The sequence below is a fragment of the Vidua chalybeata genome, chromosome 6 (assembly GCF_026979565.1).
Source record: "Vidua chalybeata isolate OUT-0048 chromosome 6, bVidCha1 merged haplotype, whole genome shotgun sequence".
Lineage (NCBI taxonomy): Eukaryota > Metazoa > Chordata > Aves > Passeriformes > Viduidae > Vidua > Vidua chalybeata.
Window position 1 is genome coordinate 58,738,046 of NC_071535.1, and position 144,179 is coordinate 58,882,224.

Genomic DNA, 144,179 nt, shown 5'->3' on the forward strand with positions numbered 1-144,179 from the left:
TTCCTTCTTCCAGGTTTAACTGGAAGAGCTTAGGAAAAGAGAGAAGTCTTGAAATTATTGTGAAAAGAAACTAGCATATACGGTAATTTGCAAAATTTGAAGTGTCACAAATTGCATCATGCATGGTAAAGACTAATGTTCACATGCATCTATGTCATGGGTCATGTGTTCCCACACTTGAAATTTCCATATTCTTTTCACGTGCTTTCTGACTATATGATCACTGAGCACAAGGAAACATAGCTAATATGCTGTTAGAGCATACTATTAAATTAAAAATGGTCTCCCTGCAGACCCTAAGAAATGTGAATCTGTTCACATCAAACCTCTTAGAATAGTGATAGAGGAAGGTCTAATGGTGCTCTCAAGAAAACCTTAAGTTGCTGGTTTTTTAAATGAAATTAAGGCATGTTATAAATTCAAAGAAGAAAAAACATCAAGCTGCAATTAACATTTCACAAAAGGACTCTAATATTCAACTTCTTCTAATGTACAGATATATCCAGTTTACAGCAGAAGAGACTGCGTGAGTTCAAAAGTCTCAGTTTTGAAAACAAGAAATTTCCTTCTCTGGGTTCAAAATAGCAGCACTCATCACTAATAATCTCAGGATTTGTATACTTGATACAAAACTCTAAGCTCAACTACTTCAGCTGTGACAGTGTGGACTTAGATCTGTTTGCTAATAAATAATGCAAATAGGTAAAGGGACTTCCCTTTTAGAAATATAAGAAAATGCAAAATTGCTAATGAAATGTAAGTGGATATTCCAAATCGTAAACCTCAGCTATTTCCAAGATTCAAAGCTGCAGCAACACTCAGATACACTGAACAGCTCATGTACCTAAACAATAAATTACAGACTGCTGCAATGTACTGAAGCAAATCGTCAAGGGAACAACAGGACCAAACATAACCTTGTATTCAAAATCAAACTTCTCACACTCAAGCCTCAAGGCTTTAGACTGATGAGGTGAGTACTGCAAAAGAAAGTGCCTTGGGTTTGTATTTCATACCTCTCCCTTTAGCTCTGCCTGTGAAAATCCCCCAGCTATTACAGTTTTAACCAGATTTCTTCACACTGCATATTAGTACCAAACTAACTCTGGTTGAAACAACACCTTACCTAACTACTGTTTTACAACACAACAGTGCCCAGAAAAAAGGCATTAAGCAATCCAAGTGAACTGAGTGGCACCATTCTCAGTCATATGATGGATTTTAAATAGAGCAGCACTAGTAACTACTCTGAAATCTCCATAATCAGTTTGATTAAAGATTTTTTTAAAAATTGCATGTCCACTTTAATTCTTAGTGCTTTCAGTTTTCCCCCTTCCTCAATTAAAAAGAAAAAAAACAGCTAAATATTTCATCCTGAGGTAGTGCCATGGTTTAAGCAGACAAAGGGCCAGAATCAGACTAGCAGAGAGGTTCTGAGAATAACTTCTTATGCCACAAATTTATTTCCAAAAATTAAATTACAAAAGCATCTTCAAAATACCTTTGTATGAACGTTATTTTTGTTCATTTCAACATAGGAATTCTTGGTTTCATTACCTGCTCATGAAAAGCTGCCCTTTCATTTTTCAAGAGGCAGTACGAAAGTGCTGTTACAGCCATGGACCATATAAAAGGACTCCCCTAAAGATCCTGTTAAATCTACTTTGACTATATGGAAATGTGGCAATCAAAGATGATAAAAGTCCACCATGCCAAGGCTGCCAAGAACATGGATATTATCATGAGATGGTCAGTTAAAGCTTCATTAACGTCTTCATGCCTGAAATGTGTATTACATTAGTGCCAGCCTGGGTAAATTAAAATACATGAAAATAAATAGCATGAGGATACAAAAAGCAGATTAACACAAGACAAACTACAGTTTCAGCCTGTCCCTGAAAGAAGAGGCTGAGGGAGTAGCCATAAAAACAAGGAGGAACAGACTGAAGAATGATCAGGGTATTAGCAGAACATTTGCAGTTAGAAAAGTATGTTATCATCATTTTTCTTAGAATTCAGAGGTCAGAAGAGATAAAAACCCTAAAAGACAAATACAACTGCTTTGATTATCTTTGTTTATAACTTCTTGGGCAGTAGGGACAAGAAGCCTCTGATGGTCTGAGGCTTGCATCTTCCCCATTTGAGAAACTCTCCTAGACTTAAAAAGGACAAATCTGCCAAACAGCCCAGATCTGGGATGCAGGAGGGGAGTTTTATTGTGTACGCAAGTTTTCTTGTAGGTAGAAACAAACCTAGAACATCAAAACGTTTACAGGTGACTCTAATCCTAGTAAAGAGCATTCCCATCAGCAAGTCTGGAATTTGGTTTCCTGTAAGCATTTGCATTGCTGGTGGTATCAAAAGCACAGCTCGATGTGCCTGTAAGAATTTAAAATTGGTCTGGGCTGCTTAACAAAAATCTTTTGTTCCCATAAGGAATACAAAGCCAGCACCTATGCAAAGGCACACATTTCCAGCACAAGGAATGGCGTAGATTAATTCCATAGGTAAAGCACTGTGGTAAATACTACAGTAGCCAGCCTATGATTATATCCCTGAGTCTGGCATTGAGACCCTGCTGATTCATGCACCCCTGCATTCCATGGATGCACACTACATTAGTAACCAGCCACCCCCAAAACCCCAGGAGCCCTCTTCCTTTAACATCTGCATAGAAAAGAACGCTATGCTGAAGACTTAAGTCTCAGGAAAGGATTTGGATTCAGTCCAGATTATCTGGAACTTGTTCCTGCCTATGTGGAGACCTCTGGAAGATGTGCTTACATCCAACAGGCCCAATTAAGAAGCCTGGTTTAAATCACAGTGAGAGGTAAATGGGTATGCATCTAACTTAAAATAGCCAGCACAATTCATTGCAAAGAAGTAACAATATTGAAAGAAATCTATTTCCTATACTAACAGCAAATACACGATTCAAATTCTGCAGCCAAGCCTTCTAATCCAAATGTTGAAGAAACAACTGCTCTCCAGACACATCTATTCACAAAGGCAAGGATGACAAGCAAGAACAGTAGTTAAAACTTTTTTTATTATTTATCCCATGTTAATTCAGTTCAATCAACAGATAAATTACAAACATTTGAAAAAAAAAGCCCATTAAAAAGAATTAAAATTCAGATACATGTGACAAAAATTATTGCTTTCAGAAACTACATTCTCTCAACACTCTTACCACCCATGCTTTGTCCTACTCTTTCACACAGAAGAGAGACTCCCAGCACCACAGGATTACTTTATCAGTGCACACACTCTGACAACTACTTACAGTCAGGGCTGAATACAAACCACAACAGCCAGGAGCCAGCAGCATTTCCGTATATATGACCAAAGCAACACAAGTGCCAGCTTGCTGCAAGATTTCAAAGGGCATTTCACCAACATCAGGATACTCTGTACACAAGTCCCTGCCCTGACTGACTCACGCTGTGTCCACACTGACATTCCCCCTGCCAGAACTCCAGCGCTGGCAGCCGCTGTGGACTGGCAGCTGACATTTTAAATGCTATCTAAGACCTCTGGCAGCTCCCTTTGCTGCTGCCAAAGGTAAAGCTACGTTAATTAATGCAAGAAAGAGGTCAGCAACCCCCACAGCAGAGTGGCCCTTAAAGCCCCAGAAGGCTGCAGATGTTCAGGACACAGCACATTACAAAACAAGGACAAGGTTGAGTGTGGAGAACCACAAAAACAGCAGCTGGTTTTAGACCAAGACTCCCACCAGCTATGCACAGACTGCCTAAAAGCTGCCTTAGAAAGGTCTCAGCACAGCCTGCTACAAGCCCTGGCATGAGGAATGATGGCAGATGAAGAGCAGCTCCCCTCCCCTCAGAGGTCCTAAACCAGCTATGAAATAACCAGGTCCAGCCCAGTACTCCTCAAAATACAAAGTTCCTCCCATCATCAGTGGAAGAAAGTTATCTGAGAGCACAGAGCAAAGCAGAGAGTGGTGTCAAGCGCTGAGAGGAAGCACCAATCAAGCAGAAACGGGGAGATGGTGACAGTCCCTTCCTGCTTTCCAGCCCTGCCCAGTAAAGAGGGTGGCAGGTCTGCACTGCTGGGCACTGCTGAGGCCAAAGGCAGATCACATCAAGATTCTGCTGCAGCTGCTGTCCTGGCACTCCATGCCATGGGATTTGAGACATTCAAAGGATGCCTTTTCTTCCCTCTTCTCAGTGAAGGGATGGGGTGGAGCCCAGGCAGCTGCGAGCTACCTCTTTACACTGATTATCATGACGCCTTACAAAGAAAAGGTGAAGAAAACATATTTCATCCAGGGGAAGGCCACCTAGGAACCTAGCTCCGGGAGGATGGAATGTTCTCTATGTGCTAGGGCATGCTGAGGACAGGAAACCACTTCCTGCTTGCCCAAAGAGGTGCAAGCAGCATAATTAGCACTCACTCGGAATATTAAACATCACCAGATGTAATCTGAAGGGTCACTGGGAACCCCTAGTGCAAACCCAAACTATTAAATTCCCCAGGAGCCAAGGGCAGCTATAAATACATGGACTGTCCATACTGAGAGCTCCTGAGGGCGTACTGAATCCAGGCTGCTCTGTTACTTTTGCACATGACAGCCTCTTGTTTACTGCTGCCTTTGTGCTCCCTGGCTGACTGTGCAACAACAATTCCTCACATGCAGGAAGTGTTAATTCAGTGCTTTTAAATACACTGGCTATGTCACAGCAAGCTCTTTTTGAACCTCTAAAGTTACTGAACCATGTTGATGACTTAATTCCTGTCATGGTATGAATTCAAGGCAGCTCTCCTTCCTTCTTACTTTCCCATAGGCAAGCCTTTCCTGTGCTGTGCACAGAGACTCCTCACCCCACTGCCACCTCCCAGCCTTGGTTGGATAACGTGGGAGCCCACATTCCAGAAAGGATCCATGCACTCCACCAGGCTGCACATTTAAAAAGACAGCAGATTTCCAAGCTGCTGCACGTGTTTTGGGTCCAGCAGTGCCAGCCTGGCCCCGTGACCAAGCCAGCAAACTCCATGTGAGATCCACTTGGAACTCACAAACTCACAAACCTGACACCAGCCCACATCTCTTTCCAAACTCTCACCACACAAAGTGGAAGCTGGCCTGCTACCACACAATTTTACCCCCAGTGACACCAGGAAGGCTTTGACAAGTGCATCAAGAGGTCAAACACCCTGGAACTGTATTTTGTTTACGCTCCTAATGCCAGAAACTACTCTGTAGTCACAAGCACACAATGCTGAAAATTTTAAGCCAAGGTGGTAAAAGAATTCAGTGTTAATAAAGGAATACGTGGTCTCGCAAAACTCTCTGCAGTATTTCTACTTCTCTTTACAACTGTAATTTGAGTTCCAAACTCTTGTGGGAACTCATGCATAAGATTAATGCTATCATGGAAAAGACAACTAACTTCCTAAGCTAGTATCTGAACACTTGATGTCTTGAAACTAGAGTAATAAGATAATCTTTAACAAAAATGTTAATGAATCTAGGCTGTTGATTTATAATTAATTAAAATAATCCCCTATTGGTTTTGATCAAAAAGATCTTGGCATGAAACACCATGTCAGAGGAGAGAAAAGTTCTTGTCTGTTCATAAAGATTATGGCAGAAAACACTGCTTAAGAACTGCAGAACACAATGTTTAGCACTGAACATAAACAATTTTTTTCCTTAATCTCATGATGTTTAACTTCAGAGGGCTGCTTATCTACCTATTACAACCACAAGACCTGCAACACTGGTCCCTCTAAAGCAAAATAATATATTTTCCATAGTATACCTCCTATTTAATGTTTTAATTTTCCACACCATTCTTAACTCTTTCAAATTAATTCTTTACTTTCTAAAATTCTGTTTCAAAATATTCATCTCCAGACACAAAAGTCTATATGGGGTTTTAAAATACATATCACAGAAAATAATTTTAAATTTTTTATCTTTAAATTAGTGTCTTGATTCAAGTGCTTAACACATTCAAGAAACAGTATAAAATATGAAAATATAAAGGGCTCTTAACAGATATAGAAGAATTAAAAATAATCAGTGTTCTTTTTTCAAAGACCTTAATTTGCTCTTTAGCCGTTTATTGATCTGTTTCATACTTAAGGAGCTAAAATCAAAGAGATTACTATCTAGCAAAAAGGGCATTTAAAGATGCAGAATTCTATAATTTTCTTTTTACTTCTGCTAATACTATTTGTTCTTCCTATTAGCTCTCCCCTCCATCCATCTAATGGCTGAATTTACAGATTTTTTTTTTTTTTAACTTTCCTTATTGAAAGAACTGGATGATGCAAGCAGATTTTCAGAGAAATACTCCAGATTTTGCCGTGCAACTGGGCAAAAGTTACTTGAGGCTCAAACAGCAAAGTAACCAGCAGTGCAATGACCTGCAGGACTGCGGTATCCTGAACTTTCACACATCTCCCCTTCTATCAGTAGATGTGGAATTGCCAAAGATTGAAAAGGGAAGAGGCCTCGAGCTGTATTTTCTGAGAGTGCTGACAGTGCAGACGGGCGGTGAGTGAACACTGCATCAGCACTGGCACTGCTGGCAAACAGTGGCTGGGCCATTTGGGTAATGTGTCAGCAACTTGCCAAGGACTGCAAACTTCAGGTTTAGGGTTTTTTGAGGGTTTGGTTGGTGGGAAGGAGGTTTTGTTTTTGTGGTTTTGTTTGGTTGGGTGTTTTTAATGGGACAATACAGAGAAAACCAAGCAAGTTGGCTCCACCTCTGAAACAGGACATGGATCTCCCAGCCTATTTGAAAAATCAAAACTAGGTGTTTCAGAGAAGACATCCCAAACCCACGGCATTAAACTACACAATCCTCTTTCCATAGGCTTTCCATTTCAAAGAGGTAGGCTAACATTACTTTAGGAAAGACACCAGTTTACAGCATCAAACTGCACATATGAAAGAGCTAGATGGCAGCACTCCATTTCGTTCTTAGAACTTTCTTCAAAACTTTACTAATTATTTGGCTAATCTTGGGACAAGATTCAGTGACTCCTTACAGAGAAGAAGGAATGATAAGAGCACCATCTTTAAAGAGGTATCCCATTCCTACAGACTAATTTACAATTTAAAATAGAAGTTTGCTATTTACTTTAGCACACTGACAGTGCATGACTGTATTTCCATTAGTCCACTGGAAATATATGGAAATATATGTCACACATATATTAGTGTGACAAGCATTGTACTGACTGAAAACTGACACACTGCAGCACTTGTGACTCTCATTAATGTGTCTCTGAGCAAGTCTGACAATCAACAGCCCAACAAATTTACCTACAAATCCAGCATCAACTGTAGTCTGAGACATCAGTTTTTCTCCTTCACACTAATAACAAGTTAAATCTGTGCTATATTAAATCAGCATTTATATAAGGCCAGGATTCCCTTAATAAAACTCAAATACTGAATATTCCTCTTTAAGAAGTCTCGCATAAAGAGATTTAATACTGTAGCATCCACAAATTACAAAATCTCCTGGAGATTTAATTATTAACTAGAGATTATTACTCCATTAAAGATGTTTTATGCACACATGCTACACTGGATGTTTGCACAGTTTTAAAGGCTGACAGGAGGATCTAACAAAGTATTTCTTAAAAAAACAACTCCTGATTCTTATCTAGCAGGCACATATTTGTGGTAGCTACCTCTTTATTCTAATACAATGATATATTTCAAATAAAGTCATCGAGTTGTGTAGCTTTTTCCCTTGATGTGCACGAATAGCAGCAAAAAAAAAGAAAAAAAAGAACACAACATTTTAGAGAGTCAAAAGAACTTTCCGAAGTGACATCTCTGAAAGCTTCTTGTCCCTGAATTCTGGATTCCTTACAACCCACAGGAAAAATCCTCCAAGTCAGTGAGGTTTTGTGGGGTGTGTCCCCAAAGTGGGGGGAGAGGGGAAATTACAGCAGACCAATCAGTCACACACAATTTTGCTTCAATGGTTGGATCTGTTGTACTGGAAGCTTGGCTCTGTTCTGGCTCTTCAACTCAAGCACCTGCCCGCTAATCTCCTGGATCTTTGGACACCACGGGACAACTGGAGATCTCCAGGCAGCTGTGCTCCTTCAAGTAGCTACAGATCTTGACATAATTTTTCACTTCTTCTGCAGTTATACCTTTTCTCATACCTAGATGCTTACAAAAGTCCCCTTCAAATAAAACCCCAACTAAACCCCAAACCTTTTCATGCACAACACAGCCAATAAGCATGAGTAAAACAGCTGGTTTTTTTTCAGAATGACACGAGTTCATTACTTTCATACTGCCTTTCCTATTAAAATCCCCACTATTTTAGATGTTTTTCTTCCTCTTGTAGCTCTACAAAACCCCAAGCTAAATGAAGTAACAGCAAGGGACTCGCAGGCTCCTGTCTCAGTACTTGATTTTATGATAATAGAGCTCAAAGGTCTAAGATGAGGGGCTTTCAGGTGCAACATATTTCAAACCCACAGGGCAAGAGCTCCTGTGCCAAAGAACCCTTTGACCTTTATAAGATAAACAACTTGAACCCATTAAGTTATATAATGCAAAACAGGTTATAAATACACTTAAAAACTGCTTTAAGTTTTCCAATGAGAGGATTTCTGTGCTTAATTCAAGGAGCAAAAATTCAAGAAAAAAACAAAAAATAAACAAACCACAACAAAGCCAGAAACATAGCACTTCCACAGCATACTTGAAAGGAAAATAAATTTACTGATATTATTTACAGGAATTACCATTTTGAAGCCTTTTCTTTAAAGCATTACTATATTATACAAATAGAAACACTTGTAACATATCCTGATTCTAAAAGCTGCCACTTATATCTGAGAAAGCAGAGGGGAACCTGAGAAGTTACATATTTTGAACATGAAAAGGAAGATGAGATCATTCAACTTTGTTAAATCTTCAGTAGCCTCCAGTACAATGGGTTTCAAAAATTACCCCAAGCCCCAAAACCAAAAACTATCCTCAGTACTGCATTTTTCCACAAGAGGACACTAAAATAATAAGAAAAACAGTTGTGCAGAAATGTACAGCTACCATATAGCGTCGTTCATTAGCCAAGTAGAATGCCTTTCACTTACAAACTATTTTGCAGTGAACTAGACATCAATTACTTTCCCTCTAAGTGTGCATTTTAGTAATTCTAGTGATTTGGTTTTCAGTGTGTTTCAAGTGGCACAAAAAGCCAGATACAGTTCAGCTTGTTGTGGACAAAAATCAACAATTAAGCAATGCCACAGAAGCAGCCTTGCACTCCGCTTGAAAACGAGCTATTAACCTTGGATTTACAGCGAGCACACGCTGAACTTCATCGCATGACTTCAAGGAACAACTTCTGGGCACCAGCAAGGGCTCACATGCCAGCGGGACCGGGCTGTGCTTACGCGTCCACTCCAGCCTGGCACCAACAGTGGAAAGGAGCGAGTCACGCTGAAACAGCCTGCGGTGTCCCGGTAGCCCGGGGCTCCGGGAAGGGCCGCTGGGGGAGCGCTGCGAGGGGACGGAGCCCGTGTGGCCGGGCCCGGCTGCTAACGAGCTCCGAGCCCCGCTCCTTAAACACCCCTGGCTGGCCCAGCTCCGAGCCCCCGCTGCCTGAACGCTCCCGGCCGGGCCGGCTCCGAGCCCCGCTCCTTGAACATCCCTGCCTGGCCCAGCTCCAAGCGCTCCCAGCCGGGCCGGCTCCGAGCCCCGCTCCAACGAGCCCGGAGCCACACCTGGGGCAGCGACCCGGCCGCGCTCCCTCCCCGCTCGCCTCCTAATGCTCCATTTGCGCGGTCTCAGTTAGCTTAGAAAACACCTCTGAGATCATCCAGTCCACCCCACGACCGAACACCACCGAGCCACGTGCAGTCTGTCCCTAAATACGTCCGCAGACGGCGCCCATTCCATTTATTGACTCCCTGCTCCCCCGCAGGCCCGGGCGCCCTATGCCGTTCCCCAGGGCAGGATAACGTGACGGGGCAGGCGCGGCGGCCCGGCGCCACGGATTAACCCGTGCGCGGGGCAGCTCTGGCCTGGCCGCCCACGGAGGTTCCGCGTTGCGGCCCCGACACCGCCCCTCGCGTTCGGTGAACACCGCGCGGCCCGGCCGGGCCAGGCAGCGGCAGCAGGACCCGGGCCCGGGCCTGCTGCGGCCGGGCCGAAGGCGATGAGCGCGGCGGAACGCAGCGAGCCCGGGGCGGGGCGGCTCTCGCGAGAACCGCGCCGGCGGCCATTTTGCCATGGATTGGCGGCGGGGCGGGGCCGCGGCGCTGCCCGCGGGAGCGGAGGAGGTGGAAGAGGAGGAAGAGGAGGAGGTGGAAGAGGAAGAAGAAGAAGAGGAGGAGGAGGAGAAGAAGAAGGAGAAGGGGGAGGAGGAGGAGGATGAGCCGCGGGCGTCCCCCCGCCTCCCGCTGCTGCTGACGACGGCGCTCGGTTCAGCCTGCTGCGGGCTCCGCGCCGCGCCACCGGCCATGGTGCCCAGCGAGGAGAACCAGCTCGTCCCCAAAGAGGTGAGGCGGGAGATGGAGGCGGGAGGGCCGAGGCAGGACCGAGGAGGGAGTGGAGGAGGCCCAGCCCGGGCCGGCCTGGCTCGGCCCCGCTCCCTCCCTGCGCGGCCCGGCGGGCGCGGGCCCGTCTTTGTGCGGGGCCCGGGGTGATGGTGGTGCGCGGGTAAAGGGGCTGGCCAGGGGAGGAGGAGGAGGAGGAGGAGGCTGGGGCTGAGCCCGGGCTGCGCAGGGCCCCGGGCGGCCCGAGGGCTGCACCTGTCCGTGTCGAGGCATGCGGGGAGCCCGGCCTGCGCGGCGGCGGGGCCGGGCCGGGCCGCTCCGGTGTCACGGGGCTGGAAGGCAGCGCGGCCGCTCCTGCCGGCCAGCGGGGCTGCGGCTGAGGGCCCCGCGCCCAGGGGCAGAGCGGGGAGCCGGCCCTGGCCGCCAGGCGGGTCTCTGCCGAGGGGCCGGGGCCGGGTGCGAGGCGGCTCCGCGCTCCTGGAGCGGGGCAGAACGGGCGGTAGTGCCCGCGGTGTGTGCCGGAGGGAACGAGTTGAGCAGCGTCTTGTTTCCTTTATTCTGGGCCCCTCATCTCTCCCCTGCTGTAGGGAGAAGGGGAAAGGCTTGGTTTTGGCCATAGGCTAGAGATAAGAGCTCGAGTGAAAGAGGAAGGCGAAGCCTCTGTCCTGCAGCGATAGGCGAATGACACGTGTCAACTTGGGGCGATACCGTGCAGAGGAAGGAGTTCGGGTGATGGCCTGAAATGTTTGGAAACAGCTACTGGTAAAGTAGTATCAGCAGAAACTTTGTTTGCTGAGCAGGTACACGTTTTGCCAATTTTTCTGACAGTTTTGCAGTTCTGATAAATTACTCAAACCTTTCCCATTGCTTTTCGTTAAATGTCAGTGTTACGTTTACCTGTTCTGTTGTGTGTTCTTACAGGAAGCTTTGTCAGGCAAGGGCTTCGTTTTTGTGGAGCTTAGCAAAATGAGGTGCTGATCCTTAAATGGTATTCTTGAATAGATCTGGGAAGCAAATAACAGCGCTGAATATTGGAAACAATTTCTTGTGCAAGCAGTTGTGCATGTAAACACAAGATATATGTAGGAAAAAGGTAACTTTACCTTGTCTCCTTTCTTAAAATACTAAGGTTTAAAGGACTACGTTTTGTCTTTTTACAGGAAAGTGAGATCTCCAGAAACTTTAAAAAAGAGATGGAGTGTAGTAGCCTAATATACTTAAATGCTAGCTTTTAACAAAAATCTTCAAAAATATAAAACCAGGGTCAGAAGTCAGAGTAGCTGATATATTTAAATATTTCATTTTAAAACCAAATAAACACATAATGGATAGTGGCAGGAGAAACATTGTGGCAGTAGCTGTAGTTAAGTGGCATAGACAAGATATTAATAAAAGCAGCTAGCCAAGGCTGTGTCTTTAGTTATATGTATTAATAGTATCCCCCTTGGCTTTAGAGTTGTATTCAGAATATACTTATGATTCAGATGTGTATTTTTAACTGACTCATTGGAGGAGGCTTTTAAATGCACTTTTATCTGTAGGGGGGGGAAGTATGGGGAAAGGAAGATGAATATATATGATTATAGATATGGGTATCTTAAACAATCTATAAACTTTGTACATTGATAATGCTAGCTGGAGGAGTTGCTTTTTCTCAGCAAGTTTTGCCAAGTTCTTTGTTGTGTCTCTATGCATTTTCAAGGTAAATGAAACTGAACAGAATATTGATGAAATCAAATTGAGAAAGAAAACAGATTAACTATTTGTGTTAAGCCCATCTGGTTATATCTATATATATGTTGAAACAGAAGTTCGTCTTCAACTTTTCCAGTGTTTTTCAGTATTCTCATTTTTTTTAGTGACAGGGAGTTTTAACAAATGCTACACTGCAGCATTTCCATTAAGTTCTTCTGAGATTCATTAATAGTCCCATTGCAGAGAACACTGAGTTATGAGGAAACAGAATTCTCCAAGTCTCTTGAGTTCTCAACAGCCTGCTCCTAAATATTCCTATTATGCCCCTAGGAGCAGTTGGAGGCAAAGCAGATCGTTTGGCGTTTCAGCTGTGCCCTCCAGGGATGGATAAAGGACCACAATCCATGGTTTTGTCCCTTCCTGGTGGGCTGGGTGGTATCACTTGTACAGCTCTGTGTCTGGTGCTGCTTTTGAGATTTCAGCTGGGCTCTGAACCAGCATCTGCTAAAGATGAGCACGCAGCCAGATTTTCCTTGGCATTCCAGTGTGAAAGAAGGAGAAGAAATGTAATGATGTTTGCTTTAGGCCGGTTTAAGGAATGACTAATCATCCAAAGCAGTGGATGGGAAAAGAATTTTGGTTCTTGTCTACAAGTTAGTGATGCCTTCGTAGATAAGTGGTAGGAGGTGTCTCTAACACTACCAGTCTGTGTGGTGGAGTGGAAGGATGGGTATTAAATTGATGATGAGTCTTCAATTAGTGTTTTTATCCATATTTTTATATATTAACAGGAGCTCAGGTTACTGTTTGTAAAGTAGAATTGCTAGGATTTTTTTCATTAGGTTTTGTAAGGAGTAGTACTGTTTTTATGGATACAAAGGTTCATCTTTCATTATTCTCTTATGAAAAGTTTTCTTTTGGACATTGAATAGCTTCAGCTGCATATCTGAAGTCCAAGTAATCAGGGCCTTGTTATTTTCTCTGCTTGTAGCTTTGGGACAAAGTTCTTTTTCCTTTGGAAGAGATGTATTAAAGCAGTTTCTAATAAACCAGTGTTGGGATTTCATTTTGCATAAAGGTTTTTGCCTGGGCTGTGCTGGTACTTAGTAAGTTCATTCTTGCATCTCTACTGCAGCCTAATGCTTTCTCAGCTGTTCCTGTAATAGTGTGACCAGTAATTCCTTATGGTGGGGGCAGTGAGAATCCCTGTTCACTGCATCTGGAGTTCAGTGTAAACTGGTCTCTGTTCCTTTTCCTTCCTTCCTTTTCCTAATCCTCAATTACTTTGCTTTCTTCATCTAAAAGATGGAAAGATTCATTTTTATATCCTTTTATATCCAATAAACAGAAGTCACTGAGTAAAACACTGTTCATTGCTGCACCCTGGTAGCAAAATTTGAGCATATTCTATAAAAATTGCTGTATTAATAGGTGTGGATTTTTACCCAGTAACTGTGGGAAGGGAGGGTGAATAGTATGAGTAAGATAAATATGGAAATAAGAAAATGATGCTATCAGAAGGGAAAAACTATGGCTCTCAGTGTTTCTTACAGGAAAAGTTGACTTGAAACTTATTTTGGGAAAATCCACCTCAAATAGAAAATAATAAAATATTCTTATATACACAGTTGGTGAAAAAGATGCCTATGTGTGTTTACTGGTAAAATAAGTGAACTTTACAAAGACTTATCTTGAAAATCAAGATGTATGAGAACTTAGTGAGTATTGGTCAAAATATGAGAAGTGTGTTCTGCTATGAGGTTTTTGAAGTGTTTGTGCTGCTGGTTAAATAAAATGCTGTGCAGATGCTTTTTCAACATGTTCCATCATGAACTATCTAAAGTACACCTCTCAGAATATATATATATATAAAAGAATATACTCACTGCCATTAAGTTGAGTAAGGTGTTGTGAGTTCTCTCTCAGCTCACTAATGTGAGTCTTTTCATCCCTACACTAACGAATCCATTTTAATCTTCTGCACTGAACAAATCAAATGTGTCTCTTGATGGATATCATTCCGACTTCCTCATTAGAAGAGCAGGAATCTGATTAAGATATTTTACAATTCTCTTTAGTAAAGGCATGCTGTTCTTTTCCATGCTGATGATATCCTTGTTTTTTCATTCCCATATATCAAAAGATTCTAGAAGTGGTTACAGCTTGCATAATTTATCAGTTTTTCCTGCTTTCCTTCTTGTGTGCTCCATTAGAAAACATAAAGGAATGATTGTGACAACTAGAGAAACTGAGTAATTCATTGACTGAGAAGGTATTTTGGAAATCAAATGTAGGAAACGAACAGAAAATCCACATGGAAGTCCACCAAATAATTTGTTCCTTGCAAACAGACACTTGCTGAATGATGTTCATGTAGTTACTGAGTTTGGTGAATAAAGCTTGGCATAGAATCAAGACCTTTCCGTGCTTTTTTCCAGCTATTGGGCTTCCCAGTTAGCATTTACTTTCCCTTGCTGTCATTGGGGTATATAATCTGCAGCATAGAAAGATGATCAGGATAATGAAGTATCAGCACCTCTAGATCATCTGATGAAATGTTTTTGCCTAAGAGGTACCAACTGCCTGATGGGCAGCACTTGGTACTGGAGCCTCAGACTGTAAATGCTGCTAACAGAAGTTACTACTCAGGAGAATAATCTGACAACTAAATAACTAAATAATTCTTCTTTTTCCTGCAGTGATACATTTTGAACACCATCACAAACAATAAATGCCATTTTATGTCATTACTGTTTTGTGTGTCGCTGGTGATTAAAATTTCGGAATCAAAAGCTTCAGTAGTAAAAGTATAAACCTTAATATTCTTTTTGGTGCCATTTCCTGGTCTTTTTAAAACCTGTGGATATAATCAATGCAGCCTTGCATTATAGTTTTAAAATGTTAGTTGCACAAACACACACATACTGATTAAAATTATTGTGCTTCTTCATTTTCTGATAGAATGTAGTGTTATCAATATAGCATTAAAACTTGTGGTGATTTAATGAAATAAACCAGTACCTTGAATTTGTGCTTTCAATTACATGTTTCATTCTCAGAATTAAATGGGAGTAGGGGCAGGGTTTTGTTCTAAACCTTCCCCCCCAGTACATTACAGCTGGTACTGTAATGCACTATATTATGTACAAATGTTCATATATGTTCATAAATGTTCATATGTTCATAAATGTTCACAGCTTCACTCTTTTTGTTATGTTTGAAAATATGTTGGGTTTTATCTAAGAATATAAAGGTGAAAGTTATGTCTGTAGAAAATGGAGTGATTGAGTTACATGTACATATTCAGCCTTTCTATTCAGTTTGAAAAAGTTTTTAATTTCTTTGTGAACATTTAAAGCTGCTATTTTAAACTTTGCCCTTTAATATTTAATGTGGTGTACCTTTGGGTGGGCTGCCATTTAGCATTTTGTTATTTTTCTTGTCTTGAATGAAATATTCATAAAACAATGCCACTAGTTAGTAAAGAAATGATAATGGTGAATTCTAGTAAGTCACAGATTTTTTTTGTGGAGCTCTGATAAAATAACAATGAACTTGACCACAGTTTTAGGCACTGTGAAATGCTGGGATTTTTATTTTCTTTGGTTTTTGCAATGGTTGGCATGTAGTCAGCTTGCACTGAGCAAATGCTCTTACACAGCATTGGCAGATGAAATAATTTCTAAAAAGGATGTCGTGCATGTTCTAAAAATACTAAGGGGTGAAATTGGTACAGATCATTTGATTCAATGTAATTGTTGAGATTGTGATCACAAGGATACTTTAGGTGCTTCTGAAAAATGGCAACAGATTATTTTTAGATTGGCATTTCTGTGAATAGCTTAGAGCTGGGTATCGTGCTGCAGTTCAGGTGTAGCTTCTCAATAAGCACATGTGGTAAAAGCTGCCTCAGTAACACGAGCAAGTGTGTGAATTCCTGAGGATTGGTGAATACTCTGGTTTTGGAGCTTCATGACAAATAAGTTTGATATAGTGTGAGAGTTTTCCCAGTAAATAATGTCTGAACAGGTAAATAGCATTTTCTGAAGAAGTTTGGCAGCGTACTACAGGAGCTAAAGAATGGAAGGCAGCCATACTCACTGATTTGTGTAGGTAGTGGGTGGAGATCAGTAATGGTGAAGGAAAAGAGAAAACAGCAGATACAGAAACTCTTACGTGGTACCTCTTGTTTTGTAAGTAAAATGCTTTCATCAGTTTATATATGGAAAAATTGTCTTGGTCCTTTCTCACATACACATTGTCATTCCTGTTCCTTCTGTGGAACAGGAGTTCTGTGTTCTCCCTGGAGCCCTTGGTGGCAGTGGCAGCAGGCAGAGTTTATGCCCAGGTGCTTCCATTCTGAGCTGGACCCTTGGTTCTGTGCAGAATTCCCAGAGAGCTGCACAAAGCATGCCTGCTAACACACCTCGCTATTCAGTTTCTCTCTTTCCTTCCCCAACAGCAGCTGGACAGTTTAAAATTAGGGAGTTGTTAAAGAATTAAAAACTATGCCTCTAGTCATGTTTTAATATCTGAACTGTACAGGATTTATATTTTTTAGCATACATGTCTGTTGGTGATTTTGTAGGGAAGTAAACCTTCATTTCAAAATTCTCCATTAAGAGAAAACTCTTCAGAGTACTGGTTTTGCTCTTAATTTGTTTTTAAGCTAATGTTGTATTTGTAATTCAATCCAGCAGAAAGTTCTTCAGGATAAGAGCAGCAAAGGAAAATGTTTCCATAGAAATCATACTTGAAGAAATGAAGGGCAAGTTCATCCACTACTTCTGCGACTCTCAGTAGGGGACAAATATTGCAAGTATCAAGTAATATATAAAAGTGTAGTAAGTTTCTTGTGGTTTTCTCATATCCCCATTTTTAGCTTTTATGGGTTTTGTTTTTTAAGGAAAACCAAGGAGCATGCTGCTTAGGAAGATGGAGAGAAGTTACAAGCAAAGGAAGCTGTATAGAGATGAGGCTGTTTCAGATCTGAGTGTAAAGGTTATACTGTAATAAATGTAGAGAGTCTGGCAGATAGATTGTGAATGTAGAGAACTTCATTGATATTTAATTATCACAATTTTTAAAGTGTGGTTACAAAACCCTTTGCAAATTCAACAGCTTAGGGTCAGAGGAAAGAAAATAGGATCAGCTGAAATTAAAAATAAGTAAGAGAGTGAAATACAATGTCCAGTGGTTAAGAGATCGCTACAGATATTTAAACTACTCTTTGTTATGCCTGAAGAAAACTTTTGTTCTTGTGTGATCTGCAGGTATGACCAGGAAATACTTGGACACTTTTGTTATTGACAGCTGCTTAGTTTGACTTTTTTTAAGGGAAGGAATTAATCTTGAATCACTTTAATTTACTGTATTTAAAAGACCATGAGCAGATAAATGTAAGAAGACTGGTTCTTCAGATATCCTTAGTAAGACCTATTTAAAGTCTTACTTTAAATACAAAAAATACCTTCTGTAAAACTGAAAAGTGGCTATTTTGGTCTGTAGTTCAACTCTCCTCAGACACATGTCCCCTTACACTGTATCTTTTTCTATGGTCTTTGGAACAACCTCCAGGCTTATACTTATTTCTGGCCCCATCCCAACTTTTTTTGTCGTTTGTATTCTTTTGTTAGTGTTTTTTACAAATGACCCGGTAATACACAGCAGTAGGAGCAAACTCTCAAAGGGAAACATTAGTCTCATAACACACTCTTTATTTCTGAGGCATAGGGTTATTTTTGGACATGTTTGGAAAGTTGGAAATAGTAGACTTTGAAGTGTATATGTATTACACAAATAATTAGTCCCTGTGCATTTTCCAAGAGTGACAGTTGACAGCTGGCACGCAGCTGATTCGGTGAGGTGGCATTTCCAATTCTTTTTAACTAAAATTTTGTTACTAAGGAAGCCTTTCTGAGAAGGTGCCAATAATAATCTACACAAGACAGAGAAGAGAGTAAAATACACATCCCATTTTCCAAAGGGAACAAGATGACAGAGGTTCTGTTACAGAACTGATTTTTTATTTCCTCCCTTCCTTTTTGGGTCATGCCCCATAGGGAGAGCATTTGTAGGGTTCGCTTAGCATGGGTGTCAGTGTGGCCCACCTTCCCTCTGGGAACTGGCCAGGGCCATGGGTGTCAGTGTGGCCCACCTTCCCTCTGGGATCTGGCCAGGGCCATGGGTGTCAGTGTGGCCCACCTTCCCTCTGGGAACTGGCCAGGGCCATGGGTGTCAGTGTGGCCCACCTTCCCTCTGGGAACTGGCCAGGGCCATGGGTGTCAGTGTGGCCCACCTTCCCTCTGGGAACTGGCCAGGGCCATGGGTGTCAGTGTGGCCCACCTTCCCTCTGGGAACTGGCCAGGGCCATGGGTGTCAGTGTGGCCCACCTTCCCTCTGGGAACTGGCCAGGGCCATGGGTGTCAGTGTGGCCCACCTTCCCTCTGGGATCTGGCCAGGGCCACGGGTGTCAGTGTGGCCCACCTTCCCTCTGGGAACTGGCCAGGGCCATGGGTGTCAGTGTGGCCCACCTTCCCTCTGGGATCTGGCCAGGGCCACGGGTGTCAGTGTGGCCCACCTTCCCTCTGGGAACTGGCCAGGGCCATGGGTGTCAGTGTGGCCCACCTTCCCTCTGGGATCTGCAGCAGTTACCTGTAGCCACAGCAGCTGGCAAACACAGCAAGTGTGGCATGCAGGCGGGAGCAATGGCCTTGCCACAGCAGTGACACTGTTAGCTCTTCTAGGCCTTTCCAAAGAGAAGGGGGAGTTATTCTTCTTGTCCAATAATTAGGAAAATGGTCAGAGTCAGGATATATGTTCTTGAATTTTGATGTATTTTAGGCTTGTTGTGAAGCAATTTTTTTCCTGACTTGTAAAGAGACAGAAGACCTCTGTTTTGTTTCACTAGCTTCAAAACTTTGTTGGATTCTGCCTGAAGTCTCCCCAGGTACAATGAAGAATTCAAAGGTGTGGATAAAGTATGTTATTGAGGTACTCACAAACCTGATACTTTAAAATCAGTCAGATTCAAGATTCAATGATTGTGTCTAAAGGTTGTTTGTGGGACTCCTTAAAATCAGAAGGTTTTGGGAAAGCTGCAAATGGCAGGCCTCAGAGATAGCAGAGCTACTATTAGACCTAAGAAGTAGCCATAAGATTTATCAGCAGAAAAGTTCTATAAGATGTAGAAAGTAAGAACAAATAGAACAATGTGTATTGTTCTGTGTATTAACTCTTGGCTAGAATAACTCCCTAAGCTACAAAAAAGTATATTTAACAAGATACTAAAAAGTTCTAGGCTTAATAATAGAAGTCTATACATTGTATTTTAAAACTTACAAATGAGTATTGTATTCAAAATAAATAAACATTGTTTTAACCAAAAATATGTGTACTTATAGTAATTAAATTTAACTACTGTCAATACACTTTTACTTTGTGGGATTGGTCAAAAAACTTTTAAAGTGACTTATAACATTGAGTTCTTCGTCTACTACCGGGGACATGAGCTGCTGGCATCTTCCCATTGTCATAACCATGTAATGAGACTGATGCTGAAAAATAAACAACCCAAGACCTGTTCCTCAGCAATCCCATCCTATTGATGATTTATACGTAGAATCCCAACCAACAATAGTTATGCAGATTTTTTTTTGTTTCAGGAAATGTTCCAACACACAGTGTATCAAGTTAACAGCTCAAAATTTCTCTGTTTAGGACCTCCTGGGATCTGTGTTTTAAAAACTGTGTTCAGTTTGCCGCAAGTGTGCTGTAAAATATGTCTTTTTCAGTATTTTGGTTTAGGCATTTGTAACAGGATTCTAAGTGCACTGTTCTCTCATTTACTCCAATTGGGCTGTTGCAAAGCATCTGCATTGAGTAACACCTCAGTGCTCTGACAGGATTAGTTTAGTAACCTGTATTTCAAGAAGGTGCTTCTTTCCTCTAAAATACAGCCAGATGTGAGTCCGAGACTGCCTGCTCAATACTTCCTTCATTATGAGGACCTTTATCACCCTGTGTTCACCTCCCAGGGGAGGGACCCTTCCTACCTGGCTGTACCAGGGAAGTTGGCCTCTAAAAAGAGCTTCCTTGGGCTTGGAAAAAAACATGGAGCATGAGTAGCACTGCTGGGGATAGAAGGCACTCTTGGGTTCTAAGGACTCTCTGGAGTCCATGGTTCAAAAGCACAGGGTAGAAAGAGGGGAAATGATGGGAATGGGTGGAAATGGTACCCCAGTGCTCACTGACTGTTCTCCCCTTGTTTGCTGTCTATTGGAAAGATCTTTGATCTTTATTTTGGTGTGCAGCTCCAGAGGCACGTGGCAGCAGGAATGGGACGTGCAGCAAGAGTCACACTTTCTCATATGTATTGGTATCACTTAATTTTATCCAGAATTTTGCTTCAGTAAGTAATAAGTGATTCCCATGTTTGACACAGTATCATCAAGAAGAAATTCTTCGATCAGGATCATAAAAGCTCAAACATTTTGTATTTACCTCATAGCTGATAAGATTTTCAGATTATATTTATCTTTGATCATTTTTTGCAGGAAGCAGTGCTGTCAACATGTATCCAGTATGGCATTTAATGGATTGGACCTCTTGAAATAGGTGGAAAAATTCCTAAATTATGGTTGTGGGTTCTCAAGGAGCTGATTTGATAGTATTTGATCATTGCTGAGAGAGAAAGAAACAGCTAACAGTTGTTCAGCTGAACAGAACCTTGTTTCAACTATGTGATTATACTTCAGAAGTAAAAGGTACAGATGCAGACTACTTGTGTGTCACTGAAGGTCCCAGATTTCACTTATCCTTGTTATTGCTGGAATTGTGCATCCAGTCATTTACACAGACATGGAATGTGCACCCCAGAGTTTGCCCAGCAGTGATGTGACTGGCAGTAGTCACTTACTGTGCACTTCATATGGGAGTCTGAAGTTGCTGAAGCTGTATTAGGTTTGAGAATTGCTGTCTTAGGCTTAATGATCCCAGAAATTCTTTGAATATGAGCTTGATGTCTGCTGCTTGCTACCGATCTCTTTGTCTTTCCTCGGTACTGCCGTGTTTTGTGAGAATTATTTACGGGGTGTGGACATGTAGAGTCTTCTCTAGTGGTGATCCTTTCAAGTCTCAATAGGCCATTAAATTTACTTGGCAATAAAACTTCACACATCTATTGGTTCAACTCTTGACCTGGAATTTGGAAATACTGGGTAGAATCTGTATGAAGTTTGACCTTAGCTTTAGGTTTTGCTTTCAATCTCTGAAACTAATTTTATAAAAATGAAGCTGGAGTTAAAATAGTGAAATGCTGCTATAGAATTTTAATTAACTTAGTGATTCAAGGCTGAAAAATAGCAAGCCACATCTAAATGCAGTGTTAAAACTACTGCAGTTCTACATTTGAATATTGTTGTGACAGATCTAGTAACACTCTTATTTTTATTGTTCCTTTATTTTCAACAAATACAGAACCTATATGGTCAAAGCAAATGTCTGTCTTGCAGATGACACTAATAGCAATGCTGCCTTTGTAGATACAGAAATACAGCTTGAATTGCTTCAATGCAACAACATACTTTATGCTCTGCAACTTGCAAGTGCAGATCTTTCATGGAAGAAAGATGAAATGTGTTTTAGAAAGGTACATGGGATGTGAATTCTTCTGTAGCATGGCCCTCTAGAATGTCCACCCAGGTCAGACCTCTGTGTTGATTGCATGTTCCTATTGTAAAGAGTCTTTTTAAAATCTGGTCTAATAGTCAGAAATCTTCTACATGCAGGTTTATCATCATCACCTTTCTAAAAATGGAACAGTGTAAAGGGCTATAGAATGGTATGGTTTGGGAGGGACCTTTACTATCATCTAGTTCCACCCCCCTGCCATTGGCAGGGACACCTTCCACTAGAGCTGGTCACTCAGGGCCCCATCCAGCCTGGCTGTGAACACTTCCAGGGTTGGCCATTCCACAGCTTCCCTGGGTAAACTGTGCCAGTGCCTCGCCACCCTCATGTAAACAATTTCTTCCATATATCTAGTCTAAATTTCCCCTTTCAGTGTGAACCCATTACTCCTTGTCTTGCCACTACAGTTCCTGATGAACAATTGCTCTCTGGCTTCCTTGTATGCCCTTCAGATACTGCGGCTGTGAGGTCTTTGTGCAGCTTTCTCTTCTCCAGGCTGAACAGCCCCAGCTGTGTCAGCCTGTCTTTGTACGGGAGGTACGTGAGTCCCCTTATCAACTTCATGTCCCTGTTCTGGACTTGCTCCAACAGTTCAATGTCCTCCTTATGCTGTGGGCACCAGAAATGTCCCCAGCACTTGGGGTGGGGGCTCATGAGGGCAGAGTGGAGGAGGAGGTTCCCCTCCCCTGACCTGCTGGTCACACTCCGTTTGATGCAGCCCAGGGTACATTTGGCTTTCTGGGCTGCTGGCTGGCACTGCTGGCTCATGGTAAATTTTTCATCAGCCATCACCCCCAAGTCCTTCTCCTCAGGGCTGCTCTCAATCACTTCTCTGCACAGCCTCTAGGTGTGTTTGGCATTGTCCCAACTCAGGTGTAGGATCTTGCACTTTGCTTTGTTGAACTTCATCAGGGTCACACAGCCCCACCTCTCAAGCTGTCAGTGTCCCTCAGGATGGCATCTTTTCCATGCAACATGTTGACAGCACCACAGAGCTTATTGTCATCAGCAGACTTGCTGAGGATGCTCTCCATCCTGTGGGATTCCCACTCTCAGTAAGATGGAGTGACTTGGGATGAAAGTGTCAGTGTTTCAATATTTTTTTTTTAAATTACAGTTAACAGTTGAAATTATTTGTTGAACAAAATTTTAGCCTGAGAAGACTTCTGTGCTAAAATAATCGTAGCATGATTTTGTGAATTATAGCCTTAATTAACAGTCTGCATTTGCCTTTTAGGTGCTTATGCAGTTGAGGGTCAGTAACATGTTTTCCTAAGCCACTGGTGTGCTGTGTCACACTTTGGCAAAGTAGCAGCATGGAACTTCGAGCATGGAGCTTCGAGGACATCTCTCAAGTACTGGATAGATGTGCTTGCTGCCTGAGTAGTTGCTCTTACTTCTTATGAGGAAAAGACATTAAGGTGTTTCTGCATTTGCCTGTGAATACTGTGTATGTTAATTTGAAAGCCTTGAACTGTGTAGTTAATTGCCTATTGATTTTGTGAGGTGTAATAAGTAATTGTCTTGGCAATTCCTTATTGCCAAGTAACTTTTCCAGAGTAACTTTTATCGGGTAATATTAAGCAACTCTATAGAAGATCTTTGGTCTCTTAATTGTACCTTAAATATGTTTGCATGCTGAGAGGAGCTTTTTTGTAAAATGTAGAATTGCACTAGTGGTTATTATAATAAAGTTTATTTGGAGTGTTTGAGTGAACACTTTAATTAAAAAAGCAGAGAATGCTGCATTTGAGAGATGGACACATCCTTGTGATTTCAGCAGGGCCAAGTCCCGTGTCCTGCACTTGGGTCACAACCCCATGCTTTGCTGCAGGCTTTGGGGAGACTGGGTGGAATGGAGCCCAGTGGAAAAGGACCTGGGGATGCTGATTGATAGCAGCTGAAAGTGGCCAAGGAGGCCCATGACACCCTGGCCTGTACCAGCAATGGTGTGGCCAGCAGGAGCAGGGCGGTGGCTGTCCCCCTGTACTGGGCACTGCTGAGGCCACGCCTCGAGTGCTGTGTCCTGTTCTGGGCTCCCTCAGTTCCAGAAGGACATTGAGGGGCTGGAGCGAGTCCAGAGAAGGGCAATGGAGCTGGGAGGTTCTGGAGGGTAAAAGCCCTGTGAGAAGCAGTTGAGGGAGCTGGGGGTGTTCAGCCTGGAGAAAAGGAGGCTCAGGGGAGACCTCACCACTCTAAGCTGCCAGACAGGAGAATGGAGCCAGGTGGGGATTGGCCTCTCCTGCCAGGCAAGCAGTGACAGGATGAGAGGACACAGCCTCAAGCTGCATCAGGGGATGTTCAGGTTGGACACCAGGAGGAATTTCTTCACAGAAAGAATTGTTAAGCATCAGAAAGGGCTGCCCAGGGAGGGTGGAGTCCCCATCTCTGGAGGTGTTCATGAAACAACTGGATGAGACGCTTGGTGCCGTGGTCTAGTTGACATGGTAATGGTCAGTTAAAGGTTGGACTCAGTGATCTTGGAAGTCTTTTCCAACCTAGTTGGTTTTGTGATTCTGTGACTTCTGATTTTTCTTGTCAGAGAAGCTCTCAGTTATTTCTAAAAATTCTGAACATCATATAAACAGTATAATTTGTAAATCTATTTGTTTGATCTGTTACATGGAATTTGTTTAGTGAAGTAGCTCTTGAAAATCTTCTAGCAGACCTTAACTGAAAAAGCAAGAGCTGAGAACCCAGCTCTTGATATAAAAGAATATTATCAAATATATAAAAAATAATATCAAAAGGAATATTTTGATAAAAGAAGCAACCTGTAGATAGTTCTGTGCAGGTGAAACCTGGAGCCTGCCTCCCCTTCCACTCTCCACTGTGTGCACCAAGTCAAATAGCATACTACAAAATTAGACATGCCCCTGTGTGTGCCAGACTTAGCTTGCCTGTCTCTGGGGAGAAGGAATTCAGGCTGAAGTCAGGGTTCTTTGGAGTCCCTGACTGTGAGGAAAATTTGAAGTCTTAATTAAGTCCTTGACACAGGGGAATGTATTTGATAACAATATTACAAATCAGCAGTTTCAGGTTTGTGAGTTTGGGACTCCATTAACCTTTGGGTCATTTTAACAAAATGTATATGGCTTTTGACTAAGAGCGGGTAAAACCAGTAGGCAGCAAAACATTTAAATTGTGTGATTGAAATCTCTCAAATCTAAAATTACAGACTGGTTTGTAAGGGAAACTGCTAGACACAGTCTTGTCATATTAAAACTTCCAAACTGGATCTTCAGTTTGGTACGTACAGAAAAAAGTCTTGCCTTATATGTCATCCTGCTGGGAAATTAAATGCAGTAGTCTAATTTGGGCTGTTTTTGTAGGTCATTTGGTGGGGCAAATAGGGCACGTCAGTAAAGATCGTGTCAGTGCTTTTTGTTTTGATTTGATAACCTTTACCGAGGGCACGGTTGAAGGAATTTGGAGAAGATCGGTGATGTTATGAGCATCTTCATTCTCACTTCCTGTTTTTCCTTTCTGGAGAAATACAAAGTGCACCACTTGAGATTCATAAACTGGTTAATTTGATGTTTAGTCAGAAAACAATTTTGTGCAGTTAATGTTTGCTGTTGAATTTTTGATGATACATCAGAGATACCAGGGCAGGCTTTCTTTAAGAGTGGTAGGAATAAAATCAGTAACTTCATCTCTTTATTACCTTCGGCTGCATACTTCAAAATGGGCTCATAATAATAAAACTTCCATACAGGAAATAATTCAGGCATGAAACAACACTTTCATATGAAACTGGACAGCTTGATAATTTAGAAATACATTAATAACTGAATTACAGGGTTATATGTTAATCCTACCCATGAACCATTTGAGGTAAAATATTTACCTATGTTTGTGGCATGTTTTAAAGATAATCAAGGAAAGTGTTAGTATGAATTTATATCTTGAATTGTTATTTACATTTTCTTATCCATTCACTCTTTCTTTATGAGATGTAGTCTGTGTATTACAACTTAATTGACATTGTCTGTAACTGCTTCTGTGATAATTTAAATATTAAAATAGGCTATTCCTTCTTGAGTTATTCTGTGAATGGTGTTTCCAAACTCAGTAATGATATTTTTATAGTCTAAAACTGATTTTATATAAAATAAAAGTCAATTTACAACTTTCAGTTATTATGACTTGTTAATTTTGTTTTTATATACTGTAGGATATGTTTTGGAGTTGCAGACAGAGTATCTTTGCTGAAATGAAGAAGAAGTTTTCACAGGTAGACAGATGAAATCAGCTTTATAAAATGATAACCAAGAAACATAGTAACAGCATGATGCTGTAGCTTCTATTTATTTTAACATGAGCATGAGCTATTGACACTAAACTCTGTGCATGTTCTTGAATACAAAGATGATGTACATATTAAATTCAGTTTTAATGGTAGCTTCAAATTGAGTATGTGTTGATATGCTTTTACACTGGTGTGTGAGGTTTTGGCTCTCTCTATCTCTGCATTAAAAAAAGGAATTGTTTTGCTCTCGTAATATATCAAATTATGTAATGGTTTAAATTAACTTCTGTGTTTCTGTTGTGGATTTGGTTAGATAACAGCCTGTCAGAATAGCTGAGGGGTCTATCACTGGCCAGTCTTGCTTTTCACACTATTTCTGTAGTATAGTAGCCCCAGAGAAGGTGTTGGATTGTTGTCTCCTAGTTCAGCTGGTGTGTGTGAATGTTCTTAGTGAGGAGAGTTGGGCTGAGGTTATTTTTGCTTTATCTATTTACTACTAACGACTTGAAGTGGTGGCAGTGTGAATGAATGACAGCTTAATACCCTTTGCTATACTGACCCTGAGTTAAACCAGTTCAGTCTGTCAGAATTACATCTGTGAACAAGAAAGAGAGGATTTGTGTGACGTGCAACATCCAGCAACCCAACCTGAAAATCTTCTGTAATCGTCTGTAATTTGTTCCCTTAATGTTATTTCCATCCCTCAGATACTGTGTGCCTAATTATTTTCAGTAGCAATTCTAATGCAAGTCACAACTGATTCACCATCCAGAGTACCAGGGAAAGTGGGAGTGGGAGGAGTTGACTTCACAGGGAACTCCTGCAGGGAGGAGGGGAGTCAGTGTTGGTTATGTAAAGGCAGTAGCACAAGGAATTGAGTCTCCAGTGGAGAACTGCTCATAACATGATTATACACAGTAGTCCATCAAGTTACAGCATCAATACAAAACCAGTGTGGAGATAATTAAATCCAAATTAACTTCTGTTTTCTGAGATAATCCTGTATGAATAGTAGTAAATGCCTCTTAACCCCCCTGCAGTGTTCTATAGAGGAGGGCAGGTTTCCACCCAGAGCAAGCCTTTACCATTGCTGAGGCACCTGCATATAAATATGGGTTGATCTTACAAGTTTGTTCGGTTTTAGCTGCTGCTCACCTTCTCAAAAAAAAAAAAAAAAAAAAAAAATCAAAAAAGAAGACCACTGAACAAGCTTTACCTTCTTTTTCCTAGCCACACAGTGAAAGAGAGAACTGGCTTCTTCAGCAAAAAAGGAAAAAAAAAAACCAAACACCAAAACAAAATAAACAAACAAAAAAACAACAACAAAAAGATGCTGTGCTGGGAGATTTCAAGGGAAGAGCCCAAGAGAAGTAATCACTGGTGAAATTTAATTTTAGTCTACTTAAGTACAGCCCTGTGTGTCTCTGTGGGTGCTGTAGATGAAAGTGAAGATGTAATATGTCAGAATTACTTTGACTTCCAAACTCTGTTTTCTTCTTAATGTGTGGTTAATGTTTCAGGAATAGTTTGTTTGTCTTCTTGGAAAGCAGTTCATAAATGTAAAATTCTCCCATAAAGATGAAATGTATGAAGTGTTACAGGTTTGCTGCAAATAACACTTCGAATCTTTTTGAGCCTGCAGTTAATGAAGGATTCCACACAGGATATTTCATTTGATAAACCTAAAGAAATTGGACTCCAAAGTCTTAAAAGAAATCCCAGTCAAAAGCAAACTAACGTCATTCAGATTGGGTCGAGAGTGGTTTTATTTGCTTTCCTCTAACAACTTTTTTGTGACGCTGATAGGAATAGATGCTGCAGTCAGCTAACATTTCATTCTATCCCTTTGTGAACACTGCCAGCAGATCTTGCAATCCCCTGTAATGAAGGCATGCAGCATCAGCAGAATGGCCGTGTTTCTTTTCCAAGGGTTTGGTGATGTAAGAGCTCTCAAAAGGGGCTGTACCTCTTTGGTGGTGCTCATCTGTGTTGTGAGGCTGGTTGTGTAGAAATAAAGGGGATTCTGAAGATGTTCAGATCTTCTTTGTAGATCTCTTTTCTCTAGAAGCTGCTTGTGATGTGGCTGAGAGTTTGAGCATGAACGTAATTATTGCCATTTGTTGTTCTTACCAACTGAGAATCGTGATAGCACCGCATGTGGGTTTTTTGCCTTTTTGGATGCTGTGGCCTTTAGCCATGGACTGAGATTTGGGCACTCTGACAATGCATTACTAATGCTTCTGTGTGTTAGAGCTCGAAGAGGCTGAGTCCCTGAAGGACTAATTCCTTTTACTTACCTGATTATTTCCTATGAGATGTGTATTTAAATATCAGTTATTCCGTCTTGTTCTACAATTTTGGATAATTAAGATAATTAATTGATTGTGCTTAGATTTTTGACTTCCTGGGTTTTCAGTGTTGGAAAAATGCTGTTTTTCTTGACTTACCTGGGTCTAGAAACTTTTATTATTGTTCCATTACCACTTTCATTAAAGATAATTATTGTTCTGATTTCAGATACATTGAAGTTTCTGTTTAAACTCTTTGCCTTGTCCAGTAGCCATTTGTCAGTGCTAATTTTCTTACTTTGTTCAGGCAGAAGAATATTTTCTGCAATTCAGACAGTGGTGGAATTAGTAGGAAGTTGGTGGCTTGATTATGAAACTTTCTGTTTAATGGTCAGCTTCCAAGATTGCTTAGAGCTTGCAAATTTTCTGGGTTGCATTCCTGAAAGTCACAAAAGGTATATTCTGCCTCAGCAGGATTCATGATTGTGTCAAAGCTGGAAGTGATGACTTGGAAGTCTGTTCCCGATTTTGAAGCAGTCTTCTATCCGCTTGCTAGCTGAAATTCTGTGTGGAACCTGAGCGGTTTCTCTGTCCCCACACCCGTACAAATTCCTTCTTGTTCTCTAAAAATGGAGCTTCTTTTTACAGATTTTTTTCAAAACTGGAAGGTTCTTCATTTTCTCATAACTCACTTCAGAAAATAAAGTTCCGTTTTAGGAACGTTAGATTTTAAAAGTATGCTACATTTTATTGGTGAAGCCTTGTTTTGATTTTTCAGTTAAACTCCTAAATGTTCCTACTTTTGCTCCTGAACTGTCGTGTGCTGTCATTCCAGGCAGAATGTGCTGCTGAGGAGCCCAGGGTGCTGTGTATAATACAGGACACCACGAATTCCAAGACGGTGAACGAGCGTGTTACCCTGAACCTGCCCGCTTCCACCCCGCTCAAACGGCTCTTTGAAGACGTGGCTGCCAAAGTGGGCTACGTGAATGGCTCTTTTGATTTGCTGTGGAGCAACGGAGACAATGTCACTGACACGGTAGGGCAGCTGAGCTTTCTGCTTCCTCTGGGTAGCAAACACTTGACAGTACAGAAAACCTTCTTCTGTGTTGCATGATGCTCATTTAATTCCTGTAACATTTTGTGCTGGCTGCACCACAACAGGCTGATGCCGCTGTGTTGATTTGGCTGAATTTTGTGCTCTTTAATGATACATCTGTTTAATCATTAAACAAGAACTAATATGATCATTCAGATGCAATATTAGTTTTTGTTATCAGTATGTATTTTTAATAATAATACCCATGATAAATAGTCTCAATTTCCTGTAGTCTTGTTTGAGGAATGTTTTCTTCTCAGCAGCAGCATGTTGTTTAGCAAGTCCTGATGTTTCTTAGACCTATTTGAATATATTATATTAAAAAAAAATGATATCACTCCTATGCTTTATTGTAAATCAGTGTTGATTTTAGTTAATATTATTTCTGTAGATGCACCTAGAAAACTTTCTAAGATTTGTTAAGAAATAGACATTAGTTTATTTCAGGTCATGTTTATGCCTGCTGAAAGTATTTTTTTTTTCTTCTTTTAAAGAAAAAAAAAAGTGTCTGCATGCTGTAGAGGCCACTGGATAATGTGATGTTCATGAGAAACTTACAGACTGGTGTCTGACCCCTGAATAGATTAAATAACTGCATTAGACTATTATGTTTCTTAAACTGTTCCCAAGTTATTTCATTACTGATGATGTGTGTTTTGTTTACTGGATAATTATTTATTTTCATGTGGTTTTACTGTGTCAGCAACCATACAAAGCAATGTACTTGGATGGAATCTGTTAATTGCATATAGATCTGTTTATAAAAAGTGTTATTTCTGTTTTTTTACTCTTTTTTAGCAGACTCCAATAGATCAGAACAGTGACAAAACCATTCTTGATGCTGGTTTTGAGCCAGGGAAGAAGAACTTTCTGCATTTGACAGACAAGGATGGTGAGCAGCCTCACGTAATGCAGGTAAAATCTTCACTCAGCTACATAAGCCAGTGTTGTGGGAGAGGTGTGTATTCTTTGTAGTGCTTGTGTAAGATCAGAACATGAAATAAAACCGGGCTGAGTATTTCATCCTAAGCTTCTTTGAGAACCTTCTCAACAGACTTTGACTATATTTACATTTGTGTTCACATTTCTCCTGAGTGGGACCAATTCCATTAGTAATGATTTGCTGTCATTCTGTTCACGCTCAGCAATATTTATGTGATGTTTGCTGCAAGCAATTTTCTAAGGTTATATAATTAATTAATCTTTGACACATTCAGAGATAAGTCTTAACAATACATATTTAATCATATATCCAATCCCTTTGGGTGTTTGAAAGCAATGTTAGGCCTTTCTGGCAGAATTCTCAGAAATGGTAGCCCTGCATTGACAGCAGTTTAGCTGCTTCCACATTTATCTTTATGGATAATATAAAAGAAGAGTTGGCAGTGTTTCTAGAAGCCACTGTTTGCCATAACAAATACTTTGAAATTTTCTATTTCTCAAATACATGATGCACACAGCTGCAATATACTCAAATCAAGGATTGGATAGACTAGTGATATATTAATTTTTATTACTTAGCTCTTGTATCAGCATAATGCTGGCTTACTTAGCCTTTGTTGGGGAGTTTAATTACCTGAAAAAGGGGGAAAAAAACCCATTTGTAAATAATTATGCTCAAGATCAGAATTTAAGAATGGTCCTGGAAGACTAACGAAGTGAAATTTATATGCCTGGGAAAAATCTTATTAGATTATATATGTCTTATGTGTCTTAGAAAAAATCTTATTCTGTATTGCAGTGCAGAAAACTTGAGGCTTAGGAGATGCTAAATTGCCAACTTGCTTGTTGTGTACGTTGTAATAGTGTATTTGGATGTGCAGTGTTCATAAGGACCTGTCCTTCTGCCAGTGCTAAGAGCAATGTGTCAAGGGCTTGAGAATTTGGAGGGCAGAACTAAAGTTACACTGTGTATCTGCAATGTTGAAAAAATTGTGTGATGTGCCTAGGAAAATTGGTTTCTTAGCCATGAGAGAAAAGTAAATCTCATGGGTACTTCAGCAGAAATGTGCTGTCTAACTTGTGCATGTGATGGGTGTGTTTGTGTTTCCAGGAGGAGTCAGGTGCAACAGAGGATGGTGCACAGGAGAGATTTATAGGTCCCCTTCCAAGAGAAGGCTCCATTGGATGTACCCATGATTATGTCAGTCAAAGCTATTCTTATTCTTCAGTCCTGAGCAAATCAGAAACAGGTATTTTGTTCTCTCTTGTAAAGGCAATGCAAGTTTGTAATTATTTTAGCACATTTTCACATAGCAGCACCTCAGGATTTTTTTTTAAATAAATTGCAATTTATTTTAAAAATACCCACATCACTGCTACATTTTTTTATTCATGTTTTTTTATGATATTCTCCCATCACTTTAGAAATGGAAGACCCATGTTCCATCCTTTCCTTACCTGGGACAGGGTAATTCAGACTCTCTCAGAGTCCCCCTTTGCAGTGTTGGCGTGCTGCTCATCCCTAGTTCGTAGTTGGGGTTGGATCAGCAGAGTGCCCAGCTGTGTTCACTCTCAGCTGAAGGATACCCTGTTACTGCAGGGGCTCCTGCCACATCTCTGCTTGGCCTGGGAATTCCTGCCAGGGGCTGCAGTTTTCTTTGCCTGGGGGAGGATTCCCCAGGAGACTCCTCCTGCATCCCCCATCCAGCAGGCCCCCCTGGGGAGGGGAGTGCCCAGGGTTCTGGGAGGCTGCTCAGCAGGGCAGGAGGAGACAGCAAATTACAGCTGCCAGGAGAGTAAAGGCACTGAGCGGCCACAAAATTGACATTCTTCTCTTCTCTTCTCTTCTCTTCTCTTCTCTTCTCTTCTCTTCTCTTCTCTTCTCTTCTCTTCTCTTCTCTTCTCTTCTCTTCTCTCCTCTCCTCTTCCTCTTCCTCTTCCTCTTCCTCTTCCTCTTCCTCTTCCTCTTCCTCTTCCTCTTCCTCTTCCTCTTCCTCTTCCTCTTCCTCTTCCTCTTCCTCTTCCTCTTCCTCTTCCTCTTCCTCTTCCTCTTCTCTCCTCTCCTCTTCCTCTTCCTCTTCCTCTTCCTCTTCCTCTTCTCTCCTCTTCCTCTTCCTCTTCCTCTTCCTCTTCCCTTCCTCTTCTCTTCCTCTTTTCCTCTTCTCTTCCTCTTCTCCCTTCCCTTCCCTTCCCTTCCCTTCCCTTCCCTTCCCTTCCCTTCCCTTCCCTTCCCTTCCCTTCCCTTCCCTTCCCTTCCCTTCCCTTCCCTTCCCTTCCCTTCCCTTCCCTTCCCTTCCCTTCCCTTCCCTTCCTTCCCTTCCCTTCCCTTCCCTTCCTTCCCTTCCCTTCCCTTCCCTTCCCTTCCCTTCCCTTCCCTTCCCTTCCCTTCCCTTCCCTTCCCTTCCCTTCCCTTCCCTTCCCTTCCCTTCCCTTCCCTTCCCTTCCCTTCCCTTCCCTTCCCTTCCCTTCCCTTCCCTTCCCTTCCCCCTGCTTAAGGCTTTTTGGCAAATAAGGAAGTTTATCTACCTTTTTTTTTCATTTATTGAAACTGAAAAGGTGATTTATATAGTGTAGAGTATTAAGTAAAGCACGAATGTTCTGATTCAGTCTCTTCACAGAAAATGCCTGTGTGTGAAGTAGCTGCCTTTTCATTACTAGTATGGTACTGAGATTTTTTTTTTTTTCAAGACTTCGGAGCATAAACAGGCATTTTTAATTCCTTTATTATACAATGCTTCAGTATATGCTCCTTGGTTATCAGTTGTTGCTAGTATTGCATATTTTGGACAAAATCTTAAAATTGCAGCTTAGATTAATATAAGTAAACAATTTTATTTTCAGCTAGTAAAAATGACAGTGTTTCAGTAGTTCAATTAGGTTTTTTTAATTAATTATTTTAGGGGGAAGGGTTTAGAATAGTAGTGTTGTGTTGGCACTTGGGATTTTTTTTTTTTATTTCTGATTTGAAAACAATAATAAGACCAGTGCAGATACAAATTATAGTAAAATTATTGCTAGGAGACTTTTAACAGACATAAAGCAGTAAGCAAGCTGATACACAATTATTTCTTAGAAAATTCTAGTTTATTCTGTAAAATATAAATCTGCTATTACTTATAGTTACCTACATCCCCATTAGTGTAGTATTCAGCATTAAATATTGCTTTTTAATGTGATCAGAAAACCAGCTTCATGTCATTCAGGAGAATTATTTTTGTTATATAAACTATTATTCTCTGTTGCTCTCAGAAATTATAGCATTCCCTTCATTTATAGTGTAAATAACAATAAATAACAACAGACGAATGCAGTTCTTAAACACTAGCACAGAATTGTCTTCTTGTCAAGTGTTTTAAGTCTTGAATTGCTGTGCCTTCTTTTTGCATTATTTCCATCTCATTATTCTCATGTTTTTAGGTTATGTGGGGCTGGTAAATCAAGCAATGACTTGCTACTTGAACAGCCTTCTGCAAACACTTTTCATGACTCCTGAATTTAGAAATGCATTGTATAAGTGAGTATATAGAATAAAAAACTTCTTAAATTTGTGCTGGTTCATATTGGTAGGAGACCCTTTGGAATTTCACGTGTTAAAATTTCCTTTTTTGGATACTGAAATCATAATGAAAGTCAAGCTTATAAATTATATCTGCTTAAAAGCTTTTCATTAAAATATGTTACTGGTTATGGCATGGACGCTTTTTAAAGAATCTTGAAAACATCAAACTGAAAGTTAAATTTGATGTGAAGTGCAGTTCATGTCTGTACAGTGAATGTCTTCAAAATTTTTGGTTTTATATTTAAACATTTGAAGAGCATCATTGCCATTTACTGCAGAAATGGAAAGCAACTGCATTTGACTTCTCCCAGGAAACAGCTGCAGTTAACCTGTGACCTGGCAGACCTGAAATGTAATAAATGTTGATTTAATGCCTTTTTGAGTAATGCTTTCAAAGCACTTTTATTTGTCAAATATCTTGTGTTCCAAATAGGTGGGAATTTGAGGAATCTGAAGAGGATCCTGAGAGGAGTATCCCCTACCAGCTTCAGAGACTGTTTGTTTTACTGCAGACCAGCAAAAAAAGGGCAATTGAAACAACAGACGTTACACGGAGTTTTGGATGGGACAGTAGTGAAGGTAATGTGCAGCTGTTAAACTGCTGTGGTTTGCTTCAGCTGCTGCTGTTCATGGGGGAAAATACCAGAATTAAGAGTAATTAATACAATCGACTTTTTCAGTGGAAACAAAACAGCCTACCTGGATTCTTTGTTGTGCAGTGTGTTTGATTGTTAAAGAAATGGCAGCTGTGAGTTTTAGGCTGCTAAAGTAAAAAGCACTATGTTTTTGTAATTAAACAAAAATAATGACATGAGTCATTGCACATGTTAATTGTTTCTAAAAAAGTAATTCTTTATAGGAAACTTGCTTCTGTTTTGAATCACAAATGTCAAATGCCCATGTTGCATTTATGGAATTACCCATATTATTGTCTACTTCAAATCAAGCACTGTGTGTGTCCTTTTTATACTTGTGTGGTGTAATTTTGCCCCATAACCTGTTGATTTTTCCATTAGCACATGGTGATGAGAAGTTGAAAGTTGGATTTTGGAGAATCAGCACAAAGTGGGACAGAAATCAGAAGCAGTTTGTTTTATACCAGAGTACATTAGTAGTTCTGTATTATTCACATATTCTTGCTTGTGTGCACAGTTCTTGTTTATGTGTAAACACAGTGAACAAGCTGGCTGCTTATTTTTCTGGCTTACACTGAGAGGCAGCTGCCTGTGGAATTGAACACTGGCCCAGTAGTGAATAGGTAGTAGTGTAGGTACACACTTGAACTAATGATTAGTTTTTTGGGAAGCATGCTCAGGCTACAGTCAGGATTGGGGCTTATAACATCTCCTGTTTTAACTAATAATAACTTCAATTTTTAACAGCGTGGCAGCAGCATGATGTGCAGGAGCTTTGTAGAGTCATGTTTGATGCTTTGGAGCAGAAATGGAAGCAAACGGAGCAGGTAAGCTTGGAAAAACTGACTTCATTCAGTGGTGTAGTATTGTGGACATTTGTTGGGTTTTCTCATGATTATAAAGATCATTTACTAAATTTTAAATACCAGCTTATTGAAAATCTGTGGTACTTTCCAGTTTTCTCGTTTGATGCAGTAGTTAAGCTACTGTGATATATGACTTTCAAGAGTGTGTTGCATCTGTTTCCTTCCCCCAATTAAAAGTGGAATAATCTACACTCTGGAATATTATACTCAGTCTTTATTTGAAGCACAGAAAGTGATTGTGTAACTTGCACAATGACTTCCTTGCTGTCAGTATTTATTAGGCTTTGTTGTGGCCTCTTGAAGCTCAAGCTCTCCCTTAATGCAAGAGAAAGTCAGGAATATATTCCTGGCCAGGATACATTCTGATAAATGGCCACCTTCTTGCAGGCCAGTTTTGGTAAATAGGAGTAATTGGTAAATTGTCTCTGGAAACACAGGAAAGGAGTGCAGGGTCAGTCTGTTAACAGTGTCTGCAAGATCAAGCTCCTTTTAAAATTCAATTCCGTGCTTTTGTAGTCACTTAAGACATGACTGTAAAGGACACTGAAACTTATGTAACATGATTTGAGAAGCTTGTTTGATACCTGTTTTGGGCAGGGGAAAGTAAGAAGTCAGGAGATGGATGTCCTGCTGGGGAATGGTATTTTAAATGTGTAGCTTAACTGACAAAAAGGTATTTTCTTGTAAAACCAAAGAAATACGGTATTGGTAATTTTTTTTAAAATCCCTGTTGCTGCATTTGTTTGTTTCAGGCTGATCTTATAAATCAACTGTACCAAGGCAAACTGAAGGACTATGTGAGGTGCCTAGAGTGTGGCTATGAAGGCTGGAGAATTGACACGTACCTGGATATCCCTCTGGTCATCCGGCCCTATGGCTCCAGCCAGGCGTTTGCTAGCGTGGTGTGTACTATTATGGTCCTAATAGTGCATCCATACACACATAGAATACATAATGCCCCAGTGGTAGAATTGGTTCCCTGGTAAGTATCATCCTAGATACTCCATCTTGGGGTGTTCGTCTTTGTGCAGTGAACCAGCTAGCAAGTTCTAGAAGATTTTTCTTTTTTTTTTGGCTTTTTGGTTTATTTTTTGGTTTTGTTTTTTTTTTTTTTCTTTCGCCCTTCAATGAGTCCTACTGGTGCATGTATAAGGGGAGGGGAAATGCAACTTTATTGCCTTAGGGCTGCAGTAATCAGTTATTTTCTTCCTGATAAAATCTTTAGCATTTACTTGAGAGATTTTTATGAGATCACAAAGTTTTATTTGGGTTGTTTTTTTTTACTCGCACATAGCTAAATTTTCATAGCCTTATTGAAAGTGTTAGTGAAAGGCATAAAATTTTTACTTTAATTGCCATGTTGTTACAGTGCTTTTTAAAGATCACTTTTTAAATACCATATCCTTTTAATCAGCAATTTAATGATGATTAAAAAATCCTATTCTGCATCAATATTTGTAGTCTCTTTTGCTCCAGCTTTACTGATGCTGGCAAGCATAATTATTGTTTAGTAAATCTGTGGAAGTTCTTTTGTTTGAGTTTTTCCACCCTGAAAAAAAAACTACAAACTGTGAAATTCTACAGTATACTATGAATGGAGTTGTGAGAAAGAATAAGAATAAATCAAACAAGTTTCTCAGTAAAGGTTGTTTTAAACAAACACTTGTGTAATTGGCTTGTTTATTAAATATTAAGTATTTTTCCTTGTGTATTTAGTGAGCTGGCAATATTTTTAAAGCACTAATAGTCCATAATTCTTGACAGTAATTCTGTTAAGAATTGGTAGAATTAACTTAAACTGCAGTATAGCTTCAAAGTACTTCATACTTTGAAACTTTAAATACCAATCTTGAGAAGTAGTAAAGGTGAGGGACATTGATCTTGGGAAAAGAATTCAAGTTAGTAACATTCTTTGAATTCTTTTTAAGATTGCATGAAAATTTTCTGGAACTGTCCAGCTAATTGAAGCTGTCTTATTACAGATTGGTATTATATACAGATGGCTTCCCTTTTAGCCTTTTAACCCTAATTTCTAGCAGTATTCCCTGAACTAAATTTTATTTGTTGTAATTTTTATTCAATAATTAGATTTTTATTATCTATTAAAAGTAATGAAAACTATTCAGTTCCTGTAGTTTAATTCTGCATTTAACAATGCATTGTTTGTATGTCTCAAATGGAAAGTTTTTTTCTTTAGTGGACAAGTCTGTAGTGCAATGCTAAAAAAAGACTTTGTCTATTTGTAAAAACAGAAAATTTGAATGAATAAGAACTTAAAGATCAGATTACTTTTAATAGTATATGATATTTTTCCTTCCAGTCACCATTTCCTGGGTTTACTACACTGAGGAAAGTAGTTTTAAGATTTTTGTTACACAAACTTACATGGTTGCAGCTTGTCTTGATGCTTCAATTTTTGAGCTTTTTCAATTCCTATTCTGATCACATTCAGTTGATTCTCCTCCCTGCATATGTATGATCAATAGCAGATGTAATTTTTAGTTCTGTAGTCTGCAGCAGTGGGGAGATATGGAGGATACTTGCTTTTGGAGAAGGGAAAAATCGCCTGTTTCTAAATGGAATTCTCTGAAGGTAGTATCCTCCATTGATCCATAGGTGATGTGATTTAGTAGGTGTAGGAAAAAGGGTCTGAGAGATCAAAAACTTCCCACATGCGCTAATAGGGCTTATGGAAGGGAATGTAAAACTTTTTAGACCTTGCTAGTCAGCTCCTGAGGGAACTTGCAGCAGGCGACACAACCCAAGATAGGGGATCTAAGGAGGATACTACCTTCAAAGAACTCTAGTTAGAGGTAAGTGATTTTCCATTACTTTTGAATAAGAGAGAATGGATGGATGAGCCTTGAATAAGGTCAATCTGTAGAATGCCATTTAAAGAGTATTATCCCACTGTTTGACATTGTGTATTACCAAAGAAATGCAGATACTTGAAATGTTGCATTAATTAATGTGTGCATTACTTCTCAATACACGGGGACATTGAAGAACTGGGAACTATAATGTCATACTTTCTTTATTTCCTACTATGAAGCAATTCTGAAATTCTTCAGTGTGGTCTTAAGGTTTGCATTTGGAATTTTTCTGATTCCCCACTCTATCTCCCAACTCCATGTAGCATAGCTGCAAACTCACTAGGGCAGCTCTGGGGCATTGAGATGTTGTCAGTGTGTGACTCAAGATGGTTTCTGAAAAAGCACTCAAGTAATCTGAATTGTTCAAGGTTATGGTGTAAAAAAACCCTGAATCAGGCTTTCTTGAGGTCAGTAGAAGTCCAGGCATAAAAACATTTGGCTTATTTCAGGGAGGCAAACAGGAGCAACAGTTCACATACTGATTTTTGTAGGTACTAGTGTCTTTTGTATAGATGCCTGAATTTAACAGCACTAGGCATAAGCTGAAATATTTTGCAGTAAAAAAAAAAATTTGCAGGACAGTAATGCTGAAATTATGATACTAAAACAGTGAGAGTTGATTTGTAATACCAGAAAACGAGTCATAATCCAAGTATTCTGGAGGTGTAGCAAGTGCAGTTGTGTTTTGTTAAGTATTGTTAGTTTTCAAGATCTTTTGTACATAGCTTTTCTTTTGAGAGTGTAAGTATGTGTACAAGTAGTCCTTCTTAGGGCAGAAATTACTTTGAACTTTATGTGAACTTACTTTGTGGTGTCCTTGCCAAACTGTTGAAGGCAGAATATGGATGATGTGATAATTCCTTTTTGTTTTTAAGGCTAGATCAGTAACAACGAGGTCTTGTATTTTTCATTGAACTTACTCTTTGAACACAGGAAAACTGACGAGCTCTGAAAACCTGAGAAGGCAGTTAGTTTCTAGCTTTTTCCAACAGCAGTTTTGCCTAAATGCCATTTGTTGTGTAAGGTTTCGTAAAGGTCCTACTGCTCCTATTCACAGGTTTTACAAATCTACACATTTACAAATGCTTGCAGTATAACACTTGTCAAACTACTGTCTAGATCATAATGCATTTTTATGGAGTGGAAAGTTCTCTGCAGTGCCTCTCTTAAGTCAGACAATAATTAGGCTGAATTGTTACAGCATTTTAGTGTGCTAAGTGATAGAAATCTCAGAATACTAAAAACTGAATACACTCAGAACTTGGCTGGACAAGGCTCTGAGCAATATGCTTAAAGTTTGACCTGATTTGAGCAAGGGATTAGGATCAGATGATCTCCAGAAATTTCTTTCAGCCTGTATTGTTCTTTTGATTCTTTGAACTAGAAAGAAGTTTAAATAGCTTTTGTCATCCTGATCTGTAGCTTGATCACTTAGGCTTTATTTTGAAGTGTGTGTGTAGGGGATTTTGGAAATGCTCAGTAACTCCAAGGGTAGATAACAGCTGCCACTTTGAAGGTAACTCCTAAGGTAACACTGGCTTCTGGTGGCACTGCAGGGCAGGGGGGGTGTGCTGTGATAGGCTGTGCAGCTTGGCAGCTTTGTCCCTGGTTTTGCCAAGTAAACTGTCAGAGCAGAGGGCAGTGAACTACACTAGAAGAGGAATTGTATTAAGAAACCTCCTAATTTTCGTGTAAAGATTGTGTAAGAGGCAAGAGAGTCAGCCTGGGGAACAGCAATGGTCGTTATCCAAGGATTGAAAAACACATGGCTGTATATATAGCTCAAAAGTAATGGAGGTCCCAAGAGCTCCAATCAGGCCTTTCAAAGCACAGCTCACTATGTGTGCTAAGCAGTGAAACCTCAAGAGTGATGTAATAATGAATGCTTCATTGCCTTCTCAGGGGTCTAAAGCATCATCATTTCCTGCCTTATGTAAAAATTTGTAGGGTGCTTCCTTGTTAAATTGCACATCACATGAGTCTGCATAAGCATTACATAATAATTTTTGTCCTTTCCTCCATATATTCCCATTTATATTCATGTTGATACATGAGCTGCAACTTTTTTCTTACACTTGAAATATATTTTCCTTGCCTTAACTGGCATTTGGCTCCAAGAGAGTCCTGTCACTGATTATGATGTCATTATGTGATGTTTTCTGATTCATGTTTTCTGTGTTGGCCATAACATTTTTTGCTTTCACTGAAATAGTTGTGAATAATAGTCAAAGTACAGCAATGCATTTCTTCTGCTTTCTTTTTAAGCAGGTTCTAACTTGTTAAGTCTTTTTTCTTACATTTTAGAATGAGATTCCTCACATTTCAGTACATAATCTTACTAAACATTAGCTGTCTGTGGCCCTGGAGTAAAAAGCAACTCAGCCTCTCTAGCATTTAGGAAGTAAAGACATAGACAGCAGTTCATTTCAGGCTCTTAAGAGATTTTTCACATGTCTGCAGAGTCTCTGCCCAAAAGCTGTGATTTCAGGGCTGTTCAGAGGCCTTTCTGGCTGGCTCCAAAAATGGGCAGTTGAGATGACTGCCTTCACTGTACAGTTGTTCTGTGGATTCTGGCAAGTCTTTCATTTGCAAATAGTTGTCACCTGGAATAGAGTCCATTTTTTAAAAGTCCTTTCTCCTAGAACAGCAGCAGAGCTTTTGGAAAATACTTGCTTTGTTGTTCTTGCTGCTTGCCTCTGTTCTTAGGAAGAAAGAAGGGAGGAGGGAAGAATTGAGAGCTTTTGTAAAGAACTTGGCATATCCTTGATTTGTTCCCAAAGTGGGATTTGCCAAACAACACAATTTAGATACCAGTCATTGGTTCTTTGCCAGCTGTGTTATGACTGCTGAGTTTACTCTGCCCAGTTAGGCCCCTTCTTATTCAGACTTCAGGGGAACAGCCACAGACCTTCATTAATAGATGATGATTTTAAAAATGTTGTTGCAGGTTGTATTTGTTTTCACCTCCATGGGTGAACAGAGAACTTCTGGCTTCTGCTTGGAGTTCAGAAACCCAGAGGCTTTTGGCTTGCAAGCTGACTGTGTCATAGGTTTTAACTTTGAAAGTCTCTGGGTAAAATTCTTCAGTGAACCCGTCTCAATACTTGTAGTGAATTCTGTTAGAATAAGTTTGTTCTCAAGTATTTACACCTTAATGTGCAGTGTCATTGCTGCAAATTGTGTTCGGGAGAGGAATAATGATCAATTTGGTTGTATTTTGAATATTGATTGCTGTAGTGAGGAGCACAATAGAAATCATTGAAGTCCTGGATGTAAGCATTAGTGACAGAACTTGTGGTGTTTTTTGAACTACCCCAAACTAGGCAGCTGTCAGAGGACAAAATTCCAGTTATTGTTTAGTTGCCTCATGAGGTTTAGCTAGGAAACTACTTCTGTCTTTATAGGAGATGGTCATTTTGATCCTTAGGGAGCAAAACTCAAATACTCTTCCTTTGTCCTTTCCCCAACTTTCACTTAAAAATAGGATCTTCAAATGTAGTTTCCTAAGACCCTTGGTAGAGCAGGACTAAGGGTATCTTCATGCAGGGCACTGAGAAACTGAGTAACAGGATTTTTCTGTCCCTTCCTTTTTCTCCCTCTAAATATCAGATTGGATCTCTTGAGAAAGACTCCTTTAGAAACACAGAAGAGCCATCTCAAAATTCTGGGAGAACAAGGACAAGTCAGGGTTTAAAAATAAGCTCATTTTCACAGCAGATGACTTTACAGACTGTCGCTATCGAGTAAGAAAGCGGCCAGACTCCAAGAAGGCTGCTTTGCACAACCGCAACTTTAATGCGAAAAGCTCTTCTCTTTATAGACTGTTCCGACACATTCTACCTGATTGGCTGATTAACAAAAACACTTTTCTCACAAACAATCCTTGAGAAGAACAGAAAAACAAAGAGTAGAAAAACACCACCTGTAGGTTGTTTACAATAACAAGCTATCATCGTTTCTCTACAACTCCCTAAAAGTCTCACAAGTCCGCTGTGAGAAAACTTACCTCATTTTCTCATTCTCTGACCAGGCTGTCACATCCACAACAGACATGACTAAATGTGATGTGCAAGGTAACAGGAGCAAATGTAACTATTGAACCAAAGACAGTTGGGATTCATCAAATACTGAATGAGATATGGTTAACAGTAATTGTGTTTTTACTGTTTACCTTGGGCTGGGTAGAAAGGTTGATTTCTGGTCACGTTTACCTGAATATTGTGTCTGTACCAAAATTTGTCAAATTTTGGGGATAGATTTAAATTAATTATTTGTATGTTTTTGCAATCTTATTGTAAATTTATACCTGTGTAGTAAACACTCTTTAAAAATTGGGTAACATGTTTTTATTCTTAGGAAGAAGCACTGCATGCTTTCATTCAGCCTGAGATCCTTGATGGCCCAAATCAGTACTTTTGTGAGCGATGTAAGAAGAAATGTGATGCAAGGAAGGTAAAGACCGGTCAAATGATTTGCAAAAATTACTTTTAGTAAATACCAATCCTGATAATGGGCATAATCTTGTCCTTGTTTCATTTAGGGTCTGCGGTTCTTGCACTTTCCATACCTGCTGACATTACAGCTGAAGAGATTTGACTTTGATTACACCACAATGCACAGAATTAAACTCAATGATCGCATGACTTTTCCAGAGGAGTTGGACATGAGTGTCTTTATTGATGTTGAAGATGAGGTAAAGTATTTGGTTTCAGAGAAAAGCATTTAACTTCCTTCAAGTTTCTCATGCAGAAAATCAAAATTCCAGACTTATAAACCCATTTTAACAACATTTTTCATCTACATAAAAAGTCCTTTAGCCATGCTATGCTATAATTTGAAGATTTTTAATCTGTTCATGTGGATTTATTTTTTTCTTTAATATTGCAAACAAACATGTTCTCTGTAGTTGGGGTTCCAGCTTCCATAAAGAAGCTGTTTCAGATTTTTTACATCTTCAATCGACAGATTTAAAGACATGATTCTCAGGGCTTCTACATATATACCGCAATTCCAGAAGGGAAGATTTATCTGAATTGTGTTGGTCATAAGAGGTGATGTAAATTTTCAAAACTCTGTTCACTGAAGTTAGTCCAGAAATCATTAGTAATGAATTCCATCTCTCTGAATCACCATGTAGTGTATGCTTTAGAAATAAGATTTTTTTAAAAAAAATATTTTTTTCCCATCAGTCTTCTGGCTTTTTACTTTTTGTGTTTTAACCAAAATTCATGTTGTGCAGTGATATTCACTAAGAAGTATTTACTGTGCATTTTGCATTGAAGACCATTCCTCTAATTTCATTCCTGAAAACATTTGTTGGCTTGCACTGGTATAAGAGAAATACTGCCTGGATGTGCATATGGAGGAGAGGCTTTTCTGGCTCTCTGCAAACCCTTGTCTTAGGAAGGATGCCATGTAGACAATTTGATACCTCTCAGAGTGAGTGGGATAAATGACAATGAAGATTGATGTGGGAGAATAGAACTCAGATAAAATTAAGGACTGTCAGAAAATCAGAACAATTATCCAGAGGCAAGAGGCTCAGGTAAGCAATGAATATACTGAGTGAGCTGCATTTACAGTGTTGGTGACACCATGCTGTTAAGCTAGCAGAACACTAATCAGTCTTACTGTAATACCTTGGCTTGGTCCAGTGAGTTGAAATGGAAAAAAAAAAAAGTCTTTGATTGTGATTGAAAATATTTTCAGTCAGTTCTGATTAACAGGGCCATGTTGGAACAGATCTGTTGTTTGGTATCAGACTTCCAGGTACTGAATTGGGATAGCTAGTGCATGGAATTGGCTAGTAATAAATATAACCTTGCCAAGTCTGAAAGCTCCTCATTTTACTGTTCAGTTGCACACAAAGGCCAGGAATACTGAAGAGGTGGACTGAAGACACCAACAGAAACAAGTCTGTTCTTGGTGCTCAGTTGCAGAGGTCTCTAGTTTTTTGAGGAATTTAATTGCTTCACAGAATGGATTTTTTCCTTTCACAAACACTGTTATTTCTTGTTCCATGTAACTTTTATTTTGTATAATGTTAGTGTGTGTGTCTTATTTTTAAGAAGTCTCCTCAGACTGAGAGTTGCACTGATAGTGGAGCTGAAAATGAAGGCAGTTGTCACAGTGATCAGATGAGCAATGATTTTTCTAATGATGATGGAGTTGATGAAGGAATCTGCCTTGAAAGCAATAGTGCAGCAGAGAGGATCTCTAAAGCTGGCAGTGAAAAGGTATGATAACACTGGGGTGTTAGAAGGGTGGGCAGGAGGCTGGAAGGAGGGACACAGCTGGAAAGGCTGACCTGGATTCACCACCAGGATATTCCATGCCAGCTTCCCTGCTGTGCAGCATCATGCTCAGCAGGAAAAACTTGAGGGCTTTCCAAGGTTGCTGTTGTTCAGAGACTGGCTGGGCATTGATCTGCTGGGAGGGTGGGGGGGGGTGTGCTGAGAAATGCCTTTGCATCACTGCACTATTTTTTTTGTTTTTGTGTTTCTTTTATCTGTTAAACTGTCATTGTCTCCAACCACAAATGTTCCCACTTTTGCTCTTCTGATTTTCTCCACCATCCTGCTTGAGGGGGGTAATGACTGGCTGGAGGGATGCTTTGTTCTTTGCTAGGGTCTATTCACCGCAAATGTAAATGATAAAAATATAATTAATTCTGACATTGGAGGCGAGAGGTTGAGAGTGTGTGAGTTTATTTCAATTTTCAAAAATTGACATTACAACAAAGAATTCAACTGATTTGGAGGTCACCTGAGAATAAAGGTCTTTCCAGCTTGTCAGACTGAGAATTTCCAGTAACTTGTTTTGGCAGCAGACCCTTAAACTGAAGACCTGTTTTGCCTTGTGAGCAGTGGTTTTACTTGTGGCCAGCTGTCAAGGTTTACCAGATTCAGCTGCAAAAGCATCTTGCAGACTAGTAGGAGAAGATTGGGAAGTTTTGATCAGTGTTATAGGTGAAGCCAAGGGTTTAAATGTTAAATATTCCTTCAGTCATCTAAATATAAAGGAATTAAATAGCAAGTCAGTCCAGGATAGCAGCCATCCTGCTGTGGGACATCAAGGTTGGTAGAGATTGCTGATAAACTTGGTGCAATTTTCATCAAAAATTTTGAACTTTATGATAATGTCTGCAGTATGTACTTCATGTATTGTTGTTCAGTGAACTCATCTGAAATTAGGCCAGTAGCTTTCATTCAAACTTGGTAGAGGGCTGTTTGGCTTCAGCTGGTACTTTTGTAAAGTAACAGTTCTGAAGGCTGACTTGCATGTTAATCTGCACATCTGGCCTGTTTGTATTTACCTTGAGCCATTTGAGAGGTTTTTTTGGTATATGTTCTGAATACTGTCAGACTTAGTTGGAAATTATGAAACAATTAATTCTAGTCACTTGACTGGAACAAGATCAGAATATTTTAATATGTCTGTATGCAAGTGGGACATCCAAGTATTGACAGTAGCTTTGGCCAGCTATTTCATACTACTTGTTCTCCAGGCAAACAAGCTGTCAAGCCAAGCTTTTTGGTTTGGATATCTTAATAATGGATATGCTGAGAACATACAGTATTTCTTCTGCATAGTCTAAAAATATCCTTGTAACACTTGTGAGTCAGTATGGTTCAGTTTTATTTTTTAATTTATATTAAATTAAGCACTGAAGGCACTGAAGTGCTTAGTGCCCTGTATTTCCATCCATTTATCTATGAAAAAAAGGGTATGACATCAAGTGTGGAGAAGGGTGATAGCAAATAGACCTAAGCTTTGTAGCTACAAACTCCTGAGTAAAGTTTAGCAGAGCAGACCTCTGGTTTTGTTCAATGCCTGTTGCATTAATTAATTTATATTACACAAATCCACTCTTTGCATCCAACTATTTACATACCTGGGTTTCTGTCCTTATTTTAAAACTTTTTTAAATTACCATTTGCTTAGCTTTTCTTCACTGGATACATTTCACACCTTTTTCTTCTCTCCACAGAGTTCTTTGCTGTATGAGCTCTTTTCTGTCATGGTTCATTCTGGAAGTGCTGCTGGTGGCCATTATTATGCCTGTATAAAATCTTTTAGTGATGATCAGTGGTACAGCTTTAATGATCAGCACGTTAGCAAGGTAAAAATAGTATTTTTAGTTACGTTTTCTACTCATAAATGGACCACTAAGTTTCTGTTTTGCAGTTTTCCACTTAGCTGCCCATAAAACCAGTTTCATTATACGTTTTTCAAGTATTTCCTTGATTTCATCCTCTCATCCTAATTTCCTGCCATATACATATGTTTCACTCATTAGCATAACTGATTTCTAGGGGTTGGAGAGTTTTTATTTATGTATCTATGTATTTTTGTGTGGTGGGGAAAGGAGCATTTCTCCTTGGCAGTGATGGTGGGATGGTTCCTAAAAACACCTTCATTCATGTACAGACCAGGCTGTATTTCGAATTTTGTCTTCTGTACATGGGAAGAACATTTCTTGCTTAGAGAAGTGTTTGTAGATCTGTTACAGTCCAGACTGTGCTGTTAAACCTGTCCAGCTGATGGAATTGTTCCAGCTATCACCCATAGGTACTATAGCAATCAGGAACCTGTATCTTTTTCCTCTAAGAAGTTCCTACTTTAAAAACGAAAAAAAGTATGTTTGCATTCATTGTAAAACGGAGAAACAAATCACTTTGAAATTGTTTTTGGAAGTCAGCAAATAAGCAGAAATATTTTTATAATTGGAATGATTAATATAGTGTGTTGTGTAATGCCATGTTTCCTAGTGAGAATAAATACATCTCAATTAGTGCAAGTTTCTCAAATAATCATTACATTGATTTTTTGTTAGATAACTCAGGAAGATATTAAGAAAACATATGGAGGATCTTCTGGAAGCAGAGGATATTATTCCAGTGCTTTTGCTAGGTTAGTATTACTGTAATGTTGCTTTTCTTTGTGGCAGTGTTTTAGTGTAATGAAATGAATGGCCAAGGTGCATATGCCTAACATGTTACCTTAAAATTATTAGTAGATGCTTCAGATAGTTGTACGAGCTACCCTGACTGCTGTTTCAGCTCATTAAAATAATGTGATATTTATTTTTGAAAATCCTTCTTGGTTTGTGTATTACTTAGATATGGTATAGCTCCTTACTGAAAGATAAAGAAACAGAGCAGCTTCTGATGCCAGTATTGTCTCCTGAGTGATAAATTCAGCTGTCTCTTCTCTTCCCCAGCTCCACAAATGCTTACATGCTGATATACAGACTGAAAGATCCAACAAGAAATGCAAGTAAGTTCGACAGCTGTATTTGCAAAAGTTGGGGTTTTTTTTAAACTTAAGTGTTGCATGTTGTGGTTTTGTTTGTTGTTGTGAAACAATGTCACAAAGTACACTAATCTGCATGAAGTGCAATATTTATTTTATCACACTATAGATGATAACCTGAGACTTTGATTATCAACTAATTCACTTTCTGGAAGAGTATTTGCATTTATAGTAAAAACAGGATTAAGGGCAGTCTTCATCTTTACTGTTCTCTACTACAGCAAAGCTTTGTGTACTGGTACTGGAATCTTTTGCTACTATCACTTTCTTGTGTTGCTGATAACATAAGCAAGGGGAATAAGAGGCTGACTTCACTTTAATTTAAATAATGAAAAAGAGAACAGGGCATGGTATAGTGGGAAATTTGTGTGGAAAAAGAACAGGGTGAAAAGGCAAGAAATATAACTCAAATATACCTGTAATGCCTAAAGGTGGAAATGTAATGCCTGCTGTGGAAAAACTGTATTTTTTTAAAACTGTTGCTTTGTTTTTACTGGCAGAGTTTCTTGAGGCACATGAATATCCAGAGCACATCAAACAGTTGGTACAGAAAGAGAGAGAATTAGAAGAACAAGAAAAGAGGCAACGTGAAATTGAACGCAACACGTGCAAGGTTAGAATTTCTACTGGACTGAGTAACAATACACTGCTAGTGGGAATGTTTCTACAGTAAACAGTGGTTTTTAACTGCAATACAAGGACTCCTTTGTGATAAATGTTTGCACTAACAACTCTTTCAAATGAATTGCACACCTGTTGGAAAGCTGTACATAGTGCAGGCATCTGTTAGAGGTATTCACCAGACATTTTTGTTGAATTCATGTATTGCATGTGGATTTGAATTGGTATTAAAACCAAAACACTTTAGATGACTGAAGGAATATTTATCACTTATTTTAAGCAAAAGTACTTCCAAAGAATGTGTAATGCTGCACATTGTGTTTTGTACTGTTAAATCTTTTCATTTTGTGACCCTTGACTTTGTGCAATGGTGTTTCTTAAACTAATTCTAAATAGTTATTTGGCAGAAAGAGCAGAATATTTTCCAACCCTAAATTCAATAGTAACAAACAAAATAGGACCTCAGTGCCTTACAAGCATGGCAGTCAGCTGCTCTATCTATAAATCAAGTGATTGTTTTATGAGGAAGTTCTCTCATTGTAAAATGTGTAACTCTCTATGTGAAAAAGGAATTTCACATTCATTGTTCATATGTGCATTTTGCTTTGGAGCATTTGCTCGCTGCCTGTGGCTACAAGATGTTCTGGTTATAGAAAGATTCAGATACACACATATACCTCATGTGCCTTTGACATATTCTGTCTGCAGTTGTGTAATCAGCTGAAAGGAAACCACCCCACAGCTGAAGCAGAGCTAAAGGTGCATTTCCTACTTGAATATGGTGTTTTCAGCTTAAATGGAAAGACATTTGAAAATGCCTTCATGATTATTTTTCTTCCTTTTGTATTTCATAGATTAAATTATTCTGCATGCATCCTACAAAGCAAATAATGATGGAGAACAAATTGGAAGTTCATAAGGACAGAACACTGAAGGAAGCTGTGGAAATAGCTTACAAGGTATGCCATGTGTAACAGGATAGTAAAATTGTTTGATGTAGTGTTTTCTGCATTGTGTCTTCAGATTCTAAATCCGTAATACTGTGGGAGTGTTTGAGAGGTCTTAGCTGTGGGGTTTTTTTGGGGGTGGGTTTTGGGGGCTGATTCTTGGGAAGTTCTGTATGATGGGGTTTTTTTTGTTATGGTTTTTTTTCAGGTGTTCTAGTTTGCCATTATTGACTAAATTTTCTGCCAGTAGCCATCAGCTGATTGCTGATTGGAGTGATGCAGCCTGCCCTTGTAAAAGGCAGTATGATCTGGCATACCCTTATTTTAAAATCACACAGTGAGAGCTGCTGTTAGACTCACCATGGCCTCAGCAAATTGAAAGAATTCTGCACTTTTATTGGCATTGCAGTAAAAACCTTGTATTAGATACCTAATGACAGAGTTCTTGAGAATCTTCTTGGGTAGCTAATTCAGTAATAGGAGTGAACACCAAAGGCATCTATTGATCTCTGCATTCCTCAGACAGGTGGGGGCTGAAGACATCAATTCTTGCTCACCTACTTGTACTCTTTGGTTCTTGCTGTGTATGTTTTTGGCTAGGAGAGCACCAGCAAGGTACTTACCTATTTGGGATGTGCTAGCATCTCCTGGAGATGCACAGAGAGTAATTAGTGGATGTGACTCCCTCAGGCCTCTAAGATGCCATCTGGTAGAAGTGATAGGCAATGTATTCCTCTGAAAATACTTCTGGGACCTGTCTTTGTGTGCCTCTGTACATACTTTTCAAAATTCCCCATTTTCTGCATTTTCATGAAGGCTTCTATTAGAATTTGGAAACATATATATATTGCATGTATATATACATATATAACATGTATATATACTGCAAAATATCTATGATGTATTTTCTAAAACCAAATTGACTGTTGTGAATTCAAGGGATTCCTGGATGTACACACAGTGAGGTATTTCTAACTTGCAAGTTAAGAACTAAGCTCACAGCTAAGCTGTTTCTAATATTTGGGGGGTTCTGTATGTGCACATTGTAGTTAATGGATTTGGAAGAGGCTGTTCCCTTGAATTGCTGTCGCCTTGTCAAATATGATGAGTTCCATGACTACTTGGAGCGCTCGTACGAAGGAGAAGAGGATACCCCAATGGGTTTGTTACTTGGAGGGGTCAAGTCAACCTACATGTTTGATTTACTGTTGGAAACAAGAAGGCCAGACCAAATTTTCCAGTGCTATAAACCTGGTGGTAAGACATGTAATTACATATATGCTTTTAGTCTATCCTTATCTATGTTATTTGATGGCACAAGCACAGAGCTGTAAAACAGCTTCAGTATGAGGTGTTGAAAGAAGAAAACCTAAATTTTACAGTCAGTATTCAGAACTACATAATGTACTGTGCTGTGCTGCTGACTTGCTTCTAGTTTAAACAGGTCTAAGGTATAGTAAAATTTGTCAGACTGGAAGGTTTTTTTCTTTTCTGGCATTAAATTTGATCAGAAAATGTAATTCTGAAATGGACTGCTTTTCAAGTTCTTACTGTTTGTATTTAATGCAACCCCTTAATTATTACATCAGACAAGCATACGTGTGTTTTCTTTGTCTGTTGAATTTTCTCTGTGTGCATGTGTGACTTCATTTTCTTTTTTCTCCTCCCTGCAGAGGTCATGGTAAAGGTTCACGTAGTCGACCTGAAGACTGAATCTGTTGCCCCTCCAATAAGTGTGCGAGCTTATTTGAATCAAACTGTTTCAGAGTTTAAGCAGCTAATTTCAAAGGTAATCTACAGTCCTTATGGACTTGTATTAAAGAGTTTTCACTCATTGTGACTGTGAAATGTGTCATAATTTACATAACTAAAATGAGAGCTTGCGCCTTTTGCAGATGATGCTCTGAGTCCTGTCCAGCAGGGTTCTCTTAGATGCACCAGTTGAGTTTGTCCACCTGCTCACTCCTGCTGAAAGCAGCAGGCTGCTTCTTGCTTCCATCCAGAGTTAGTATCTTTAACAACCTCACTGAGAGTCCAGCTGGTGACACAACTAATGAACTGTTACCACGCAACTGAACCAAAGTGTAACTTCCCCCCCAGCTTCAGTATTTGACACCTAACATCCAAAGCTGTCCATGTTCTTTGTAGTCTCTCCTTTTCATCCCAGTAGTCACTTGTTACCAAGATGCAAATTGATTTTTACGTGGTTTGAAACCAAGGGGCATTACTGCTTCCATTGCATTGGAAGACAGAGATTGCATTTGCTCATTTCTGTGCAAAATAATTCAGTAGTTGGTGTAACTTCATAATATTTGTTATAAAATATGATTCCAGAAATTTGAGTTCTGTCTAAGATTTAAGTGAACACTGTGCAAAACCTGTTGTTCAGGAATATTTTTAATTTTCAGTTGGTTCATTCATTAAAGATAAGACCATTGTCATAAATGATTTTTCAGTTCTCTGTAAAGCCAGGCCATTTTATGCATCTGACCTTTTGGAAAAACTGACACTTGCTACATATTAAAGGGTGGAGGAAAGGCACTGCGACTGAACAGGTTTGGGAGGTTTCCCCTGGTGTTCTCTTTTGCAATTTTGAAGTTGATAAACAAACCTGCTCCTTTCCCAGTGAATAATCCCAGAAATGAAGCACTTTTTTTTCAGTTTTGAAGGTATGTCTGATGAACATGTTATCTCCCTGTCCATATCCTGTTTTAGGCCACACACCTGCCCGCTGAAACCATGCGGGTGGTGCTGGAGAGGTGCTACAATGACCTGCGTCTGCTGAACGTGTCCAGCAAAACACTGAAAGCTGAAGGCTTTTTTAGAAGCAACAAGGTACATGCTGTGGTTTTTAAATTGTTCATTCCTTGTGTTTGTGTTTACCTGTTATGTAAAAGGCATGGAAGTATGTACAGAATTGATAATGGATAACTGTCCCGTATTTTGCTCTGTAGTGTGTGGGGTTTCTGTGCCTGGTACAGTGGTGCTCATGAATACTCTAGGCTATGGATGAAACCAAGTGTACATAAGAGAGAGTGGATTGAGAATCAGACATCTGGCTGTTACTCAGGTTCAGATGATGCTGAGTTTAACAGCCTTACAAAGAGGAAGACTGTTAATAGTCATGCATTCCTAGGGAACAAAGATTGATATCTTGCTATGAAGCCTAAAACCACCTGAACAACTGTACCTGCTCTTAGTATTATTAAACTTCTTAAAAAAACAAATATCAAAACTATAGCAAGTTTTTGGTGGGTTTCTATCTTAAATTCAGTAGTTTTCACTATGAAGATTCCCCCTGGACAATTTACATTCTTTTTTAAAAAAAAACTTCTAATAAATATTTCCAATAACAATTGTATAATGCATTCAGAAGAAGAGTAATTTAGCACTCAAATAACTTTAAAATTTTAAATGCATATATTGCCCTTTTTTACTACAGTAGAAATAGCCCATCTTTTAGCACATTTTGCACATCCTCTGTCTCTGATGTTGAAGCTCAATGTTAAATCTTCTTGATGAAGAAAGATTAAGGAAGGCTTTGATGGCTCACAGCTGAGCAGAACAGTGGCACTGAGTTGTTACTCAGAGACCTTTCACAAACAGCGTCGCTACAACATGGAGCCCTTTGACAAAGAGAAGAGAGACATTTAATTTGCACTATTGCTTGAACATGTATACATTTTAAACTTCCTTATGACACTGTACCAGAAAGTAAGGACACAGTCTGCTGCAGTGGTGGGGCTCATTGCTGCCATAACGGTGCTATGCACAGGTGGAGGGTGCACATGGAGTGATTTATGCATCCACTTCTGAATGTGTTTCCTGCAGCTGGTCAGTTTGCTTACAGTGAACTTGCACTTGCACCTTGCTTACAGTTCACTCTAATCTTAACATGGTTATGAAAACAAGGAAAAGTGAAGTCATTATTGTGCTACAGACTCCTCGGTCTGTCTTTTTCTAAGCATGTATTTTAACATTTTGATAAAAGCTGATGTTTCTTTATGGCATTGTTTCTAATGTGTGCTCAACCCTGTGTTTGCTGTTGTTGCATTTATTTAAAATAAACCCTTCTTTTCTGGTCAGGTGTTCATTGAAAGCTCAGAGTCTTTGGACCGTCATGTGACATACACAGACTCACAGCTATGGAAACTCCTGGATCGCCATGCAAACACGATCAGACTGTACGTTTCATTGCCAGAGCAAGCTCCTGGGTCTCAGCTCAGACGGGCGCTTTATCAGAAGTCTGCTGGGGGTGCAGGCAACTTGGATGAACCTTGTGAAAGAGTAAAAGGACCTGTAGGTAATATGAAATCTGTAGAAGCAATTTTGGAAGAAAGCACTGAAAAACTTAAAAGCTTGTCCCTGCAGCAACAGCAGCAGCAGGAGGGAGATAATGGAGACAGCAGCAAAAGCACAGAAGCCAGTGATTTTGAAAACATCGAGTCACCTTTAAATGAAATAGACTCTTCAGCATCAGCAGAAAACAGAGAACTTGACAACCAAATTCAGGTTTCTGATCCAGAGAATCTGCAGTCTGAGGAGCGGTCGGACTCGGATGTCAATAACGACAGGAGTACAAGTTCAGTGGACAGCGACATCCTCAGCTCCAGCCACAGCAGTGACACTTTGTGCAACGTGGACAATGCCCCCCTCCCCCTGGCTAATGGACTGGATTCTCACAGCATCACGAGTAGCAGGCGATCAAAAGCCAATCAGGGCAAGAAGGAAACCTGGGACACAGCAGAAGAGGATTCTGGAACAGACAGTGAATATGATGAAAGTGGCAAAAGCAGAGGAGAAGCACAATATATGTACTTTAAATCAGAACCCTACACTGCAGAGGAGGGTTCAGGAGAAGGGCAAAAATGTATGTATTCTTTTTTAAGTGCCTTGAAATAATTCTGTGGGTTTTACTACTTAATTCATATGCTGTGTTAAAAAAGTCTAATGGCAGTATTGAAAAACTTGATTATAATGTCAAATTAAAGCTAATGAAAGTGCAGACAGGATGTGATGTTCGGCAAAAATCTAACCTTATTTTGATCTTGTAGTAAGTGATTACATATTTGAAAAGCGTCTTGCTCTTTTGTTTCTGAGAAAATGAACATTTACTTGTGTGTATTGATAGTGTTCCCTGGAGAGCAAGCTGAGTTGTCTTCTAGTGAAAGGATCGTAGTTGCATGTGCTGCTGATGATTCACCTGTTTAAGAATGCACTTATTTAATGTGGTTAAAACAGCATATTTCTGTTACCATTTAGACTAACAAACCTGAAAAGCCTTAGTCATTTGACTGTAAAGAAAATTCAAATATTCTTGATATTGACAATTTAATTCACTAACTGAAATACAGTGGGTACAGTGAGGCATATGGCTGACATGAAAGTGTCCAAACAAGTTCAGTATAAGAGCCTAAGTGGTATATAATTGTCATAAAAATAAATAATTTCAACAATGCTCTGTACCTGCATATGCTTTTAACTAACAGAATAATAATAAAAGAATAGCAGGATGTAAGATAAATATTTTCAAAGGCAAAGGCTTTCATGTCAATCCAGAAATCTGATTGTAATAGTAATAGATAAAGAAGAATTTTTCACAGAGAAATTGATTTGCATCTACTAGCTTTGATAAAATTACTCCTTTAGCTTGGAATGGTGATTCTTTAGGGCTAATTCTGAACTGCTTTCATTTTTCCCTGTTTTGTTTTGGTCGGCCTAGTTGGATTCAGAAGCTACTTGTTTGCAGTAATTTTGATGTTATCATAGTACACTGCATAAATTATTGTCCTGAGGGGAAAACTTCTAATATAATTCAAATAATTTATTTGTTCACTTCAATATTCTGAATAGTTTATTCTAGAGTGTCATGACGTTATATAATCACAACATAGTTTGTAGTGTACTACAAATTGCATGTATTAAGAAACACAATTTCTAAAGATGAATTGTTCCCTTTATGTTCTAGAATTTAATGTTACTACATTTTTTTCCTTAATTACAACATTATTCCATGAAAAAGTCCCTTAATCTGAATTTGAGCTTGTCTTGTGATATCCCGTGGCCTTCCAGAACACAGAATTTACCTTTTTAATGCTGAAAGCCAGGAAGGAAAATAGAAGGGGTTGAGTGGCCTGTGCCCAGCCATTCCCAGCACCCAAGCAATTCCCTGTCCCTTGAGGCAGAGAAAGCTGCAGGAGGATTTAGCAGTTGCTCCATGTTCGTTTTCTTTCTGAACAGACAAGGTACTGCTCCGCTGTGCTGCTCACTGAATGCAAACCAGGGCAGTTTGGAACTGCTGTGTCCCCCAGAAATATCTGCCCATAAACACTTAAATACAGTATTTAAAATAAAGCTTTTAAAGGTTATGATAACATCATTAGATAAAATGTAAATGTAGCCATTAACCATAATTCAGGCTTTTCAGTACTGTTTTGCTGCAAGTGCTAACTCTGAATATGTGGAATTTGTACATGAGAGTGTTTCATTTTTGGTAGCAAGGTGTTTCATACCATTTTTATTTTTGCTTAGGGCTGATGGTGCATGTTGATAAAAGAATTACACTGTCTGCCTTCAAGCAACATTTGGAGCCTCTTGTTGGAGTTCCATCTTCTCACTTCAAAGTCTTTAGAGTCTATGCCAGCAATCAAGAGTTTGAGAGTGTTCGGCTGAATGAGACCCTTTCGTCATTTTCTGATGACAATAAGGTTATTTAGAAGTTTTTTTGAATCATTGAAAGTATATTGGTACAATATAGATAAAGTTAATTTACAACAGGTGAAATAATTATTTTGGTCTTGGTAGCATGTTACAAAACACAATTCTGATTTTGATAGCAGTTCTAACAGATATTCCTTTTGCATTCTAGATAACTATTAGACTGGGAAGAGCCCTTAAGAAGGGTGAATACAGAGTTAAAGTCTATCAACTCTTGGTAAATGAGCCTGAGGTAAGGCATTGAATGTTTCAAGGCTGATTCATGAAAATACTAATATGTGCCTTGGCCAAGGTTTTGCTTTGAAATCGTGGAAAAAATGAAACTTCTCCTTTTCTTCACATTTCTCTGCAAGGGATTTAGAAAGTATTTAAAAAGGAAGTTTGAGATTATTTCTGTTCCAAGTAAGCAGTTGGAATATGATTTACACTATCTCTCAAGTGTCTTTATTTCTGTAGTGTAAATGGAGGACAAATAAATTGTTTCTTTGTTTCCCTTAAATGCATGACAGTCACTTAGCATTCTCTCCAGAGAAGAAACTGTGTTTTCTTGTGGCTGTGGTTTTCAGTGATGCTGAACTGATCTAATTCATCCCATTCATGTTCTGCAGATAGTCAGGGAGTTTATCTGGGTAATGGTCCTCTCTGTGTAAGGCAAGCCTGAAACAAAGTGCTTCTCTTGCAGTAAAGCAGCTCATAAGCTTGTTACATCTTCTGGGACATGAAAAATACAGAAGTGGTTATATAGACTGTAGACTGGATAGATTGCAGTCTTTATAACTTGACTTTGTATGCACTTTAATTTTATTTTTTGGACAAAACTGCAGAACATGTATTAATAATGGATAAGAGACTAAGCTGAACTGCTAAAGCAGGGAATAAGATAAATATAAAAGCTACTGCCATGGATGGAGCTGTGTCTGATCCATGAAAGCCAAGAAAGTGGCTTTTTATGATGCTGTGGCTTATTTAATTTGAAAGCTCCTTTGCCATTGTGTGGAATGTGAGTGTAACAGTAGCAGTTAGCAGCACAGCAAAGGCAGTATTTCTGCACAGGCAGTCATGAGGGTTGGAGTGCCCTGCCAAAGGGCTGCTGCTACACTAATTAGTTACACCCCATTTTAATGAATTCATTGCCTGCCTTGTTAACGAGAAACCTAATGATCTTTTTGCCAGGTGGATGGGACTGATCACAAAGCATAAACAGAGGTACAGTTTTCTGTTCAAAATAATTCTGTCTTTTATCTCTCTTTATTTATGTTCACAGCCATGCAAGTTTCTTCTAGATGCAGTTTTTGCTAAAGGAATGACTGTCCGACAGTCCAAAGAGGAGCTGCTTCCTCAGCTTCAAGAACAATGTGGCCTAGACTTGACAATTGACAGGTAAACCTGATGAAATATCATTTTAAAATGTGTTTGGAGATTTCTTTCCTCTTGTGGAGAAAGAAAGTAATGAAAGAAGCACAAATAAATTGCTGTGGTCTTTGAATCAGTTAGTGAATGCAAACACTAATTCAGCAATTCTTGGCTTTCATCTCACACAGAATGAATTTTTAGGGGATAATATTTACATAGAATTGCCTGTGTGCAACATGTCTGCAGCTTTAGATCTCTGTGATGATGATTTCCTTCAGAAAGGGGAACATTAAGTCAGTCAGTTCTTAAAAGAGCCATCTGCTCTCTACATGCAAGCCCAGTATAGATCACTGCAGCAAACTTCTTGTGCAGCATCATCGTGTGTGTGTACAGCACTGATCTGGGCTGTCTGCCCTTTACCATAATTGGGTAATCCCTAATTAGGAAACTGCTTTCTTCCTTTAAATCCCTACATATTTCCTGCATTGAACAAGTGGAATACAGACTTATTTCCCTTGTGTTTATGAATGATTCAGCACTAAGCCAGCAGTGACATCCTGCTGTCAGGACTGTTTCTGAACATTAAACTTGTTCATGTTAAACTTCCCCAAGCCTTGAATCAATGAGTTGTAGTATTTCAGTTTTGTCAGAAAATACTCCGTTTTGATCTCTGCCAGTGCTAAGTGTTCATGAGCAGATAGAAACTCACTTGGGTTTTTTGTGATGTATTTATAGGTTTCGCCTACGAAAGAAAACCTGGAAGAATCCAGGCACTGTGTTTCTGGATTATCATATCTATGAAGAAGATATCAATATTTCCAGCAACTGGGAGGTCTTCTTAGAAATACTTGATGGTAATGATTTATTTTTAAATTAATATTGGTGATGACTAGCTAGCTGAAATGTGTGCGTGCAGCTACATAACGCATTTGTATAATTTAAGTCAGCACAGCAGTTCAGTCATTTAGTAGTTTTCAGACAGGATTGAAAATACTTCTGTCATGAAGGAATTTGGAACAGAAACTTCTGTTCATCAAAACAATTTTGGAATCAAATATTAGAGAGCAGAATGTTTCTGAAATTCTGCTTAAATATAATTTAAATGATGCCATTTCTTAAGCATATATATTCCTTTGCATATACACTTACAATTTTGATTCTGAATTCAAAAGTTTCTGAAATTCTGCTTAAATATAATTTAAATGATGCCATTTCTTAAGCATATATATTCCTTTGCATATACACTTACAATTTTGATTCTGAATTCAAAAGTGCAATTTCAGAGTAAGAAAAGTAGGCCATGCTCTCTGGCCTCTAGATTAACGGATATTGAAGTTAACGTATACATGAGGAATGTGAATTCCATTCACTCAGGAATTTTCTTCCCAAGCATACCTGGTTTAAGAAGTCTCACTTAGCTATTAGTCAAGTATTTTGGCAGCTGTGTTCAATTCTGGTATTTTCAGTTTTAACAAAATTGTGCCAGTGAAAGTATCAAAATTTGAAATGAACCTGAGAGATTCAGGAAGCCTTCAGATTCCTATGGGCATATGTATCAGCTCCCACTGCAGTTCAAACTCTACAGTTTAAAATTTTTATTAGATTTAGATAACTGCTGTACTGTTTCTGTAGTGAGTAGGTCTTGGAGATACAGCTTTAGACACTGCAGCCCTCCTAATTCACAGACTGATTGTAGATTACAGGGCTTCCAAGTGTTCTGCAACAGTTTCATGCAAAACAACCACGTAATATGAGACATAAATGTCTAAGCCACATTTTCTGCATGCTAGATGATAAAATTATAGACTAATTAAAAATAAAAAATAAATCATCCCTTAGATATCACTTCTGCTTATCTAATTGTAATATAAACAATATTGCTCCATCAGCCAGAGACCGCTCTGAAACCTGGAACAAGGTATAAAAAGGCTGGAGGCAGCACATACTAAAACTCTTGAAGGTGGTGGGTGGAAAGAAGATTTCAATAACAAGTGTGGAGTTGGTGAGGGAAATCTAGAAGTTAAAAGGGAAAAGCTTGTTTTGGTAAAGGAGGTGAAGCACATGAATAAATACCAGATAGCTGAGGAAGGTCTCGTGCAGATGCCGGATCTGGAGTCAGCCTCTGGTTAGGAGGATAGATCCGAGTTGGGTGTTATGGAAAACTGTGCCCTATGGCTTCAAGAAGATTCTGTCCATGAAAAATTCATTTATAGGAGCTGATAACAGAAAACTTCAACTAAATCATAGTCCTTTCCTCTTGCCCTTTTTTACAAGTGAAGTGCTTGCAGCACACTGGGTTACTTAATTTGTGCATGTATCTCGAGGGCAGTCTTCCATATTAGAGTATCATTAAGCTATAGACAAACCCTCATTTAAAACAGGATATTTTGCAATGTTAATACAAAAAATTCCTCTTTCTTTGCTAGGAGTAGAAAAGATGAAATCCATGTCACAACTTGCTGTTTTATCAAGACGATGGAGGCCATCAGAGATGAAATTAGATTCTTTCCAGGAAGTAGTACTAGAAAGCAGCAGTGTCGAAGAATTAAAAGAGAAGGTAAAATGTGTAATGCGATGCAAGTTTCTTGTGATGACCAAGACCCTTATTGATGTTCTCTGGTGGGAAGCACAAGGATGTCATAGCTCCAAAAATCTTGTTGCATGATGATTGTTTTTCCCCAGGAACTGATAACTTATCCCATCCCATTACCAAACGACATGAATTATCAACTTTACTTCTTAGATTCTGACAGTGGTCTGGTCTGAAAGTATTCAAGTGAATACATGTAAAATAAGTCATATCTTAAAGTTTAAGCAGCTTAGTAGTACCTTTGTCCCTTATCCTCAAAAAACACACATGAAAGAAAAGCTAAGCCATTGCCTCTTGGTGTTTTTTCAAGATAATGTTTTGTTATTCCAAAATACCAAACCTTTCAGCCTCCTCATATTTGAATTTGACAGCTGTTGCTGTATCAAGTAGGCTGAACTATGTTTTGGTTGGAAAGAAGTATGGCTGTGGTATGGTTTGGTTTTGCTTAAGGCCACGGTGCTCTAACAGGTAAACAGACCTGTCACAGCAGACCTGTGTCATCCCAGCAGAAATCTGGAGCAGGAGTGATTCCTGTTGAGACTGTTTTGTTAATGCATTGTATCACAGGGTTCCACATTTGGAGAAATGTTTATTTATACATGGCAATACCCAGTTGTTAGGAGGTCACCTTGGATGTTGAGGTCAGAAAAAATGCTGGTGTCAGTGACCCTGAGAATTCATAAATTAGGGGTGTTAGTTCACAGGCTGGGTTTGTGTTGTACACAGGTTAAGCTATGGGCTGCTTTCTTGCATTCCTCAGGTAGAAATGAAGTCATGACTACAAGTTCTTGCATGCAGTCAAGAATTCCTCCTCACTTACATCTGAAAAGAGTCGGCTGCCTTTGTTTTCTTGCCTTAAGAATCAATGTGCAGGGAGCAATTTTATTTTCTGAAGTTTTGGTAGGAAGTGCAGGTGTGTGGAGGTGGATCTTAGTCATGCATATTTTCCAGCTGTGCCTGCTCCCAAATTGACTGGATAACACATTCATGTCACAGAGGTTTAACATGAGGTGCTTGGTCTCTTTGTATCTTGGAACTTGAATGTTATTAATTGTTTCTATGAACTTTTTTTGTCTCCCCTTCAGTATTAAGAGGAGTGTGATAAAATGTTGTCACAGCAAGCGTCACTTGTGACACACAGGTCACTTCAGAAATGTTAAGAATGTGTACTTGTCACTTTAATTTTGTACATTGGAGGACTTGCAGATAATTCGACTTTAGATTTGGCAACTATTCACTTTATGTAGACACTGTGTAATGTTGCTTTGGAATAGTATTAAATCCACCATTTCTCTTCACAGCTAAGTGAAATAAGTGGAATACCCTTAGAAAGCATCGAATTTGCAAAGGTAAGAAAGATGTTATGGTTTCTTACCTTTTAATGGCACAGATGTGTGATTATAAGTTTTATTGTATTCACTAAGTAATTGCTTTTTCAGGGTAGAGGAACCTTTCCCTGTGACATTTCCATACTAGAGATTCATCAAGACTTGGACTGGAATCCGAAAGTATCCACACTGAACGTCTGGCCCCTGTACATTTGTGATGATGGTGCAGTAATATTTTATAGGTATGTATTTCATTACAGTATAATAACGCAAAAAAAACCTGTGGTTAACATTTGTGGGGTGATGTAATGGACAGGAACATAAAATACTCTTTGTTACCTTAAAAAAAAAGGTTTGAAAGTTTTAAAAAGAAAAGGTTTTAAAGGTTTAAAAGCTCCTCAGCTTCCTAAAAGCTTGAATATTAATTAAGGTTAAGAAAACAAGCACTGCATCTTTTTACTCAATCCTCTGTCCCAAACCACTGAAATTCAAGCTAGTTGCTATGCTTGAGTGTGTATCTGGATTTAATTTCTTAAAATAGAACCATATCCCATGTGGAGTTAGTGAGAGTCTTGCTGTAGGTTTTGGAGAGCAAGGATTTTATTGTCTGAGTTTATTTCTTTGAGAAATTAATATGGATTCTTTTTTAAAAGCCTGTTTGCTAAAAATTTTGTTAACGTGAAAAATGTTGATCAGCTGGTGGCAGTAGCCTGGGGCAGGAGTTGAGGACTGAGAGCTTAAATATTGTCATTTCTCCTAAACTTGGTTGGTGGGGCAACCTCATGGGACACATTGCTGTGGCATTTTGCATAATTGCATGTGAGCTGGGGAAAAACAGCTGGTTAATAATCTGCTGGTCCTGATGAAAATGACTTGGGAGAACATCTGGTAAGGACTGGCTGACACACTGCTTCCAGCTGTTGGCACTGAGACCAAAAGCAGAGCAGAGCTGTGGTTGTCTATAAAGAACAGGAGTAAGAGAGATGGAGGAGTATGGGCTTGTTTCTTGCCCTGGTTTGTAGTCAGGCAGAACACTGAATGTTTCTGCTGGAAAAGCAGGTTTAGGCACATTGCCTGTTCCTTCAGAATAAAGCAATCCCTGAAAAGTATTATGCTTAGTTATGGTTTTTACTAAGTTGCTCCAAACCAAAAAAAAAAAGCAGAAGTCTACTTGTGGTTACTGTATTAATCTGAATTTGAACCTATGTTTACATTTTAGAGATAAAACTGAAGAATTAATGGAATTAACAGATGAGCAAAGAAATGAACTGATGAAAAAAGAAAGCAGCAGACTCCAGAAAACTGGACACCGGGTAACCTACTCTCCCCGTAAAGAAAAAGCACTAAAAATTTATCTGGATGGAGCACCAAATAAAGATTTGACTCAAGACTGATACTTGCTATAGCATTTTCCCTGGGGAATTTTTTTTGTTTCCAATCAAAAGGTTCACTACTACTGTGTAGTGCCATTACGGCAGGACATTCATTAGGTGTAAAGCGCTGACACCAGCACAGCCGGGCGGTGCCGGCCGCAGGCAGGGCCCCGCTGGGCACTGTGGGACTTGGAATCATGTTGTGCACTAGAGTCAAATGTACTGTAAAGCTAAAAGGGATGTGCAAATAAAAGATTAGAACTCAAAAGTGGGCGGGGAGGGAAACGAGTGGAAATTGTTGAGGACAGTGTGCACATAGTAGCTAGTGAAACTAGCCTCCAACAGGATACTCATAGCTTAATAATAAAAGCTGTGCAAAGGCCATGAAAGAATCCTTTTCTCTGTTTGTTTCACTGATACACGCATTACCTCATCAGAGAGTCTGGAGTAAATGTTACCACATTGGTTCTAGGAAGGCAGCGGGGAAGGGCCGGGCGTGGGAGTGCTGCAAGTGTCAGGTTTTAGAATATTCTTCCATAAAACAGGGGGTCTGAGAGGTGTCTGCAGGAAGCTGCTGGCAGGCGTTGTTTGTTTGCAGAAGTGCTGTTGTTAAGGTAAAGTGGTTTTTATTAGGTTACCAATGAGCAGCTCTAGTGTATTGCGTTCAATGTGTAAATAAAATCTGCCCTATCCATTTACCGGAACTGCAGTTCAGCTATTTACCATGCTATTCTTTACACATATCAGCATTCATTGTGTACATTTGGAAGTATAGTTCCCTATTTAAATTTGTATTCATTTTATGTTTGAGGATGCTGGGTACTTTAGGGTTGTACTTCCCCTTGTTAATGAAGTTTTGTTCTGTTCTGCTACTTTTTGTACATTTTGTTTTTAACACAAGTTTGCATCTTCTCCACCTGCTGAAAGTCAGTTTATTTTTTCCCAGAGTCGATTCCATAGCTATATGTAGTCAAATACTGGGGCAACCTCTTAACACCTCAACGTACGAACTCGGTAGTTCAGGCTGTGGTGCAGAGACTGATGCAGTCAACATGATTTCATTGCAAAGCCTAGGAACAGCAATTTTTTGCTTTGGTCCATAAAGATCAATAGAGAACAATTCTCCATAGTTTTTGGAAAAGCCACCTAATTTATAACAATCAAAAGATTTTGGTAAACTTTTTCATGCCAGATGCTGTTTACAACAATGAACATGCCAATAAAACATTTGTTCATTCTGTTGTGTTATTTTAATCATTAAATGCTGTGGTTTTTATTTAAAAAGTTATGGAATTGTTTCATGGAAATACAGACCTCCCCAAGGCAGTGCTGGAATTGCAAGGTTGTGTGTTTGTGTGTATGTGCACATCCCCCTCCATGTACAGAGTGTTACAGGAACTAGTCTGGCTGCTGCTCCTCTTTACAGTCACACCAAATTTTTCAACTGTGAGTTTCCTTTTCCAGAACTGAATTTCTCACCAGTGAAACCTCCAAGTTCCAAGTATGATTGGCAGCTAAATTCTGCTCCAGAGGGAAAGGGGTGTTCAATAACAGAACCTTCAGTTCTTCCTTGCATGCTGGCCCACAGCAACCTAAAAATTCTGAGGAATCTGGCAGCTTGAGAAGCAGGGATTGCACAGAGGCATTCCTTCATTATTCCTCTTTGCATTGCCCTATGCTGCCTCTTGGCCAACATATGTGAGGTTGGAAGTGGAGGCAAAGGGAGCAGAGAGGGAAATACCATCTCCTGGGTAGGGTACTTCATTGAACTACCATCTACCACAGACAAGAGACTGCTAAAGCATCCTTAGAGCTTTTGGAAGAGAGAAATGGATCATGAATTTTCCTCTAACTCGGGTATTTGGAAAGGCAAAAATGTAGAGACTAAATTTGGTAGTGGCAGCACCAAGAACCTGAAAGAATAATGTCCTTAAGAGGGCAGTATTTACAGAGTTACTGCTCTCATGGATATGTTTTTAAACAGGAAAACAAGAGTGGCATTTAATTCCTTCTCTTTGTATAGATGGGGCTGTCTAAAGCACAATAATTTTATTAGGGATAGAAAGGGAGGGTAGGCTCAGTGAACTCTCAGAGATGATGTCTGTGTGTGTGTGCTGGTGTGAGAATGGGTTCTAGAATCCTTAAACCAAAACTAAGATAGTTAAAATGAAATATTATCCTCCCTGTTTATAATGATAATGGCTATTAATTCTGGTACCCAAGGAATTTATTGAAAAGCCTTTTTACACTGGAAGTGGGGAAAGATGTGCAGATTGCTGGCAGAGTCTTACACCTGCTCTTGTTATTGCGCTCTGCTGTTCCAAACTAGACATGAGCAATAGGGATTATTTGGGAAGAAGCACCATGAAAAGTTACTTGGCTGGAACCTCACATCTTATTTTACCATGTGCAACAACAGATGGTGAAATCTGTCAGAAAACCATTAATAGTGGAGGAGCCATGGTAGCAAACTGGTAGCTGGGGAGTTTGGGGGGTCAGATTTTACTCTTAGCTTGCTATTGATTTTTTAAAATCAATGACCTTTTAAGATGGTAAAAATAATCACATCTTGTTACATGCACAGATCTATGCCTATGAGGTGTATTAAAAACACAAAATTATTCTAAAGAAAAAAATTAAAATTCCTTTAAAAATTCCTTAAAATTTATGACTGCAACAGTGTCAGAGTAAATGGTTCTTTCCCTAGAGAAATAAAACAACTCTGAACATCCGTACTCAAAGATCACTTCTATAGTTTCTAGTAACTTAAAATGATTTGTGCTTGTGTGTATTTTTTAATGAGTACAAGTACTAAGAAGTTTATTTCTGACATACAAGAGGAAAATACAAATCCAGAAGAGCACTCCTATGGTTCCCATTTGGCAGAAGGTTTGAAGACAGGGATTTAATGAATTCCACAGGGACATGCAGGTTTGGTGCACAGAGAAGGATGCTCCTTGAAGACCTCGTTTATTGCACTTCTATCCAGTAGTGGGTGTTCAGGGTTCATACAAGCAAGACACTAAACAAAAAAAAATATCTAAACTAACTAAAATGGTGCTTTGGGCTTTAGATTTCATCTCCCAAAACCAGCTCCTGAGCTGACTCGGGCTCAGGCTTCAAACCTGCTTGGTCCTCCAGGCTTTCTAATTCTCTGCGCACTTCCTGGATGACACTGCTTTCCTCATAATCGGAGAGGAGATCTTGAGGGATCAAGCTGAGAAAGGGCATCTCATCCATGATTAAGGGATCTTCTTTCTCAGTGTGCTGCGTTTCATTGGCAGACAGCTGACACACAGATGTAGTCCTGTGGCTGCTGGGAAGAGGCACATCTGGTCACACAGTGCATCATTTTTGTGTTCTGCTAGTCTATGAAATTCTCCATTCCCTCCCCATATGAAAACATGTTAAATGCACAATGGATCTACCCTAGCTGACTTCACAAGCACCTGATTCTTACAAGCTTGACAGCTGGTGAGTTACAAATATGATTTCCACATACAGAGATCCTAACAGCACAAAATGTTTGATCCTGGTAAACAAGAGCAGTGGCCCTCAAGCAGGTAACAAAAAAAGGTACTTGAATCTTCAAATTCAGATAGAAACTTCTGGGCAGTTCAGCTATATTCACAGCCCAATTAATTTCTGTATTTCTGTATCCTCACCTGAAACGCTGTTCTTACTGGACCTGACATTTGCTGACAGACCTTCCCTGAGGCTAATGGCACATTAACAAAAATTTTGGTGCTGATAGGATGGATCGGCTCTTCTTGCTTCCTTAGATGGCATTTATGAAACAAAATGTTACCCAATTCCTTTTCAAGCATGAAAAAATGTAGAAAGAGTTGGACACAGAAGAGAGAAGTATTAATCTGCATCTCTATCCCAGCTATGATGTCTTGTTGGAAGTTAATAGGATGCTGGAAGTGTAGGAGAAAACTTGGAGAGTTTATTTCACAGAAAACATTAGCTTTCTAAAAATGCTTTCAGCAAAACTGAAACAATCTCACTTTCTGCCAATGAAATTGCTGATGATAAAAATAACTCCTTTTAAAGAAATATTAAAGGCATGACCTATTTGAAAAGTTTGTATTAGAATTCCTTTAACATATCTTACATTCTGAAACAAGCAAAACTCTGACAGAAGCCCAGTCTCACATACAGAGTTGGTGGACAGGGACTGTATGCAGAGAATGGAATTGGAATGATGCATTTCAACAGCTGGTAGCACTGACTGATTAAAAAGCTGTACCAGCCTCATTAATTCACACACTTAATTCACACTGGATTAATGTGTTGCCAAACTCAATTAGGCACATCTGTGTGGGACAAAACTAAAGGTTTCAATGCTACTGGTGGGAAAAACTCAAAACCTTTTCTAGTGAGACAGAATCTGCGAGTTCTGTAGCTATTTACCACATAAATAGACCCCTCAAAAGTTCCAAGCAACTTGTTTGCCCAGCTTTGGTCCTTACCTCTGAGGCTGGCAGCTCAAGCCACTTGCACAGGGGCACTGCTCCAGCACTCCATCAGGCTCCATGTCCCAGGTGATGAGGTTGAGAAGTCTGTTTGAAGGATCATGGCAGGGCTCACCTTCCTCAGGTAAGGGCGTGCACACAGGAAACAGAAGCTCTGCAGGCCAAGGGAAAGGCATTTTAGGAGAAGTCCTTAGCTGTCTGCTAAACTGGGGTCACCCCATGTCTAATTCTGTATGCAAGATATAAAAAGACAGGCTCGATCTCTTTTTAAAGTTCCCTTACGTGATAGGGAGCCATAGCCATGTTTTTTCCAGTAGGTGGGAGTAAGACACTTGAAGTTCATCCTTAATGAGCAAGATCAGCTTGACTCAGAGACTGCTGTCAAGGCAGTACAGCTCCATCCCTTGGAGATTCCAAACTCTTCTAATCCCAAGAAAACTAACATTACAGGGAATCCTTTGCGATGAGTAGCATTAATGGTTTGAAATCTGAATAGAGACATACCTCTGTATCTTAAACTCTGTTATTTTTTTCTATTTCTTTGCAGAGGCTGCAAATACAGAGCAATAGTTCAGAAACGAATGAGGTTACAAGAACTACAACTCAGAGATTTAATTCATTTTATCAGTTCTGCTGTGGGCAAAGCTCTCTGGTGGCATCTGGGGCTTGGCACCCTTGTTGCTACACAGGGCTGAATTTCAGCCTGTGTAAGAAATTATTTAAGAAGTCCGTGTCCTTTGGGTTTCCTCATGTCAGTAACTCCCAGTCTCAGTCTGGAATTCAGCTCTTCCAGATATTCCTAGAAAACCTCCCTTCTTCCTCTTGTCTTCAGTCACCTCATGTGGCAGGATGAAATATGAGAAGAATTCAAACTCTTTAAGTTTTTAAATGAGATTTGGTCAAAAAACACATACATGTGTGTGTATGCACAGACACCTTTGCTTTAATGTACATGACCTATCAGTTCCCAGTTTCAAAACATTATATACTGAGCAGACAACACTCCACAGTTTACTATAGTTTTCTATAAAAATACACATCTTTATTAGGACAATCATTTGCAATACTCTAGTGATGGAGAAAGATCTTGAGGTTAGACCTAACCTGAAAAACCCTAAAGCCCTGCTAAAGCAGACAGCCATAGAGAATAAAAATTCATTGCTGTTAATCAACAGCACTATTTTATATTCTAAGAGTATTCTATCAATGTTCATCAATATTCCTACCTATTGAAATACATATATATATAAAATTTTCTCAATAACTACATATCTTGTTCCTTCCTAACCAAACTTACTCAGCATTGAAGATCCACACTGTAATGCTCAGCATCAACATGGGGAAGCTGAGCAGATCCTCTTCACTTTTAAATGGTGCTGGAGCTTTCCCCTTCGTTTTCACGGAATGCCCTGCAGCCTGATCCACCAGCAGGCTGAGAGTGGGACAGGCCCAACCATCAGTACAAGGCTTGCCCTGGCTCACAGCAAGGAAAAAAACTGGGGAAGTGTGTACCTGGTGAAGGGAGCTGGCTGGAATTGTGTCCTGTCACTACTAAAAGAAGGTGAACTGTGATAAATGCAGTGAGGAGCTGGTGGGTATAAAACAGCAGAAGAAACTGGACCCCAGCCAAACAGGATTGGGGATTGATTTCAGGCCCAAGACCTTCTCCTCTGTGCTCCTTTCTGTAAATCAAGTTTCACATTCCCATGCGGACTGACAGCATAATCTGGGACATCATTCCTCTGTGTCTCTTGGCTGCCTGGTCACCACTGCATGGTGTGATGCCCTGGAAGGCTCACATGAACCTCGGAGTACAAAATGTATCTGCAGCCTGATTCTGATGGGCTGCTTGCTGAGAGGAAGGAGAAGCCACTTTCAGCCAGCTCATTAATTTCTTCTGCACATTTGTAATCCTATCATTTTTGCTCTATTGTGTGTAAATTTGGCACAGAACTCCCCTTTAGAAATGTACATTTTTGTGTTTCTGCTGCTGGTCTCATCTCTAGCGTGCAACCGGCTTTGCTTTCACCAGCATGTACCCCATCAGACTGTTTCTCACTCCTAATTCTATCAAAGTTTTCTAATGGAGTTAACCCAGTGCATTCCACAGGCCAAGGGAGAACAACCTGCTGATTCTGTAGAGATTTAACCACTTCCCCTGGGCTAAAAAGAGCCAAGTATCAATGCTCCTGCATGCTGAGATGAACAGGATAAAGCCCTGTGTACCTTTGTGAAAAGCACAGCACGTCCCAGGGTTGCAGTCGTGCTGGTTCTCACAGATGGTGCCGTTCTCCCCTCTGGAAGTGGATCTCCTGCACTGGCCCCACACGCAGAGCTGCTCCCCACAGCACTCCACATCCCGTGAGCAGGGCTGCCAAGGGCAAAGGCACGGGACAAAACTGGCACTTTAGCACTCAGCACACATTAACACACACAGCTACACCCAGAATTGGGCCCTGGGCCTGAAGACAACAATGTGTACTTTAAATACATGTCATATTCCCACTGTTTAAGTAGAACTGCTTCATTTCTCAGTTGAAGCACACATGGAACTATTGCCAGACAGGAACCTCCAGAGCAGAGTAGCAGCACTCCATCCAACCCGGCCTTGGGCACTGCCAGGGATCCAGGGGCAGCCACAGCATCTCTGGGCACCCTGTGCCAGGCCTGCCCACCCTCACAGGGAACAATTCCTTCCCAATACCCCATCTAACCCTACTCTCTTTCAATTTAAAGCCATTCCCCCTTATCCTGTCACTACATGCACTTACTGAGTTTCTAAAGATCACAGGAAATCCCATCTCATTCAGGACTTACTGTGTGCTGGGGCTTGCAGAGCTGACATTTGTATTCAAAGGTGGAGAACTGGCAATATTTCCCTGGTTCACAGTCTTCGTCAATGATACACTCCTGGAGGATAAAGGATAAAAGCGTGATTTACCAAAATTCATGCCTCTCCTTGAAATACCAGCAGCTTTTCATTGATTATGTTTCTTATTTGGGAACCAAGACAAAAAGCCTGCAGGGGCTCTTCGCTCAGTCACAGTTCTGTAACAGACCAGTGCCCTCTCCCTGGCTTATCTAAATCCTCTGGCCTCAAATTGCTGGGTGCCTTCACTTCCTGAGCCCGTGGTAGTGAGGAGAACACAGAGAGTGAGAGTGATATATTTTTGCACCCTCATGGCTGGTTCACAGGGAGGGGGTGTTTTCCCATCTAATGGTTACCTCTCAAAAATGGTGTGATTAACCCTCTTCTCTAATTTTTTTTTTTTCCTCCAGGCTGGAAACAATTTAGTCAATAGAAGAATAACTCATAGCACTGTTCTGAGTCACCTGTTTGTGATCTGTCCAGCACTGGTTTGTACCATTTTTAGTGGAAAGGAAAAAGAAAAAAAAAAGGAAAAGGGATTACACAAAAATCCCTGAATTCTCTGAAGTAAGCACTTGACTGCTCTTTGGCAGACACTAATCTCACTTGCTGGAGCAAATCATCTGTGCACCTTTCTCTATTGAAAGTTCCCACTAAGCTTCTTGTTTTCTTCAGATCTCTTCCAAATTCAGCCTTTTGGGGGGTTCTTGCCCTGTGTGAGGCAAGGCTGCTCTGCAGGAATCAGCCTTGTCTAACTTAGCCATTCTGGCCACCTCAGATGTTTTCCAACAGTTTACTATGTTCATTTATGTGCAAATTCACAGTATGACTGGGTTGGAAGAGACCTTCAAGATCATCGAGTCCAACCCAGCCCCAACACCTCAACTAAACCCTGGCACCCAGTGCCACATCCAGGCTTTTTTTAAACACATCCAGGGATGGTGATTCCACCACCTCCCTGGGCAGACCATTCCACAACTCTACCACTCTTTCTGTGAAAAACTTTTTCCTAATATCCAACCCATATTTCCTGTTTAAAACCTGTTTGATTACTCAGAATACAGAACAGAAGCTAAGCACAGTCTGGGGCCTGACTCTTTTCCAGTCCACAACTCGACATTCAGGTGATGTGTTTGTAATTCAGAAGTCAATTTAGCTGTTTTAAGGAATTAGTACAACCAGGCCTAGGCTGCTATAAATTATTGCAATGTTTTTTAACTTCATTATCCCAGTACTGGGTGTGTTCTGCTTTTTTTTTTTTTTTTTTTTTTTCCTGTTGCTACGTAATCAGGTGGATCAAAATCCAAAAATCCAAATGTCATGCAGTATGTTGGAGGTTTTGTGGCTCCAAGTGAGCAGCCAGCCTCTTCTCTTCAGCAGCTACGCTCTTCTAGGCCAACTTTCTGTTTGTGGCTTTGTCAGCTGCTCTTATGAATGCCTGTATAAACCATACCCAGAACAGACTATACTGTTTCACCCCTGTTCCATCCCCTGTCAGGCAAACAGCCAGGTCTTTCTGCAGTCAGGTTTTCCAACTGTCCTTCTCCACAAAGGAGAAATCTTGCCATGATTGCTTTAAGCTCATGGAATAACTCTAGCTCTAAAACCACCTAACACCAAAGCTGCAATTCTCCAGTTGCTGCTTTCTCCTGAATTGAGTCCCACACTAAAAAATATTTTTCCTCTTACTGAATTGTGTCCCACCAGTTCAGACACTCAGTTTTATGAGAGTTTCCAGTCAGGGAAAAAAAAAATCCCTTTGTGGTTTTCTTTCCTGGCATGGCAAAGGCTTCCCTTCATATGTGCTCTGTGAAATTGTGTGCCACACTCCTCACCAATTTACCTCACCCAGACACCCACAGTTAATGCAGAACTCAGTTGTGCTTACATGCAGATATGTAACCAGGTATATTTAAAATTATTTATTTTTCCTTATTTAATCAGGCAACAGACTTTTTCTAATTCAGCTACCTTTAGATACAATAGTTGCTGGACAAGGAGTAAATCTGAACACCTTCATCAGCTGCAGCAGATTCTGAACAATCCATTTTTTTCCTGGAATTGTGCAAACTAAATTACCTCTCAGAATGTTGTGTCATTGCAGGAGCAACTGGGTAAACTGTGGAGAGGGAGTGCTGGCTTCTGATGTGCAGCAGAACATACAAGCTGGGCAGGTAACTTACAGACAGAATCAGCCACACTGATAATGATGTACATCTCTCTGAAATCCATTTTGATGTGATAGCAGTTAATGCTGTGGCAAAGGAATAGGCTGTTTGGGAGTAATACAGAGTGAAAGCAGCACTGCCTATTTATTAATGAGTGTACTGGAACCCATCAACAACAGAGGCCAGGATGGAGAATCCCATGCCATGTACCTGTAAGGACACACTCAGCATCCTATGGATTCTTATTATAATATTGTGCCCTGCAGTGAATATCCTGCAGCACCTGGAAGCTATTTGAGCATTAGGATCTGTTCCAAAACCAACAGGAAAAAAAAAAAAAAAAAAAAAGAAAAAGAAAAAAAAACAAAAAAACACCCAGCAAAAAAAATGAAAATCATGGAAAAGGCTCCTAAGTCTGCTGAAACAACTGCTGCTGAAAGAAACTTCAGGTTTTTTGTCTTTGGTAGATTATCTCAAAGATTATTACTTTAATAAAGAATGGTTAGTCTCCATTTTATTTGAAAATAAAGCAGCGAGTGATGTTGGTGACAGCTGAACGTGGCAGCTCCCTGACACTGAAACAGCTGGGGCAGGACTGTGCAGGTCAGAGCTGGTGGGACAAGCCTTGGCAGGAGCACTCTCTCCCTCAGGCCTTTGCACAAAAGAAAGGCACAAAAGAAAAGAGGAAGGAGCTGTCTTTCCGTGTGAGGTGGCAGCTCCGCAGACGGGGCCGGCTGCCCGACTGCATCCATCCCACCCTGACAGGGGCCACGCCACCCTCTGCCCATACAGCACTCCCAGGAGGATAAGCAGGGACAGGCCAAGGATTTCCCATTTCAAGCTATGAAAGCAGAACAAGGCCAGAGTTAACCAGCTTTCAAATGGAAGCCCACTGTCTTTGGCAGTGTTCATCTGGTTTCTGTACCTCACTATGGCAGTATTTTAATGCTGTTTTGCTGGTCGTACAGTATGTATTGAAATAACACTCATTTTGCTTTGATCTTTTTCCCCTTAATCCTTAATTAAAACCCCAGTGGTAGACTAAAAAAATATTCTGATGATGCCTAACCTTCAAAATGGACTCATTGATTTTAAATTCACAACTGGCCTTTGATTTATCCATTCCCTCTCCCCACTCACACTCACCCTGCCTCCACGTTCTCAGAAAGTTCTTCTTCAAAGACAACTTTAAGAAAAACTCTTCACTACTCATATCTTCAGCCAGTATTTGTCAGGGACTGTCTTGAGTGGGACTTTCTCTCCTGGGATCTTTACTCTTTAGTTTAGAACCCAAGAAAGCAGAGGAAGGAACAGCCATGACAATATACAACGTTTCCGTGGTTCTTTGGCATGGGAACAGTGAGATTCAAGCAAGAGAACCCCTTTTCCCCTCCCTGGGTAATCTACATTGCCCAGTTTGGTGGCTTACTGTGATCCAGGTAAAGTTTGTGCCTATAAACTCCTGCAGGTGCTGAGGGGAGAGGCAGGATTGTTTTCTGCACAGCTGGTAAGCCAAACCAGCCCTTCCAAAGCGTTCATTCCTAACCCTCCACGCATTTCAGGTTCCCAAGCCATGAAGTATAGAGGCAAAAATCAGTGATTTTGGAGAGGTGAGGAAGTTCTGCCAGCAGAAACACAGCACAGGAAACAATGCCACTAGAGCAATTGGTATGACAATTAGAAAATGAGTTTTAATAATAACCTTGGAAATGCATGGGACCACCTCTCACTGTATTTTGGGACAACTGTCTTTCAAAAGTTTCTCTGAACAAAAGCCCCTTTACATGTTTATTAAAAACTCCTCATACAAAGCAATTCCCTTTTCAAAAACCTGTAAAACTCAGTGTTAGCCTCCATAAACCACAGCTACAGATCCTTCCCAAACTGTGCCAGAGCTCACCCAACTGCATCCGTGAGACAACAATTCCAGCTGCAGCTGCAGTGCCATGCTCACATTGGAACTGACATCTCTCAGCAGTGAGTCCTTCCAAGAGTTAACATTTCTGTGTTTACAGATCCCCTCCTAGGTTTTGTTTCAATTTCTGCAAGTTGTTTCACGCAGGGCTGCTCTCCATTACTGCAGCAGATGGCAAAAACTGCTGAGTAGTAAGGAAAAAAAAGGAAGCATAAAACCTGTTTTATATCCTACATGTATTTAAAAAAAAAAAAAAGGCAGAATTACATAGAATGGAATATTGTTTTATGGAAACTACTACCTTCATTTGAAATGCAGTAGCATTCCAGTTCCTAATCTCTCAGTTGTCTAGACAGGGCACGTAATGCATTTGTCTTTAATGAGATATGGATTAAATTGCCTTGAAATACCTCAAAACCTCTGTAATACTTTCCAGCAGCGCAAGTCTCTCACTGCTGTCCTGCCAAGCACACAACACTCATAAAATTAGGAACTTCTGTTAAAAAAAGACGTCCTAAGAAGAGCAGCCATGAGCTGCAAGCTGTGCTGGGGGTCAGTGCTGCAGGGAAAGCCAGCTCTTTGGGTGGCTGTTCAACAGGAACGTGACTGCTGAGCTCCAAACCAATAAACAACAGAAAACAAGTCCCTAGGCTTTGTCTTGAACTTCTCCATAGAGTTAATCTCATCTGGCTCCTTCTCCCCCATTTCCCAGAAACATTTTATTGGGAAAAACTTCATTTCTGGTTCTCCACATGACACAATATAAATGGAGGCAAAATATGTCTATATGGCATAACTGCAAGTGGCCTGAAGGCACTTGAGCTTGGCTTTAGGTACCCAAAGCAACACAGCCACATTAGCCTTAACATGCTGTCAAAAAGGGAATTATTGAGGCAGGCTGTGATCCCCAATAAACTGCTCACCACTCTGTAAGAACTGCATCCCTTTCTACACCACCTGCTTATCCCCACCACACTAACAGCGGTCTTGTCACTGATCAGACTCTTATGCAGTTAATGCTCAATGTCAAAAGAGGAAATAAATAAAATATAATCTTATCCACAGCTTCAAGGAACTGACTCCAATGAAAGAATAAGCAACACCCCAAAAAAACCCAAAGAAACAAAACAAAAAAAAATTCCTGGCAAATGCCTTGTAATAGTGAGAAAAACGGTGCCTAGGTACTCTCTCAGATCATGCTCTGTTCACTCTTGGTCAAAATCTCTCTGTATGCCTTGTAATAATTTAATAGCAGGTCACTCTGCAGAAGCAGCCATTTCATTTTCTCCCCTCACCCCTTTTTTTTTTCTCAGTAATGATAACCTGATCTTGGCAGGACTACAGCTTCTGCAAATGCTCCCGTGTAGGAAACACAGTGCCAAGTACTCATTTCAATCTATTTTGCAATGGTATCAAAGAGGGCACATGAGAACTATTCTAATTTAGTAGAAAAACCCCCATAAATTATATATCTGTCAGGTAATTAACTTAGTCTGGAAACGAAGAGCTATCTAACTAGGAAAGGAGAAAATGACTGTGTCTATGTGTGTGTGTATATATATATATATATATATATATATATATTTATGTATATGTGAGGTCGAAATACTGATGCACGTTTATAAATGAAGTTTTCCTAATGAGTTTGCAGTTAATGGTCCTAACTGAGACATGCATCTACCTGTGGATCTGTTGATGGCAGAACAACTCTTTGATCTTTGATAACCAGGAGACATGGTCTGAGAGACCCTGGGTTTTATTCCCAAATGTCCTGAGCTCCAGTAGCAGCTGTGAAACCACTGTAGGGCTGTGCCACAAACCTCTGAAGTGCCATTATCTGTGAGTAGCAGGGATCACACAAAGACACAGCTTTGAGGCAGTGATGCTCCCCGGGAGCCGAGTTCGAGCGCAGGCCGCTCTCGTCTCTGCAATTGGCAGCTAAAAAGTTTCTGTGATTCACTCCTGAACTATGTCAGTTTTGCAAATCTGTAAAAGCAAAACAACGCAGACGAGCCGTACACAGCGAGGATGTGAAACAGCTGGATGAAAAGAAAAGCCTTTGAAAACAAAGATTTCTGTACTTAATAGCTGCTGGCTAATCTTCATCACTAAATTCAGAGTAGCAGCACACTGAGAATAAGATGTTGACCTGTGCCCCATCTCTCACTGAACTGATTTCAAATCCTGTATCTTATGGCCTTTGTTTCTTTATAATATACTTTTTTTGGTAGTCTACGGTTTCAACAGACTTATTAATTCTGTTTAAGGTGCCAGCCAAAGATAATAACACTGAAACAGAAGTACATTGGTAAGGATCCACATTCAGTGGATTTTGCCCATGGCAGAGTTGACAGTGTAGGAGACTGCTTTAAGAAATGGAATAGTTTCCTTTCCATGAGCTGTAGATGGAAGAAGAAGAGGTTTGAATTATAGCAACAGCATTGAAAGAAATCATCTGCAGCACGCGAGGATTTTGGGAACACGAGATCCATGTCTGGCTAAGGATGGAATAGGCTTTTGGGTCATAGGTGTTTGTTGACTCTTTGAAGCTTTGTCAAGACCTCCTCTTTGTGGCATTTGTTGGGATTACAAAAGAGCCTCTTTTATTTTATTATTCCCTTAATTTAATTTTCCATCTGAAATCATGTGCCTAGAGGATATCGATAACATGAGATGATGACTGTTCATGAATATTCATTCCCACTTCCTAAACAAACACAAATGAGAAAGAAATGAAAAAAGGTCTCAGCACACTCTTTCTGCCCTTCCAAAAGGAACGTAAGAATATGAATGTATTGCAGATTTCCACCATGTATGATGTCCAAGACAAACACCTACCAGGGGACCAAAACTTTCCCTTGCTGACAGATGTGAGATGTCTTGGAACCCAGGAAAACCACTAAGGCTCCTCTTTGCCTGACACCACAATGTCCTAAGATATTGCTTCTCCCCCTGGACTTTCTAAGGGAAGAAGTCTGAGTATTCCTCACATGATATAAATTCACGAGCAGGGTCTGAGTCATTTCCATGCAGAGTAAGAAGTAAACAGCCCCAGAATGCACCCAGAATGCACCCTGTGTACCTTTAGTGCAAAAACTCAGCCCCTCCCAGGCCAGGCAGACACTCACTCCACAAAAGAAGCCAAAATGCTCTTTGTGAATCACGTGGGAGGAAGGAGTACGTTGAGACTCACTCAGCTGACACAGAAATGCATTTCTTGAGGCATTGCACTTCAAACCTCCATTCTATAGAGCTTTTTTGCTTTCTTTCTTTTTTAATGAGTCCCACACCAACAAATGTTTTCCTCTTTCTGAACTGAGTCCCACCAGTTCAGACACTCAGTTTTATGAGAGTTTCCAGTCAGGGAAAAAAAAATCCCTTTGTGGTTATCTTTCCTTTCTATAGAGCTTTTTTGCTTTCTTTCTTACATCTGCCAAACCTTTGATGAAACAGAACTAAACAGAAACAACTTCAATTCACCACTTTCCTTCAATTTCCATGGTTTAGCTTACTAAATCATAGTGCAAAACACCATCAGGCTGGACTGGTAGCACCTCACACCTCTTCCTGACTCTACACAAATGCACAGAAGGCTGAGCAATCACCAATCACATTCATTCTCTCTCCTCCTACTCACTGGTGTAAAACCAGTACCATGCTACAGATTTTGTAGACTCTAACCCTCCTCAAGTCCAGGCAAAGATTACATAAGACTTAGGCTCATCGTGTATTGAACAATGTGTTATTGGGCCAACCCCAGCCACAGCAAATTCTGCCACCTTACCTATGACAACACAGATGTAACCAGCTTTAACCCATTTATCTGCATCCTCTGTATCTATCTCAACCATTCCAAGATGGCAACAGATGCAAATAACAGATTAAAAAAAAAAAAACAAAACAAAAAACCTCTGCAATACATCCAGTGCTGTAGCCTGTATTTCCTAAAGCCTCAGCTACTGTTGTTATCTTCCAGCTAAGGTTTGCTGCTTAATTAGGTAACATGGTTTCAGCTAAAATCTCAAATAAACAGCTGCTGGAGCCAATGGATTAAGTCACATAATCAAAACCAGTGGAAAAAAAAAATCTCATTTGCCTTAAAGCTTCTCCTCTCATGATTAATTTGCTACATGTGTGTGGCAAGAGGAAAGAAACACTGCTGATGAACCTCAGTAAAGAAAATCCGTACTATGATCTTTTAACAGATGTCACTAGATCACAAAATTGCCACCAGCCCACATAAAAGTCACTCTTCTGAATGGATTTAACCCCAAACACTTCTCTTAGAATAAATGGTTGATCTAGGAGAGGCAGAAAGTAAAATCATTCATGGTGATTTGTTTTCCTACAACTTGGACATGATCTATAAAATACAATTGCACAGCCTTGGATCCCCAAACTCAGCGTGTTGTGAGTGAGAAAACTGAACCAAACCCAGGGAAAAGGTAAACACCCTCCCTGTGACTTGCACTGCTCCCTTACTAGGGCTTGCTGGCAGAGGAGTTGTGGCAACCAGCGTGCAAGCAAGGGAGAAGCAGGCAGCTTCATTCCTCCCTGTACATGGACAGCTTCAGAGAAGGCAGGATTTACTCCCACAACCAGCAAGAACGCTGAGAGCTTTAGGAGTGGTGCATGGACACTGGCTGCAAGACAGAGTTTTGTACCCTTCAGGAGAACTCACTGCTTTACCAATCTTCTTTCACTAACCATGCCCAGAACACTGAATCAGCTCTAGGCACTGTCAGTGTATTACAGTGACAGGTCATTTTTGGTGAGGAGAACTTTATCACAAGAAGAGCTTTCTCTCTTCAGTATTTAGCTACTCAAAGGGAAGTCCAGGGAGAGAAAAACTGTGAGGTGACTCTTCAGCCAACTTGATAAAAATATTCTTTTTCTTTGGGGTTCAGCTGGAATAGAAATATCACATTACAGCCCATGAGGATCTGGCAAATTTCTTAACATAGACTGGAATTGCTAATGAAGACTTTTGGAATATCTATTAGTACTACATAGTTTTGTTTCCCTAACTCGACAGAAAACAAACCAACTTAAACTAAACTAGACTAACAGGAAATATAAGAGGAATCCTAGTCACTCTTCTAGTGGTTTTTTTTTTCATTACTAACCAAGTAAATTTACTAAAGTTTTCTAAACTGCTTCAGACTCCCACTGATACAAACACGAGCAAGATTTGATACCTTTAATTAGGACTAACCAACCCTTTTGCTGTTCCATCAGTTTGCTTGCCTGGTAATCTAAGCCACCATTTAAGAGGGAAAAAAAAAAAAGTTATACTGACCTGTGTTCTCTGACCGTGTTGTGTTTTCAGCCAGAACACCTGCCTGGCTTGCCTCGCCTCTCAGCAAAAGGCACCTTGTTTCTCCTGCCCCTGGTAAGCTGCTCCCACTGCTTGTTTGCTGAGGGTCAGCGAGCCCCAGCCCCAGCGTGTGGGAACTGAGCCTCGCTGCTCACACCGTGGGCACTGCACCCTGCAGGGTGACCCCAGCCCCTGCTCTCTGTGCACACTGTCCGCTCCTGCTGCTCTGTGTGCACCCACAGTTTCCCACGCAGCCTTCTCGGAGAGAAAACCAGCTCAGGGTGGACCAAGCCTAGCAAACAAGAACGGGGACACTGAGGAGTGCGTCAGGCAGCTGGTAATTACAGGGATTTCCCACCTTCCTCCTCAGAGAAGTTTCTTTGTACAGAATCAGACATGACACTTGTATTTCAAACTCCTTCCATTCACTGAGGCTGATGTGCAGATTTGGTTTTTTTTTTGGCCGTAGCCCAGTGAATATCAGATGACTGTCAAAAGCACTGGGTTTAGATACACTGTGACTGGCAATAAGGCCATCCTCTCATCCATGACCTAAATTAAATCTCTTAATAGCTTTTGCATCACTAAGGAGCACTTGCTGCTTATGGAGTTATCTGTGAAGTCTCAGAGATAGGCACACAGCCCATTACTCCTTTCATACAAGAGTAAGTCCCTCTCTACAAAAAGACTCACAGCCTGAAAACACTCCAGATTAATAAGAGCAACTCAGAATGTTAATTGAACAATTCTTCTTATCTTTAGCTAAATCCTCTTTCCCTTTGCACCCTTCTCCACATCATTTTCTACTCTAACAAACACAGGCTACACTTGTCCCCATGAACTATTCACACTTGCCCCAAAGCTTCATATTCTACATTGCCAAGACCAAAACTGAAAAGGGAACCAAAAAAGGGGGTTCAGTAAAACATTAAGAACTGGTTAAGGATGTCTAACCATGCCTGTCTGAGGAGCCATGGCTCTCTAAAACAAGTACAATTTGCCTTACCTGGGATTCCCTGAAGGGTGGGTGTTGTGCAGAATACAATGCACTGGCCCAGTGATTAATGGAGCAGAGCAGGCTGGACAGCTAACAGAAAAGCAGACTTAGAGTACCAGGGAATGAAATTATTAAATATACAAAACCTACCAGATTTAGATATTATGTGATTTTTGGCTAGACAGAGACCTGGATTTCAACCCAGGAATGCACTTACTTGTGTCTATTGATAGTTAAAGGTTGTTGAGTGCAGGTCACCAGGGACTAAAAGTTCTGGGAAAAAAAGCAACAAAAAAAATGGACCCAAATATAAGACTGCCCAAAAGAAGTGTCCTCCCTGAGATATTAGGGAGCAGAAGTCAACAGCAAGATGCTGCATTTTCAAATTTCTGCCATTGACTCCTCTCCTGCAGTGCTGCTGATGGAAAAATTGCAATTTCCATTCCACTGATTCATCCTTCTCAATTTCCAAAGCTTCCTTTCTACAGAGCACTGCTAGGAACTCCTCTCCCTGGAGCAGCATGAGCCTCAAAGAGAGCAGCTCCAGTACATGTGGCTGAGAACATGGCTGGTGAAATCATACACAAGGTGCCAAAGAGGAACCAAGTGGTTACTTTGGCAGTCCTGGATATTGGCAGCAAGTGGGAGCTTGAAGAGCTGCAGTTCAAACCATTTAAACCACTCTTTTTCTCCAGAAAAGTGGGAAATTGAACTGTTTTCTTTCTTTTTAGTACTTTCCTGCTGAGAGTAAAAATAAAGGCTGGCAAAAGGTTTAAATGAGGCTGTTAAAAAAGGGATGCCATCCATTCTGTCTGTACAGATAAGCCAGGTCAGCTTGTAAAAGCTGTTTCACAGTGATACCTCCCTGCCCAGAGCTCCAGGGGTGCAAACTGCAGCCTTCATGATGGAAATGAAGGCCTGGGCATCCCAGGGTCTCCTCCTGAAGGACGTGATGGTGTTTGAAATCCCTGAGAGAGCAGCTGCTGTGTTTGCAGAAGGTGTGGCCCCAGTAGAAGTGTGCACACAGGCACTCCCACCCCGGTGGAGGAACAGCAAGCACCCTGCACAGAACCACACCGAGGGCACCTCTCCTCACCCTCCCACAAAGAAACTTTGACCTGTGCTGTGTAACCAAAGAGGAGGCACAGCCCTGCCCTCAACAGCCTCTGCCACCAGGGGCAAGCAAAAGAAAGGAATCTGTTCCACAGTGCCAAAGTGAAATGAGAAATGCATTCTTATTCTTCCAGTTCCCTGGTTCACTCTCCCTAGAAACAAGCATCATTTAAAATCTCTTTCAAAAAAGAGAACTGAAAGCTAACAGATACACTTCTATTAAAATTTGAAAAAAAAAAAAATCCCACAAACAAACCCATAAAAACAACCTAGCTAAAAAGAGGCATTGCTTTTTTTTATTATTTATCATATTACTAGAGAAAAGAAAAAAGCTCAGGTACACTAGCTTTGAATTAGAAGATAGACCTTATAATAGAAGAGAGAGTAAAATACTGCTCTGAATGGAAGTGAGAAGAAATGCAACTCATCTTTCTGTAGCAAACCTTACCAGTACCAGTTTTGCTTCCTTTTATTTTTCATCCTTGCTTTCCCGTGGTTAGGCTAATATGTCACAACTGAAATAGGCCTAGCCAACAAGCTAGAAAAGATTTTGATTTTCTTAGGATATGGGAAATGCTCTTATTTTTGCTGTGCTCTGTGCTTGAACTTTTGACTGAAAATCCTTTATTAATTTGCAAGCTACCCAATGCTCCCTGAAGAAGCAAATTACAGAGTATTTGAGCCTTAAATCCAGGTACAAATGGATGTCAAGCCCTCCACAGACTTTATGCCCATCCAGCAACCTCTTGGCTGTGTTTGGCCCCTATAAAGACAGAAGGCTGCTGGATTGAAGCCTGACATCTACAGGGGGGACTGCCAGCCCTCAGTGACATCTGAGAACGTGAATGTGAGTCTGGGAATGTACACAGGGCCTCCCAGTAATGCCGTGCCTCTGAGGAACTGGACTGCATTGCCAGAAATGGCAACGAGCCCAGCTCCACTTCTGGAGACTGAAACACCCAAAGCCACAAAGGCACTGTCAAAGGAGCCACCACTAACAAAGAGAAGTCTGAGAATGCTGCTGTGATGTAGAGCCAGGAAGAGACAGTCTGAAAGGAGAAGTCTGTGTGTGGAGGATTCCACCTCGTGTTTCTGTAATATCTGCACTTTATGTACGTGTACATGCTTGTGTGTGTTTATTTGTATGCACTATTTGTGTGTGTATTGGTACCTGCTTCAGGAGGACAAGCACTGTGATTTAAAATGCAGGCACAACCTGTTTTCCACGAAGCTGCTTCTCTAGTGCTGGATTTCTCATCCCAGCCAATAAACAGATTTATTGTTGCAATGCAGACACTTCTTTGCCTTCTTGTGAGGCTCTGGTGTCATCTCTCAAAGCCCAAAAACGTTACATGAAAAACCTTCAGTGATTTCAGAGGCTTATAACTCAGCACAGAAAATAAATGTAAACTGAGGAGGAGTAGGGTTCCAGTTATCACAAATTACTGCACAAATAAATTACACAGAGTTTAAATTTCAGAGCACATGGTTTGTGACAGCGCTTGGAAAATTCTTCCTTCTACCAACCAAATTTGTAAAGAACAGGAGCTGTGGGAATCCTTAACTTTTGTAAGTTAAGTTTATAAACTGAGCCTAGGAAACCAGTGGAATCACTCTTCCACCACCCATGGTCTGTGAAGTCTGTCACCTGGAGAGTGACCAGGACATGTCACAATGTCACACAAAACTTCAGGAATGAAAATTTGTGTACATAAAAGTGACCTAAGGGCCCACTGCAAAGTTTTCTGCAACTCATTTCCCAACACTTTTACCTTAAGTTTACAGATCTAAGCAACAGCACCGTTTAATCTGGACAAAATCTTTCTCCTACTTCACAGATCTCTCCACAGCACCACTTCTTTCCTTGCTGTAAACAAATCTTCCAATTCTTAACTGCATTACCCCTACAATATTTCTTTGCCCTTGTAATAGCAAAAGTGATTCACAGTCCTCCTTCATGTTTAAAGTTTGCAAGCATTTTCAGATTTACTCCTGTTAGGCATCTCTTAGTCACATTAACTTCACTCTCTCCTTAAATAAGGACCAATTACATCTGGAGGCTGCTTTTCCTCTAAGCTGGCAACCTCTAAATAAGGTGTTTGTACCATGGGCATGCTGAAAGTTCAGTGTGAGTGCGAGGGGGGAAAAAATAAGCATTAACAAGTGCAGCTCTGTTCCAGCAGCCCTGCAGCGGGGTGTTGGTGACCAAGGGGTGCAGGATGGAAGGGAGGAGGAGCTGACAGGACCAGCTCTGGCTGTTCTGGCTTCAGAGCTGCACCAAGGCTGCCACCATGAAATCAGACAAAAAAAAAAAATCTGTATTCAGCCCCCTCATCCTTCAGCTGGAGCTCTAAGAACAGTGTGAAAGCTCTGACCAAGCTTGGTCAGGGAGGCAAACTTCCCAGATGGAAAATGCAGCTGTACCTTGATATATGAAGCTTACAAGGAACTTTGTATGAAACCTGGAGAAAGTTAATTTAGAAATAATTTTTACAGCTGTGAGAATGATTAGACACCACAGGCAAGCCAAGTACATTATGAAACATCACTAGTGTTGTGTTGCAGTGCTAAGAAGGTTAAAAAGTTTGCCTTTGTACACTGGGTTTGAAGATGATGATCATGTTTGCTAGGAAAAAAAAAACATTTGGATTGTCTTCTTTACACATAATCTCATTATTAAAAACTACTGTGTAGGATGTTAGCACTTTGTATAAAATCAGCTGTAGTTTAGGATAGTTACAATTTATTTTATACCTTGAGTTTTTACTTAAGCTACAAGTTCTGCAAAATAGTAAAAAGAAAAAAGTAAACTTGCTTGTGTGTGCTATATTTTGCTACTTATCATTTTCAAGCTTAAATAGCAGTATAAAAACATGAGCTTGCAAAAGGGAAAACCTTTAGAAAAGAGGCACTAATTTCAGGTTCTGTATCCATTAAAAATCAGAACTACTGACATAATTTTCCATGATTACATTATAAAATAATTTCCATAATTATAGTTATAAAATAGTTACAGAGCTGCTTCTGTGAAAGAACTGGAGGTAAGTTTCTCTAAAAAAAGCCAGGGTATGTTGAAGTAAATCAAATCACAAACTATCAGATAGTTCCAGAGGAAACCTGGCAAGCCCAGTCTTAGTAAGAGCACAAAAAAAAATCCATTTTGGTAAGACTATAACCAAAGCAAACCCAATCTTTTAAAGTAGTGGTATGTGCTGAATTTCTCATGTGACTACTGATATTTAACAAATGTATCTATGCTTGCAAAACTCATGTAAAGAATATTCTTGATCTTTTAAACTCCTTTGAGAGTCCTTAAACAACCATATTTTGAGGGGAGGGGGATTTATTGTCCCATTTCTCTCCCTTCTCCTCAAAGTGGCATTTCATAACCAGCTGTCCATCACTGTGTTGGGCTTGAAAAGCAAACAGAGCCATATGTTGTTCCAAAGATTCCTCATAAATAAATGATTTGGGGTTATTTTCAACTGTTAAAATCAATGAAATGATTTTTTTAATGGAAGGCAAGATCACTGATACTAAGGATTTATCCACACTCACTGGAAAGGGCTGTGTAATTATCTTTGCTATTTAACATTTACATTTGACAGACAAACTGAGTAGTCAAACATGTCTATTAACCACAACACCGGAACTCTGTTTCCAAGTCATAATATTCCTAAGTTAAACTAATTAAAAAACACAAACATTTTTAACTGCTTACCCCAATAGTTTGTGTGTTTCAAAACATTCCGAAATTTTGTTAGGTGAACTCTGTCACAGTCTTCTGAACAAGTAACCCAAAGTCTTTGTTTGATTTTCAAAAGGAAAGAAATGTGCTCACTTACATGATTCCTTTTGTTTTCTCCATCTCTTATGGATGTAATAACTGTCTCAGAAAAAACTGTTGATCCAGTTTTGTTATCTGTAACCTGATACCGGAAAAGAACAAAATACAGTTTTTATTAGTCCTTTTTTACTCTCAGTCCTACATCCTGCAACAATTAACCCGCTCCCACCCCCTCTTTTTTTTCCCATTTTGCTGTCACTCTTAATAAAGTGTAATCTGAGGGGGAAAGTAGAGCTACCTCCTTGTCTATTTAAAATGACACTGTCAAGAAGCCAACTGAGCAGGACATGGTTGGGTTTTCATTCCCCAGGTAATAGCTGTAGCTGTGTCCTATTTTTAGCAGGCCCTTTTCCAAAATAAATTGTTATATTCTTATTTCACACTTTCAACCTTTCATGACACGTGTCCTTAACACCATGACTAGTCAAGCACAGAAGATACAATCAAACCCCAAAGTAATTATCATCAGGAAAATTTACACTCCAAATTATTTTGTGAATAAACATGTAAAACTGGGCAGAGGGGGGGGGAGGTTTGATGAAAATGTGCTTAAGAATGATGAGCTCACCACACACAAGTTTTCTCATACCTTATCGATTTCTTGATGAGTCTGAACAGTTCTGTTGCCCACTCTGGATTCTGTGTTGGACTCGTTATGGTAGTTGGGAGGTAAGTCCTCAAAGCTGACTTCTAACAGCTTTTTTGCCCCTTCCTCTTCAGCTTCCATCTGCCGAAATAAAAAAAAAATAATACCAAAACAACTGAAAATTAGCAAAAATGTCACAAAAGAGACCAAGCCACGCTTCCTGTGCGGGCCCCAGTGACAGACACTACCTGCTCCAGACACTGCCTGCAGCTGCTCTTTTCATGGGCCACAAAAACAGGGCTGAGCTAAACCCTTGAGCTCTGGGCTGGTGAAGCCAAAGTCAGTCCCTTTGAGGGAAAAAGGTGTGCAGGCCACTGGCAATTTGGTATCTGCACAGGCTGGTGTCAGTCGAGAGCCCAGCTCTCTGCTCTTCACAGAAAACCACTGAGAACTTCAGGCAGGCTTTCCATTCTGACAAAGAAGAGAAAACATCCTGGCAAGAGAGAGAAACAAAAGCCCCTTGAAGTCAACGGAGGCAGCCCTATAAATGAGGGCGCACACATCCAGAATTTAATTCTCTATTTCGGTTCCTACTGTCTTTGTGGGATGAGGAAGGGCGTGAATCTTGTAAACACGCAAGAATAAATCTTGTCCTTTTATTTGCAACCACTGGAACAGAGCTAGGAGGCCGAAAGTTCAACCAGGATGAACAACAGGATTTTTCCCAAGACAAAATCTCCCCTTTTGGTGCGTCTGTTTATTTTAAATAACAGCTGCAAATCTTTCTATGTGCAAACTATTTATGTCCTAAGACTCTGCTCAAACAATTCACACTTTGCGCTGCACACAGGCAGCAATCCAGAACTGACTACAGAAAAAACAGGCAGAAATTCTGATTACACCCTTAAGCACCTTCGCAGCATTGTAAAGAATGGTTTGTCCCAATGTATTTGCAGTCTAAATGAAGTGGATAACAGCGGCAGATTTCAGAAACCGTCCAGAGAACAGCAAAACATCAGAAATCATTTAATTGTAGTAAACCGAGGTCTGTTTCTGCAGCAGGTTGTCAGTTACAGGTTTTTGTAGACTAAGTATTTTTCAATGAGAGGAAAAGAGAACTTGAAGGGAAGATTCTTAACGGGTAGGGGAATGAAAAGCACACAAGAAAGGGGAGTGCAGGGACAAGGCGTTTTGACAGCCATATGAGACAATGGCTTAGGGTCTGGTCTCAGTTTCTGGCTTTGAAACGGGTCCTGGGCAATTCTGGGCCAGCAATTTGAGATCAAGACATGCAATTACACCGCAAGCAAGCTGCTTCTCCACACATTTTCAGGACACTTACAGCCCTGAATCCTGGCTTGGGGACACCCTCGTGCGCCTTGGCTCCTGCCGCACAAAGACGACCCCGTAACTCTTCCCTCCACTCCTCCCCTCGCCACGCACTGCCCCTTCCTCACTCTGGGCTCCAGCAGGATGCCGGCCCGCATCCCTGCCGCGCCGGCCCGGCCCATCCCGGGATGCGCACCGGGCGAGCTCCCGGCGGGGCCGCCCCGGCTCCTTTGGGGCGGGCGCGGGGATGCGGAGCGCGGCCGGGGAGGCACGGGAGGAGAGAGCCCTTCCCCCGCGCCCCCTCACCTCCTGCACGGCGTTGCGCAGCTTGTGCTGCGTGTCCTCCATCAGCGCCTCCACCTCCCGCAGCATCTCGCCCAGGCTGGCCGCCCGCCGCCGCCCGCCGCCCGCCGCGGGCGCGCACAGCGCGGCCACCAGCGCGGCCACCAGCGCCCAGCGCCGCATCCCGCCGGCCCTCGGCTTGCCCCGCCGGCCCTCGGCTTGCCCCGCCGGCCCTCGGCTTGCCCCGCTGCCCCTCGGCAGCCTCGCTGGTCCCTCCGCGGCCGCGGTCCCTCCGCGCTCAGCGCCGGCGGGCGGGGCCGGGCGCGGGCGGAGCGGAGCGGGCGGAGCCGCAGCCCCCGGCGGAGCCCCCGCCCTGCTGGCGGTGAGGATGCTGAGAGACGGCGGGGGATGTGGAGGGAAAGGAGCGGTGCGAGTTTTCCCGTTCAGACCCGGGACCTTCGTTCCCTCGGTGTTTCGGACAGGTTTGAAAGGAAGAGGGCGGTGGGAGCTGCGTGGCACCTCCACCGTGTGCTTTGCTTTCCGGCGAAGGTTCTCAAGAGATGCTCTCGGCTCAGAGGGTGACACGACCTGCATCTGGCTGGCCAGCACCCCACTCTGCCTGGCCAATTCCCTTCAAATTTTTTCTAAAAAATATTCAGGCAACATCATCATTTTGTATCTATGTGTGTCTTCCCCATTTTCCACGTCGTTTTTCCTCCTTGTGATGTACCCCAAGCATTCCACAGACATGTTTTGCTGCAGTCAGCTCACAGCTCCAGGACAACACTGTTGTGCCAGGATAGAACTGTCCTATAAGTCTCATCTTATTTTGGAGACTGGGTGAGGGGTAATGGTGAGTAAACTATTAAAGTCCTGAAAATTTCCTGCAAGCACATTGTTGCAATAATCACCACTACAAATCCAGTGCTCCTGGCAGGCTAGGGCAGCTTCAGGCAGCTCTGAACACTGGCAGAAATGCAGCAGAGCTGGGGATGTCCCTGTGTCCCCACAGGGAAACCCTCCCCTCAGTCTCCCAGCCACCACACATCATGCTTCTGCTCAGTGCCACAGAAGGTCTCGTTCTGGACACGCCATGAATCTTAGCTGGTACAATAGTTTGACTTTTTTTTTTTAGATGCAAACCTCTTGGACTGCACAATGTAAGGAACAGAGAATGTTAGCAGTTATCAGGAATCAATTAAGAGTTCAACAGTGTTCCATCACATCGCAGGAAGTATGTATGAAACATACATACTTCATACAGGCACATGAAACTGTGTTGGCAGAGAAATTCTTAGACAGGTATTCCTCTTTTCCACCTCTGCCTTTGTAGTTAGGTTTCCAGCTCATCCACTGCCTCAAATAAGCTTAATAATATTGACAATGTACAGGTGGCACTTAGGTAACATCTAGATTTTTAACTCAGCTTTGAGCAGCAACTGAATGTTAGATTAGGTACAATGAAGATATTTTAAAAAATGCCTTAGGCCCACATTCCCAAAGTCATCAGACTCCGAGGAAATAGACTAGAAGCTAGATACTTCTTCATAATATCTTTGTGAATTTGGGCCTCAAACCAAATTCCCATAAATCCCAGAGGGACTTACACTCTAAAGAGAATAACTGAGGATCAGAAGGAGTTTGTAGTAATCACCTCTTCTGGTAATTTGTTCTACTGTTTTTGTCTCGTATGATTAAAGCAACAGAGACAACCTCTACTCATCTCTATTTAATATAAAGGAGCCCTTGTAATCAGGCTCTCACTACTGTTTTTTTTTACAGTGGGAAAAAAGTCATGTCTATTGAAAATACTGCTTCTGTAGAAAAGCAAACATAGGTCCTTATGTTGGACTGGAACAAAGTCTTGTCCAAAATGATGTTAGGTAATGGATGCTTGAGAATATGTTTTGGACTATAACAAATTTTTAAAGGTAAGGTGCAGCCCAGAGAGCTAAACTTTTTCTGAGGCAAATGAACACAGCTAAAAAGCATCTCATATACAGCACAAAAAACATACATCACACCAAAATACATATGATCTTTTGGCTGAGGTATAATTTATTCTTAGGCCTTAATTTATTAGTTTAGAAAGAACATAATGAGGCAGAATAATCTTAGAATATATACACACATGTAGTTAGAAAAAGTACATTTCAGAGCTATTACATGAAAGGAATTTGTAAGACTTAGATCAGTGTCAATAGAAGCCCCTTGAGGTGGATTTGAGGCAAAACCAGCCCCCTGTCATGGGGAATGCACTCTTGTCAAAGGCATCATCTGAATCAGTGATTCTGGAGAATAGAAATCACCTTCTGCTTGGATGAGCTTGCAGACAAAAGATCACGTTCCTGAAAGCAGCAGGGCAGGGAGTCGTACATCTTTGATTTATTTTTTTTCCCACACATTGTTTATTCATTTAGACACAGTATATTATATTCTGCTTTCCATGTTTCACACATCTGGGTTTTTGCATGTCCATTTACTGATTTACTTCATAGTTCTCTTCCCTCTCCGACAGTTGTACTGTGGACAATCTATCAGCTGGTCAGCTGCAGAAAAAAGGAATAGCAAGATGTTGTAAGAATGCTTTTCCACTCATATGAGATTTTGCAGTATGGAAACTTGTAAATGTTGGGACAAGAGCTTTAAGTAACTGGATTATTGTAAAATTTTCTAGTAGTTGGATTATTACATGTCAGGGAGTCATTAAACACTGACCTACCAGCACACAGTACGCCCTTAACAGTTTCCTCAAACACAGCCCTCATGTGGCAGCTGTACTTTACTCAGGAAAAACAGAATTACGCAAATACAAATATTGCTCGCTTTTAACAGCTCCTTATTCAGGAAGGTAGCAGCTATAGATCTGATATATGAACATACTTTGACCTCATTTTTATTGCTTTGTGGACTGTATTTTCTTTTTAAGGTACTCTGGGTTTTAACTGGTGAAGACCTAGCTAATCCTCAGTGCTTTTTCCTTAGTGTGCCTTACATTGTGTGGGTTCCTCATGACCACCTGACCTTGTCAGAGCTGTGACAACAAGAGACCAGATGAAACCTCTAACCTGGATCTGCTTTCCAGCCCACAGAAATACAGCATATTGAATTTGCTCTGACTTACACAGACTGCACAGCCTGTGTGTCCTTACTGCCAGAGAGTAAGGACTCTCTTCTGCTGTCACAAGAGCAAATCCTGTATGCAGGCAAGCAGCTGCACTGAAATACCTGGCCCAGACGCTTGAAATGCCTCTCCAAGCCTTTGCCTCCATTTAAAAATAATGTTGTGTGGCACAAAGACTCTGAAAGTTTTGAGAAAGTATCTATTTATTTTTACTTGCAATGCATAAGTCCGTGGCAATGGATGGGAATCTTTTTGCTTCTCAAATGTATTGTCCATGTGCATTCAGATATGCAGATGGGGATGTGGACTCAGGGACACACTTAGGGACGTGATTTAGTGGTGGGTTTGGCAGTGGTAGGTTAGCAGTTGTTAAGGTCTCTAAGTGACTGTAAGGATCTTTTCCCTCACCAATGATTCTCTGATTCTGTACAATCAGTTTATGCTTTAAAACTCCTGCATGCCATTTTTTCTCCAACTTCCCAGGAAGTACAGTATTGTCTGATGAATGAAAAAGTTAATTCTTTTTTGCACAAGTGTGCACATGTTTTTCCTGGAGAGGGGGGAGAGTGTCAACTGACAATCCACAGCTACAAACACCCTCGTGAGGACTGTGGTAGTATTTCATGCTTTTAAGACTTTGTGGTTAAGAAAACTGGGAGTGGAATACAGAAGCTGTACCTCCTGATGTTTAGCAATATCATAAACATTTATGAAGTTAGGAGGAATACAAAATTACATATAAACTCATCCAAAACATAAGTTTTAATACATTAAGACCTAAAAAAACCTCTTTCTAATTAATGCATTGTGTTATTATTCAAATTTTCTTGTTTATTACATAGTCAAAATTTAGTTTACTATCATTGTCATTTCAAAATAAAGAAAAATGCAAACAAAGTGATAAAACCTTGTAAAAAATCATTCATACACTCTGATTTCCCATTTGCTATTTTAAATGTTTTGAACATATTTCACCTGTGTGTATCTAACATCACATTGTTAATTTCACAGAAGTCAGAACAGAATCCAAGCCAAAATCAGGCATTGTACTTTCACAGATTTTAGTAGATTTGCTGTTATTTATATCCATGTAAGAGGAACAGCTCCAACATTTCCAGTTTAAAATTGCCTGCCATTATGAATTATGGTATTTTCATCTTTCCATTATGGAATTGAAGCTGGCTTGAATTAATATTCCTTCAAAGATGGGTATTGCTGCCTTTTTTATTTTTACTGTTTCGTACCACACAGTTTTTAGTGGTTGTTATGGTGAATAAGTTTGTGTCTTACATGAAAGAGAACAGAAATCCCACAATAAAGGTTAGCCATTCACAGCTGGCTGCTTCCCTGAGGCTACAAAAACACATGAATCCTTCATTTGGAAAGATCTGACTTAAAATCCATAAATCAAAGATGGTCTAATCCCTTTGCTCAAGGCAGGGCTGCAAGAGCCAATGCAAAGTCACTGCCATACTGATATTTAACTTGCACATGGTCTTTGTCAAAGCACACAAGAAAAAGCCACGCAGTGGTTCAGAAGAAAGAAATAAATTTCATTAGGGAAATCTAGGTGCCCCCTCCATCTTGACTTTCTTGAGTTTGTGAATCGTTATGCAATCCATTTTTCCTTGCATTAGTATGTTCTTTTACTTTACTGCTTCCCTATGAATTTGGCTTCCTTTTTCCAGCTTTTTTTTTTTCCCAATATTTTCCTGGTGAGATGCTTACATAAGTTCCTATTGAAATATGGAGGGCTAAATTCATAATCTATATGGAATATCATCTGCAAAAAAAAAAAAAAAAAACACTGAAGCACATCCCTCTGTAAGTGCACATTATCTGCAACCTATTGGAACTGTTATTCTTCTTTAACACAAGTTAATGATGCACAAAAACCATTTTGAAGCAATTTTCTTTTAAATTCAGGATTTTTAAAAATTGAAAGTAACGGACTGTAGTATCTTTTGTAGTTTTTGACATGAAAGTTTTATTGTTTATGTAAAAAAATCCCATAAATCTACTGAGATAACAGAATTGAGATTGAGTCATTTCCAGGGAAAAGTTTTCATAAGCATCCTGATTTTTTAAAAAATAAAATACTTCTGCATAGTTCAACACAACGAAGGATTCCACTTTTGAAGGAGGCCCGAGTCCTGTGTTTAAGAATCAGGAAGGATCTGGGGCAGAGGCAAGGACAAAGCTATGAAAATTAAAACAAGTTATTTTGAAATGCTTGGATACAAGTGGGCCAAAGTGCTACTGTGGGGTGAATTTTTGTGGTCACAGTAAAGGAACAGTGCCTGCCAGCCCCATGCAAAAAAAATCCTAGGTGACACTGACTTCACAAATGGCACAAAGGAGAGATAAAATGTGCTGGATAAAATGTGCTAGAGGAGTGGCACGTGGGTAGCAATGGCAACAAGAATTGCTGCGAGAACTGTGAAAATAAACAAGCGATATCATGAAAGCCATCTGGCCATAGCTCCTGGAACATGGAGGTTGCCATCGACCCTAAAATGCTGCTAGAAATGATCATCAGAAACTGCAAATAAGCACTTAACAGGAGAGGGTTTAGCAGCAGCAGATGGTGCAGCTCTGCAGTGACACGGAGGCAGCTCGGGCAGGGCAGGAGGGATTTGCCATAAATGTTATCAGAACTTGTGTGGCTGCACGGCAGCAGCTGAGGAGGATCACCAGCTGCCACATGGCCTTATTGACAAGCATTCAGCCCAAAGACAGGCCTGGCCAGGGAGCTGCAAGCCCTGGAGATGTATTCCTGGTGCTGATCTTAGACTTGTGCAAGCGCAGGAAGAGGAAGGATGGTTGGAGAGAGTTTGCTTCAATAACACGGGATTTGTCGTTAGAAACGGGCTGTCAGAAAGAATAAAAGAAAGGCTCATGTAGGACTAGGCTTTAAACAAAGAAAAGGCAATAAAATCACAATGCCTGCTGAAAAGCAGAATGTTCTTTAGCTGTAGGGAATAATAGGGAGGAAAAGTACAAGTTGTGGAGAGACAGCAATTATTTAGAGAAGAATATTCATCAAGAATATCTCAAAAGCATTAATAACAGCCACTTTATTACGGGCGTATTCAAGAGAGGAAGAAACACTCAGGATTTGCCCAAAATGAATATAGGGGTAAAAGAAATCACCATTTTTTCAAAAGAGAGATAATCTGGGGAAACTGAGGGAACATGAGGTGTCTGACACAGTCATTCAAACACAGTCATGCTTCAAAATAAACCAATGAATCAGCACAGTTGTCAGCCTGCAGCAAAATCAATCATGGCAAATTTCTGGAGATGAGATCAGGGTGCAGAGCAGGTGTGAGACAACTTCTCAGAGACAGTACAAAGAAGGATTCACGGCACTGAGGGTTTGCCCAAGGTGACTGAGTCATTTTCTGGGCCAGTGACACAAAGTACATTCTTTTCACCTGTGAAGCCTTTCTGGTTCTGAGTTGTGTGACCTCCCTGGCCTTTGGAGGTGTGTTAGTCTTCCAAGAGCCTACTTGTTGTTTCAGCATCTTTGAGCATCTTTCTGGGCTTCTGAACATCAACAGATTACTCCTTGCCCCTTGTGGAATGTATCAGCTCCATGTGCTGATGGAAGCATTTCCTACACTTGTGTGAAACCTTTGCATTCACCACGGGGCTTGGTGCTTGCTGTAGTAGTGAATGCTTCAGGTTTTAGTTGCCCCTCCAGTTGCAGCATGGAATATTGACTGTGCAGAGCCTGCCCTGACACAAGAAGGAGTTTGGCACCAGCAAAGGGGCTGACAGCACCACAGACCCCTGAGAGCTGTCTGACCTGTAAGGTGGTGGTGGCAGGAAACAATTCCTGCAGTGCAGTAAGAAACCATAAGGGCAAAACACTGTAGAAACTTAATTAAATTTTGTAATTTCGTGTTAAGACTTTTTTTTTTTTCCCCTATCATCTGTACTCTGGAACAAAATCTGGGAAGGAAATAAAAAGGGGTTTCATTTATTGGGGTTTTGGTAATCTTTAAATTGGGCTGAATCACCTGACAATTCTGTTGTATCTGTGCCATCTTGCTGCAGAAATAAATGAGTAATAAAGTAAATGCTGCAGCTAGAAGTTTCTGTTTTCTCCTTGTCAGAGCAAAAAGTACTCCAGGCATGCAAATCTTTGATTTTTACACCCTTCCATATTTCAACGCTCGTGATTTGCGAGTTGAGTCCTCACTTTTTTCCTAGGCTGACACAGCCTCAGGGAGGCAGCCCTGTGGCCAGGAGCTGACTGGGGACATGTCACTGTCACTGAGCTGGAATAAAACATTCAATACTTCAGCTTCTCCATCTCACAGGGCTGCAGCCTTGCTTACATCTCCGACTGACCCCTCCCAAGCCTCCAGTCAGACAAACACTTTGACTATCACTGATCTGTCAAGTCCTGCAAAAGCAAAGCCCAATTTCTGATCCTTCATCCTTCTGGGATGTGCATGTGGTACAGAAATAGCAAGGGACAGACATACTTGTGTCTCATTTCCCAGAAGGCTACAATAGTGCCATGATTCAGGGAAATAAAGACAGTTTAATAAACTAAAGGATAGCTTAATAAGCCTTCTGTCTCAAGGTTTTATTAGGAAAATAATATGCTATTCAAAGGACAGGTTTTCCTATGGAATTTTAAGATACACATGTTTCTCTCCAGCATAATTCACAGAAGTGGGTGGATTTGTCTGTATTTGCTGCATGGACTGGGTCAGTCATGGGGAAAAAAGGGGTTCACCCTAAGTTATCTACTCTTGCAGCACTGTAATATTGAATCCATTCTGATTTTTTTTTTTCCCTGTTTCAGCCATAGCCTCTCTCTGGTTTCTCCAGGGATAATTGAAATTAGGGTGGGAGGATTGGGCTGAAGGCTGATTCATGCCACACACCAAGCTCATTGCTGTGCCTAAACCTGGTCAGAACTGGATCTGCTTGGTCTGAGATCGCTGGTATCTCAAAATATCTGTATAGCTGTATCTCTACAGCTGTTCAGCTGGTGAGAATGGCTTTTAAAGGACATTCAAAAACAGTTGTAGGCTCTGAGAAGTTTGATTAAAACTGTTTCCCTCTCTCCCACGGTGGGAATGATGTGGAAGGATAAAGATGTGCTTGTGTGATAAGGAGCTGTGAGGACGAGACTTGCTGTTGAACAGCACAAACCATGATACTGGTAGCATTTTCATAAAAAGATAAGAGAAGGTCATACTTGCAGTGTGGAACACAACAAAGCTGTAACAAAAGCATTTCCTAGTGAGTAATACTTTTTTTTTTGTAAATGCCAGAGTTAAAAATGACTCATTATAAATGATTGTCTTTACTCTTGTCTATAATTCATGCGCTGCTTCGGGCTAGTTCTCAGCTGCTGTGTGCCACTCTCTTTCCAGCTCTGCAGGGCTGGAAAACAAAGGTGGTTTTTAATCTGGGGGATTCTGTTACCTCTGCTGAACTGCAGAGGTCCATCCCTGATGCCTGAGTGTGTCCCAGAGGGCGTCTGCACCACCACAGACATCCCTGCCTCAATGCAAAGGCTGCTGAACTGTGTCCCTGGTGCTGCCATCCTGCCTCTCCCCCGTGCTGACCTTTTTTCCCTTTGGTCGCAGCTGCTGGACTGTGATTATGGTGTTCTCTTTTGTAGTTTGTATCTCATGCCCTCTGCCTGCATCACAGCAGGCTTTCAACCGAGGTATTTTGGTCTCTGGGAGTCTTTCACTTTGTGTATTGGAAAAGGGACGTCAGCATTGCACATGCATAAAGTTAATTTAGGGTTGTTTTTTTTTTTTAAATGAACATGTAATTATCAAGAAAATTAATTCTATTAATTATAATTATCAAGAGGAGATTTTAAAATAGAGCTTCTGATTATTTTCTTCCAACGGTGTATAGTCAAAGTGAGACATAAGATGCTCCCCACAGCACTTGCTATTTCAAGTTAATTATTTTAAGTTAATGGAACGCTACAGTTTGAAAAAGTAGCAATATGCTGATAAAACCAAAAAGAGACCGGGCAAACACTTCACTGAAAATGTGATGTCACAAAGAGCAGCTTGCTTTAAAATAAAAACTTTATTTAGGTTGTTTTGGACAATGATTTCTGGTAGTTCCACTGGGTTATATCACTGATGCTGGAAAGTTGTCCAGAATTAAACTTGCATTGATCACTGACTGATGGTTTACGTCAGAAAAACTGCAGGCTGTGGATACATTGTCACTTTTCTTACTTGTGCTGTGTACAAGCAAGGAGATGGGGTTGTAAGTTGGGAGGTTTCATCCATCCTCTAGCTTAAAGCATGCCTCCAATTTGCCATTTGAGATACTTCTGAATAAACAAATCTGAATTGCACCTGATACTAAAAGAAAAGCTAGTTGTGTCACAGAAATACAGCAGAGACCAAGGAGTTAATTTGTTCTGATGGATCATCCCTACATACTTTTCCCAGTCACCAGCTGAGTTATTTGTCAAATGCCAGCCAAGAACTACTTGCAGCTGGCAAAAACCCACAGTTATCAGTGTGATGGAAAAGAGGTGAGACAAAAAAAACCTGAGTGTGTCCCTGTTGATAACGAGGTGTGGGTTCCTCTGCTCTTATCCTGTTTGTAGGTGTGAGGGAATAATAAATAGTTAACAAAGGTAACATTTAGGGAATAAATAGTTAACAAAGATAACATTTCTGCAGTGTTTCAGCTCAGTGCTTTTTGTGATGACTTCCTGGGTCTCTGGAATCTGTTTTGTGCTGTGGAGTGTGTGAAGTTCACGCAGGACCTCTGGAGCTCATGTACCACCTGGTTTCCCTGAGGCTCACAGAAAGACCATTTCAGTTGAAAGTGATTTCAAGAAATACCAAACAATTCGTTCTCCAGTTATTTTGTGTATGACACATTAGGGACACAGAGAGGCAGAGAGAGCACGGATAAAATACTGGTAAAAGAAGACAGAAATATTTGAAAACCATGACTGTATGTGTTCAGTCTGGAGGAAAAGGGGCTGAGAGGAGACCTTATCACTCTCTAGAACAGCCTGAAAGGAGGCTGTAGCCAGGTGGGGATCAGCCTCTCCTCACAGGCAGTGAGGGATAGGAGAGGAAATGGCCTCAAGCTGCCTCAGAGGAGGTTTAGATGGGATATTAGGAAACAATTCTTCACTGAAAGGGTGGTCAGACTGCCCAGGGAAGTGGTGAATTCATCATCCCTGAAGGGATTTAGAGGATGTGGCATTAAAAGACATGGTTTAGTGGGATTTGCCAGTGCTGGGTTAACAGATGGACCATCTTAGAGGTCTTTTCCATCCTAAATGGTTCTATGAATCTTGCAAACAGAAAGTGATCTCCAGCAGATCCCCAGTTGTGTGCAACATAGGGTGAAAATAAGGTATATTTCCATGTTCTGATGCTAGCACCTGTGAAGGAAAAAGGACCTCATAAAACTCAAAATTTCTGTAGTTTCTTATTATTAGAATAAGAGACTACCCCATGTAGGCCTCGTTCCCATTGCACAGAGACCAGACTCTTACAGACTGGAAAATACTGGGCTGCAGAAAAGCATTTTACACATACACACAATATGAAAGCTTCTGATTTTCAAGCAAACCTTTTAGAAGTATTCTGCAAATACTTCTGAAATGTGTAACTGAGTTTAAATCTTGTTTTAACAAAAACCAGAAGGCCATTGAAAAACTAGTCTGTGCCCAAAGTCTGAGTTGCCTAACTTTCAAAGGTTGTAGAACTTACTCCAAGTAAGGAGCAGTGGGATTTTCACTCCATTTAGGCTCTTGAATGTATCTACATGTGCAAGTATGTGTGTGCTCGTGTGTGTGTGTGTGTGTGTGTGCACAGGCACGTGCTCATCTGGTCTCATGTAAAAAAAATATATATATATTTGGATTGGCTGCTCTTTAAACAGAAAGCCTGCCCCAAACTGAATTAGTTACTGCCCTGAATTAGTACTTATAACAAATTAACGCTGATCCTGCCCAAAAGTGGAGAATCTAAAAGGTGAATGAGCTGGTGGTGGTGCTCTCTGAGCCGGGAGTGTCCTATGGAAATATCCCCATCTAGTGGGGGTCCCCGGGCTGAGGACACACCAGGACACTGCCTGCCCTCTGTTTCAACAGCAGTTGCACATCTATTATTTTCCTCAAGGGAAACGAAATTAGGAACGTCCTACTGTCTGTGAAACTATTTCCAATTTTACATGGCTATTCCAAAACCACATACAGTAGTTAGTATGGACTTTCCATTATAGACTGCTCTGCTTTTTTTCACTGCAGAGTCCATTATCCCTAAAACCCACAAAAATATCTCTGATGGTTTGCCCAGAAAATTTCTGAATCAGTTTTAAAAGAAATGGAAAACACTGAAAAGTTTTCAGGCTTGACATACTCTCCCCAAAATCAATGCTTTTCTCAGAATATATTTTACATAAGAAGAAGGGGTTTATTAGGGTTTGAGAGCTGCTATGTTTGTACTTACTTGTTACTGTGTACAAGACAAATTAATGTGAAAAGATGAAAATTCAGTATTATCCTAATGTGAAACATAGCTACAAAATCCTGTGTCTAATCCCTCTTTTGAGGGAGTTGTTCTGAACTGATGAGGGAAAAAAAAATGGTTTTTTCCTAGACCCACTAAAATTAGTAGGAGTTTTGACATTAATAGAGTTAGGGCTTAGTGAGGAATATTTCAGGAAGGAAAAGAGCACGACAAAAATGGCAGTACATTCAGTCCCAAAGAAAGTACAGTCCTCATGCAATGGTCACCCAATTAACGCTTTCTTACTTGTCTTTCTTGGAAAGGATTAGTGGCTGCAATGGTGTAATAGTTATTTAAGAATGGCTCTAACTAATCAGATGCCTGTTGCTGATATTTGTCAGCAAGGCTTCAGGTCCTCCATCATCCCATCCAGGCTAGGCATTTCTGCCCTAAATCCAGCAGCACACCCCAGGTAGAAATTGAGAAGGTTTTCTGGAATGAACCATGTAGCACCTCAGGTGGCTGGAACTGTAAAAAGTCCTTATCTTTCTTGTCACATCTTTTAATGCTTATCCTGTTACCAACACACAGAACATACCTAGTTTTATACACATACATATATTCCTAAGAACAGGTAAGATCCTTCCCCTACAAACACATCCATGAATACATGTTGCTTTCTTACTCGGCTGGCTTGTTCCATGAATGCATGTTTTTCCTTTTCAGCAAAATCTCCCTGAAAACAGTTTCCAGTGCCCAAGGTGTTGTTTTAAACTGCAGGTTTGAATTCTGTGGCTGTGAAAGCAGGGGATTAGTGTCCCTAGCTCAAGGCAGGCACCATGGGGACAGGTGCCATGCATGTTTCTCCGAGTAGCTCTGCCAGTGCACATTAATCTTGATCTGCAGCATTCCTGCTGTTCCAGTCCTGGGGCCCTCTTGTGCCAAATTTTATTTGTTTACAGCTACAGCAGTGCTTACAGTGAGGAAGGAGTTATTGTGAATACCTTTTGTGAATTTTCAGCTTTCACCTTTTCCTCTGCGGGCTGGACTGGTCTCCTCTTTGGTGCCTGCTGTGAGGCTGGCTGGCACTGCACTAATCCCATGACTCTACATGATCTGAATGCCAAAAGCAGAGAATCCCGAAGTTAATCATTGCTTATGATGACTGACTCAGCCTCTCTAATCCTTTTCCATCCCCAGTCCTTGTCACGGTGCCACTTGACCTTCTTCCTCAGGGCTGCACCGTGTGGTTTGTGCCTGCCACACACTGCACTGCAGCTCAGCCCGAGGAGGGGAAATCGTTCTGAAAACTTCAGGCTCACACCAAAATTTGCTGGGAGGAGGGATGGTGACGTTGAGCTCCCCGGACATAAAACCGGGAATCTCATGCAGCTGCTCACTCCTCTCTTGCTGTGCTTGCAGCAGAGCCACTTCACCTTTCAAAGCAGAGAGGAGGACCCAGTTCCAGACGAAATGGACTTTTGTGTGCCTCCGGCACTGGGAGTAGAGATGCAATCTCCTGCCACCACCACACCTGCTCTGAATCTGCAGGAGGTCACTTTCATTTCCTTTCATGGCATTTATCACCCCTGGCAGAGGGATAAGGGCAGCAGAACACTGCTGGGCGACTGATGAACACATGATGATGATGATGATGATGATGATGATGATGATGATGATGATGATGATGATGATGACGAAGAACACGTGATGTGCTGCTCCTCATTGAGGACTGAGGTTGTGCATCCCTCAGCTCACACAATTCTAGTACATCCTGTTACAGAAAGAAATTGGATTATGTGTTTTGCTCCTACTCAGCTCACCTTGTATATTACACCGAAGAAATTAAATATGCCAAGTAGTTGTAACAGTAAAAAAGTACAAATTTGGCCTTTGTAAAAAATCCTGTGAGCTGATATGCTGATTTTTAACATTTTCCTCTGTTACTGCAGGGTCTGAACAGATTTTTTTCCTCTGTTTCTTGCAGAGTCCCCTTCTCATGCAAAAAGGACCAGGTATTTATACATAACCAGCAAGGCAAAATAAAGTACAGAACTATAAACCACAGGATCACGTTGCTGGTATTTCCAGTTTTAAGCAGGGAAAAAAAAAAAAAAAATCTCAATTTTAGTTCCTTAGAGTATCCAGCTGGTGGTGCCAAATAGTAACTGCAAAGGAGATTTTGTCTGCATTTTGAATGCTTTGAATACAAATTGTTTGGATAAAGTCTTAGACTCTTTTTAGCAACTGCCCGTCTCACTCACAGTGAACTTAGCAGGTCAGCTTCTAAAAGTCAACTGTTGTGTGTTTATGCCTCACACCAAGGGAGATGACCCCTTCTACTCTGATTTATTTGAAAGCTCACTCCGTGCATGGGCTGTAGAAGATGTATATACATGCACATGGTCATAAGCAGTGGAAGATCAGGCCCAGGACATTTTGGCCTGGCATAATATGTTTATTACTTCATAAATCACAGGAAACCTTAAGAACACACACACCTGTTTCCCTGGGTGGTGAGTATCTCTGTACCTGGCATTTATAACTTTCGTGCCTGGTGTCCTGTCCAGGCTCTTTAAGAGTCCAGCCTGCTGATGAGTCAGCTTGTGACCTTCCTTTTCTGTGAAGTTCAGTAGTTAAAAGTATTTAACTTGGAAGAAGATACCTGTTTTCAAATTTAAAAAGAGGTGCAAGGGGGAAGTGGTGAAGGAACACGGTGTTATGTTTCACTGGCCAAACACTGACCTGTAAAATGTGCTGGTGAGAACAGAAAATGTAATGCACCGTTGGCTGCAGGCACAGTTTGTTTTCATTCTTTTTGATATTTGGTTATAAGGCTTAGAGCAGGGGGAAAGGAGTGCTAGCCTGAAGTGCTACCTTTCCTGTGGCTCCCTGCCACCTAAGTTGGGGCTGATTTGAAAGAGTCGCGTTCTTTGCTGCCAGACACGAGGCAATGAGGAATAAACTCCAGGAGGGCCAGTTTTTACAGCAGGTCCCACTCAGGGTTATTTCAAGGGAGTGTTTTGCCCTGTTCTGCAGGGTGCCACTGCTCCCATGGGCCTCCTGCTTCCCGCTGGGAGATTGCAGCAGCCTGCTGCTTGCACAAGCCGCGTTCTGCTGAGAGAGGCCAGGCAGGTGGCAGAGCGTGAGTGTGACCAGTCAGGGCAGGGAAAGTGTCACAAAGGTGATGTGGACAGTGACACAACCCAGTCGTGCTGCCTTCACCTGGACCCCAGAAGTGCTGGACTCGTGGCCGATGCAGTTCATGCAGGCACAGTTGTTTTCCAGAGAGTGGCTTCCATATCTTTGGCCACTGAAACGAGGCAAGAAAATGGTATATGCTGAGTGAACACTGAGAAGGACCTGGCTCCAAAAAGGCATAAGATTCCCGCTTTTCCACTTTCCAAAGTAATTCCTTACTTGATTCCAGGGATGAAGGCACTTCAGTATGGGTGCTTGTGGTAAAATCATGGCATGAAAAGGAATATCAATTACATTTTAAGAGAGAAATTGTGTATAATTTCTGGTGCAGTAAAATCAATCAGTGTGATTGGTTTGCTCAGTATCTCCAAACACACTGTGCAGTAGAGATATTAGAAAAACACCTCACTCTGTTCTGAGATCACATGTCCAACAAGTGTGACTTTGTCTGTGTTGTTGTGCTGTGCTGAAGCATGCCTCATAAAATCTCCCAAAGTATTCCCTGTGCCACTCTAGAAGCTAATGTTTTTCCTCAGACTCATTAAGAAAATTAAATCCTCCTCAAAGAATTAGGCCCAAACATTCTGCAAGTGTTTTGAAACCCAGCGCTGCACTCTGCCCCGGGGGCTCTTGTGAAATCCAGGTGCGGTGAACGTGTGAGGATGGGGCTGGAGCACAGCTGGATGAGCACTCACAGCTCACCTTTACAGCAGGGAATTGGGGAGGTCATTTAAATCCCCACAGAATCACTTGCTCTTCTCTCCACAGAGCCTTGAATCTGTCTTACAGCAATGGCCTGGGATGCAGCAAGGAAGAAACCCGGGACAAACACTGCTGACTCTCACATCCACACAAAGAGGGAGGTAAAACAGCAGTGCCTGGTTCAGCTCTGGCTCTGCTTTGGCTGCTCAGCCCGGGCTGTGTCACTGAGCAGGGAGCAGAGGGCGGCTGCCTGGCCTCCTGTTCATGCCCAGTCAGACACCTTTGGATGAAATCAAGAGGATAAATGTACCACGGATGGAACTTCTCAAGCTCCCTGCCTGCTGCCTTTTCTCACGGGTGCTTAGTTAAATGAGGCTTTCCTTTTTCCTGCAGGCCAGCAAATAGTTTCCTTTTTCCTTTTGATGTCTCAAGACTCTGTTTTATAGCCTGCCTGCCTTTCCTTAATTCCTTTTGATAAAAGAGCCTTTTATCATGCCTGCTAAAATTGTTGGATAGGTCTATTTGCCATGCCAGGATGAAAATAAATAAGCAGCTTTTTTAAACCCCTTGCATCAGTTCATTTTTCCATATGACTCACCAATGGATTTTCACAATATCATAATTTTTGGTGGGGTTTTTTTTGTTGAGCTCCAGCTTCTGGATTTTTTTACCTAAAAATAAATATTAAAATACCTTACCTATTGAGCTGTGGTTGCTGAAAAGCACTTAATAACCTGCCCAGTTTTATGTGAAAAGCAAATTACAGGCATATTTATTGTGAGAAAGCTTCAGACTAGGGCCATGATTATAAAATGTTTGGGATCAATGATATTTCATGCACAGTTTCTTCTTGTTTGTTAGCAGGCAAGCAACAAGATAGGATTACTGAAACATTTTGGATTAGGAATTTAATGACTGTTTAGACTGACTGTGTTTACTGACTGTGCTGTCTTAGGCACATGGTAGTTTTCAACATATCTAGAAATGTGACTAATAATTTAGCCAATTACTATAAAAATAAAATGTATTTATGAGCTGGTCAGATGATCTCCTGCTTATGAGTTTTTCTAAACCAGGAATATCAGAGCTACTTAATGAGTGTGGCCTTTAGTTACTGGGAAACACCTACAATGAACACTGTATTTTAAAGAATGACTGGAAAAAAATAGGCTTTGTATAGCTTTTTAAAAATAAATTTTTTATTAGATATAGAATTGTAAAGAAAAAAAACCCTCAACACTCAAGGTTTTACTTGGGTGAGCGTTTTAATTTTTTATTCCAAGCTATTGTGTGGCTTGAAAACAGCAACCTATTTTTATACCCCGTCACCTTTATTTTAAACAAATAACCTTGCACTCAAATTTTCAGTTCTAACCTAATTAACACAGAATTCTGTGCAGTAAATAATGGCAACATCTCCTTCTCAGAAAGTATAGAAAGATACTTCAATTGGTGCCTTGATTTTTCATTTGTCTAAACTAAATTTTAGAAACTTTTTTCACACATTGGGAAAGTACTACTATAGACCTTTAGTCTGCAAGGAATTAAGTACATAAGGGATCTTGATGGACTCTAAGATGTAATTTAGCAAGGTCAGTTGTTTTATTATATTATGACATTTTTGATTTTCGCCTCTGCTCCTGTATTTCTGACTCGTGCAGCTTTTCAAGACCTTAGGATTGAAGCTTTTAATAAGCTACTTTCATGTGAAGCTTTGTTCAAAACCTTGAATTTTGCACCAAACCTGTAATGAGAGAGGGGGAATTTCATTTGTTTATCAGGACGGAAATCAATACACAAGCAAGCAGAGATGACACATTTAGCTGCGAATCTGCCGTGGGAGCAGGGACACGCTGCTGTAAAACAGTTTTGATTTTACAAACCCTGTGTCTCTGCAGCCTGTAAAAGAAGAGTTGACTCATTACACAGCGATTGGAAATGAGCTAAGAAGGACAACAGGAAGTGATGTCTTCTGAAGAAACATCCGCCCCAAATGTTTCCCTCACCAGGGCAAATATGTTTGACTTATATTTATAAAATAGATGGATTGATTTTATAAATAAAGGACAGAGTCTGAACAAAGTTAGATTCTTAATTACATGCTAAAGCTTGTTCCTTTATACTGCACTGTTCAGTACTTGAACGACTACACATAGTTTTCAGACAGGCAGGAATTTATGAACTTACTATTCATACTCTGGTCTTGCCCAGTTTTTCTTCCTCTAAGATTCCTCTGAATCTTAATTGCACACTACAAAACTGGCATTAATTACTGTTGGGCTTTTTCCCTGGTCTCAGTTTTATTGCAGCAAAAAATTAAAAAAATACTTGTAATAACTGGCATTCGTCCTTCGTGCATGAATTGAATAAAGCAGATTCCAGATCCAAGCAGTTGTTTTCTTCCTCTTTTATTCCCAGAATACTTTTAATTTTTCTGTGAGTGTTTATTGTCCCTGTGAGAGAAGATGTGTAGGCAACAGGGCAGAGGCTTTCTAATGACAAACACGTGCCTAAACACGGCAGGGCTGTAGCAGATCCCCAGGCAGATATACCCATGGAAAATTAAATAACTTTCTCAATTACCCAATATCAAACCTAGCAGTGACCAAAAGTACTTCTCACCTGACACATCTATAATCTGCCCATTTTTTTAGAATATATTTTGTTTGGACACCTTTTTCTGCTCAGTTTCCTCCTCCCTTCTCCCCCCTCCCATAACCATACAAAACTTGTTCAAGAAATGCAGCTATTTTCCCTTAAATTAAACTTCCAGAAGGCAAAAGGCCAAATCCACAGCCAGAATTTTTCAGGTGGCAAGGGCAGGGTAGCCTAGCTCAGCTGAGGGCTGCAAGCACTCATTGCTCAGCTTTTAAATTAAAGAGCAGCTTCTCTCTTTCAGCTCTCCTATTTCCAGCATTATCTTGATGGTTGTTGCAGGTAAAAGCCTCACAGCATTTGCATGCTGAGGTGTCCAGTTTGGAGGATGAAGGTTAAAAAAAGGGAAGCTTAGAAACAAAAGTGGCAAACCACTAAAATAGGCATTGGGTCAGGGCAGAGTGCAGAATATTTGTGTCAGAAGAAAGACTGTTATAGCCCAGTCCCTGTCTTTTGCAGATTTACTTGGCATTGCATGCTGATTAAAATCCTTTGAGGCTGATAGGACTGAATACTTGTGGGTGAATTTAAGCTGATATCTAAGGCCTAAAATGCTGCATATTCCTAATAGTCAGGTTCTCTCAGCAGCCATCCTGACTTTTTCCTTTTTTCCTCTGTACCCTTGATAGAGATAACCAAAGCTGGAATTTCTTGAATTTTCCAGTTCTGACCCAGGTCCTCCCACATCCCATTTAACCACTCACATGATAAAATTATTTGCAAATGTTAAATCTTTGCAGGATTATGATCTAAAGGAGTATTAGAGCCTGATCCAGCTACTTCAGAGGCCTGCCCTAGATTTTGGTGATCAGTGTATCAGAGCCATACTAAGGGGATTAAAATGCTGCCAAGTGCTTACTGAAGGTATGGTTCACCTAAAAGCACAGTCCAGTGTCTGACATATCCAGGGCACATTATGTGGAGCAGCTCACCCTGCTTGGGCTGGCACCCCCACCTTGATGGGTTGCAGTGGCTCCAGTAGCTTTCCCTTTGTTTATGCTTTCATCATCCAAATGTTTAGCAGTGTGAATATTTCCTCCGTGCGGCTGCACACGGAGAGATGGATTTCCTCATACAGCGTGTGAGGCCGTGTCCTGGAGAAGTGTCAGGGGTTTGCCAGTGCCTGTGTGACACAAGTGGGTCACCTGCTGCACTGACAGGGAGGGCACCACCTCCATCCACCTGTGTCCTTTCACTTTACCTTGCTGCTTTCCCTGTGTCAGGAGGAACTCCCCTTTGTTTCACAGGTGTGGCAAGCAGAACTGGGGGAATTATAAAGGGGGGGATTTGGCTCTTTTTTCCTTCACCTGATGGCAGGAAATACAGCCAACAGTGGGAGAAGGATGTCCTGAATGTCCAAGAACCAGCTGGTTGAAGACTAGGCAAAAAACCCTCCCGAATCTCTTTTTCTTGTGGTGAGTCTTTTTTTTTTTTTGTGTTGTAAATCTGCTATTGCACCAGAAAGGCTGGAGGCCCAGAAAAGGAAAGCAACATGCTAGACTGAAAGACTTTATGTGCAGAAAAAAAGATATTTCTTTTCCCCCATGTGATTTGCCACTTATTTCAGACCTACAGAAATGATGTTGTCTTGTCTGATATGATGATAGCCCTGTTATGATGTGTTATATGGTGTGCATGTGTATCCAATCACTTTCACACCCATCACAAACACACTGCTAAGAACACTAAGGGAAAAAAAAAAAACCTTTTATCACTTCTCTTTTGTGGTCAGGGTCTGTGATGTAGCTGTGTAGCATATGGGCACAACAACTTTGTAGCAGCCAGAATCTAAGTTCCCTTTCCAGACCTCAGTGTCTAGTTTAAGAATACTTCCTTTCTCATTATGTTACATCATAAGGAACAAATGATATTAACCGGTGTAAAATAATCATTCTTGCATAATACCTTTACCTTTCATCTTGGATTTCAAAGCACTTTACAGTCATTAATCTTTACCTCTTAACCCACTAATCACATGAGTAAAGTCTTCCTCACAGAGAAGAAATATTTCTAAATACTTTTACATCCTGTAGGAGATGAGAGGAGAAGCCAAGTTTACTCAGACAGGAACTGGGATTAGAACTCGATGCATCTGCTGTCCTTGAGCATTTTTCTTCCTTTCAAATGTATCTACAGATCCAAAAGACCAAATAAATATTGACATGTAGGTGGTTTTGGTGCATATCTGAAACCTGATGCTGCTGGGTTTAAATTTAGGATCTCCAGCTGACACAGTTCTGTTGCTGTGCAGAGACATAATTCTGTCGTGTCACGTGTGTTACCACAGCTGTCTTGTTTGCTTGTCCCACAAACAGCTCTCTTCACACGCTGGAGTTTGTTCAATGTGCATTACCAGTGCAGCATAGCAGTCCAGCAGTGTTTGGAACAAGAATAAGTCTTAACTAGATGAAGAATCTTCTCCCATGTGGATAACCAGTGACTCCTAATCCTCTCAATCATTCTGTGTAAATTATACAAACTAAATCTATCAATGGGACTGGAACAGAGCTTAACTCAGAAAAAGGTTTCAGAATATGAACTGCAAGTTACTGGAAGATTTAAATTCTTCATAAAACATAAAATACTGCTGTGACTTTTCAAAGTCAAACATTATTTGTCATGGCCTGTGTGCTGATTTTGCCCTGATTATTAGTGTTGTACTCATTTTTGTTCAAGGGTGAATAGGCTTAGGACCAGTGTAAACGTGGACTTACTGTGTGAGAACCAAGAGTGTCAATGAAATTATTTCTTCTGGTAGATGTAACTCTGCCACAGAAATCCATAATACCAGGTTTTGACCCCTGCATAGCTACTGTGTGTGATGCAGTGCAGCCTTTCCCTATCTGCTTCTGCAAAGCCTTGATCACCCTTGTGTTTGTTTCTGGTGACCAAAAGCTGCCTCTTTGATATCACGTATCTTTAGAAGGAGTAGGGTTGGCAACAATTCCTTGCCAGAAAACCATCTGGTACTGAGGCCTTCTAAATATAACCACTTACTGAATTTACTGATTTTATTTTTTTTTTCTTTATATGGAATTACTTTTCAGCTACTGTACCCTCTTGGACTCAGGCTGTTGTGCTATTTTTTAATCTTCCCATTGAGGAACAGTATTTCAAGCATTTGAACATTTTCTTTTCACCACTTGTAGGAGAGTCCTAGGCTTTGACCCTGTCACCACCTGAGATGTTTTGAAACTTGCCCACACCTTTATTTACTTCAGGCTGGATTACTGTGAGCCCTGCCAGACTTCCTGCTCAGTCACTGCTGTTAGAAGGTTTTACTACAGTCAACACAGTGACAGCAGAAATTTATAGTATTTTTTAATATTCAAGTCATTTTATTATTGATTCTTTGCACTGTGTGATGACCTGTCCCTCTTGTAATTAATTTTATACACAAAAACATATTTTCAGCTTTGATCATAGTCCAATATTTCAGGGGTATAGCTGGGATGAATAAAGAATTTTTTGACCAAGTAGCATTTTTACTGAATTGTAGGATAAAATGGACTAAAACCAGATGATATATCAGTATTTAAACTGGGACAAAAGGCATGGATCAGGAACTTCAGAATAGTTACTTTAAGACTGCCAGAGGCAAAATCAGACCAAAATCAAGATGGTTTGCAAAAGGAAAATAAATAATCGATGGTAACATAAACAGTATGAGTTGACAAAGTTTTATGGGTGATAGAGCTTGCAATGGACACGTAACATGTATTTGTAAGTGTGGCTTATAAACACACCTATGTTAATTGAATATATGATTAAATTATCCTAAGAGCGTTGGACATTCTGATTAAAAAAAAAAAGAAGAGAGAAATGCAATGTTAAATACCTGGTTAAATGATAATAAAGGAAGGATGACTGTCAGCTCCATAATCAAGCAGAAGAAACACCCTAAATTTGGAAGTAGGAACTAGATATGTTCAAGCTACAAATAACCTGCAGCATCAGGAGTTTTTTTTTTATTCTGAGGCAAGCCAGCTCTTGGTGCAATTTTCTTTGGTATTCAGAAGCTCTTTAATAGTTCAGCCTTTTTAATTAAGGCTAAAATACTTCTAAAAGGGGTACTATAATGCTATATACAGAAGGTACATAGTTTAAAAATTAACAACTGGTGTTACGAAATCAAATTAAATTAAGATAAACTTCCTCAGGTATTCATTTATGTATGTATCTTCCTTTGAGTCCTATTTTCCTTCTGATTATCACTAATCTCTGCTATCAGGGGTATATTCAACCTGTATTGAACTGGTAGAAGACATGACTCCATTCCTGCTATTTGCTATTTCACACACACATAAAACAATTCACACAGAATTTTATCACGACTGGTAAAGTAGCAAATTGTTTTAAAGTAATTAATTACTTTGAGTGGTTCAATGTCCAGTTTCAGTAAATAGCATGAGTTAAGATGATCTCTATCAGGGGTATATTCAACCTGTATTGAACTGGTAGAAGACATGACTCCATTCCTGCTATTTGCTATTTCACACACACATAAAACAATTCACGCAGAATTTTATCACGACTGGTAAAGTAGCAAATTGTTTTAAAGTAATTCATTACTTTAAGTGGTCCAATGTCCAATTTCAGTAAATAGCATGACTTAAGATCCATTTACTTAGCATGACAATTGCATTACTGTTGGATAAGGTGCTGCTTCTGTGGCAGCAGCAACCCCCAGCCAACAGGACATAACTGAGCTCTGAAATCATTTAGCCTGTCCTATCTGCAACCTCACCTTCTTGTCAGATGAGACCAGCTCCCCAAAGGGCACTGAAGAAAATGGTTATAATTTGTTGTAAGAACATAAGTCATTTTCTCATCACCCAGATGCAGAGCTGATCCTGCAGCAGTGAAGTCCTGTGGAAGTGGGATGAGGCTAAATGGGTGTTAATTAGTCTTAGTGAACTTTTCATGTGTGCAAAAACGTGCTCAAGCTGCAGGTTAGGGGACAGTGAGGATCTTTCAGGGCAAGTGAGGCACGAGGCTTTAATCTGACTTGTCACTACCTCAGTAAAGGCTTCTTCTCCTGTGGTGTTTGTGCTCCTTTTGGAACTATTTCTGGCATAATTGAGAGATCCTTGCTTCTTAAGCATTTCTTAACCGAAGGCCGGCTGATATATTGCTCCTTGGTGAGGGGTTTAGTTGTTCTGTGTGACAGGAAACATTGATATCAACAGCTGTTTGTTGTGTATCTTAATTTGCCTTGTCCCAATGAAGTTTGCTTCTGTGATCTCCCAGGAGAGGTGCACAGAATTGCCTGTGGAGGGTATGTGACCAAGCTGAACTCAAGCAGGTTCGCTCTTTGCATCCACATGCTCATCATATCAGGGAATGGTATGAAAGTGCAAAGGAGAAACTAGACAAGTTACCCTGCACAGAAGAGAGTGAAGGACTTTTTAACAACACAAGAGAAACAGGGGCCTTGGAAAGTAACACTGATGCCCAGCGTTACTTTTTGTTCTGCACACAACTTATTTTGCTCCATCTAATCTGAAAAATGCAGTTGTATAATGACTTTTTGTTAAATAAAAGGTACACTGTTGAACTGTTTAATTATACTTTGGCTGACTTGCTTGTATTTACAAATCCTTATTTCCTAAGAATTTTAAAGTAGATGGAATTTTCCAAGGTCTCTCTTTAATTATTTCACCTATGTTTACTTGGGGAGTTTTCTTTTAATCCAATTTCCTCCCTCTTTCCCTCCTTCCACCTTCTTTGCCTCTTTCCTCTCTGTTGCAGAATGCAGCACAGGCATTCAGACTGAGGCAGCTGTCCAAATCTATTTTAAAACAAAAATTTAAATCAAAACTTCTTGCAGCTATAGGGCGAGGGTCACGTGTGCTTGCCCTGGGTCAGCAGCAAAACCTGTGATGATGTTGCAGACCCATCTCTCTGTCCACTCCCAGTAAATAAGTGCATGATGTCAAGCTATAAAAAAGTTATTTTGCAGAAGAAGTCAAGGTGACCTTGTCCCATATAGGACCAGTTGAAAGAACTTGGGCTCAGAAAAAAAAGAGGGAAGGTAGGTATATATTACCTAAGAAACATATTTTTTCTTGATTAAAAGAAAAGACTTAGCAAAGCATGTCTAGAGTTAATGAGCAGTTTCATTATTGCCATAAAAATATCATTGGGTATCTGAGGCAGAAAACTGGAAGCTGAAATGCCAAGAAAAGATGGGAGAAGCCACAGCATTCTGAAGAGAGTGAGACACACACTTGCTCTTTTGTAAGAGCAAGTTCATTGCTCCCATCTGTCAGTTTTCCATACTGAACCCCCAGTGAGCCTGCAGTGATGTGGAAAGGTTGGTACTTGAGACAAAGCTTGGAGTAGAGATGGGTGTTAACACGTGAGAAACTGCACTTGTAGCTGAAAACTTGCTGGTATTTTGGCTTTCCCCCTGATGGTTCTATGGTAGTTATCCCTGCACGCTTTCCATCTGCTCTGGAGCCCTGCTGGTGCTGGCTGTGGCAGTGAGAGCAGCTCCTGCAGATGAAAGAGCAGCAGTGATAGTGCTGGAATGTGCCCTCGGCCGTTTATCACAGTGACATTGCCAGGCAGGCGACACCGCATCCTTATTTTTCCGACCACTTCTGGCACGAAATCAGGGCAGTGCAGGATGGGGGCATCCATTGCCATGCCAGGCATATGCCCATAAATGGCCTGTGAAAACTCTCAATATGAATTCAACTTAGTTAATGTGGAAAAGGTTTAATTTCAAAACCCCTCTCTCATTTGTAGCTATTTACCACGTTCCTCTGCCACTTCCAAGAGATAGTGGCATTAGAGAAAGGCTGTTTAGGCTCTCTGAAAAAAAAAAGCTAAATAAATTGAAGTAGGTATCAAATGAAGGCAATTTTCTAGCTGTGTGTGTGTACTCATGTGTGTACTTCTGATTAATAGACCACAGTCTCATAAACTCTACGACATTATTCAGGTTCGAAAGGGTCGGGAATATTCTGGGGTATTTTAGTGCAAACAGATTAGGACAAAAGTTGCAGGTGATGCTCTCTTTAAGCTAAGTGGCTGCAATGCCAGAAATGTGGTGCTTTTACATCTGGACAAAAGGAAATACTTCTCTTTTTCAGATGTGGAGTGTGGAAGAATTTCTGTGGTTGTAGCCATGATGAACCATGCAGATTGCAGTTATACATCAGTTCATGTTTTAGGATGGATCTCCATCCTTAGGTTTTGATAATGCTTCTGGTCTTGAAAGGAGAATTGGGAATGTTTCTGCTCTGTATTCCCGTTCCTTCTCCAATTTTTTTTTGCAGAATAATTTGCTGGAGGAGCTTTATGGATGATTATTTATATAGTGTTCACTTATGTGCATAGAAAATGTAGCAACATCTCTCATATTCTAGAGCTGAAAATTACGATTTTAACCAGTTGTCTGTAACTCAAATATAGTTACTTATGGAAGCTATAAGTATAAAGTACTTCTTCACAATAATGCCCACCCCAGACCAAAGAAGAGCAGCAGGAGACTTGTCCCCATTGCTTTTGAAATATAATATATTTGTAGAGTAATTACGGAGAGAGAAAGCATTTCACAGTGAATGAATGAACAGAATATTATCATTCTTGGAGAACAAGCACCTAAGTGCTCCTAATGACAAGGTGAACAATTTCTAACATGTGCCTTTAAAACCAAAAAAAAAAAAAAAGAATCAGTTTAAAGAGTATTTTGACTCATCAGTCAAGTTTTGAGCATGCTCATGATTTTCTCCCTGGTTTGAATCCCATGTTTGGGAAGTGACTGGACTGATTGGCTGAGTCATTTTTTGGTGTCTGAACAGGAAACATACTGCAAAAGGCTTAGGGGGGTTATAAATAGAACATGTTCTGAGGGAAAATTGTTACTCAGAGACCAAAGTCTGTTGCTACATGACTGCACAGACGTTGTCTGCTCTACACCACCAGCATTCTTAATGAAAATCCTCCTTTTTTTTTTAAATTTAGATCCCTTTAATTACTTAACACTATTTCTTTACATCTTTATTTTATTCAGATGAATGTGTAAGGAGAGTAATCACTTTATAACTTCAAAATAAACTGACTTGATAGCAGTCCTTTTGTTTTCAGGGCCTGTGCTTTTGATTCCTAGAACATGTAAAAAGGACCTATGTTGTTAACACAGACAAAAAGTATTGTGGACAAGTAATGGAAATAAAATCAAGCTCCCATAATTTACAGCTGGACCCAAAGCTAATCCAAAGTCAGTAGGAGTCTTTCCACTGACTTCGTTAAACTTTGCATATTTGTGCTCAGAAGTGCTGGTAATAGAGCCCAGCCAAGCCCTGGGAGATGCTCCAAGCCCTCGTTCTCAGCTGACCCCCTTTGGCCAGAGCTGTTAGGGTGAAAGTGGAGCTGCAGGCAGTATCAGGGGCAGACAAAATGAAAATCTGGAACAAAAAAAATACAGCAGAAACACTAACCCAGAAAAGGCTACATATAAATAACAGTGGTAGCAGTATCATGGGCACTTCTGCCTCCAGGCAAGCACCTACACATTTATAAGTAATGACATGCAGACATTAATTTAGTTTAAGATGCTTATTGGTGATTTGTAGACTAATGTTTTAGGCAAAACTGAATGCAAGACCTGGCAAGTTTCCAAAGTCTGGGTGTGTTGTGAAATAAAAAATACAAAAATACAAATTTTCTCTCCATGAGCACCCAGCAAAATGTACGTGCTTGCTAAAAACCTTAACACTGTGCGCTAAGAAAAATGTCCTACTCTGTCACTACCTGGAGTAAATGATAAGAGAAGTGGCATGAAGGAAACCAGCCCTTTAACTCAATTCATTAAAATGGGAGCCTGCTCAAAATGCAGATTTTTTTTTTTTTTCAATAAGGAAGTTTCCTCTCTGAAGTTTCACAATAAACCATTCTCTGAAACAGTCTTGGATAGCATTCATATTGTACTGAAGTTCAATATGAATTATCCATGTACAACTAAAGTTCTGTTTACCATCTGATAACAAATATTTGTCTCTGTGAGTGAAAGTAAAAGGCCAGTGATCTCTTGATCACCAGGAAGTAAAAAAACCATTGGAATCCAGTGGAGATATTTCAAACTGACATTTTTTTTAATTCTGAAAATGCCTTTTAGTCTTTATCTTACACATTGCTAAACACTGTGTTGGTGAATGGGTGATGGCAGATGCGTATCATGAAAGAGCAGCATAATTGCTGCTCATTAAGGAATTGCAAGGATGCAATATAGGGAGCTAAAAGCAGCACTCATATGCAGAAAGAAGAGCTTGCAATTCAGGAAGGCAGAAGGGCAAAAGAAGGCTTTTGGGCTGTGCTGAGTTTCACAGGTCCATCCCACGTGTGAATGGCAAATATTGGCAGAAGAAGGGCACTTAAAGAAATGTCAGCTCTGTGAGCAACGAGGAACAATCCTGCAGCAAGCTGATGGACGGAGCTTGTGCTGAACAGGATTTCCCCATGGCATGTGGCGTTGTTAGTCTTCATTTCAGCTGCTGAGGAACGCACTTGTGCCCAGGCTTTGTTCTCTCCCCAAGTGCTGCTGGTGCCATTCCAGGCAGTTCTAAGTGGTTTTGCTCTCAGTGTGTTCAGGCTCTTCCTCCACTAGCTGGGAGCTGTTATTTCAAACTCTGGGTGTTGAGGAGCAGGAAGGGATGCCATCTGCCCTGCTGACAAATTTGCAGATGCACGAGACCTTTTTTTTTAAATTAGAGAATACTCTTGTTTTTTTAATGCTGGCACTAAGAGGAAAGCTACTGGCAGATGGTGCAAGTCTGAAAAGGTCTCCCTGTAAGCTCTGCTTGTTTGTTTGAAGTTGCTAACATGACATGTTTAAACACTGAACGGTGAAGTTCATAAAAATATTTTGCGGGTTGTCAGGAACAATATTGCTTGTGCCGCGATCCGGTGCGACCGTGCGCGCTTGAGGACCGCCAGGGAAGGGAAAGGAGGCTGTTCAACAAGCCCTGGCGTCACCCTGGGAGCTGGTGACAATTTGTGGGCTGGCACCGCTGTGCCAAGCGCTGAGCTAATGGCCAAGTGGTGGCAGGAGATGTGGTCCTGCAGAGCCTGGCGTCCCTGGGGGAGGCAGCAGCCGCAGCATCCTCGGCATCCCCAAAACCACAACCGGGAGGAGAACGGCCATGGCCTTATTCCTTCCACACACGCTGTCAAACGCTCGCTAAACCCCTTGTTTGGCTGTGCCGGGGGGGCTGTGGCACAGGCTTTCCCTGTCGTTAGCAGTGCCGAAGGGGATTGCACCCTCCTGAGCCCCTCTGAAAGCGGCAGAGGGGTTCTGGCAGCGCCGATGCCTGTGCACATCACCAAGGCAGCACCGAGCTGCCCTGGGAGCAGAGATGTTATGTAAACCTTCCCCACAGGGTCATGGAAAACTGACAATGCTGGCGGGGGGCCAGTTTAACTGGGAAACTGAAGTTGACTAAGCTTGAACAACTTAATTATCCCACAAGGTTAAACAGGTAAATGGCTTTAGGCCCCATTTAAGAAATCAGGGATGAAAGAGTGGAGGCAGGAATAAGCTGCTTTTTGTTTTTTTTTAATTTTTTCCCCTGTGATGAGATAAGAAAGAGAAATCTTCAGTGCTGCTGTAGCTGGATAGAAAATTGAAAAAGAAAAAGGCCTGGAGTTGCAGTGAGTAATTAAAAATCAATTAAACTTTGAAGAGCATATTCCTGAGTAGTAGGTTGAGAACATGGTTTTATTTTTACTCAGGAAGAAGTGCAATCTTTTGAGGATAATTTTCCTAAGTTTGAGGTAGTGATTAGAGACCTATAGCTGTCAATTTTATAACACCAGGTTTGGGGAAATGTCTCCTCTGTGTCTGTACTGTGGGCAGCCTGGCAGTGCCAGGAATACCTTCAGGTTTAGCAGTTGTGTTGCTGTGCTGCCATTTGTTGTTCTTTTTTTTTTTTTTTTTTCTCTTTTTCTTTTTCTTTTCTTTCTTTGTTTTTTTTTCTCTTTTTTGGCAGTGAGCAAGTTCAGAAGAGAAGTTGGTTACTGGTTTAAATGAGCATAGCATTCACTCCAGTGAAATGTAGGAGGCTGGATGAATTTTCTCTCTTAACGATAAGAATAGTAGTGAAAAATATCAATATGCACATTTCACTGGGCATACCCACTTACCTCCTGGACCATGACAACTGATCAGTTTTGAACAAAGTTTACATATACAATTATTTGTATAAACATATTTAAATCATACTGAAATGCAAACCCATAGGTAAACCAAATTTTTATCATTAGCAACACTTCTTGCTGAAGTATGTTCAAGTATAATGAGCAAAACTTAAGTGGAACCTATGGGTCCTCAGTTATTCCCCTCCTATTGACAGGATCCTCTGACCATAAATGGCATTAAACGTGCATAACTCTTGTATCTTAGCAACCTTATTTTTTAAACAAAGGGGGTTTGAATACATATAATTTATTAATTTTATGCTGTCAAGACAGACAATAATGTATAACAGACAAAACTCATGCCCAGCAGTTGCTGGTTGTTTTCTATTATCTCCATAGAGCAAGTCAGAAACATTTGTGTTAGATGATTTTTAAAAAAGAACGTATCTTCTTCCTGACCATTCCTTCCTGCCTGAGCATGAGAAGTGAGGTCACCTCTCCTCTGACACAGTGTAATGCAGCACAGTAAATGATCAGTCACCAGAATCTCCCAAAGTAAACTCTGGCATTGCCAAAGAAACTACCTCCTTCCCCGAGATTTAGCACCGACATCGTAACACGGCTTCGCTCATGCATGTGCAGTCACAGCAATTAAAGAAACAACTCCAGAAGCACAGACCAGCTACATGTGTTTAACTTAAAAATGAAGAAGACTGCAAGGATGGCACTGAGAAGTGTTGTGGTTTCATCCTTGAGTTAGGCAAGTGTGTTTGAGTGTTCAGCTGCCCGAGAAAGGGTGATTTCCCTCAAATATCTCTGCATTTGGACTTATCATGATGGCCCTCCCTGGTTCAAACCCTCTGTCACTCTTCCATTAATGACACTCAGGGAAGTCTTTGTTCAGTAGCACCCACAAAACATAAATAGCATTTAATTAAATAAAGTCTCTGCTAAGATTTAATATGCTAAGATCAAAGGAGGTGGAAAGTGATCTTTGTCTCTGACAGAAGGTTTCCCACAGACAAGAAATAATCTAGGTTCTTGCTGACAACACATATAGAAAAGTTAATTTGTATTAAGAATATGTTTATAGAATATTCCCCTTACTCACTGACAGCCACATTCTAGGAACTGTTTCCATGCAGGTGTGTGAGTTGTTTCTATTGTTTGGGTTTGTTTTATTTTTTCTTTTCTTTTCTCACAAAATTTCCCCAACATGTCTCTCACATAGCACTGTGTTTTTCTCCTGATACAATCTGAACCCTCTCTGCCTGTTTTGCAATGTGACAATCCCTCAAGCAGCTGGCAGTTACTGGCTCATGCAGGTGTTTTAGCACCCCAGCAAAGCAGAGTTTATTTCCCAGTTGCACATAGCCTGGAATCACTTGGCTTGGAAGAGTGTACGTTAACTTAAATTCCTTTATCACTTTATCACATCCAAGTTTCATTTTTCTCTGCAAAGCCTTAATCTGAAACCAAGTATGGCCAAAGTCAGATCACATTTTCAGGGAAGGTGCTAGCACAGCAGTGCAGGAAGGAAATCTTATCAGCTTTGCTGAGCTCGGTGGGTTAGTTTTACAGAGAGTCGTTTGTCAGCACAATCCAAAGCAGCAACGCTGCAAGCACTGGCTGGGGAAATGAGGCCTGATCCAAAGCTCATTGGAATCCATGCAAAACAACACTTAATTACTTGATCCTTTTCTCTCTGAAGTCAGTGAGATGTTGACTTTTATTTCAACAGAAGCAGCTCCATGGCTTTGATATCTCTCATGTATTTCTGAGTACTGACTTCTGCAAACCAAAGCAGAATCAAAAGCTTCTTTTTTCATTCTTTTAAGCACACAAACCCAAGTGTCAGAAATGAAAATATAAAATATCTGTGGAATAAACTCTGATGACTTAACATTGATAAAATGAAGGCTTTTAGTGGTATTCTTAAGGGTAATAATAAAAACATATCCTTATGAAAGACCAAATCTTTTAAGAGATGACTAAAAGACTGGCTACAAGAAGGAAAGAAAAAGATGCAACTCTTTTTAATAATGGTTTATTCTACCCGTCATAATGTCCTCCTTATTTGATTATCTGTCAAATCTTCTCAAAATTCAAAGACACCTTACAAGATTATATGTGTCCCATGAGAAGTTTAAAACATCTTAGGGTTGTGACTGTTGCTTTTCAGAACTCAAAAAATGTTTCCAGAATTTGTAATTACAACATCCCCAGAGCTAACTTTGTCCCTTAATGAAGTAAAATGACACTTCATTTTGTCATTTTACTTTAATGAAGATGTGACTCCATTAGAGGAATAAATACAGGACCATTATTTCATGCTTTACTAAAATTAAAGTTATCCTAGAGATTTTAAGATTAATTTCTTCTGCCTTTAAAGAAAGATTTTTTTTTAATTCATGAGCTGAAGATTTTGAAGAGGCTGGTGCTGGCTAGCTGGTCTGTCTCTCTATGAAATTGCATTTAGCAAAGTGTCTAAGGAAATGAATTGATTAATGTTGAATGATACCAGGAGCAAGAGATCATCCTGTGCCTATATTTAGAATTAGAAATTTCACATAAGCAAAATCCTTTTTAGCCTCAGGGAGATTTAGCCAGCAAAGACATGTGACCCAAAGAGTGAAATTTCCTAGATTTGTGTCAGTAACATGCATCAAACAAGCTCTAACTCCTGTTTGTTAAAAAAACAGAGAAAACACAAGTGGAAAACTAAAACCACCCCCACGTGTGCCCAAAACCCAAAGAAGAATATTTGCAGGGAGGGAAGAAGGACTGATGCTACCAGCCTGGGGGTGTGTTACTGACCAGGTGTGCTGAGGGATGGCTTGTCACAGCTCCCAAAGGACAGAGGCAACACAGGGCAAACACAAACCCTAGCAGCCCGGAGAGCCCCGCTCCTGTTTCTGCAGCAGCAGCACTGAGTGTGTGAGAAACTGCTCACAGGAGGAAGGCAGGATGATGAAGGACCCATCCCCAAACTTTCCTAGCAAATGATCTTGGAGCCTCCTGTGGGGAAAAAGGCTAGAAAATTAGCTGTGTATGCTTCACAGGTATTTCTGTCTGCTTTTTTCTAATGAATCAAAGTGTTTTGAACTCTGCCTCAATGGACCTGTATAAATCTGTTAATGTGCTTGGAAACTTGAACACAAATGTTGTTTAGAAGGTGTCTCACACTGGAATAGTTCCTTTATATGCTAAGGGTATTAGCTGATACACCCAGGACTGGGTAGGAAGGGCTATTTCCTGCACATGTGGTAAGAAAATCCAGCTATTCCAGGCCCCAGGAAAATTACATGCTCCCACGTAAAGAATCCAGCTTCCTTTCCTTAGATCTGTTTTCTTTTCCTCACTCTATAAAGCAAAATCCCTTTACAAGAACCACCCTAATGGCTTTCTATGTTGATATAAACCAAAAAGCATTCATGAAGGAAGAGAACATGAAAATTTAGAGAAGCATTAATGAAGGAAGAAAATTTAGAGAAGCATTAATGAAGGAAGAGAACATGAAACTGATTCTCACCAGAGATGAGTACGATGAGCAACTTCAAACCAAGAGCAGGAAAATACCCATAGTGGCCTTTCACATGATGCAGCAGAATGTTAGCCTCATACCAGGGTTTCATTCCTCACAACCCCCATAAGGGGAGGAAGTCCTATTACCTGCACCCTATAGGTCAGAAACTGATGCATGATGAATTCTCCAAGTCATAAAGAAAATAAATGATTGAGGAGGGATGGTCTCACCATGGTCTCCTGAGAGTCAGGCCACACCCAGGCCATCCCTCTTGTATGAAAAATTCAGTTAACTTTGAAGACACCCACAGTTCATCAGAAAGGATCAGACAAGTTGTTTGAATGCCACAAGAAGGGCTTTTATTGTGCTGGATATGTAGATAAGAATCCATTAACAAGAATTTGAATAGACAGGCTTCCACACTTCAGGAAAGGGAGTGCTGCACATCACCAGCCACGGAGAGGGATCAACATCCTACCGGAGAGTTAGCAGGCACAGCTTCATACCAGTTAATATGGTTGGATTTTTTTTTTTTTTTTGTACGGACCATTCTCCTTTCAGTGGAGGAGAACAAGCTAGGATTGAACAAAACCATTGCAAAGCAGCTACACTGTTAAAAACAGGGTTAGGAGCTTGGTCTCAGGAAGGCAAGGCTGTGCAGCACCCAGGGAAGTTACTCTTTCCCTTTATGCTTGTGTGTCCCACACCCCAAAGAAGGGAGGGTGGGCTAGGATATCCCACAGAGTCCCATGTAATGCCAGATTGGCGGCTCCTGATTAATGCTTATTAATCTAATCTTTAACTGATGTGTGTCCATCTTAGCCCAGAGACTAGACTGTATCTCAGTTATGTTTTCCTTTGCAGAGAGGTAGGTGTGACTGTGAAAAAATAATTTCTTAATTCTGGTTAAGTAACATCTAATGAAACATAATTTTTAAAGATGGTTGTGATAATAGTTTAGTGTGAATTACACAGTCATCTTCCAGCCACTTTCAAAGATCAAAACGTTAAGGACAATGAGTAAATACACTAATTGTAGTTAATAAACAGCAAGGTTCCTGCTGGTCTTCATGCAGCCCCTGATGATGCAGAAAAGTTTTGGAAGAACTTGGCAGGAAAGGGTTATCTTTTTATGGACTTATTTATTTTTCTGAGAGGCATGGAGGGGAAGAGGACAGTTGTGAAGGTGAACAGACGTGTGGGAGATTGGTGCCGTAAGCATCTTTCCTAAAAAAAGAAACATCTATCCTAAAGAAAGAAGTTTTGGAATATTTCCCAGTAGGGGCTAAAGTCTCTCAGAGTTTATATTTTCTGGGTTCTCTGACTCTCAGTGGTGGACTGAAACTAGCAAGACTTTGTAAAAATCATATAAATATGATTTCTTTCATACACCCATGCCCCTTTGTTAACTAGAGATCACTTTTGTTCTGGAAGTTTGCCAAGAGGATTTTCTCATTCCTTGTTCTTGCCTTCCCCAAGGCTGCTAAAGATGATAGTCTTTTAGATAAGAAGGAAATGGTATGCACCATTTTTTCTATATTGTTGCTTTTATCACTTGGAGGAAAAAGTACAGCTAATCTCCTGAAGTTAAATCAGCAGACAAACATATTGCAATTCAAAGTTAATCATTGAGTAAAACTTGGGTCCAGCCAAGCACATTGCAGAAAACTAGAAGACAAATTTCAACCCAAATGAGAGGTATTTTCTACAACAAAATTCTTGCCTTAAGATCAACAATTTTTTTTTTTTTGAGAGTTGGCTAAACCACTTGGGTCGCTAGAGATTATGTTACATTCAGCTGTGCATGGATGAAAAGGGCCACATTCACACTTGTTTTCCCTCCACGTTATCCAAAAGCCACTTCAAATTTGGCTCAAGTGTGAAAAGGGTCAGAGCTCATGTCATGGCAGGCCAAGGGTCCCGCTCCCTTACTCCTGCAGCACCACTTAGGTGTAGTGACTGTGTGGCACACGTCAAAATATTGATGACTGGCTGAGGTTACCTATAAAGTGGGCCTGTTGGGGCTTTAGGTTAGCAGATATGGGCGTTAGCTCATTTGCCCTTTCTTTCGCAGCACTCCCAAGTGATTCCTGATTGTTTTTTCTTTATTCCTTTTTCATACAACTTCACATCTGCCGTCAGCAAGAGGTTACTGTTGATGGGAGTCCGGGAGTTACAGTGCCAGCGCTGCTAGCTGATCTTGAACTTTCTCCCCAGTGGTTTCCTGTTTGCCTGCTGACCTGAACCTTCTTGAACCTGCCGAATATGTGACAACCTTTATGCCTCCTCAAAAGCAGAACTCTAGTAGCCGAGAGGAAGCGCCCCGGGGTCCCCGTGCCGCGCTGTCCCTCGCAGCGCTTCCCCCATGGCAGGTGGGGCCGCTTCGTCCCGCTCGGGGCCCGAAACCACCGGAAAGGCCTCGGGAAAAAGCCCCACAGAAGCCCCGCTCGGGCCAGCGGGGGACGCGCACCTTGCGGGGCTCGCCCGGGGCAAGGGCCGGGCCGGAGCCGGGGCTGGGGCCGGGGCCGGGCCTGAGGCGGGCGGGCCGCGGGCCCCGCCCCAAGCCCGGCGAGCCGCGCCGAGCCAGCGCCGGCAGCATGAGGAGCGGCGCCGCCGCTGCAGCCGCTGCGTCCGCGGGACAGGCGGAGCAGGTGCGACGGGGCCGGGCAGGGAGCGGGACCCGCGGGCTGGCGCTGGGCACGGGGGTCCCTCCGCGGGAGGGAGGGAGGGAGCGCCCCGAGCCGGGCTCTGCTCCGCGGGCGGCGGCGCTCGGGGCCGGCCGGACCGTGCCGAGCCGGGCTGGGCTGTGCGTGCCGGGCTGTGCCGAGCCGGGCTGGGCTGGGCTGTGCCGTGCCGGGCTGTGCCGAGCCGGGCTGGGCTGTGCGTGCCGGGCTGTGCCGAGCCGGGCTGGGCTGGGCTGTGCCGTGCCGGGCTGTGCCGAGCCGTGCCGTGCCGTGCCGTGCCGTGCCGAGCCGTGCCGGGCCGTGCCGTGCCGTGCCGAGCCGTGCCGAGCCGTGCCGTGCCGAGCCGTGCCGAGCCGTGCCGTGCCGTGCCGAGCCGTGCCGTGCCGTGCCGAGCCGTGCCGAGCCGTGCCGTGCCGAGCCGTGCCGTGCCGAGCCGTGCCGAGCCGTGCCGAGCCGTGCCGTGCCGAGCCGTGCCGTGCCGTGCCGAGCCGTGCCGAGCCGTGCCGTGCCGAGCCGTGCCGAGCCGTGCCGAGCCGTGCCGTGCCGTGCCGAGCCGTGCCGTGCCGTGCCGTGCCGTGCCGTGCCGTGCCGAGCCGTGCCGTGCCGAGCCGTGCCGTGCCGAGCCGTGCCGGGCCGTGCCGTGCCGTGCCGGGCCGTGCCGTGCCGAGCCGTGCCGTGCCGTGCCGTACCGGGCTGTGCCGTGCCATACCGGGCTGTGCCGTGCCATACCGGGCTGTGCCATACCGGGCTGTGCCGAGCCGTGCCGTGCCGGGCTGTACCGAGCTGTGCCCCATTGGCGGGTCCGGGCGTGGCGCTCCCGGAGCCCTCCCGGACGGTGGCACAGCGCTGGCTCGGACGGCCACGCAGGAAAAGTCAAAATAATCTTTTCGCTCCGTGAGTACCCTGCGATTAAGACAGCCGAGCGCTTTCCAAACGTGTTACAGCGCTGGAGTGGGCTGTTAGTTTGGACGCGTCCTAATGAGTGTGTTAATCAGCGTAACATCCTTCTCTGCTCACCTTTTGGGCTAATTGAGAATGGCATCTGCTGAGTTTCTCTTTGCGCATAGAAGTGTTTAATAGTGGTTGTCTTGTCGTGTTCGCTCCTTTTTTCATGTGTAAATTCAGCATGTGACTTGAATTCAGATGGCTGGCTCGTGGAGTGGTGATTGTACATTTATTTGCCCCTACGCCTGTAAGGTTGAGCCAGTATCAAAAAGTTTTAAGTTCTCTCTGAAGCTTATTGAAAAAGAACTGGAGGTCTCTGTCGACTTTAAAAACTGTTTACAATTGGCAACCTTGTTGGTGCCTTGAGCCAAAATGAGATCTGAGCGTGGAAATGGGACTGCATTTTTGTATTTAAAGATGGTCCCTTGCAGGTCAAAACGGAGGCATGTTGGCAAGGACGGGAAACTTCGTGGGAGCGTGAACTTTTTTTTTTTTTTTTCCCTGCCTTTCTTTCTCTTCAGAGACTGTGAACCTTGCAGTAAGGTGGAGCCCTGCAGTCCTCTGCTGCCAGTCCCAGCTGCGGTGTAGCTGCCCCCTCTCTGACTCTGCTTTTGGTTTTGAGGAAGTTCTTAATCTCTCTGTGACTCAGTGTTCTAATCTTTAAAATGACTTAATAAGACTTGTCACGCTTGCCTCCCAGGGACATTAACATCTAATTGATGCTCACGAAGTGCCTTGATCTGGGAGAAAAGAGGGCATCTTGCTTCCCTCATTTCGCCACTTTATTTTGGGTGCTAATTATATTACATGGGTGGAAAACAGATTGTCTGACAGCCGAACTGGAATTCGTGTCTGTTATCATTGACACAGGCACTCTGAGTGTATGCCCACTTATGCTTAGTTTGAGGTGTCCGGATGTTTCTCTAAAAACGGCGGGGTTTATCCTTTCTGGAGGATGCATCTGAGAAATTGCGCTGAAGCAGCAACAGACTTTTGCTCATAACTCTAGAGATACACAGAGAAAAAACTGTGTAGTATTATGAGGTCAGTAAAGGTTTTAAGAATTAAACCTGTTGACTCAACTCTCAGTATGCCCCTGATCTTAAATCTTACTCCGCCTGAATCTTACCTTAGTCTCCGTTTTTCTCATGTTTCACTTCTTTAGAAATAGAGAAAACATACAAGTTTACTCTTCTCGAAAAGCTTTAGAATGCAAAATGTAGCTGTTAAACCGTTTTACTTGCTGCTCAAAGGAGTAATTAGCCACTTTACTCCGCGTGACTTGAATCTTACCTCACCTCCTCCTTATCGCTGCTGCCTCCCCCTCGGGCAGATAGCAGAGCCTGGCAGTGGCAACAGCAGGGGTCTGGGATGATGGGGTCACCATTAACACACACCAGAAGACATCAGTATTCATAAATCAGCTGATGTGAGTGGGCACCCTGCCCTAACAGCTCCGGCACCACGGGCTTTGTCACCTAAAACTTGGGGTTGCTGAATTCTCAGTCCTTTCCCTACGTGTTGGTTCCTCTCTAGGGCGGGTCTGTGCTCGGAGGCTGCTTTGTGACACGGCGTTTGACTCATACGTTTGATTCAGTTCTCCTTTTCAGCATTGTTGCTGCAGTATTGTCCTTCCCCACTGCTAAAATGGACGTGCGGCGTTGATACCTGACAAATACACCTTCTAAAACGCTGTTTGATGTTTGTTAGTGCTGTTCTTTTCACCGTACTAGGGAAAAATGCTGCAGATGCATCTTAGAGTGTGTGGTGGAGAAGCGAAGTTCTGAAGGAAAACTGGAGCATGCTTCATTCCACTTCCTCCTGCCGTGTGGTCTGCTGCAAGTGATGTGACTTTACTTGCTCTGTCTGTAAAATCAGGTGAATTCTTAATAAACCAGTATAAAGGAAAGCATATAAAAATGGGAAATCGTCTCTGTTTCACCCTGAATTTTGTTTGTTTGTTTGTTTGTTTTTAGTTAATTGCCTCAGTGTTGCTCTGAAGTTGCATGGCATTACCAGATCCCTGACATCAGGGTGGTGCTGCTTGTGGGGAGATCAGATTTCCTTCAGTTTCGCCTAGAATCTAGAAGGATGATCTGAAAAGGTTTTATTTTTATTAAGATATGCTGAAGCAGGGTTTTTTAGTCTCCTGTTGATATCCTGTTCCTTGTGGAGGTGAGAGAGCCAATGTTTTGGCTGGAGATGTTCTTTAAAACAGGAGAGGTGATTGCTCTCCAGTTTCTTCATGAGTATGCTTTAAGTCTTTCACCTCTTTTAGCACATACCTTGTATCTGCTCCAGCTGTCTCACTGCTGTGGTATTTTATAACTCGTACCTTGAAAAGGGAGAGAAAAAGTGAAAACTTTGAATGTTTCCCATTGGGACTCTCCCATGTGGCTGTGCCATTTGTTGTGAATGCTTGGTAACCTGTGTCTGTTTCTTTGCCTCACTGTGATTCCCCTGGTGTCAGCAGAAAAGCTCTCTTCCCTAGTGGAAGAGGCTTTGCTTCTTAATGGCATGGTGTGTTTTGATTCCCTTAAAATGAAGACAATTTCAGGTGTCTGAAACTGAGATCTGCCTCCCAATGGTCCTTCTGTTTTCTCAGTTTGCTCACGTGTTGGATCCAGAATCGAGGAGTACAGAAAGGCTGAGGGGTTGCTTTCTGTGTCTGTGCTGGCAGCCTGGCTTGCATGCATCTGTGTAATAGATGTGTACCTGTATAATAGGAATTTGGTGTGTGCATTTTGTGCGTGAGCAAATTCTTGGCTGCACCTTTCCTGTTCAAGCTCTTTCTGTGTGAGGAGCCCATGAACTTGAGAAGTGCGGCCTCCACTCTGTGTCTGGCAGCTCAGCTGTGCTGGGACGGCACACTGCTTGTTTCTCATCACTGGAACCAGTTTAGAGGTGTTTATACAGCAAACTGACTTTTTCAGAAGTGGTATTAGTAGTTCAGGATACATTAGACTGATTCCAGAAAATATAGATATTCTAAATTAAGGCTATTAAGTGTCCACTGATTCAGTGACTGTGCAGATATGCAGTTAATATTGTATTGTGACACATTCTGAAAATTGCTGTGTTTATTTTTGACCTGGAGAAGATGACTAATGCTTTCATGTATGCATAGTTACATTTACAAGCAAGTAAAAACTTCCCCAAAATTATCTTTAGACTCCTAGTTCCATGAAAGGAAAAAAAATTCAGACTCGTCCCTAAATCTGAGCTGTGTGTGCTATCAAGCCTTCTTTCTGCTCTGGGCTGATAACCGTGTGTTCAGTGGGAGTTATGTTTTCAGAGGTTTTATTATCTCCTCCAAATTTTTTGTGGGCAATTTACTGTGTGGGAGAGGAACAAGAGCAACCCCATTCTGTGTTAGGAAAGGTAGGTGATACCACAGCACAAATTAGAAAGACACTACTGCCGTAGCTTATGTTTAGTTAAATTCTGATTGTTCTTATTTCAATGTCCCAGTAACACTGATGTAATTAGGAGAAAATTTGGGTTTGTTTTTTCTTGCTTTTGGCCCCCTAGAGTTGTGATGGCAAAACCTGGTGAGGCAGGTGGTTTATGGAATTGTGAGATGGAATTATGTGGATTAGATCTAAACTTTTGTTCTTGGCTCTGGCATCTCCTCTGCCGTGCTCTGGAGAAATAATGGCAGCAGTTTCTCCAATTGCTGCATTCTACCAAGGGGACATTACCAATTCAGTTTTTAAAATTACTATGCCTGGCATTGTGTGTTGTGCAGTTTCAGCTTCCTCAAAAGCAGTTTCTTTGGACCCGTTAGTCCACGATAAATCCTTCTCAGTCCTTTTAAGCTCGCAGCTTATTGCCTGTGTGGACTTCAGTAATGCCCAAAGGGGTGCTGCAGTTCATCGTTCTCTACTGCTGCCATCGCCAAGCATCAAAATAGAATTTCTGGAGCCATGCGAAATTTTTGTTGGGAATAAGCAGGGATGCTTTGTAATCAACTTTAAATAGTCCTGTGGTAATTCAACAGACCTTAGACCACCCTTCCAGTACCAAAAAGGGCTACAAGAGAGCTGGAGAGGGACCTTTAACAGGGGCAGGTAGTGATAGGATGAGGGGTAATGGCTTTAAACTGAAAGAGGGCAGGATTAGATTAGCTATCAGGAAGAAATTCTTTGCTGTGGGGATGGTGAGACACTGGAACCATGATATTTTTATTATATTGTGTTACTTTTAGAAGAATAAGGACATTAAAATACCTGATTCTGGTAACATATTTTGTCATTTTCATACCTGAATAGGTGACTCCCATAGATAACTGAAAGGCTTTTAAATCTTCCAAGATTTTTTTTTCCTAACCTATGATGTGCAAATCATGTATGATGGAATCCAGGGAAAAACAAACAAACAACAAAACAGTTTTATAAACAGCAAAACAGAAGGTGGAGCAGAAGACAAATTTCCCCCTCTCTTTGAGAAGACTCATGTTTGGCAGATAGTGGAATTCTTTTTTGTGTGTAATCAGATAAGAGTGTATTGCAAAGACCATAATCTGTGTTATTGGCTGAGGTGAGCCCCATCTGTTAGTGGTGTCAGGGATGTGCAATACCCTTGCCCTCTAAACTCATGCACACAGGGAGCAGCACAGAAGGATTTACAGAAACAAATGCAGGCTCTGAAGGCAGTTGCTAAAAGCAAAGGGAGGAATTCAGAACGGAATGCAGTGTTCCCTGCTGACACCCTTTCTAGGAAACCCTCTGGTTAAACGAGAACTTTACAAGATACTGGGTGCTTTTTGGTTTCTGCTTATTCATAGTTTGACCTCCTTTCCTACAGATTCACCTGTTGTACGTGCTTGTAATCAGGCTGGTTTTTTACTGATTGTCTTATGGCACCATGTGCTGATCTGGGGAATAATTTAAAATAGCAAACTGAGCTGATTAGAAGAAAAAATGGGCTTGTGTTGGGCTTGACTTCGTGGTGGTAAATATGCAGTCAGTGCTAATCACCCCCATGTCATCATTCACCCCAGCTGTGGGTCAGACACAGGATCTGCTTGTGCACTTGAATTGCCAATGCTTTTCTCCTTTCAGAGGCAGTAAAAGAGTGAGCATCCTGACATAAGAGCTTACTTCTCCAGGTCTCATTTCCATCTTAGGTGAACTCAAAGAACTTCTGATGGAATGTGATATTTGGGCTTGGATAATTTATGTGAATGAGTTCTCATTCAGGTCTGATCTCCTGGCCTTCTGCTTGGTATTTGATTTTCCCCTTTCACTGAGTGCTGCAAATTCTTATGGTTGCCACCTATGCAGCCAACTGTTTCTGTCAGTTCAGAAAATTGTTTCAGTAATTACATGGCTGTAGGGACAGAAGAATATTGAAGTTTGGAGCCATTTTTAAGATTTTGGAGTGTGAATGCAGAGTGTAAATTCCTCCCATTTCTATCTGGATTTTTAAAAGTAACAGCTGACACCCCTGTGTACAATATTTGCATTCAGAACATTAATGTGGTTGACTGAGTGTCAGAAACATGCACGTGGTTAAGGCTTTGGACACAAGCTCCATAAATATGAACTATTGGTGCATTCAAAAACTGAGTTTGCGAATGTAATCAAATACCTCTTGCTGTACTCGCTCTCGGAAACTCTGCCGTTGCACCAAGTCAACATTAGGTGTCCCAAAAATGCATTAGGAAGAGTAAAGATTGTGTCAAGAGAAAAGAAACCATCCTTCTGTTGTTCTGTTGGGGGGCTGTGTATGAGAGGGAAGAAGGGTTAGGGTGGTTGGCTTTATTTTCTGGAAGTGAATAGCACACATTTTTCAGTGCACAAAGCGGGTATTACTCTGTTTGTGACCTGCTTCCTCATGAAAGTGTCAAGGAGCAGGGATTGGTTTGAATCTGTTGCCTGCAGTGCTGGCACACAGCACTGTGTGATGCTGCCCTGTTGCAGAGGCACGCCGTGTGCCACGGTGTATAAATAGCCCTGTGTGGCAAAGGGAATCGGAGACAATGTGCAAATATTTACTGGTGTGCTGGGACTTGTCCTGGGTCCCTGGGATATATCTGGCAGTAGGTATCTGAGCTGCAGCACAGGGGTGGTGGGTAATGTAACTCTCCCCAGCACCTACTGCAGGGCTGCTCTGCACGCTGCAGGGAGGCACAACCACGGAGTGCCACAGCTCAGCCACATCTTATTTGCAGCTGGGATGCTTAGGCAGGCAGACAGGAAAATAGGCTAATGTGCACCAGGCCAGCTTTGTGCACATCGTGAGGAAAAGGCTGCCTTTGGTATCCCCTGTGGAGTAATTCTGATTACTACTTCACATATCAACTTTCAGGTTAAAGATAGAACAGAACAGAGGGGAGCAGCGTTATTCCTCTGGCAGCATTGGTTCTCCCCTGGAGGAGGCTCAGCAGGATGCTGACCTTGGGCAGGGCAGGTTTGTGCTTCGGAGCAGAGTTAGGGTGTCCTGGGGCTGGCAGCCCTGGGAGGGAGATGTGGCTTTGGGAGATGTGGTGCAGCAAGTGCTGGCACAGGCACCAGGAGCAGTGTCAGGTGCCGGGAGCTTGGCAGAGCTGGGTGCTGGACCCTCACTCAGAGAGAAGGGTTTCTCTTGGTTTCCTTCCCACCTGGGAATGAAAAGTCACAGTAGAGCATTCACCTCTGTGTATTTATGTGGGAAAGGAGGGTCGTGAGGTTTTTATCTCACACTTACCTATGCAAAAATGCAAAGGGCAGTGCTAATTTCTCTGTTTTCTTTTTGACAGAGGAAAGAGTTGTGATTGTTTGCTGAATGCATTCACACAGAGGGCTCCAGGATTGCCAAATGCATGCACTTAGAGAGTTCCAGCAGAATTTCTGATGTTATTTCATGACGACTGCAGAAGCTTGACATCTTAAGGCCCTATTTATGCATTTAGATATAGACCACCACACCTATAGCTGCTTCTTCAGCTGTCTGTAACTGCCTCTTCAGCTGCTACCTGATGTAATGATTGATGGTATTAGTAAGTTGTGTGTAGAAGCATCTTCAAACTCTTATGGAATCAAAGTGTGTCTCCCAATTATTTTGTTTATCAGGCATTAATAGAGACCAAAAAGAGCTCTATGGCTGTTTCAGAGCAAGGTGAGATATTTTTGTGTGTTGTTCACAATACTCTTCCCTTACAGAGGTTAGTCCAAGGTTCCACCTGACACTCAGTGAAATACATGAATAACTTAATGCTGTGTTTGACAGAGTTTCTTGACTCAGCTTTTTCTAAGGCAGCACCTGTGTGTATCCTTTAGGATAGTCAGGTGGTTCTGCAAAGCAGTGTCAATATGAAACTCCTGCCTTTTGTTGTAAAGTTTTGTGGATTCTGACCCAGAACTTGACAGGATACACATTTGTGATGCAGTTTGGCTCCTTTGAAATCTCAAGCCAGTGGAGGTTTCCAACCATTGGCTTCCTAAAACCAGCTATGTAATTATCTGAGTGTCTCTCTTAGTTCATTAATTTCCAAGATAAATGCAGGAATGACATACATAGTATAGCAGATTTACGTTTGCACACAAGATTTAATTTAGAGGTAAATATTAATGCAGATATATCAGAGGTTTTTTTTTGCTTTAATAGTTCTAGTGAACAAAGAATGTGAACCTCTAGTTCTCAGTTTTATTTGCTTACTGAAGTAGCAAAGGATGGCAGGGTTTTCCTTGCCTCTCTCCCTAATCAGTTGTTATCCAGCCAGTAGGCCAGCCCACATGCAAAATTTATTGCAAGTGTGGGCAAGAGAGAGTTACTGGGTCTTCTACAAAGCCAGCTTAGTTCATGACTTCGCCCAACTTTCCTGCTGGATTTCAAGAGGCCTTGTAAGGTTGTGATCAGAGCCTCTGGTGAGTTCATGGAAGCCATGACTACATTTAGGTTTAATGACTATATCCTCTAATAAAAAAAAAAATACACCTTTGTCATACTAAGAAGCACCTCATGTTTTGAATCCCAATTTTCTACCTTTCTTTTGGGCTTTGTCTGTTGTATAATATTTAGCTGGGATATTTTGCCAGTCGCAGGGCTGAAATAAGTGTTTCTTTTAATTTTGGAGGAGGTGAAGTCAAAACAGTGTTTTCTTCCTTTTGGCTGATGATTCCATTATTATTATAATGATGATTCTGATTTCTTTGGGAAGAATATCCAGAGGATTGAGCACTTGTCTCTTTTCTGCCAGATCTGGGGAATTTAAAATGAACACTCATAGTTTATTTTGGACCTAATTACTAGAAATTAGTATTGGCAATGTAAATATTACCTCTCCCAATCAGAATGAAGCAAAAAAAAGGGTTAACATTTACATTAATTATTTAATTACCAAACATATCTATAGTCACATGGAGAGTCTCTGTTAAGAGTATCTGCATTTCCTTTTTATTTTTGGCAACGGGATCCACATTTCTGATAATTCTTACTTGATAAAGTTTAATTTTAAAAAGAGTATTTGTAGTCACTGTCCTGTGTGAAGAGTTGTTTTGCATCTTGTGGCATGTTGGGCTTCTTTTTTTTTATTATTCATAAGGTTTCTCAAACATCATTTGCAATGCTCTGGCTTTCCTGTACTCACTGATCCATGGGAGGAGGGAGGTAAGGAGAAATTACCTTTATTTCAGCAGGGTGTCTGGGTATTGGCATAGCCAATACGTGCTTAGTCATGTGCTGTGCTGATGGCAAGTTTCGCTTGGCACACCCTGGCAGGCGCAGTCCCTCCCCTGTTCTCAGCAGAGCCATCCTCCCCCTGCTGCAATTGTAGATGACTGGGTTTGTTTTACAGCAGGGACACTGTAATGATAACCTTGCCAATGCCCAGGAGAGGTGGAGACAGTTGAGCTTTTTGCTTGTATGGCGTGTTTAAAAATTTCACTAAAGATACTGTGACTTGAAGGTTTTGGTCAGTGTCACTTACAAGGCTGTTGTGAACTTCTGTCAGAAAATGTCAGAGTGGCAGTGAGACTTGGGCCAAAGGTTCTTTCTTCCACCAAAATTGTACTTTAAATGCTCATTCAGTTTCTTTGCCTTTACCTGTTTCTTTTCTCCTCTAAGCCTATATCCTAGATTTTGTTCTTATCACTGTTGACTAAACTTCCAGCAGTAAAATTGTCTGCTTTGAGCTGTGAGATGCACCAGTGAGTGCAGCATTGCAGGGATCAGAAAAATAGGGCATAGGCAAGAAAGGGGAGAAAACCACCTGGTAATTGTGTAGGTAGCTATTGCTAAAATCTGGGGTTTCTGTCTGGGAGTGCAAGGACGTTGTATTTATTGTATTTAACCCCAGAAGTGTCTGTGCCTGTGCAGTCACACAGTCTGTCAGAGCTGGGTGCACTCTTCCCTCTGTGCCCAGGGTGTTTCCTCTCCCTCTCCAGCGCTTGCAGACCTGGAGTGGTGAAGCCACATTAGCAGTGGCTATGCTGGACGTCCTTGTTGTGATCCTTGCCCCTGCCTGCCGGGCTCTGCCTTAAGCAGATTTACTCAGCTGACCTTTTAACCCGCTGGAGATGATCAGGGCTCTGCCCGAGAGCTGCCAGACGAGACGGGGTGACTCCAGAGTGGCCCTGCCAGGAAAGGTAAAGGAGCCAGCACCTAAGTGCAGCTGCCCCAGCAGCAAGAAGATGGGCTAGAAGGGGCCTGTGCAAAGCTGTCAGCTTCTGTTTTTGGAAAGCAAGAGTGCTCTCTGCCTGGTGCTGCACTGGCCTGAAAATACCGAGGTGAACTGTTCATGTGTTGCCATATACTGCCTGCCAAGATGCCTTGGGGAAATGGGCTCTGCAAAAGTTGGTTCATAATTAGTTGATATGCTGGTTATTAGGAATCCAATGAAGTGTTGCTTTCTGTACTTTTTTTCCTAGCAATCTCCCTTAGACTCTGTTTATATATTCATGGGCTACATAAGGAGGGTTGTAGCAGCCAGCTCAACATCTGTAACTTGTACCTCTTTGCAATTTTTTTAGTCTTCTTTTATGCAAACCTATGGCATCTTTTGTCCAGTGAAGAAAATAGGATTCTAGCACTATTAGCTTGTCCCATCAATCACAGAAAGCTAGGAATAAACTATTCTGGATGTTGTTGACTTATGCATTAGGGCATCTGGTAAGCAAACCCTTTGTTACCAAGGCTTTTGAGGTTTTTCTCTGTGTTATCTTGTGTTGCTCCCCCAGGCCGGGCACTGGTTGTGTTCTCTGGCAGGACTGGTGGTCATCGAAGGGCAGAGGTGGAAGAACCCCTGCTGTGTGTGGTGGAGGGAGGCAGAATTCTGGGTGTGGAGGACAGATAAACCATCAAATTAAATACAGCAGAAGTTTCTCCTGTGGAAGGCTCCACATCATTAGTGGCAGCAGGAGTGCTGGAATATATGCTCCCAAGCCAAGTCACTGTAATATTCCCTGGATCTGTGTGTGTGGTTTTCAACACAACAGTTGGAGGTGGCAGGTTGATCTGCCTAGAGAGGAGCCCGTTTTCCCCAGACACAGACTGGTCTGTCTGATGGGCCCTGTTTGAAAGGAATTGCCTGAAGTTGATGGCATCAGTGAAGAAGTCGTGCTCAGTCTGGCTTTGGTAGGAACACGAGGTCTGAGAGCCCTGCCCAGCTGCACCAGGAGCAGCACCAAGGGGACAGGGATGTTCCCAGCCTGTGCTGGGATAGTCTGTGCTGCACACAGGAGGTGCTGGAGGATTTGAACTTAATGTGCTTCACAGTGCTCTGCACTGGCAGGAATGAGGGTGGGGTAAAACCTCTCATGTTGTACCTCAAGGAAATGGACTGACTCAGTGACTGTTGAAGTCACTTCCAGACTTCCTTTCGTAAGGTTTTCTGATTTAGATTGCTTGGAATATGAGCTTTTTTTTTTTTTTTTTTTACTCTGGTTACTAGTGTGACTATTTTCTTTAAAGTAGTATGTATAACGTGCACACAAAATAAAGCACTGTTTCTTGAAAGTTTTGCTTCCAGAGCTGATATAAATACCCTTTAATCTTCACCTGGGATTTAGTTTTTATGTTGACTCATTTTTTTTTTACCCTTGATGCAGCATGTAAATTGTATCCTTTTGGACCTGGTGTGCCAACAGTCCCAAACTTTTTTATGCGGTGTACTACTGGCTTGTTCTCTTTGGTAATCCAAGTAGCAGTTCCAAGCAATTGTTAGAGGGGGGATAAAATATATTTTAAAAATCCCTGTCTGGGTAGAATAGCTGAGTTTCTGTGCTGTTTTCATGGGTTTATGACCTCAGAGCTCATATAGTGAGCTCCAAGGATGTCCTGCTTTTGAAAGATGGTGCAACAAAGCCTTTTCTGTGCATATGGCTTTTGAGACACTGGTTGTGTTGTTGTTCTATTTGATCACACTGGTAATACAGTATTAGGGCATTAGCCAACTCCTTATTCCTAGTAAACTAAACCTTGATAACTGGAGCATAGATAAAGATCTGGTTGCACATTTCAGTGAAATAAAAGCAATACTGTTTACCTGCATGCAGAAGAGAGGGAGAAATCTGTACTAATATAGAAACAGAATGAAGTCCAAGCCAACATAAGGTCTTGGGCTCAGTAACAAAATGTTTTTTTAAAAAATCGTATTTGTAAAGTGGAGAACTAAACAGTATTTCTTTTGTGAATAGTTTAGATTCACACATTTTTCTCTCCATCCTTTTTCTGAAGGTCAGTTCTCTGATCTCCTTCTTGGTCTCTATAAATTGGGGAATGTTTGAACTATATATTAAGGAACTGTAATGATGAAGCACATCTTCAGTGTCTTCAGTTGGTCTGCTTTGTGTAGGTACATTGGATGAATGGATTCTGGGTTTCCTGATCATCAGTTGGATAAAAAATTCCAATGTTCTGGCTGTTCCCATTCCCCAGCCCCTGCTCTTGGCAAAGCAGGCACAGTGAGGAAAGAACATGATGCCCAGGGGATCAGTGGTGCAGGCTCACTACAGCAAAACCAACTTGACCCAAGATGTTTTCTGCAAACCACTTGCCTTCCTAAATTATTGTTTTCTCTAACAAAGCCAGTTCTAATCAGCACCTTGGGTACCCGTCACTCTGTGAACCCCGAAGCAGTTAATCCCTTCCCTTTCTGAAAATTACAGCCTGTTTGAGAGTTGGGGCACCAAAGCAGCTTTAGCTCTGTCTTCCTGTAGCTGTAGGAAGAAATGTGATGCCTCATATCTCCTCTGCCCTGAAAACACCACGCTCAAGTAAGCACCATGCAGTCACACATGGCAGCATTTCAGGATCCCCAGTCAGCTGTGGCTGCTCCACGTAGCCTCATGTCAATACACGGGAATGAAGCAGCAGCTCTGCCTTAAAGCTTCCTGGGCCTGTGTAACATACCTGTGATGTTTTTGCACTTACACAGCCTCAACTCTTTAAATGCCCTGTTCACGTTGCCTTTCGGGTATGTGTGTTGATGCTGGCCACAGATGCATGCTTTCACTGAGAGATTTTTGACTCTTCTGTACGGTAAAAGGAATGTTAGGACTAGATGACAGTGAGGAAAGTAACCAGCTAGAAAAAAAAATCAACATTGTCCTTTGCCTTGGCACTTTAAAAGTGCTTGCATTCCTACAGTGTCTGGTGTCTGCCCACTTACATGCAGTGAAATACAGGTACATGATAAAGTTTTCCAAATGGATGGATGACTAGTGAAGAGCATGATGATAACATCTACATATTACAGCATAGGTCATTCAGTTTGGGAAATGGCTGTCAGCAAATGGCCATTGTTGCATAAAAACTTCAATAGAGAAGGTGCAACCACCTCTGACCTTCAATACTGTTGATAGGACTCACACAGAGGAAAACCTTAGGCTGTGTGATGAACAATTATGATTAAGAAGTGTTTTTTTGGTATTTCACAGTTTCTAGTAAACTTTGCTGTGCTGGAGAAGATGAATTGTAATTTAATCCTGACTATATCTCAGCTTGCATTGTGAAAACAGTGATGCATTTGTCATCCCTCCTGTTGTTGGTTAATGATGTTCTGTCCTCAGAGTTGGTTTTTTTTTTTTTTAATTTCTTTGTGGGACTGCTTCCTAGCATATTACTCCCATGGGTCTTTTTTTTATTATTATTTTTCTGGTGGATATCCCAAAACTAATATTTCAGGATGTATTCTATAGCTTGACAGTGAGGATTTTTCTGCAGCAGAAATGGATTATGTGTTTGTAACTCTCTTGGCATCTTTATTTGGGTTTTTTTATACTTTGTTTTTCTTCATTTTTTGGGAAGTCTGGGCAAAGGGAGGGTAGAAATTGTCCTGCACATTTTCTTCCAAAAATACTGTTTCTACTTTCAGAAACTATGTAATTTCCAATCTCTTCTGGTAACTGTGTGTCCAGTTTACAAGGACAAAAAACATAAAACAGATACAAAACTAACACAGTAGTTTTCTTTCTGTTTTTGTCTTTTTATGTAAATGCTCCTTGGAGCAGAGTTTAGTGTTTAACCTAATCTTCTGGTTTCCCATCACCCTCTGGATGACTTGTCTGGGTGCAGCTTCTCAGTTCTCCACTGCTGTTCAATGGCTGTTTTTTGGTGGTGAATTGGCATTGCTGCACCCAAGGAACCTATAATTTACAACTCAAAACTGCTTTTGGGCTTCTTTGATTCTTTAACTTTGTGGTTTCCATGGATTTCAGTGTGACTGATAACATTAAAGCCCCAGTAGAACACAGGAAGAACTGTGTGCTACCTTGTGTTGAAAGAAAAAAAAAATTACAGCAATGGAATGTGTTGGTTCCTAAAAATGTGTGTGTATGCATATGAAATACTGCCCAGAATGTTTCATTTCTTTGATTATTGGCAAAGCAATCCTGTCTGTGTTTTCAATGGATTAATCCTCGCTCCTGATCTGGAAGTCTGATGTCTACAGATGAGGGCAGCTTTGCTGAATGAATTATTGTGGACTGGAGCCCTCAGGGTGTTGCAGCCCCAGTGCTGGCTGTTTATTCCTCTTCGGTAATTGCCACAGCCCCAGTAACCAGAGGGACGCATGCTGGAGAGCAGAGATCTACAGATCCATGCTTAGAAAGATAATCTGAAACACTCCTGAGTGCTTTTGGCACAAATCTATGAAAACTAATGCTGGTGCTGTTCTTTTTCACCCCCAAGACATAACCTGAAGTGTTTGCTTCAGCACAGCCATAATTTCATATTTTTGCTTCAAAAAACCCTGAATAAATATTAATTTCCTTTCTCACAGAAATCCTGAGGAGAAACAAAAGACAGCCTTGCTTTGGTATCCAGAGTTCTCTGAGGGCACTTTCTGGTGTCTCCAGCAGATATTTTTGGGCGGCTCTCAGAGAAGCAGCATTGCTGCTCTTTTTTGCTTTCTGGGTTTGGGGAGATCACAGTGAGGGGACAGACAGGCTGTATCTGGGCATCAGGTGGCTTCAAGGATTCAAGACTGGTGGCACTCTTTGTCCCTTGCTCCCTGCTGGGGTCCACCAGAAATGAGGTGGCCCCTCCTGGACACTGCCAGAGCCTCTGGCAGCCCCACGTTGCTGTGGCAGTTCATGGCCATATCTTGCTGCCCCGTCCTTCTGCATTACTCCTATTCTTAAAGTGCCATCAACCAGCATCATTTCTGTGATTGCTGACTAAGAGAGTCTGCTTTTTACTGCTTCATGTGTTTGTTTTCTTTTATGATGCGTTTACCTCTGTAATTATGTCCCCGTGCATACAAAGGGAGAGCTGTACTAGAGGAACCGCTGCCGAGTGTGGCTCAGTTTTGATGGTATAACTTTATATATACCAGGGATTCAGCTACAGGGTATGCTTTTATTTGTCTTCATGGTCGAAGTTGTGCCATCAAAGTTTTGCCTGTGACCTGAGGGTGAAGAACAGAGAGGAGGACACAGGGCTATAAGAGAAGTGGGATGTTGAAGTTCCCACTGGCAGCTGGGCAGGAGTGGTGCCAGAGTTCCCTCTCCATCGTCCTCTCGTGTCATCCACCCCTACTCAGTGTGTCTGGCCCTGCCATCTCCCTGCTACTGTGATTTTGGGAATGGAAAATAGGGTATTACTTGCTCTCCAAGTTAGTCTGGCTCAGTGCTCCAAACATCCTATTGAAAGTAGAAAATCTTGTGCTGATCAAAGGACAACCAGCACTGCGTCTTCTGTGATTACTATCTATGCTGTTCCAGCTTGTGAGCTTGAAATTATAAGTGTCACTATAGGAAAAGAAAGGCAGGAGTTTCAAAGAGCTTAAAGATTGTCCTTTAAATTGTTTTCACTGAGACTACATCCGTAACATCTTTCCAGCTTAAATAACAGGTGCTATTTCTTAAGAGATATGCTTTCTTGTAGGCTGATGTTACCCTTCTGGTATACTGTCTTCCTTTGTTCTTGTGATCCTAACCTAGGAAAACATCAGCATAAACTTTCTACTGTTGTTTATGTTGTGTTTCTCATCTACTACAACAGAGCTGAAAAATGTTCTTCCTCATAACCAGTCTAAACAAGAGTCAGGTTTTGATATCTTGTTTATGCATAGCATTAACCCCAAATGACTGGTGTATAATCATCTACAGTTACCTTTGAAGATGTAGACTATATGGAAACTTGGGACTTTGCAGCAGAGCTTTTAGCAGGCCTGTAAAAAATAATTTTTAAGTACTTACTGTAACCTGCACAGAATAAGAATTGAGCTAGAGACATTTCTCCTTAAAACCATTGGACTTGAACGTTTAGAATTATAATTTCCACTGGTGTAGCTACAACAACATTGCTTTAAAATAAAAAATAAAAAGAAATTTTCTTTATTTTAGAACTCATTCTTTAGAAATTATGGTATTATTGATAAGTAGATGAATAGTTTGAGTATAAGCTGCATACAAAATGAGGTATTGTTCATTTGAAAAACCTGTGCCTTTGCTTTGCAAAATGAGCATCTGAGGATTTTAGTGATGCTCACAGGACAGGGCTTCTTGTGCATGCAGCAGAACGGTGTGAGCCCTGTGGCTGCCAGTTCTCTGTTGGGATTTATCTGAAAGCTGGCAAATGCTGTGTCCTTGGGCCCAGCAGAGGACTGAGCCCCCATCCCTGGGGTTGCACATGTGTCCCATGGGGCAGCCTCCCACGCTTTACCCAGCCAGCACCGTGTGTTTCTGTGAATGGAGACACATGCAAGCTGCTGCCTTACGGGGCTGATTTACTTGTCTGTGTCTTAGTGCATTCCCACAGCAAAGCTCAGGTCGGTAACATCAAGAAACAAACCGGGCTATTTTTAAAGCTTCCAGCTTTAAAAGGTGTGGAATGTGACTCAGTCTGTGTGGCAGATAAAATCCTACAGATCGGTCATTTTATTTTACGTTTCCCGTGAGCCTATCTCAAATATCCAGTGCCAAGCCTTAGTGTAGTTGTGCACATGTTTCCAGCTGTGTTTTATCGTGGATGCTTCCAGCTGCAGCAGGTTAAACGGGCACAGCAGCACTTGTTGGAAGGCCTGTGTTTGAGATGTCTCATATAACCACTGCAAAACAAGCTGATAGCATGTACAGTAACCTTGTAAGTTCACAGGCACACAGTGTCTCAGCAGGAGCTGTTTTGAATTCCATACTTGGCCCGAAAAGTTATTTTGCAGGAGTTCTGTGGAAGTCGGCTTTTTATAAAAATACAGAAGAGTAATCTGGCTGTTTACAGAGGCAGTTTGTGAGACTTTGTTCAGAGGCAGCTTCCCTTCACTTATGTTTCTGGTAGGACTGTGCATTTTAAGGAATGGGTTGTCTGTTTGTTGCCAGCATAAAACTAGTATTTCAGGCCAACATGCTTTTAACTGGTTTTATAAGCAAAACAAATGAGAGCTTCACTTGTTACCAGAATTACACAGAATTCTTCTTTCCTTTTATGTCATTTTTAGGACAACATGCAAAGAAACCAAACCACCAAATAGCTGTGTTTCCTCCAGATAGAAATGTTTACATTTAAAATGGACTCCACAAAAACAAAGTGCATCACAGTAGAAACTAAGCTGAAAAACTCAGGAAGTCCTGTAACACGGCCAGTTTCATGTGCAAACTCCACTTTTTGTGATGGTATTGATCTCTTAGACCATTCAGTCAGGGAAAGAGGCAGCAGAAATATTGTACTTTTAACTGATGATGAGGAAGAGCTGTAGCAGATCGCTGCTATAATTGCTGCAGTCCTTTGTTTCTGTTGTTGTTTCTCACCTTAAGCCAACAATAAATGTATTGTATCCTGCATGCCAAACTGGAGTCTTAATAAAAGAATTTATTCTTGGTAAACATGGCAGAATTAGGGTTGTATTGAAAGTGGAATCGGGATTAGTGGTATTGAAATGCTAGGAATTGAATCCTTTTCTATATTCCCCAAGGAACATGTTCTCAAGTATTAGAAGCAGCGCATTAAGGGACTAAGGAAGAACTTAAGTGCTTCAATTTTGAATTAAATTAGGGTTGTTCTCATTCCAGTGGGACAAATAAGCCAAAAAAGGGTATTAATTTTTGCGGGTAGTACCTCGTGACCTTGCTGACAAGCAATTTGTATGGTGCTGCTGTCAAAAAGTTACGTTATTTTCCTGTAATGACTCATATATGTCAACTTTACTGCTTGCTCAGCTTACTGCTGAGAGACTCCATGTGCAGATGTGAACCAGCTCCATACATCCATCTGACTAGAGATACTTAGTGGAATTGCCCTGACAGTGGAGCTTGCTTTTTTTCAGTATTCTCAATTATTGTCTGCAGTAGCAGAGCTTGTTTCGCTGACAGGAAATATCAGCCAGGACTGGAGACATTAGCTTTCCTATGGACACATCTGTGCATGTGCCATTGCTTTAACTTCTGCTTTCTCTCTGCCTCTTTTGCCCTGCTTTCCTTGTAGTTGTAACAAGATCTCCACTTTCTTTTTGAGCAGCCACCAGGCATGAGCAGCACTTCTCAGCTTTCCTTATCTGACATTCCTGTTGGCCCTGGCTGGAGGCAGAAAGGAGGCAGGGATAACTTCTGACAGTGGAGGGACCATTGAAATGGAACCCTTCTACCTCCCAGTGTCCTCCAGAGATTCCTGCAGTGCCATGGGAAGCTGTGTGGAAGGCCAGGTTCTTGTGTGTGCTTAATACACCATGCAGGGGACCTAAAATGGCAATTCTTGTGTCCAACCCGCAGATGCTTCAGTTCTGACTTAAAAGAACTGTTTGTCTAGAGTATTTCCTGCTCTCTCGTTCTTTTCCTTTCACTGACCCAAATTTTTATTGGGCTTTGTACAACTTCAGTGAAGTTTAAAATAAAATGCATTTTATTTTTGGATTGTGCTACTAGAGGAAGTTTAAAAGTCACTTTAAAAAGCATGGTTTGCAGTTTCAGCATCAGTACTCACCTTGATGAGATTTTTGGCTCTGTATTTCATCCCTAGAGTGATCTATATGATGAAGGAAGTAAAAGGATAAATGATAATACTCTCAGAGCTCAAGTGCTTTGCCAAACACTGTTAATTTTTCTACTACAGGTAAGCAGTTAATGCATTGCCTCTTAAGTCTTTGAAACAGTTACATGTCAGGAAGCTTTAATTATAGGCAAGAATGACCCTGTTGAACTTCTTACCCTTACTGCATTGCTTCTAGTGAGTTATATACAATACTGCAGTGAAATATCAGTGACTCCTCAGAAAGAAATGCAAGCTTTTCCATCAGCTGCATATACTTAGAGCATCATCTTCAGCTCTGTCATCTGTCAACACAGTGTTCATGCCAAAAAAAAAAGAACCAAAGGAGAAAATAAGTGGTGTTTCCAGCAATCCAGAAACCTTAGTAACCAGAGGCTCCTGTCTCATCCTGCTTTTTTGACCACAAAATGTTACTTTTTTGGAGAATATGACCTCTGACACAGCTAAGAGAAATGCTTCACTAGTGAGCAAATGTCTACTGAGATGCCACTCCTCAGTTTTTCAGTATGGGCAAGAAGGGAGTGTGTTGGAAGTTCCCAAAGAGAAGATTTTGTGCCCAGAAGAAATAGTCTCAGTCTTGGCTTTGTGGTATTGGAGAAGGGAGGTTTTATGGCTGGAGAGGGTGTCCTGCCTGTCCTCCCCAGTGGGAAGGCAGAGGAAGGCTAGGCCAGGTTTGTGTGTGTGTAACACCTACTTCCACTGCCTGCTAAAAATGTTTTTGTCCCTTCCCTTTGTTAGGAGCTTGTGATCACATTCGCTTACCAGTTACGCCAAGAGTTAACTTTTAAAGATATTTGTGTTTTATGAACACAACCATCTTGGGGTGAGCTACAGTGGAGAGGAAGCACTGTTTCATAGCTGTGGTGTCAGCAAAGTCTCTGGTAGGTGTGAGTAAGGCAGCAGAATGTGAATTTCTGGTGCCAGAGGAGAGCGTGTCTGGCTGCCACTCCCTCCCTCAGCCGACGTGTCCGCAGTGGGACATTTCCCTGACGCTGCCCCACTCCCTGAGAAGCTGCTCGTAATTATTTTGAGAGAAAAGGAAAATGAATACTTTTCTGTTATAGAAATATCTCAGGCAAGTATAAAAGTTGGGTGAAGTAAGCGTTTAGCTTTGATTTTAAGTATTACTTTTAGTGGGCCTCAAATCCTGAGGCGCATGCATACCAAGCTATTCAAGCCTCACTGTAGCATCTTGCACCGTGTCTCACGGGTGTTCCCTGCCTTTTCCGTGACACTTTGGGATGTGTTGATCCTTTTTGGACCGACCTAAACCCGTTGTGTGGCTCTTTATTCCCAAAGCCAGCGCCAGTGAGGGGAATGCCGGGCCTCCCTCGCACCTGCACCGGGTTGGCAAAGCCAGGCTCCGTCCTGCTGGCACGCCGTTCTTGGGGGCTTTGCTCATGAATCATTGAGGGCTCCAGGGCTCCTGGGGCAGTGCACCATGTCCTGAACTCCTTCCAAGTCAATGGGAGTTCATGGCGCTCTGCTGCTTGAAAAATTAGATCTTCTGAAAGGCGGGGCGTGTAAAACATTTGTGCTTTTACCTCACAAAGCTCTGTAGAAGAGGGCATGAAATGTACTATAAATGAAGCTTTCAGAGGGGAAAACAAGAATTTCCTGACTTGTTCTTGGCACCAAACATTTAATCATGACATTTGGTCTAAGAAAATGTATAAACTCTCAACATTGCCAATTTATTTTACCCGCAAACCCACAACAGTCTGATGATGTGCATACAAAGGTTATTTATTTTGAGCAC

At 41.2% G+C, this 144,179-nt stretch overlaps 2 protein-coding genes across 7 annotated transcripts; one reads left to right on the plus strand and one right to left on the minus strand.

Annotated features, from left to right (window-relative positions):
* Positions 1-10,273: 10,273 nt before the first annotated feature.
* Positions 10,274-63,906, plus strand: USP47 (ubiquitin specific peptidase 47). 5 transcript variants are annotated; one of them, XM_053946931.1, is made up of 28 exons: positions 10,274-10,512; positions 29,270-29,473; positions 30,332-30,448; positions 31,587-31,725; positions 33,893-33,989; positions 34,468-34,613; positions 35,417-35,496; positions 36,288-36,437; positions 42,765-42,860; positions 42,949-43,101; positions 44,456-44,644; positions 46,399-46,530; positions 47,245-47,321; positions 47,632-47,687; positions 48,224-48,336; positions 49,199-49,303; positions 50,341-50,548; positions 50,965-51,080; positions 52,007-52,126; positions 53,378-54,161; positions 55,823-55,998; positions 56,160-56,240; positions 57,273-57,388; positions 58,097-58,215; positions 59,788-59,918; positions 61,253-61,300; positions 61,391-61,521; positions 62,499-63,906. In XM_053946931.1, exons 1-28 carry the CDS (start codon positions 10,474-10,476, stop codon positions 62,671-62,673), a joined length of 4,098 nt encoding a protein of 1,365 aa, XP_053802906.1. In that variant the 5' UTR covers positions 10,274-10,473; the 3' UTR covers positions 62,674-63,906. The 5 variants fall into 5 exon arrangements, with proteins under 5 accessions (XP_053802906.1, XP_053802908.1, XP_053802910.1 ...); XM_053946933.1 differs by having other exon boundaries at positions 44,477-44,644; XM_053946935.1 differs by having other exon boundaries at positions 44,480-44,644.
* Positions 63,907-65,407: 1,501 nt separating this feature from the next.
* On the minus strand, positions 65,408-87,762 carry DKK3 (dickkopf WNT signaling pathway inhibitor 3). 2 transcript variants are annotated; one of them, XM_053946937.1, is made up of 7 exons: positions 87,578-87,762; positions 85,946-86,083; positions 85,355-85,438; positions 69,948-70,040; positions 69,357-69,501; positions 67,128-67,284; positions 65,408-65,965 (listed from the first exon to the last, which is right to left on the minus strand). In XM_053946937.1, exons 1-7 carry the CDS (start codon positions 87,734-87,736, stop codon positions 65,722-65,724), a joined length of 1,020 nt encoding a protein of 339 aa, XP_053802912.1. In that variant the 5' UTR covers positions 87,737-87,762; the 3' UTR covers positions 65,408-65,721. The 2 variants fall into 2 exon arrangements, with proteins under 2 accessions (XP_053802912.1, XP_053802911.1); XM_053946936.1 differs by having other exon boundaries at positions 65,408-65,968; positions 87,578-87,761.
* Positions 87,763-144,179: the final 56,417 nt, after the last annotated feature.

Bases quoted from the DNA above. Each gene is read 5' to 3' on its own strand.
- USP47 (XM_053946931.1), top strand. From the start codon at position 10,474: ATGGTGCCCAGCGAGGAGAACCAGCTCGTCCCCAAAGAG. The intron at 31,726-33,892 runs GTATTTTGTTCT...TCATGTTTTTAG, and splicing joins CCTGAGCAAATCAGAAACAG to GTTATGTGGGGCTGGTAAAT. The intron at 56,241-57,272 runs GTAAGGCATTGA...TTATGTTCACAG, and splicing joins TCTTGGTAAATGAGCCTGAG to CCATGCAAGTTTCTTCTAGA.
- DKK3 (XM_053946936.1), bottom strand. From the start codon at position 87,736: ATGCGGCGCTGGGCGCTGGTGGCCGCGCTGGTGGCCGCGCTGTGCGCG. The intron at 86,084-87,577 runs GTGAGGGGGCGC...TTATTTCGGCAG, and splicing joins TGCGCAACGCCGTGCAGGAG to ATGGAAGCTGAAGAGGAAGG. The intron at 67,285-69,356 runs GTACACAGGGCT...CTTGGCCTGCAG, and splicing joins GTGCTGTGCTTTTCACAAAG to AGCTTCTGTTTCCTGTGTGC.